The 137,363-nt window shown below is 53.7% G+C and overlaps 7 protein-coding genes across 17 annotated transcripts in view; 5 read left to right on the top strand and 2 right to left on the bottom strand.

Annotated features, from left to right (window-relative positions):
- The window catches only part of ZNF362 (zinc finger protein 362), a 9,605-nt gene extending 5,118 nt beyond the window's left edge, over positions 1–4,487 (top strand). For 3 of the 8 annotated variants that reach the window (XM_050322579.1, XM_050322577.1, XM_050322578.1), the window contains 7 exons: positions 1,602–1,665; positions 1,793–2,039; positions 2,120–2,441; positions 2,539–2,763; positions 3,746–3,824; positions 3,930–4,088; positions 4,175–4,483. In XM_050322579.1, the coding sequence (XP_050178536.1) occupies positions 1,603–1,665; positions 1,793–2,039; positions 2,120–2,441; positions 2,539–2,763; positions 3,746–3,824; positions 3,930–4,088; positions 4,175–4,291 (1,212 nt within the window). In that variant the 5' untranslated portion in view covers position 1,602 and the 3' untranslated portion in view covers positions 4,292–4,483. Of the gene's footprint in view, positions 1–1,601; positions 1,666–1,792; positions 2,040–2,119; positions 2,442–2,538; positions 2,764–3,745; positions 3,825–3,929; positions 4,089–4,174 lie in introns of all 8 variants that reach the window. The other 5 variants (XM_050322573.1, XM_050322574.1, XM_050322575.1 and 2 more) reach the window with 3 other exon arrangements.
- Positions 4,488–6,443: 1,956 nt separating this feature from the next.
- On the bottom strand, positions 6,444–21,688 carry PHC2 (polyhomeotic homolog 2). The gene is given in 19 exon segments (XM_050322537.1): positions 6,444–7,184; positions 7,774–8,068; positions 8,514–8,655; positions 9,233–9,347; positions 9,454–9,583; positions 11,570–11,763; positions 13,085–13,150; positions 13,153–13,243; positions 14,528–14,605; positions 14,608–14,656; positions 14,658–14,862; positions 15,609–15,730; positions 15,732–15,817; positions 15,891–15,995; positions 17,400–17,561; positions 17,641–17,718; positions 17,792–17,950; positions 18,033–18,212; positions 21,520–21,688. Coding segments are annotated over 18 exon segments (2,376 nt in total). The 5' UTR covers positions 18,177–18,212; positions 21,520–21,688; the 3' UTR covers positions 6,444–7,029.
- A 33,002-nt stretch (positions 21,689–54,690) lies between these two features.
- Positions 54,691–68,890, top strand: SLC2A1 (solute carrier family 2 member 1). Of its 2 annotated transcripts, XM_050322459.1 has the most exons (11): positions 54,691–54,735; positions 59,669–59,763; positions 63,370–63,530; positions 63,813–64,053; positions 64,590–64,752; positions 64,835–65,022; positions 65,223–65,327; positions 65,419–65,520; positions 65,720–65,923; positions 66,914–67,105; positions 68,029–68,890. In XM_050322459.1, exons 1-11 carry the CDS (start codon positions 54,720–54,722, stop codon positions 68,029–68,031), a joined length of 1,470 nt encoding a protein of 489 aa, XP_050178416.1. In that variant the 5' UTR covers positions 54,691–54,719; the 3' UTR covers positions 68,032–68,890. The 2 variants fall into 2 exon arrangements, with proteins under 2 accessions (XP_050178416.1, XP_050178414.1); XM_050322457.1 differs by having other exon boundaries at positions 66,914–68,890.
- Positions 68,891–71,449: 2,559 nt separating this feature from the next.
- ZMYND12 (zinc finger MYND-type containing 12) lies at positions 71,450–87,078 on the bottom strand. Its single transcript, XM_050322734.1, has 8 exons — positions 86,948–87,078; positions 85,136–85,268; positions 79,605–79,776; positions 78,025–78,194; positions 75,696–75,818; positions 74,763–74,892; positions 73,082–73,221; positions 71,450–71,780 (listed from the first exon to the last, which is right to left on the bottom strand). The coding sequence occupies exons 1-8, from the start codon at positions 87,076–87,078 to the stop codon at positions 71,661–71,663; spliced, it is 1,119 nt and encodes a 372-aa protein (XP_050178691.1). The 3' UTR covers positions 71,450–71,660.
- A 754-nt stretch (positions 87,079–87,832) lies between these two features.
- On the top strand, positions 87,833–91,446 carry PPCS (phosphopantothenoylcysteine synthetase). The gene is made up of 3 exons (XM_050322377.1): positions 87,833–88,372; positions 89,098–89,201; positions 90,830–91,446. The coding sequence occupies exons 1-3, from the start codon at positions 87,835–87,837 to the stop codon at positions 91,151–91,153; spliced, it is 966 nt and encodes a 321-aa protein (XP_050178334.1). The 5' UTR covers positions 87,833–87,834; the 3' UTR covers positions 91,154–91,446.
- Positions 91,447–92,296: 850 nt separating this feature from the next.
- Positions 92,297–127,070, top strand: CCDC30 (coiled-coil domain containing 30). Of its 3 annotated transcripts, XM_050322168.1 has the most exons (24): positions 92,297–92,343; positions 92,920–93,087; positions 94,021–94,141; positions 98,392–98,549; positions 101,450–101,594; positions 105,269–105,384; positions 107,363–107,455; positions 108,144–108,250; positions 109,001–109,193; positions 112,477–112,575; positions 113,141–113,281; positions 114,629–114,763; positions 115,501–115,658; positions 116,984–117,224; positions 118,530–118,703; positions 119,287–119,496; positions 120,050–120,207; positions 121,227–121,374; positions 122,337–122,458; positions 123,366–123,507; positions 124,332–124,468; positions 125,231–125,327; positions 126,043–126,110; positions 126,435–127,070. In XM_050322168.1, exons 1-24 carry the CDS (start codon positions 92,317–92,319, stop codon positions 126,646–126,648), a joined length of 3,372 nt encoding a protein of 1,123 aa, XP_050178125.1. In that variant the 5' UTR covers positions 92,297–92,316; the 3' UTR covers positions 126,649–127,070. The 3 variants fall into 3 exon arrangements, with proteins under 3 accessions (XP_050178125.1, XP_050178126.1, XP_050178127.1); XM_050322169.1 differs by lacking the exon at positions 113,141–113,281; XM_050322170.1 differs by lacking the exons at positions 125,231–125,327; positions 126,043–126,110; positions 126,435–127,070 and adding an exon at positions 125,110–125,185.
- Positions 127,071–137,007: 9,937 nt separating this feature from the next.
- LOC126643661 (guanylin-like) overlaps positions 137,008–137,363 on the top strand; it is a 5,326-nt gene continuing 4,970 nt past the window's right edge. The window contains exon 1 of the mRNA XM_050322179.1: positions 137,008–137,229. Coding sequence (XP_050178136.1) covers positions 137,155–137,229 — 75 coding nt within the window. The 5' untranslated portion in view covers positions 137,008–137,154. The remainder of the gene's footprint in view (positions 137,230–137,363) is intronic.

Below are 137,363 nucleotides of genomic sequence, written 5' to 3'. Positions count from 1 at the left end.
TCCAAAATTCCCTTTGCTAATCATAGCTCCGGTTTCCTGTTTTCCCACGGCCGCGCCGGGGCGGGGGGTCGGTGCTGGGATTTGGGGGGGGTCGGTGCCGGGTGCTTGGCTGTGCCGAGGGGGCTCGGAGCCCTCTGCCTGTGCTCCTCCTGCCCCCACATCATGAGGGATTCCCTGCTTCCAGCTCTGCTTTTGGCCCCTCTTCCCAGTGTCCGGCCCTTTGTGCCAGTACTAGTCACTCATCCCATGCTCATCATCCCAAGGGATCTTATATATATATACACATGTATATGTATATATGTGTGTTTATGTAGCCAGTGGGTAAATGCACAGCGTGGGCGGCCTGTGGTACATACATAATTACCCAAACACCTGGCAGGGGAAGGTGCATTTCATACTCCCAGTGAATTCCCATTCCATGGCACTGAGCAGGACCCCGGCTCTGCCTGCCCTGCTGGGATCCAGCACCGCTTCCACTTGGAAAATCCAACATTTGGTGCACTGGGGAGGTGACCTGGAGCAGGTCAGGGCTGGGAAAGGGAATTCCCAAAGCTGGTGTCGGGGTCTGCCATGGGAAATGGCTCCAGTTCCCCAGCTCCCCAGAAATGCACCGGTGCCGTCCTGCCCTGGAGCATGAGGTGGGGGTTCCCTCCTTCCTGCCTCAGTTTCCCCACAAAAAACTGGGGGAGTTCATCCCACAGCTCCTTCAGGCTGTTGGGATGCTGAAGGGCTCCATTTCTCTCGGCCTGTGGAGAGCTCAGGGTCTGATTGAAACCCAGGGCAGTGAGCGAGTGGGATGAGGAGGAGGAAGAGGAGGAGAAGAGGAGGGCTCATCACCCCCAAATCCCGCCGCCCCAGGGCTTCTGGGGACACACACTGCTCCAGTTTCTCCCGGGATCCCAGCCATGGCCTGGTTTATTTTGGAGCGGGAGCTCCTGGGGGACCCCTCCCATACCTCCCACCCTTTCCCCTGTGCCCCTGAGGGGATTTGCCGGCGTGGCAGTGCCCGGTCACGCCGGGCCATTCTACTGGGATCACCCGCTCGCCGTCCCCTTCCAGCTGCTCCCCGTTACCCAGGGATGGATTTAGAATTAATTTCCCCAACACCTTTAACGTCTCCATAAATCTCCCAGCCCTGCTGCAGCCGGGGGTTCCCGCCCGGCCGCTCCCGGGGGCTTCGCTCGCCTTTGGGGGAGTTTTGTGGGGGGAATTCAGCTGGGATTTGCCATCTCTCACAGCGGTGTCCTGTCCACCTCTAATTCCTCCTGGATGGGAGGGATACCTCCAGTGCTTGGGAGATATCCCAAGCTTTTTTTCCTCAAATGTCAACCTTCCCCTCTTTCCCAAATTTCATCCGCCGGTGTTTCGGGGTCTCGGAGACGGGCGGGTGTCTCCTTGATCCTGCAGGAATTTCCATCTGGGAAGATGCCTGGGGGTGGTTCCCCAGCCCTGCCCGCTCCCTGCCCTTGCTCAGAGCCTGGGTCTTGCTTGCTGGGGGTGATGGTTGGTTTTGGGGGGTTGGAGCCCCCCGAGGGAGGTGGGAGGGAGAGGGTTCCATGCGGGGACTGGTGACACCCCATAACGTCCCCCTCTCTCCCCAGGATGGCGGAGCCTCGCTTCAACAACCCCTACTTCTGGCCGCCCCCCCCCACCATGCCCAGCCAGGTAGGACCCCGCACAGTGGGATTTTGGGGAGGAGGGAGGATGGATGGACGGGAGAGATGCCCAGGGGGAGCCTGAGGGTCCCGGTTCCTGCACCTTGACCCACCTCTCTGCCTTCCCCCCCCCTCAGCTGGACAACCTGGTCCTGATCAACAAAATCAAGGAGCAGTTGATGGCGGAGAAGATCCGCCCCCCACACCTGCCCCCCACCTCGGTGGCCTCCCAGCAGCCCCTCCTGGTGCCCCCCTCGCCTGCCGAGAGCAGCCAGTCCATCATGTCCCTGCCCAAGCTGCAGCAGGTGCCAGGGCTGCACCCCCAGGCTGTGCCCCAGCCCGACGTGGCCCTGCACGCCCGGCCGGCCACCAGCACCGTCACAGGTACCACGGGGGCCCCCCGGGCCGGGGGGGCGCAGGGGGCCCCCCAGAACCCCCACCTCCCCTCTCCTCGCCCTCGCCAGGGTTGGGGCTGGCGTCCCGCGCGCCCGCCGTCAGCACCTCGGAGTCCAGCCCGGGAACCGGGACCACCACGCCCTCGACCCCCACCTCCACCAGCCAGAGCCGCCTCATCGCCTCCTCGCCCACCCTAATCTCAGGAATCACCAGCCCCCCCCTCCTCGACTCCATCAAGACAATCCAGGGCCACGGCTTGCTGGGAGCGCCCAAGGCCGAGCGGGGCCGCAAGAAGATCAAGGCGGAAAACCCCTCGGGCCCACCGGTGCTGGTGGTGCCCTACCCCATCCTGGCCTCGGGGGAGACGGCCAAAGAGGGCAAGACGTACAGGTAGGCACCCCCCCCGCCCGCCGTGGGGGCCGGGGCGCTGGCGGGGCGACCCCCGCCCCAGCCCGGTCCCTGCGGGGTTCTCCCCCACACCCTCCAGGTGTAAGGTCTGCCCCTTGACGTTCTTCACCAAGTCGGAGATGCAGATCCACTCCAAGTCGCACACGGAGGCCAAGCCCCACAAGTGCCCCCACTGCTCCAAGTCCTTCGCCAACGCCTCCTACCTGGCCCAGCACCTGCGGATCCACCTGGGCGTCAAACCCTACCACTGCTCCTACTGCGAGAAGTCCTTCCGCCAGCTGTCCCACCTCCAGCAGCACACCCGGTGAGGGACCCTCGGGAGGGCTGGGGGACCCTCGGGAGCCCCCTTGGCCGTGGAGGGGGCAGCCCTGCACCCTGACTGGCAGCTCTGCTGCCCTGCTTTGTGGTGCCCGCTGGCCCCGCTGCTGCCTTCATCCCTGCCATGCTCATCATCAGCACCACCATCATCCCTGCCATGCTCATCATCACCACCATCATCATCCCCACTACAATTGTCATCTCCAGCACCTTCATCCTCCCCAAAACACCTTCATCATCCCCAACACCTTTGTCATCCCCAACACACTCATCTCCAGCACTTCTATGGTCTCCAGCACACTCATTGTCTCCACCACCTTTGTCATCCCCACTGTGCTCATCATCTCCACCACCATCATAGCCTTCATGCATTGTCCACCCTGCTTCTTCCTCCCCACCACTCATCGTCTCCAGCACCTTTGTTGTCCCTACTGTGCTCCTCCATCTTCACCCAGCTCATTGTTCCCACCACTTTCTTCATCCCCACCACCCTCATTATCCCCAACACTTTCACTGATCCCATCATGGTCATCTGTCTGCTGTGCCAGTCCATCCTCACCACCTTCATCCTCTCCACGACCCTCATCATCCTCCCTGGAACACCAGTTTGTCTCCGCTGTCTTCATCATCCCCACCACCCTCATCATCCCTGCCATGCTCATACATGCTCAACACCTTCATCATCCTCTCCACCTTCATTGACCCCACCATGGTCATGTGTCTGTGCTGTGCCAGTCCATCCCCACTGCCTTCATCATCTCCACCACACTCATCATCCTCAACACCATCGTCCCCACCATGCTTATCATCCTCAACACCTTCATGCTCCCCACAACCTTCATCCTCCCCACGATCTCCACCCTCTCCTCTCTCCCAGCCCCCACATCCCCCCCCTTTGCCGTGTCCTGTGGCATCGGTGCTGCCGTGCCATGGTGGTGGCAGGTTGGTGACTGTGTGTGTGTCTCCAGAATCCACACCGGTGACAGACCCTACAAGTGCCCCCACCCCGGCTGCGAGAAGGCCTTCACCCAGCTCTCCAACCTCCAGGTCAGTGCAGGGGGCCTGGGCTGACACTGGGGGCAGGGCTGCAGCGGCAGGGGGATAAGGGGGATCCCCCCAGCCCTGCCTGACCCCCCCTGCCTGCCCCCCCAGTCCCACCAGCGCCAGCACAACAAGGACAAGCCCTACAAGTGCCCCAACTGCTACCGGGCCTACACGGACTCGGCGTCGCTGCAGATCCACCTGTCGGCCCACGCCATCAAACACGCCAAGGCCTATTGCTGCAGCATGTGCGGCCGTGCCTACACCTCGGTGAGCACGGGGGGCACCCCTGACACCCCCCTGGAGCCCCCCAGAGCCCCCCCCGGGCCCCCCTCATCCCTGTGCCCCTTCCCCAGGAGACCTATCTGATGAAGCACATGTCCAAGCACACGGTGGTGGAGCACCTGGTCAGCCAGCACTCGCCGCAGCGCACCGAGTCCCCCGGCATTCCCGTGCGGATCTCCCTCATCTAAGCGGGGAGGGGGGGCAGCAGCAGGACCCCCCCAGCACGAGGAGGAGGAGGAGGAGGAGGAGGAGCCCCCCCCGGCGCCGCGGGCCGTGCCCCCGCAGGTTTGGTGACACCCAAAGACGGTTTCAGAGCACTTTGAATCTCTGCGGTTTGGTTTTGTTTTTTGGGGGGAAGGGGGGCACGTAGAGGTGGGGGAAGGAGCAGTGGGGGTGGGGACATCCCCTTGCCCCCGCTAGGCCCTCCACCCCCTACCCCCGTTTTTGGATACAAATATATATATATATTTATTGGCCAAGAACTTGGTGCTGCTAAAAAACCAGAAATTAACCCCAAAAACGAACCGTGGATGGAGCAAAAACGCAGCGGGGAGAGGGGGGGCCCCCCTGCCTCTCCCCTGTCCCCCAACGGACTCTGGGCCCCAGCGCCTCCATTTGGGGTTGATTTTTAACCATTTTGGAGTTGGTTTTTTTGTGTTCTTTTGGGGTCCCTTTCGAGGGCAGAGCTGCGTCCCCCCCGGGGCTGGACCCCCCATCCCACAGCCCCGCTTTTGGGGGGTCTGGGGGGTCCCACCGCTTTGCCTTGTGCCTGCCTGTACATACCCCCTGTATAGAGCCGGGGGGGCCACCCCCCAAACCTCATCTATATTCTGTACCTTTTGGTTCATTTTGGATATTAACTGTGTTATTTTTTATACACTTTTTAAGCCTTAACTCAGCGTTTCTTTGGTTTTTTTTGTTGTTGTTGTTGTTTATTTTGTTTTGTTTTTTTTCAGGGTGTTTTATTTACCTTTTATTAATTTTTAACCCCTGTTCTTTTTTACCCCCCTCCCCCCATTGTTTGTACCCCAGTTCTTTTTTACCCCCCCATTATTTCCCCCCTCGATGTTGTACGATATCAATATTGTAACCTTTTTTGTCAGCATGTTAATACTGTGTAAATAAGCCTCTTATACACAAACCTCCCCCCTTTTTTCTCCAACCTCCCCCCACCCAAACCCCAAATTTTGGGGCTTTTTTATTTTCCTTGCTGCCCAGCCAGGCCAGGCCCCCCTAGATCTAGTTGGTACCTTATTAAAAAAGGGGAAAAAAAGGTTAAAAAAAGAGAGAAAAGAGGAGAAAATGGATAAAAACAGTTGCCCCCCCCACTCTGTTCTCTCCTCCCACCCCTTACCCCCAAAATCCTGCATTGTGGTTCCTGGAGAAGCTGGGGGGAGCACAGCCTCGTGGTGTGGAAAGGAGGGAACCCCCAACCCCTTTCCAAAAAAGAGAATAAAGAGAAGAAAAAAAAAGAACAAAACGGGAATTAATGATCGTGGGGGGGAGGTGGGGAAGGATTGGGGGGGGCAGCACTTTGGGGACGTTTGGGGTCAAAGCCTGGGGGGGTCCCTGTGGGGTGGCAGCAGGGGAGGGTGGAGCTGTCCCCAAAGTGTCCCCAGGGATGGGGTGGCAGTGCCACACACCTGGGGGTCACTGCTGTCTCGGGGTGAAGGTGGCAGGTCCTGGTCCTGGGAACAGGGGGGTGAGTGACCCCAGTGAGCCACTTTTGGGGACATCAGCTCTGGGGACAGCCCAGTGTGGCCACCACTGTGGGGACACTTCACCATGGCCACCAGCTCTGGGGTCACCTGACTGTGGCCAGCAATGTCAGGGACATGGCAGAGTGGGTGCCACCTCCAGGGACACAGCTCTGGGACACTCCCAGGGCCACCAGCTCCAAGGATGTGTCACCACCAGGGCCACCAGCGCTGGGGACACCTGAGCACAGGTGCCACATCCAGGGTCACCTCCCCAGGGACACTCCACCCTGGGCATCAGCTCCAGGGATGTGTCACCCACCTCCAGGCCATCCCACCCCAGGGGGTGTCCCCTCCTGTCCCCCTGCCCTCCTTTGGGGTCCCCTGTGGCCCCCAAGCACTGGGATTTTGGGGTCACCAGTGTCACCACAGGCTCTGTGAGGGGGGACCACACCCCCCAGATGTGGGGGGCAGCAGGGACCCCCCTCCCTGGGTCACAGGGGATGTGGCACCACCCCCACAGTGACACCTGGGCACAGCCCTGAGGTGGCACTTGGGGACACCCCTGCAGTGCCACCTCACAGGGAATTGGGGGGGTTGAAGGCACAAAAGGTGGGGGTCCATTTTTCTCTGTTTTTTTCCGTGTTTATTAAAAACAACCCAAAATCCAGCCCAGGAGGGGAGGGGCCGGGTTTTATTTTTTTTTCCTATTTTTTTTCCTTTTCTTTTCTTAAAAAGGCCGCGGTGGCCGTGGGGGGTGGGAGAGAGGGAGTGGGGGGGTCCTTACCTGCCTGGGGGGGGCCCCCCCTTCCCACCATCCTGTACTGAGGTGCCCCCAAACCAGCCCAGCGTGGGGGGGGGTGTGTGTGAACCCCACCCCTCCCCAACCCCCCCCTCCAGGGACCCCCAAAATCCCAGCTGGGGGAGGGGCTCACATTAAGGCAACCATCCTGCTTGGCCCTGCCGACTGGGGAGGGGGGTGTGAGGGGCACGGGGGGGACGTGGGGACCCCCCCTCCCTGCCGGAGAAGAGGGGGTGACCCCCCAGACTGTGAGGGGGGGGCTCTAAGAGCTACGGGCTATTTACACCCCCGGGGGCTCCCCGGGCTCGGGTTGTGCTCACAGGGGTCTCCCCCACCACCACCCACCCCCTCCCCGGGGCCAGGGGGGTGTTTTGGGGGGTCCCGTGGGGAGGGTGGTGGTGTTTTGGGGGGTGTCCCTCCCCCCAGTTCAGGAGTCCTTGAGCATGTTGATGCGGGCGTAGATCTTGAGGGCGGGGCCCAGCTTGATGTTCATGGTGCTCATCAGATGGTCCTCCTTGAGCAGCAGCAGCGCCTGCCCATCGATCTCCTGCGCCCGGAACTCCTCCGCGATCTCCTGGCAGCCTGCAAAGGTCGGGAATGCCGCCAGGGCCTCAGCTGAGAGCCCCTCACCCCCTCCAGGGGGGATGGAGGGGGGAGCGATTCCCCCTCAGGAGCGTGTTTAGGGGGTTATCGGTGTGTAAATCCCCCCCAAAAAACACAGGTATGGGGTTAGCATTGTGTAAATCCCCCCAAAAAATATATTTCTGGAGTTATCAGGGAGTAAATCCCCCCCAAAAATACAGGTATGGGGTTATCAGGGGGTAAATCCCCCCCCAACAATTATGGATGGCGTTATCTGTGTGTAAATACCCCCCCAAAATACGTTTATGGAGTTATCCATGTGTAAAATCCTCTCCAATGCATTTTTTATGGAGCTATCCGTGTGTAAATCCCCCCCCAAAAAATACATTTATCCGGGAGTAAATCCCCCTCCCCAAACTACTTACGGAGCTCTCCATGAGCAATCCCCACATTCCTGGGGTTCTCTTGGAGCAGTTCCCCCAAACTCCACTCGGGAGGTTCTCCCTGAGCAGACCCCATCCCCAATCCCATTCCCAGGGCTGTCCCTGGTCCATCCCCCCCCAGTTCCCGGGCCGTGCCCGTTCCTCACCGGGCAGGGAGCGGATGAACTCGTACACGTCCTCCACGTTCCACTTGCTGGGCTCGCTGGGCAGGAAGCGGTGGCCGAGCCCGGGCAGGTCCCGGCCGTGCACGTCGGGCAGTTCCATCTCCCGCAGATCCAGGTCCCGCTCCCCCTGCCGGCGCCGGGACGTGGAGGAGCTGGCGGAGATGGGCGACAGCGGCTCCTCGTAGCTCGAGTTGTCGGAGCAGCGGCTCGAATCCTCCTGGCTGTGGTTGAGCTGCGGCGACAACGACGGCGACGCCGCTGGGACACGGCCCGGGGGCTGCGGGGACAGCGCCGGCACCAGCGCCCAAAAATGGGGACAAACACCAGCCGTGGTGCCCCAAAAATGGGGACAAACCTCACCCTCAGTGCCCATCCCTGCCCCCAAAATTCAGGGACAAACTCCGGCCTCAGCACCCCCATCATGTCCCCAAAATACAGGGACAAACCCTGGCCTCAGATTCCACCCCATGTCCCCCCCAAATGGGGACAATCCCAGGCTTAGTGCTCAACCCCTCCACAAAATTCAATGACAAACCCCAGCCTTGGTGCTCAACCCATCCCCAAAAATGGGGACAACCGTCGGCCCCAGCCCCCAGCCTGTGTCCCCAAAATTCAGGGACAAATCCTGGCCTCAGCACCCACCCCGTGTCCCAGCTGCAGCCTCAGTGCCCAGCCCGTGTCCCTGGAATTCTGTGACAAACCCTGCCTTGGTGCCCCCTCACCTGTTTCTTGCTGTCCTTGCCCAGGGGGGGCAGGGTCCCTTTGCAGCTGCGGCGCCGCCCGTGGGGGGGCCCCCCCGGTTTCTGCAGTTTGGTGCGGTCGGGATGGAACAAACCCACCCTCTTGGTGCAGCCCACGTTGTACCTGCGGGGGGACACGGCTCAGGGGGAGCCACCCCACGGGAAGGGGGGGGTTTGGGGTTTACCCCCACCCTCCTAAGTGGATTTTGGAGTTATCTCCACCCTCCTGAGTGAATTTCGGGCCTATTGCCACCCCATCAGGTGGGTTTTGGGGTTCTCTCTACCCTGATGGGGTGGAGGTCAGGTGGATTTTGGGGGTCACCCTCACACTGCTAAGTGGATTTTGGGGTTATCCCCATCCTGCCAAGGGGGTGGGTGGGTTTTAGGGGTCCCTCTACCCCACTGGACGGAGTTTTGGGGTTCCCTCTACTCCACTGAGGGTGAGGGAGGGGCAGGTGGCTTTCAGGGTTACCTCTACGCTGCCAAATAGATTTAGGGGTTACCTCTATCCTGTTGACATGGGGAGGCCGGGTGGGTTTTGGGGTTACCCCCATCCCCAGATGGACTTTGGGGTTCCCTCCATTCCCCCAGGCACATTTTGGGATTACCCTCCTTCCACCAGACGGATTTTAGGGTTTTCCCATCCCCCCCCAAAATGGATTTGTGGGTCTCCCCACTGCTCAGGTGTGTGCTGGGGTTACCTCTTGGCACAGGCCATGGAGCAGAAGCGCTTGGAGCGCTTGAACTTGTAGGCGAAGTCGACGCGGCCGCAGAGCTCACACTTCAGCTTGGGGGGGTTCCCCTCCTCTTTGGATTCTGGGGGGCGCGGGGGGACACCCAGAGAGAGAAACAGCCAGCTCAGCCCCCCTGTCCCCCCAGGGAGGAGTTTTTGGGGGTGTTCTGGCGGGGATTTGGGCGCTACCTTGCAGGTAGGGCTCCTCCATGTCCGAGTCGGTGGTGGTGGTGTTGTCCTGCGGTGGCAGCTTGTCCGGGAGCAGCTCCTGCGCATACTGTTTGTGCAGGGCCCCCACCAGCAGCGAGGAACGCCCCACCTGCCACGGCACAGCACGCGTGGGGGGGCTGCCCCTGCACCCCCACACCCGGGAGAGCCCCACCCTGCAGCCACAGAGCCGGGAGGAACTGCCCAACTTCCCAAATCCAGGGAATGTGGTGCTGCGGATGGCTCAGCCCCCTCCCGCGTGGTGATAATGTGGGTGTGGATTTGGGGGGTCTAACAATTGTCTGGGGGCCCAACAATTGTCTGGGGGCCCCATTTGCAGCCCCTTAAATGTGGGAGATCCCCCTCCTGCAGCCACAACACCAGGAGGAACAACCCAACTTCCCTGATTCAGGAACGGGGACAAGAAATGTTGTACCGGGACAGCTCAGCCCCCTCCCGGGTGATGAAATGTTTGATAATGGGGGTAAGGATTTGGGGTTCGTGATTGTCTGGGTGCCCCATTCCCTATTCCTAACGTTGGGAGACCCCCCTCCTGCACCCACAGCCAGGAGGAACTTGCCCAACCTCCCGAATCCAGGAATGAGGGTAGGGGATGAGGTGCCAGGGACGGCTCAGCCCCTTCCCAGGTGACAAAGAGCTCAATAAGGTGGGTGAGGACAGTTGATCACAACTGTCTGGGTGCCCCATTCCCAACTCCCTAAATTTGGGAGACTCCTCCACCCTGCATCCACAGAGCTGGGAGGAACTGCCCGACTTCCCTGATCCAGAAATGAGGACAAGAAATGGGGTACTGGGAGGGCTCAGCCCCCTCCCCACTGATGATAATGTGTGTGTAGATTTGGGGGGGCCATAACTGTCTGGGTGCTCCATTTTCAGCCCCCTAAATTTGGGAGACCCCCCTCCTGTATCCACAGAGCCGGGAGGAACTGCCCAATTTCCCTAAACCAGGAATGAGGACAAGAAACGTTGCATTGGGATGGCTCAGCCCCCTCCCGGGTGATGATAATGTGGGTGTGGATTTGGGGTCTAACAATTGTCTGGGTGCCCCATTCCCAACCCCTAAATGCAGGAACCCACTTCCCAATTCCCCAAATCCAGGAAGAAGGACAGGTAGAGGGGGATACATTACTGGGAATGTACAGCCCCTTCCTGGATAATGAAGAGCTCAGTAATGTGGGAAAGGATTTGGGGGTTCCCAATTGTCTGGGAATGGGGCACCCAACCCCTCAAACCCAGGAGGAAGGACATGGAAATGGGATACGTTACCTGGAATGCTTCTGCCCTTTCCTTTATGCCTCATTCCCAACACCCCCAAATCCAGGAATAAGGATATGGATACAGGGATACATTACAGGGAATGACTCAGCTCCTTCCTGGGAGATGAACCCCTCAATAACACGGGGGACAATTTGGGGTTACCCTTCCAGATACCCCAAATCCAGAAGCTCCTTCCCAAACCCCCAAGTCAGGGGATAAGAGCATGGAGTGTGGGATACATCACAGGGAACAGCTCAGCCCTTTCCTGGGTGAGGATCTGTGGGGTCAAGATGGTTTGGGGGCCCCATTCCCAACTCCCCAAATCCAGGAGTTCATTCCTAGCCCCCCCCCAATGCCTGGAATACAGATCTGGAAAGTGGGATACATTACCAGGAACAGCTCAGCCCCTTCCTGGATGGTGAACCCCTCGATAACACAGGGGAGGATTTGGGGGTTCAAGACAATTTGGGTGCCCCATTCCCAACCCCTGGAACACGAGTCTGGATTGTGGGATACACTGCCAGGAACAGCTCAGCCCTCTCTTGGATGACAAACCCCTCAGTAACACAGGGCAGGATTTGGGGGTTCAAGACTGTTTGGGTGCCTCACTGCCAACCCCTCCAGCACCCCAATCCCTGGAATACAGGTCTGGAAAGTGGGATACATTACCAGGAACAGCTCAGCTCTTCCTGTATGAAGAAACCCTCGATGATGTGGGTGAGGATCTGGGGGGGGTTCAAGCCACTCCAGGTGCCCCCATTCCCCACCCCTCCACCCCAGGATCCCCTTTCCCACCCCCGCAGCCCCCGGGATACGTTACCGGGAAGGGCTCGGCGCCCTCCTGGATGACGAAGCCCTCGATGACGTGGGTGAGGATCTGGGGTTTCACGATGGCCTGGGGTGGTTTGTTCTCACCATTGTGGGGGGCGGCGCCGGCGACCGTGGCGGCAGCGCTGCCGGAGCCCGAGGTCATCCCGGGAATGCGGGGCTGCGCATGGAGGCGCTCGGGGGGCTCTGGGGACACCCCGGGAGGAGGGGGGGACACACACAGACACAGACACAAGGAGCGGGGTCAGGTGACGGTGACGCGGGGCCGTGATTTCCATACAGCTGGCACGGGCGGCAGCTGCGCCGCTCCCAGGGAGGGGGGAGAGGGGGAGAGACCCCGGAATAGCCCGGACACCCCGGGAAGGGCCGGGAAAGGCTCAGGGAGGCACCGGGTCAGCCCCAGTGAGGCCCCGGCCAGGCTCGATCTCCCCCAGGAAAACCCCGATCTCCCCCAGTAAATCCCCAACCTCCCCTACTAAACCCCCAATCTCTCCCAGTAAGGCCCCAATCTCCCCCAGTAAATCCCCAATCTCCCCCAGTAAGGCCCCGGCACGCCCCCAACAAAGCCCGAGCGAGCCCCGCAGAGCCGCCATCTCCCCCCGCAAAGCCCCGAACTCCCCGGGCAAGGCCCCGCTCCGTCCCCACAGCCCCCGGGACGCCGCGGCAAGGCCCGATGTCCCCCGCTACGATCCCGGCACCCCTCGCTCGGCCCCGGCCCGGCCGCCCCTCCCCGTGCCCCCTCAGGGCCGGCCCGGCCCGGCGGGCCCCGCTCGGCCCCGGCGGCCCCATCACCTTTGTCCGGCGGCGGCTCCCGCTCCGCCGCCCCTCCCTCGCCGGGGCCGCGGGGCCGGGCCGCGCCGGGGGCGGATGCGGAAGTGAGGTCAGAGCGTTGGCCGCCGCCCCAGCGGGCCCGGCCCGCTCGCCCTGACTCACCGTGCGCTCAGCGGGTCAGGGGGCCATGGCGGGGGCCGGGCCGGGGGTGGCGGCAGGAGCGGCCCAGGAGCGGGGCCGGGGCCGAAGCGGGGACAAAGGCGGCGGCACAGGGGGCGGGGCCAGGGGCGGGACACGCCCCCCCGCTCAGCGCCCATTGGACAGCGCCGCCGCGCGCGCCACGGGGGCGGAGCCTCGGGGATGGCCACGCCCCCTCCCCCCACAGCTCGCCCACCCTCGCGCGTCCCCGACGAGAGGGCGGAGTCTCGCGCTGAGGGGCGTGGCCTTGGCCCACACAGGGGAGGGAGCGCTCGCTGACCACGCCCCCTCAGCGCAGCCCGCGCTCCCGGAGGGGCGTGGCCATTACCCCGGTCTGTGGCCACGCCCCATGTGTCGTCTTAGAAGGGGCGTGGCACTGTGGTGACCACGCCCCTCCCCTCGAGCCACCTCCGCGTGTGACGCTGGGCGCCCCCTGGCGGCCGCTGCTCTGAGCCCGCAGCCCCCCCTCCCGTGTCACCCGCGGGTGACACCGCGGACACGCGGGGGGCTCAGGGGACCCCGTGGGGTGGGCGCTTACCGTGGGTGGGGGGCCGCTCGCCGTCGGGGGTGGCGGGGCCCGCGGGCGCGGCGGGCGGGGACAGGGCGGGGGCGGCGGCGGCGCGGCGGGCGGGCTCTCGGCGCTCCTCGGCGCGGGCAGCGGGTCCCGGCGGGCGCCCTCGGGGACACCGAGAGGGGGCTGCGGCGGCGGGGACACGCGGGCACGGTCAGGGTGGGCGGGGGGACAGGGGTGCACAAGGGTGGGCAGAGGGGCAGGTGTGCACAAGTGTGCGCACAGAGGTGTGTGGATCAGGGTGTATTTGGATCGGGTGTGTGTGTGGATCAGGGTGTGTCGATCAGAGGTGTGTGTGGATCAGGGGTGGGCATGGTGAGGTGTGGGAGGCACGTGGGCATGCACATGCATGGCTGGAGGGTGCACATGTGTGCCTGGGTTTGGGCATGCACATGCACACACGTGTGCCATCAAGCACAGGTGTCTACACACAGGCACACATGTGGTCTGGCACACGTGTGGCACACACGTGTACGCAGACAGTGACAGGTGTGCACACACATGGAGTGGACACACATGTACACAGGTACACACGTGTGTGCACACGTGTATATGAGGGGGCAGGGGGTGCACACACACATCAGCCACGAGGATCAAGCACGGGCACACACATGTGATGGATGAGGCCAACCTGTGCACATGTGCATGGAGCAGGTACACGCATGCACAGCTCAGGTACACACGTGCACACCTGCACATACGTGTGGATCACACATGTGCAGGGCTGGGGCCCACCCACCCCCCTGTGCCCAGCTCAGGTACACACGTGCATGTGCACACACACACGTGCACAGTCACACCCCTGCACACCCACACACGTGTGCACACACACCTGCCTCCCCAAGCCCCCCATTCCAACCCCAGTGCCCCCAGCCCTCCTCCCCTCCTGTCCCAGGGGGTTTGGGGATCCCTCACTGTGAGGGTTTTGGGGGGTAGGTTTGGGGGCTGCTCACTGCGAGGCTTTGGGAGAGGGGGCTTTGGGGGCCCCTCACTGTGGGGATCTGGTGGAGGTGGTTTGGGGACCTCTCGACACAGGAGGTTTGGTCGTCCCTCACCACAGGGGTTTGGGGGCTCCTCGCTGTGAGGGTTTGGGGTGGGGAAGTTTGGGGGCCCCTCCCTGTGGAGGTTTGGCATGGGGAGGTTTTGTTTTGGGGATCCCTCACCATGGGTGTTTGGTTCAGAGGTGGATCTGGGGGCACCCTCACCGTGGGTGTTTGGTTTAGGGGTGGGTTGGGGGGGTCCCTCACCATCAGTGTTTGGTTTAGGGGTGGGTCTGGAGACCCCTCCCTGGGGAGTTTGGTTTAAGGGTGGGTTGGGGGTCCCTCACTGTGGGTGTTTGGTTTGGGGAGGTTGCTTTGGGGACCCCTCCCCTGGGGGTTTGGTTCAGGGGTGGGGCTGGGGGTCCCTCACCGTGGGCCCAGCGGGCTGCAGCTGCAGGATGACGGCCGATGCGTGCTGGAACTTGCGGGGTGGGGCCGCGTGGCAGCCCCAGGGTGCCCGTTGGGAGGCCCCTCGCCCCCCGCTCCCTGCGGGACCCCGCCTTGGGCTGGGGGCGGGGCCGGGGCTGGCGGGGGGCAGGGGCTGCAGCTGGGGGGCACCGGGGGGGCCCGGGGGAGGCTGCCCACGGGGGCCCAGCGGCTGCTGCTGCTGCTGGATCACGAACTGCTGCTGCTGCTGCTGCTGCTGGGGCTGCACTGGCTTCGGGGGCTGCTGCAGGAACTGGGGGGGCTGCAGCGGGGCGTAGGCTGCGGGGACAGCAGGGGGGACAGGGACCCCCCCCTTGTCACTGCCACCTCAGTCCCAAGGGACCCTGACACTCCCCCCCCCACCCAGGGTCCCCCTGAGGTGCTGCTCACTCTGGTGCCCACAACACCCCGCTGTGCCAGTGCCCACCGCCGCTGCTGCGGGGGGAAAGTTGGGCTGCGGGTCCCACATTTTGGGAGCCCCACCAGCACAGCACCCCCAGGCTCCAGCCCCCATGGCCCACACCCTCACTGCCCCAGCCCTCTGCACCCCATTGCAGGGGCTCACCCCACAGACTCCAGGATCCTATGGGTGCTAAAACCCAGATCGCCCACACCCCACTGCAGGGGCTCACCCCACAGACCCTGGCATCCTATGGGTGCTGAGACCCAGCCCCCCTGGACCCCACTGCAGGGACTCAACCCATGAAACCCCACGATCCTATGGGTGCTGAGACCCAGCCCCCCTGGACCCCACTGCAGGGTCTTACCCCTCAGGTAACCCCGGGACCCTATGGGTGCTGAGACCCTGCCCTAGGCAGGGCCCCTGATGAGGGGGGCAGGTCCCAAATCCAGGCAGGTGACAATCACTGGGTTCAGAGTGAATGCCCCACAGGCCGTGCCCACCCTGCCCTCATGTCTGAGCACCCAAAGTGGGGGTGATGTGCCCCCAAATGGGTGCTGGTCCCACAAACAGGCAGGAGAACCATCCTTAGTTTCAGTGCCCGCTCCCCCGGCCCCGCCCTTACCTGTGGTGACGAGCGGGTGGGCGGTGGTGGGGGCAGCTCGGGCCAGGGGGTGGGCGCGGGCCTCGGGCCCCTCGGCCTTTTTGAGGTGCTCGGTGGGGGGTCGGGCGGGGGACCCCGAGGGGGCCGGCCCGGGGTGGGGCACCCCCGGGGGGCTTCATGGCCAGGGCGGGGAGGTGGGGGCCGGCGGGGCGCAGGGCCAGGCTGTGCACCTGCAACGGCAGCGGGTCAGGGCCTGGGAGGCTGGTGTAGGTTTGGGGGGCTGGGGGTGGTCGGGCAGCTCACCTGGGGGGCGGTGGGTGGTGGGGCAGGCGGTGGGGCCGCAGGAGGGGCCGGTGCGGGGCTCTCGGGCCGGACGGCGCTGACGGGGCCCGTGGGCGTGAAGATGAGCTGAGGGCACAGACAGGGTGGGTGGTCCCTCAGGGCAGGGTGGCACCCCATGTGTGATCCCCCCTCCCCCCCACATTGTCCCTACAGGGGTGGCAGCCCCTGTGTGACTGCTCTGTATCCCTACAGGGTGGCACTCCTTGTGTAACCCCCTCTGTGTCCCTATGGGGTGGCACCCTTTGTGTAACCGCCTCTGTGTCCCTATGGGGTGGCACCCCATGTGTGACCCTCCTGTGTGTCCCTTATGGGGTGGCACATGTGTAAGGTGGCATGGAAACCCTATAGGGTCTGAGCACCCCCAGGGGAATGGGGGGCACCCTATAGGGTCCAGACACCCCCTACAAAAGCAAAGAGCACCCGCTTGGGCACCCCTCGATGGGGTGATGGGCACTCCATTCAGAGTAACGGGTACCCTACAGGGACAGGGCCCCTTATGGGGTCCCAGGCACCCCACACCAAGACCATGGGCACCTCCATAGGTCCTGGGCTCCCCAGAGCACGACCGTGGGCACCCCAGAGCACAACCACGGGCACCCTATGAGTCCCAGCCACCCCACAGTGAGACAATGGGCACACCCCATGGGTCCTGGCTATCCCACCATGGGATGATGGGCCCCCCACGAGCCTTAGGCACCCACAGTAGGATGATGGGCACCCTATGGGTCCCAGCCACCCTGCTGAAGGACCATGGGGACCCTATGGGTTCTGGGCACCCCAGAGCAAGACAATGGGCACCCAATGGGTCCCAGCCATCCCACTATGGGATGATGGGCCTCCCATGGGTCTTGGCCACCCCACAGCAGGATGATGGGCCCCCCACAAGTCCTGGGCACCCACAGCAGAAGGATGGGCACCCTAATGGGTCCCAGCTACCCCACAGTGAGAGAATGGGCACCCTAAGGGTTCTGGGCACCCACAGTGGGATGATGGGCACCCAGTGGGTCCCGGCTATCCCACTATGGGATATGGCCTCTCATGAGTCCTGGACACCCACAGTAGGATGATGGGTACCCTATGGGTCCCAGCCACCCTGCTGAAGGATCTTGAGGACCCTGTGAGTCCTGAGCACTCCACAATGAGGCAGTGGGCATCTAATGGGTCTGGACATGCCTGCAGTGGGATGATGGGCACCTTATGGATCCTGGCCATCCCACTGTGGGATGATGGTCTCCCAGGATTCCTGGGCACCCGTAGCAGGATGACGGGCACCCTCTGGGTCCCAGCCACCCTGCTGAAGGACCATGGGGACCCTAAGGGTTCTGGGCACCCCACAGTGAGACGACGGGCACCCCATGGGTCTGGACCACCCCACAGCAGGATGACAGGCGCCCCGTGGGTGCCGGCTGCCCCTCACCACGATGCCCTCCACATCCCACCGGCCCCACAGTGCCGCGGGGTGCCCCTTACCATCTGTGCCCGCAGGTACATCTGTGCCTGGCTGGCGGTGAGGGCGGGTGAGGCGGCGTTGCCCAGCAGCACCGCCTGCTGCGCGATGCCCGAGGCGCCGGGGCCCACGCTCTGCGCCCGGTTCAGCAGCTGCGCCGCCGCCGGCGACGTCGCCAGGTTGATCTGGAACAGGGTGTCGGGACAAGGTCAGGGTGCTGGCACAGGTGGGCGCTGCTGTGCCGAGCGCACGGGGGGGACTCACCGTGGGCTGCTGCGCCGGGGCGGGCTGGGTACCGTTGCCTGCCGAGGAGCCGCTCTGCCGGTTGGCCGCCAAGCTCGCCTCGGGGAGAAGCGGAACGTGAGGGGGGTGTGCCAACCCCGAGCACCCGGGGGTGCCCCCGGGGTGGCCCTACCTGCTGGACGGCTGCCAGGCTCTGGAGCTGGGCGCTGGTGAGGTGCTGCTGCTGCAGGGCGGCCGTCTGCAGCATGAGGTGCTGCTGCTGGGCCGCGTACATCTGCTGCAGGTACTGCGCCGCCGTGTTGGGCTGCCGGTGCAGCGCCTGCTGGATCACCTGTGGTGGCAGGGGGGCAAACGTGGCCCTGGGCAGCGCCATGACCCCCCAGAGCTCCCCAGGAAACCCCCCAGGGCTGTACCTGCACGGTCTGGCGGTCAGGGATGCCGCTGTACACGGAGATCTGGGGCCCGGGCGGGCGCGTGGCCGCGGTGCTGGCGGCGGTCGGGGCGGTGCCCCCGGAGCTGCTGGCGGGGGCCGGGGCCGGGAGCTGCTCGTTCTCCATGGTGGGGCCGGGCAGGGGGGTCGGGTCAGGCTAGAGCTGGGGGAGAAAGGGGTGAGAGGGGCACCCTGCAGCACCCTGAGGCTGGGCTACCACGGTTAGAGGAGCACCCCGCAAAAACCCATGGCCGGGTGAGGGCCAGGGGCCAGGACTGAGGAGGAGGAGGAAGGTGGGAGGGAGGAAGAACAGCAGGAGGTGCCATGGTTCATCCTCCTCCACCAAAACTGGGGGTAAACACCCTGGGAGATGGGGAATGGGAGCATGGACAGAGGGAGGGATGGACAGGACAGAGGGAAGGAGGAAGGGAAGGATGGGAGCAAGAGAGATGGACAGAAGGATGGACTGGAGGAGGAGTGGGATGAAGGGATGGACAGACAAAAGGAAATGAAGGAAGGAGGGAAGGAGAGAAAGAAATGAGGGAAGGGAAGGAGGGAAGTAGGAAAGGGTCAAAGAACAGAAGGAAGTAGGGAAGAGATGGAAGGAAAGAGACCAAGGGAAAGGTGGAAGTAGGAACGGACAGACAGAAGGACTGGTGGAAGTAGGAAAGGGATGAAGGGAAGGATGGAAGGAGAGACAGAATGACAGACCAGGGGAGGAAAGGGATGGACAGAAGGATGGATGGATGGATGGATGGACAGAAAGGGGAAAGGGATGGGAGGAGGGAGGAAGGATGGATGAAAGTAAGGAAGGAAGAAGGAAAGGAAAGGATGGTAAGAGCAGAAGGAAGGATGGAAGGAATGATGGATGGATCAATGGATCTAAGGATGGAAGAAAGGGACGATGGATGGATGGACAGAAAGACAGACAGAATGGATGGAAGAAAGGCCAGATGTCTGTAGCAGAGGGACACAGGGACAGGAGGAAGGACGGAGGCAAGGGGAGATGGAAGGAAGAGCAGAAAGAAGGAAGAAGAGGGATGAATGGATGGCAGGAAGGGGATGGACAGTGGGACAGGAGGAGGACAGGGACAAAGGGATGGTGCTGGGGGGGGGTGCAGGGGGGTTTTGGGCAGCACCCCCATCGCTGCCACCACTGTGCCACCACAAGGCTCCGTGGTCACCAACAGCCACCCATGGCCACCAGCCGTGTCACCCATCCCTGCCGAGCCCCTGCAGTGCCACTGTCACAGCTGTCCCAGCAGGACCAGGCACAGGGGGGTGGGGCACTGCAGACCACGGTGGGTGGCCTTGGTGGCCACAGTGGGTGGCCAGGCCACCCCAGCCCCAGCCTGGCACCCAAGGGACGTGGCAGCGGTGACGTCCCAGCCTCGGCGGCCTGTGGGGCCATGTCACCTGGGGGTGCCACTCCCAAAGCAGGGGTGGGACATCCACTGGTGTCCCCAGCCCTGTGTGTGGCCTGTGACACTTCCCACCCTCTGCTCTGTGTCCTGGCACGTGCCCACCATGAGCTGGAGAGATTTTGGGCATCCCCTTCCCTGCTGGACAGCCTTTTGTCCCCACTGGTGGTACTGGTGTGACACGGGGTCACCACAGCGCCCAACACAGAGGGACCATGCCAGGCCCATCCAGAGCCAATCCCCCTGGGATGGGCACAGCCCAGGAAGCTCCTGGCAGCTCCCACCCTCTGTGGTTGGAACCCCCCAGGAATTTGGGGTGTCAGAGCGGGCACTTTTGACCCAGAGGTGACAGAGGATACCTGCTCAACCCCCCCTAAAAAAAACACCATTAAACCCACTCAAAACAACAAAAAGGGAAGATCCCAAAATCTTCAGCAATCAGCAGGACACACCAAGATGGGGGGATTTGGGGGATCCCCCAGCTGGGACAGGGAGGAGCCACAGAGCTGGAATTCCTGATCTGAGCCCAAAATGGGGGGGGGAAAAGGGCAGAACGATGTGGGGGTGAGGAAATCATGGGGAGGGTGTGGAATGGGGGTACAGGTAGGATAGAGGGAGGGAATATGGGATGGGAGGAGGAATATGGGATAGAGGGAGGGAATATAGGATAGAAAGAAGGAATAATAAGGGGGTGCAGAACAAGGGGGGTGCAAGATGTAGGTGAGGGGTGGGATATAGGGGGGGTCAGAGATAATATGAAGGGGTCAGATAAAATAGTAGAGATTGGAAAACGTGGGGGGGTGGGAATAATAATAATAAGGGGGTGTGAAATCACCAAGGGGGTGCAAGATGGGGAGTGGGATATGATGGTGGGGGGTGGAAAACAGTAGTGGGGAGGACAGAGGAAAGAGGGGTAGAGATAAAATTGGGGGTGGGGGGATCAGAGATAAGAGCAGGCACTGGAATGTGATGGTGGGGAGTGGGAAATAATAACAAAGGGGTGTAAAATAAGAGGGGGGATGCAAGATGCTGGTGAGGGGTGGGACGTGATTGTGGGGGGTGAAAAACACCAGTGGAGGAGGGGGGATAGAAAATAAGGGGGTCTGATATAATAGTAAGAACTGGAATATGAGGGGTGGCCAATAATAATAATAATAATAATCAGGGGGTGCAGAAGCAGAGGAGGGGGTGCAGGAGGATGGGGAGGGGATAGAGACATGGGTGGGGGTGGGAGGGAAATGTGGGGGTCAGACAGGATAGAGGGGGCCAGAGATAACAGCTGGCATTGGAATATGATGGTGGGGGTGGGTAGTAATAATAAGTAATAATAATAATGATAATAATAATAATAAGAAGAAGAAGAGGGTGCAGAAGCAGAGGTGCAAGATGGAGGGGACTGGGGGGGGAAACACTAGTGATGGGTGGGACAGAAGACAGGGGGGTCAGATACAATACTGGGGGGTTCAGACAATACAGGGGGCTGAGATAATATGAGGGCACTGGAGAAAGATGGTGGGGGTGAGCTAACAATAATAATAATAGGGTGCAGAAACAGAGGAGGGGGTGCAGGAGGGTGGGGAGGGGGCAGGCGGGGGTGGGGTGCAGCAGGGTCCCCACGGGGGCTGTGTGGGGTCTCTCTGTAATCTCTCAGGGGCTCTCTGGGGTCTCTCTGGGGTCCGTATGGGGTCTCTAAGGGTTCTCTCTGGGGTCCCTAAGGGATCTCTAATGGGTCTCTCTGGGGTCCCTAGGGTCTCTAATGGGTCTTTCTGGGGTCCCTCTGGGGTGTCTAATGGGTCTCTCTGGGGCTTTCTGGAGTTCCTCCGGGGTCTCTAACGCGTCTTTCTGGAGGCTCTCTGGGGTCCCCATGGGGTCTCTCTGGGGGTCGCGGGGCGGCGCGGCCCGGGCGGGTAAACTGAGGCACGGCGCGTGCGCATGCGCGTCCCCCTCTTTCCTTTCCTCCCACTTTCCTCCTCCCTCCCTCCCTCAGAGCCCCCCCCCGGCCCAGACAAAGCCCGGCGGGGCCCGGCGGCGGCGGCACAGCGCGGGTACCTGCGGGCCGGGCCGGGCGAGGCGGCGGTGCCATGGCCCGGAGGAGGGTCCCGTTGCGGGGTCGGGGGGTGCCGTGGCGGGCAGGGGTCCCGGCGGGGCCGGGCCAGGCCCGCTCCCTCCTGTCCCTCCTCCTCCTCCCTTCCCTCGGCCCGTCCCTCCTCCCTCAGGCGGCGGCGGCGGCGGCGGCGCGAGGCCGCGCCTCATTTGCATGCCCGCGTCACGTGGGGCCGCCCCCGGCCAATCGCCGGCACGCCCCTCCTCGCCGGGGGACACGCCCACCCCGCGCCGCGCGCGCTCGCCATGGCAACCGCGCGGGGGGCGGGGGATGGTCGTCATGGTAACGGGGAGGGGAGGGACAGGGGAAAGGATGGGAATGAGGGGAGGGGGACGGGATGGGAATGACGGGGGGAAAGGGGAGGGGGAAGGTGCTGTTCGGGGGCACCCCCGGCACGCCGAGGGATGGGACTGGTGGGATGCGGTGGCGGGGGATGGATGGATGGTGGCACCGCGCCCTGCTGTCACCGGGGGTCACCCGGGGGATGCTGAGCGTCCGTACCGGTGGGCACCGGGCCTTGGTGCTGCCTGGGGTCATCCGGAGTCACCCTGGGGGTGCTGAGCGTCGGTGCCGGTGAGAACCCACAGCGTGGGGCTGGTGGCACCGGGCACGGGTGTTACCTGGGCTCACCCCAAGGATGCTCAGGGCCGGTGCTGGTGGGATGCGGTGGCGGGAGGATGGTGGCACTGGTCCCCGGTGCTGCCTGGGGTCACTCGGGGTCATCCCGGCGTGTCCAGAGCCGGGACCGCTGCGCTGCTGCACGGCAGGGATGGTGGCACCGATCCCCGCCACCACCGGGGGTCACCCGGGGTCACACCGGGGCTGCCCAGGGCCGGGACCGGCGGGAATCCCGTTCCTGGTGCTGCCTGGGGTCACCCCAAGGATGCTCGGGACGATGGAGGGACGGTGTCACCGCGCCCCGCCGCCACCGGGGGTCACCCGCGGTGGCGCCGGGGATGCTCGGCAGCGGCAGCGGCGGAGGCGGCGGTGCAGGGGTGGTGGCACCGCTTCCCGGTGCTGCCGGGGCTTGCTCGGGGTCACCCCAAGGGTGCTCAGGACCCCCACGGGCGTGATGCTGCACCGCAGGGATGGTGCCACCGGACCCCGCCGCCACCGGGGGTCACTCGGGGTCACCCCGGGGGCTGCCCAGGGCCGGGACCGGCGGGAGGTGGTGGCGCTTGTGGGGTCTGTCCCCGGAGCGCGGGTCTGTCCCCGGTGTTTCCCGGGTGTCCCCGGGGGTCTCAACGCCGGTGCCGGTGGGAGGTGGTGGCAGGGGTGGTGTCACCTCTCCCAGTGCTCCCGGGGGGTCACGGCGGGGCTCGCGGCTCTGGCAGTGGGTCACCCGTGGGTCACCCGTGGGTCACCCGTGGCCACCAAACCCCTCCAGCTTCGGGGGGGGTCTGTCCCGCCTGAGGACACTGGGGGGATTGGGGGATACTGGGTGGGCTATGGGGAGGAACGGGGGCCATGGGGGGCACTGGGGGGGTTCTAAAGGCTATGGGGGGGATCCCAGGGGAACTGGGAGAGACTGGGGGAGCACGGGTGGCCTGTGGGGAGCTATGAGGGTACGGGGCAGTCATGGGGGGCTATGGGGGGCTATTGGGCCACTGGTTGGCTATAGGGAGACTGGGGGGACTATAGGAGCACTGGAGAGCTACTAGGGGGGTTTTGGGGATACTGGAGGCTATGAGGGGATACTGGGGGCTCTGGGGTTACAGTGGGCTGTGGGGGCTATGGGGGCACTGGTTGGCTCTAGGAGTCCTGGAGAAGCTGTGGGGAGGGGCACTGGGAAGTTACTGAGGGGCTATGGGGGATACTGGGGTTCTACGGGGGCACTGGGAGCTATAGGGGGTACTGGAGGCTATGGAGGTTACTGGGGGTTATGGGGGTACTGAGGGGCTATGGGGGCTATGTGGAGTACTGGGGGCTAGGGGTACACTGGGGGGCTCTGGGGCACTGGAGATTACTGGGGTTATGGGGAGTACTTGGGGCTATGAGGGGCACTGGGCGGCTATGGGGTACTGGGGAGCTCTATAGGGTTACTGGGGGCTATAGGGGGCACTGGGGGCTATGGAGGTTACTGGGGGTTAGGTGGGGAGTTCTTGGGGCTATTGGGGGGGCACTGGGGTTATCAGGATTACTGGGGAGCTATGGGGATACAGGGGTACTGAGGGCTGTGGGGGTTACTATGGGGGTTATGTGGGGTTCTTAGGGGGCTATAGGGGGTAATGGGGGCTATGGGGGCACTGGGGGGCTGTGGGAGTACTGGGGGGCTATGGAGGTTACTGGGGCTTACGGGGAGTATTGGGGAGCTCTGGGGCGGTACTGGGGGCTCTGGGGGTCATGCCCGGAGCTAACCCCCCCTTCCCCCGTGGGCTGCCCGGGCGGTGCCACGAGGGGCCGCTGCCGCCCCGCGGGGACCGGCCGGGAGGGACCGAGCGCTGCTTCCGCCTTCCCAGCATTTCCCGGGTTCCCCCCTCGTTTTCTCCCCATTTACACCCCCCCTCTTTTCCCTGTTTTTCCTCTGTTTCCTCTGTTCCCCCCCTTTTATCCCCTTTTCCCTGTTTTTCCCGTTTCCCCTCGTTTTCCCCCCCTTCTTGTTTTTCCTCTGTTTCTCCCTGATTTTCCCTGCTTTTCCCTGTTTTTCCTGTCCCCCCACCCCTGTTTCCCCCTTTCATCCATTTCCCATTTGTCCTCTGTTTTCCCCCATTTCTCCTCTTTCTCTCTGATTTCCCCCCCTTTCCCTCTCCTTTTCCCCATTTTTCCTGTTTCTCCCCCGTTTTGCCCCATTTCCTCAGTTTTTCCTCTGATACCTGCTGGTTTTCCTCTGGATTCCCTCCTTTCCCCCTTTCCCTCTTTTTCTCTGTTTCCCCCTGGTTTCCCCCCCTTCCTTCCCCTCTTCCCCTCTTTCTCTCCCTTTATCCTCCTTCCCACACTTTTCCCCCAGTTTTCACCCCTTTTCCCCTGGTTTTCCTCCTTTTCCCATTTATTCCCTTTCTCCCTCCTTTTTTCCCCTCTTTTTTCCCTCACCCCCTTTTTTTCCTGCCCTTTCCCTTTCCTGCCCCAGGGATCCCACATTCCCAGATCCCGTCCCTTCCCACAAGCACCTCAAGCAGTTCATGGCCCAAATCCTGCCCTTTTCAGCCCAAAAAAGCCTCGGCAGGTGACAAAGTCTCCCCAGGACAGGGCTTGGGATCCTCTTGGCATCCCCAATCCCTAATCCCAAGGCTGGGATCCAATTTTGGAGTGGGATGGACCCCCACTCCTGCATCCACCCCTCATCCCTGGATCCCTGGAATTTTTAGGATGGGAAGGGTCCCCCATTCCTCATCCCACACCTCACCCCTGGATCCTTAATCATTTTGGGATAGGGTGAATCCCACATCTGGCTCTCGTCCCTGGATCCCTAATTTTTGGGATGTGATGGATTCCCCATCTCCCATCCAGCCCCTCATCCCTGGATCCCTATAATTTTTAGGATGGGTCCCACCATTCCTCATTTCACCTCTCATCCCTGGATCCCTATAATATTGGGATAGGATGAGTTCCACATCCCACATCCACCTCTCATCCCTGGATTTCTAGAATTCTTAGGATGGGATGGGTCCCCTATTCCTCATCCCCCCCTCATCCCTGGATCCTTACCATTTTTAAGATGGGATGGATCCCCATTTCTCCTCCTATCCCTCATACCTCGATCCCTATAATTTTGGGATGGATCCCACATCCCACCTCTCCTCCCCACATCCAACTACTTATCCCTGGATCCTTATAATTTTCAGGATGAGATGGTTCCCCCAATGCACATCCATCCTGGATCCCTATAATTGTTAGGACAGGAAGGATCCCCCATTCCATATCCAACCCTCATCCCCAGATCCCTTATTTTTAGGATGGGATGGATCCCCCATTCCAATTGTCACGCCTCATCCCTATAATTTTGGGATAGGATGGATCCCACAGTCTGTATTCCACCCCTCATCCCTGGATCCCTGTCATTTTTAGGATGGGTCCCACATTCCACCCCTCATCCCTGGATCCCTATCATTTTTAGGATCCACCCCTCCTCCCTTGATGCCTGTAATTTTTAGGATGGGATGGATCCCACATTCCTCATCCCACCCCTCATCCCTGGCTCCCTCTAATTTTTGGGATAGGAAGGGTCCCACATTTTATATCCCACCCCTCCTCCCTGACTCCCTGTAATTTTGGGATAGGATGGATCCCCCATTCCGTATCCACCCCTCATCCCTGGATCCCTATAATTTTGGGATAGGATAGACCCCACATTTTATATCCCACCCCTCCTTCCTGGCTCCCTATAATTTTAGGATAGGATGGATCCCACATTTTATATCCCACCCCTCCTTCCTGGCTCCCTATAATTTTAGGATAGGATGGATCCCACATTTTATATCCCACCCCTCATCCCTGGCTCCCTATAATTTGGGATATCATTTGGGAATGGAATAGACCCCCCCACCAACGCCGCCTCATCCCGGCTCCTCTCTCCCCCTGGAATTCCCCCCCGCTCCCGGAGCCGCCGTTCCTCATGGATCCCTCTCCCGTCTCCCCGCAGTTCCGGGCTCTCTCCAGGGAAGCGCCGGGAAAAGCTTTTCATCCCCAATCCATATTGTTCCCCGCAGCGGGGCGCCCATTCACGCTCCCACCAGGAGCAGGGTTGGGTTTCCAGCCGGAAATTTCCCTCCGAACGGACAAAAAAAAGTCATTTTTTTACCCCCCCCCGCCCCCAATAAAAAAAAACTAAAGGAGGAGGAGGGAAAGAAAAAAAAAATATATAAAATTCCTCGTCCTCCTTCCCGCAGGTTGGACATTCCAAATATTTCTGGATCCAAAGGGGTCCCGAGGGAACAAAACACGGACACGGCGCGGCCCCCCCCGAACAATGGGCCGGATATTCGGGAGGGGGGAGCGGAGCCCGCGCCGGAGCTCGAGCATATCCGGCCCCAAATCCCGGGGATTTTTGGGAAAAAGGCCCCTAATTTGGAGAAAAAAAAATTGATTTTTTTTTAAAGGGAAAAATAGGGGGGTTCGGGGAGAAATAGGGGGTTTTAAAGGGAAAAAACAAGGGGGTCGTGGAAAAAATTGGGGTTTTTAAAGGGAAAATAGGGGGGATTTTGGGGGAAAAGTGTTTTTTTTTTTAGGGGAAAATAGGGGGTGTTTGTGAAAAAAGAAATATTTTTTCAAAGGGAAAGTTAAGGCTTTTTTTTGCGGAAAAAATTGGGGTTTTTAAAGGGAAAATAGGGTTTTTTTAAAGGAAAAGTTGAGAGGTCGTGGAAAAAATTGGGTGTTTTAAAAGGAAGAATGGGGGGGGTTTGAAAAACTGTGCTTTTCTTTTTTAAAGGACAAATAAGGGGTTCGTGGGAAAAATTGTGGTTTTTAAAGGGAGAAAATAAGGGTTTTTTTGTGTGTGGAAAATGTGTGGGTTTTTAAGGGAAAATAGGGGTTTTAAAAGGAAAAAATAAGGGGGTTGTGGAAAAAATTGGCGATTTTTTAAGAGAAAAATGGGGGGGATTGGGGGTTTTTAAAGGAAAAAATAAGGGTTTTTTTAAAAAAAAATGTGGTTTTTTTAAAGAAAAAATAAGGGAGTTTGTGGGGAAAAATATATTTAAAAAAATAGGTGGGGTTTGTAAAAAAAAAAAGTTTTTCAAAGGGAAAAAATAAGATTTTATGGAAAAAAGGTGTTTTTTTAAAAGAAAAATAGGGGGCTCGTGGAAAAAAAATCGGGTTTTTTTAGGGAAAAATACAGGACTTTGTGGGGAAAAATAGGTTTTTTAAAAAGAAAAAATAAGGGGGTTGTGGAAAAAAAAGTGGGTTTTTTTAAGGACAAAATAGGAGGTTTTGGAAAAAATGTGGTTTCTTAGAGGGAAAATAGAGGTGATTTTGGAAAGAAAAACTTTTTTTAAGAGAAAATACGTGGAGTTTGTGAAAAAAATCGTTTCTTTCTAAGGGAAAATAGATTTTTAAAGGAAAAAATAGGGGCTTTAAAGGAAAAAAAGGGGGTTCATGGAAAAAATTGAGGGGTTTTAAGGAAAAAATAGGGAGATTTGTGGGAAAATGGGCTTTTTAAAGGGAAAAATAGAGGTTTATGGAAAAAAAAATTGAGGTTCTTTAACATAAAAAATAGGGAGGTAACAAAAAAACCGGGTTTTTTAAAGGAAAAAGTAAAGGGTTTTGTGGAGAAAGGTGAGTTTTTAAAAGGAAAAGGTAAGGGGGGTTGAAAAAAATTTGGGTTATTTTTGGAAAAAGTTTCTTGGAGAAAAGGATTTTTTACTTAGGAAAAAGGGGGTTTGGAGGAAAAAAGAGGGATTTGGGGGGGAAAGGGGTTTTGGAAAAAAAAAGAAGGTGCTTTTGGAGAGAAGAAGGGATTTTGAAAAAATAAAAGGTGATTTTTACGAGGAAATAAGGTTTTTTTTTTTAAAAAGGCACTTTTTGAGAGCAAAAAAAAGATTTTTCTTGGGAAAATGTTTTTTTTTTTTAATTTAAAAAAAGCTTTGTGGGAAAAATAGGCTTTTTTTTCTCGGCAAAAAAAAGGTCTTTCTGTAGAAAAAAGTGATTTTAAAATACTAAAATAGCCCTGTTTATGGGGGGAAAAAAACCCTACAGGGAGAAAAAAGGGGGTTTTAGGAAAAGAAGGTGGTGCTTTTTGGGAAAATAAGAATTGTTTTAATGTGGATTTTGTAGGAAAAACGAGCCTTTTTGGGGACAAAAAAGGTTTTATTGGGAAAAAAGGTGGGTTTTTTTGAGAAGTTTTTTTAATGGAAAAAAGGAACTTTTGGGAATGAAACTTTTAGGTGAAGAAGCATTCTTAGTGAAAAAAGCCTTTTATTTCTTGGTAGAAAAAGGGGTTTTTGAAATAAAACCCGTGCTTCGTGGAAAAAAAATATGCTTTTTTGGGGGAAAATGTGCTATTTTTTGAGGAGAAAGAATTTTTTTTTTTTGAGGAAAAAAGGCTGTTTGTGGAGGAAATAAAAGGTTTTTCTTAGTGTAAAAATGCTCTTTTTTGAGCAAAAAAAGACTTATTTTGGACAAAACCCGAGTTTTTTTAAAAGAGAACTTTTTTTAATAAAAGCACCTTATTTTTTAAAAAAGGCTTTTTGAAAAAATTATTTATTTAAAAAATGACAACAGCATTTGGGAGGAAAAAAGGCCTTTTTTGGGGGGGGAAAGCTATTTTAGGGGGGAAAGGCTTTATTTGGGGAAAAATTGTGGTTTTGTTTTGGTTTATTTTTTAAAGAAGACTTTGTTTTCCTTGGGAAAAAAGTGGGTTTTTTTGGGAAAAAGGTCTTTTTTGGGGATAAAAATGAGCCTTTTTGGGGGGGACCAGAAACCTGGAAAAGCCCTGACCGAGGTCACACAAATATCCCGAGTTGCCTTTGGGGGTTTATTCCATGTCCTTGCCACGGAGTCGGGTACTTTTCCAAAGGAAATCTCCCGCTGACGTGCTCGGTCCGTCCCATCCCATCCCATCCCATCCCACCCCCCCCGGGCTTTTCTGGATGCTCCAAATCGGCCTTTTTTTACACATTTTTTTCTCAGAGTGTTTTTTTTTTCCTGTTTTCCCCTCTTTTTTTGCCCCAAATCCTCCCGTTTTCTGCTCTGGGAACAGGAATTGCAATTCCCGTCCACTTGGGGTCAGCTCCGGCCTCGTCCATCCCAAACCACCCCGAGCCCACCAGCGCTGGCTTTTTTTTGGGATCCATCCCCCTTCGCTGCGATTAAACCCTTAATTAACCAGCGCTAATTATCCAGCCGCTAATTATCCCCCGGGATCCACCCGGGAGGGATCCAGCCCTTACTTCCCAGCTGGAATCAGCCCTGGAATCCCCACCTTGGGTGGATTAAATCTCCACAATTAATCTGGAAATGAGTTAAGCTCTGGGATAGGGGAGTTACCCCAAAATGGCATTTTGGAAGTGATGGGAATTTTTTGGTTATGGTTAAAGCAGGATGAGCCGATTGCTGGAGCTCCAGGGAATTCTGTGCCTGAGGAATTTGGCACTGGAATATTTACTGTTGGGGCAATAAACCCCAGGGCACTGAGCTCCAGGGAATTTAGTACCTGGGAATTTGGTGTTGGGGACGTTTGGCTCTGGAATATTTAATGTTGGGGCATTTGGAATCCGGGGAATTAAGCTCTGGGATATTTAGTGCCTGGAGAATTTAGTACCTGGGAATTTAATACCTGGGTCATTTAACAGCAGCGTTCAGAACTGGAGTGTTCCCCACGTGAACATTAAGTTGGGATTAATTTTTGGGGTATTTCCCATCGGGGTGTCCAGCCTTGCTGCAGAAATTGGGTATTTAACCTTGGGATAATGAACATTGGGGTGTTCAGCACTGAGGGAATTCATATGGGAATATTTTAGACCTGGGGGAATAAACACTGGGGTATTTAGCTCTAGGTCATTAAAAATCAGGGTATTTAGCTCTGGGGCAATAAACATTGGGGTATTTAGCTCTGGGGGAATAACTATCGGGGTATTTAGCTGTGAGTCATTAAACATCAGGGTATTTAGCTCTGGATCATTAAAGATCGGGGTATTTACCCCTGGGTCATTAAACACCGGGGTATTTAGCTCTGGGTCGTTAAAAATCGGGGTATTTAGCTCTGTGGTATTAAGCATTTGGGAAAAGGGCACTGAGAATGGAGGCATTTACCTCTGGAGCATGAAACATCAGGGCATTGAGCTCTGGGGTATTTAGCTTTGGGGTATTTAGCATGTCTGCATCAAATATTGGGGTATTAAACACGACAGAATTTAGCTCCAGGTTATTTAGTGCTGGGGTATTAAATATTGGGGTATTAAACTCTGGGGCAATTAATGTTTAGGGCATTAAACTTTGGGGTGTTAACTCTGGGGTATTTAGGGTTGGGCTATTAAAAGCTGGAGCATTTATTTCAGGGACATTTAGTATTGGGGTGTTAAAAATTGGGGCATTTGGCTCCGAGGTATTTAGGGTTGGGATATTAAACATCAGGGTGTTTTGCTCTGGAGTTGTTTAATGTTTGGGGTATTAAACACTGGCATGGTGAGCTCTGGGGTATTTAGGGTTGGGACATTAAACATAGGGGCATTTAGCTCTGGGGTATTTAATATTTGGGGTATTAAAAATTGGGACATTTAGCTCTGGGTTATTTAAATTTGGGACATTTAGCTCTGGGGTATTTAGTGTTTGGAGCAATAAACATCAGGGTCTTAAGCTCTGGGGTATTTATTCTAGGGTATTTAAAATGGAGGGATTTAGTGCTGGGGTATTTAATGTTTAGGGTATTAAACACTGGGGGTTTAGCTTCGGGGTATTTAGTGTTGGGCCCTTAAACATGCGGTATTTGGCTCTGGGGTGTTTAGGCTTGGGTATTAAACATCGAGGTGTTCAGCTCTGGGGTTTAAGTGTTTGGGGCACTAAAAATTGGGGTGTTTAGTTCTGGGATATTTAGTGCTGGGATATTAAAGATTGGGCTGTTTAGCTCTGTGGTATTTAATGCTGGGACATTAAACATCAGGGCATTTAACTCTGGGGTGTTTAGTGTTTGAGGCATTAAACATCAGGGTCTTAAGCTCTGGGGTATTTAATGCAGGGTATTAAAAATTGGGGCATTTAGTTTTGGGATATTTAATGTTTAGGGCGTTAAACATCAGGGCATTTGGATCCAGGGTATTAAACATTGGGGTATTTAGCTCTGGAGTATTTGGGGTTGGGGCATTAAACATGGGGGGCATTAAAAATTGGGGCATTTAGTTCTGGGGTATTTAGGGTTGGGGAATTAAACACCGGGGTGTTTAGCTCTGGGGTATTTAGTGTTTGGGGTATCAAACATCATGGAATTTAGCTCTGGGGTATTTAGGGTTGGGGAATTAAACGTCGGGGTGTCCAGCTCCGGGGAATTATTGTCTGTCCCGTGCCCCGTTGCTCCCGGGCCCGTTCCAGAACTCCCCGGCGAGGCCCCAGGCGCTGCCGAATTCCCAGACACGAGGGATTTGCATTTGAGGGATTTTTTCACTTGAGGGATTTGCGCTTGGACCCGGAGCCCCAGAGAAATCCCGGCTCCCTGGGAACCTGCCCCGGGGGGTGGTCGGTCCCGGCGGGGACAGAGCTGGGGGGGTCAACTTCCAAAAAAACCTTCCACGGAGCAATCTGAGCCCGGACACACGCGGGGAGAGGGTGGGAATGCTGCGGAGAGGGTGGGAATGCTGCGGAGAGGGTGGGAATGCTGCAGAGACAGTGGGAATGTTGGGGAGAGGGTGGCAATGCGGGAGAGTGATTGGGAATGTTAGGGAGAGAGAGGGAATCCTGGGGAGAGGGTGGGAATGCCGGGAAGAAGTTCTGAACGCTGGGGAGAGGGTAGCAGTGCCAGAGAGAGGGTGGCGTCTCTGGACACGGCACCGCTGCCCATGGGGCCATAGATCTCGCCCACCACTCTCCTCCTTCTCCTCCTCCTCCTCTTCTTCCTCCTCCTCCTCCTCTTCCTCTCCCAGCCCGGCTCTGTCCGGCTTCGGCTGCGGGAGACGCGGCGGGTCCAGCAGAGAGCAGTGGTAACACACCGACATCCTGCCCATCCCGGCCTTTCCAGTAAATCCCAAACTTCCCTGGAAAGAGCAAAGTGGAATTTGCCAAAAAAACGCAAGGAGCTTAATTAAAAACAAAACAAAACAACACAACAAAAACAACCCCACCGCAGTTTTCCTGGTGGTGGCGGCGGGCCGGGATTGACGGGCTGAGCCGAGGCTTGGTAACAGCAAAGCAAATAATAATTAAAAAAAAAAACCCAACCCGGTAAGAGCAGGGAAAAAAAAAAAAAAAAAGAAAAAACACAACAACCTTGTAAAAATAAATTATCGGGTTCTCTATTAAATTATTCCGCCCCGCTGGAGCGGGACACCCGTGGCCTTTGATCGTGCCGCTGCCCGGCCGTTCCCAGCCCGCGGGATGGGGGCACCAGGACCCCGACGGTAATGGGGGATGACAGCTTGGAAAAGCGAGACGGGCCCTTCGTTAATGAGCCCTAACGAAGGCCGGGGGCCCCCCGAAGCCGTCGGCGGGTTCTGCTGAGCCGGCGGGGCTGGCAGGGCCGGGGTGATGCCCCGGAGCGGCGGCGGGAGCCGAGGGAGGGGGGGCTGGGAGAGGTGGGGTTTGTCTCCTTCCCCTCTATCCTTTGGTTTTCCGAGGGGAAAGACTGAATTCGAGGGAATGAAGTGGCAGATGAGCAGGGAGATGGGGCTTGGGGGGCTCTGGAAAGGCAGGGAGGGAGAGGTGAGAGAAGCCCCAGTTTGCAACAGGTTTGCAGTGGGTTTACACAAGGGGGATGCAATGGGATAGAAATGGGCTTGCAAGGCGTTTATAATGGGTTTCCAACTGGTTTACAGTGGAATTGTAAGGGGATTGAAATGGCCTTCCAAGGACCTCAATGAATTTGTAATGAGCTAAACCAACAGGTTTGCAGTGGGTTTACAAGGGGCTTGAAATGGCCTTTCAAGGTCCCCAATGAATCTGTAATGAGCTGAAACAACAGGTTTGCAATGGATTTACAGGAGGAACACACAGTGAGATGGAAACAGGTTTGCAGTGGATTTACACGAGGAACACACAATGGGATTGAAACAGGTTTGCAGTGGATTTACAGTGGGTTTGCAACAGATTTACACGGGAGAGTTCAGTGGGATTGAAACAGACTCGCAGTGGGTTTGCAATGGGCCTGTAATGGGTTTGCAATCAGTTTACAATGGGTTTACAAGGGGCTTGAAATGGCCTTCCAAGGTCCTCAATGACCATTGCAACGAGCTTGCAAAGGGCCTGCAATGCCTTCCCTCCCCACGGGCAGCCAGACTGTTGGCACATCCCAGGAATCCCAATCCCAACGTTTGTCCCTCAGTCGCAGGACCCTCTTGGACAGGGGGCCCCCAACATTCCCGTGCTGCTCCTGCTCTCCCAGGGCCCCTCTGGATCCAGCCCATCCTGGGGGACGATGCACTGCAATCCCCTCGTGGAAAATCCACTGCAAACCAGTTGCAAGCCCGTGGTAAGTTGGGGTTGCTCTCACCTCTCCCTGCCTGCCTTTCCAGAGCCCCCCAAGCCTCATCTCCCTGCTCCTCGTCTGCCACTTCATTCCCTCGAATTCAGTCTTTCTCCTTGGAAAACCGAGGGATAGAGGGGAAGGAGACAAACCCCACCCTGGGCTTTGCTGTCTGTGATTGAAGGAGAAGCAGCTGCTCCAAGTGCGGAGATGGAAGAGCTGCTGGAGCCACGGGAGTGTGGAAAACCCCCCTCGAGGAGGATCCCAAAGCCCTGGATCCTCCAAGTAACTGGAACCAAATGGGAGGGGGAGTCAAATCTGATGCAAATCTGGACAGATCTGATGTGATTTCAGCCTCCCTCCTGGATTTGTAGCACAGAGGAAGGAAACCAACCCCCTCCACTCTCCAAAATCCCCTCATTCCTGGCATTTGCTCCATGGAAATCCCCACACAATCCCACCCCAGCCCTTGCTGGATGAGCAATCCCACACTGACTGAACAAATTCCCACGGATTTGGGTGGGAAAGCTCCAAATATTCCATATTTCTGATTTTTTTTTCTTTTTTCTCTTACTGGGGTTACTCTACTGGTGGGATTTTGCTTTCCTTTGGAGCTTTTCCCTGTTTCCAGCAGGATCTGATGGTGTTTTATGTCCTTGATTTGCACTGGGGAGGATGTTCAGCATCACTCCCCCCAAAAAATTCCATATTCCAAGGTCCAAACACCAACGGAAATGGCTTTTCCTGGAAATTCACTTTTTTGCAACTCCAAATCTTGGAGATGAAAACCCAGAGGAAGAATCATTTTGGGATAGGGCTGGAGAAGACATTGCAGAACCTCTCCAAGAGGTGTCCAGCCCATCCCAACCTCTTGGTTTCACATTTTTTGTGGAAAAATGTTTTCTTTCTTTTTAAAAAAAAAAGGCAATTTTTTGGAGAGAAAAAATGTTTTTTGGTGGGAAAAAGTTGGTTTTTGTAAAAGAAAATATCTGTGGGAAAAATAACCTTTTTGTAATGGGAAATTTCTTTTTTTTTTTTTTTTTTAGAAATAGAGAGGGTTCATTTTGGGAAAAAGGTGTCCTTTTTGTTGGGAAAAAAGACTTCAGGAAGAAAAAAAAGGGCTTTGGAGAAAAAGAAGTGGTTTTTAGGGAGAAATAGGATTTTTTCTGAAAAAAGCTCCTTTTTTGAAAAGTTTTTTAAGGAAAAAGTAGGATTTTTTTAATGAAAAAATGGGGCATTTTTTTGGAAAAGCTTCTTGGGAAAAACTTTTTTTTTTTTTTCCCTTGGGAAAAGGGTTTTTTGGGAGAGATAAAAAGTGTGGTTTTTTTGTGTGTGTGGGGAATCCATCCTTGATGGAATGGTGTTTTTTGGGGAAGCAAATGGAGATGTGGGTTTTTCCTGTGGATACAAAGTGTTTGTCCCTCCACTCATCCAGTGACTAGGGAGGAATTTTCCTGGAGAAACCACCCAAATTTGCAAAAAACCCTCCTTTTCTGGAGCAGGGATGAAATGCTGGGGATTATTAAAGAACTGAGGTACGTTTGGAAGCACCCCAAGATCTTCTGTGGCCATCCTGCTTTTGGAACGTGCTGGAGAATCCCAAAATCCCCATCCCCGTGTGCATCCACCTGTAATTAGGGTGGCATCACCTCCAAAATCTCCACACCCCAAGAACCTGGCTCTAAGGAAGGTGCTCCAAGTCCACCTGTGGGACTTTCTCCTTGATCAACCCCCGGGATGGTCCCACCACCCACGGGAAATGATCCACTTGGATCTTGGGAATGCTGGCAAGGAAAGATGAACGTGGTGAGCTCTTCTGGGCTATTTAAGGTGGGATTCAACCAGGCTTGGCATCACCTGGGTGGGAGGGGAGTGAGTCTGGATTTGGGCTCTCATCTCCCACTGCAGGAGGTCACAGAGGCTTTGGGATCTAAGCCTTGGAATCTCTGGGAGCAGCCCTTTTCCTTACTTTGCCCAGAGCTGACCTGTTGGATTTCTCCTCCAGCTTTTGGTTCCTGGCTGATGCCAAAGCCACAAAGCCTCATCCCCCTCATCCCATCACACACAAACCAGAGCTGGGAACACCCAAAGCTGGGGAGCTCCCCGTGCAACGTTGGCTTTGCAAGTGCCCACCCTGAGGGATGGGACACCTCCAGCTTGGTCTGACCTCCAGGGTTAACTCCAGCTCCTCCCAGCTCTCCATGGCTCTGGTTCTCCAGCCCAGCCTCCTTGCTTCTCTTGCAAGACTTTCATCCCTTGCCCACACCAAGATCTTCATCTCTTGCTCACACCAAGCCCTTAATCCCTTTCCCACACCAGGATCTTCATCCCTTTCCCACACCAAAACCTTCATCTTTTCTTTACACCAAGACTTTCATCTGCCCACTCCAAGTCCTTCACCCCTTGCCCACACTGAGACCTTCATCTCTTGCTCACACCAAGATCTCCATCTTTTCTTTACACCAAGACCTTCATCCCTTTCCCACACCAAGACCTTCATCCCTTTCCCACACCAAGATCTTCATCTCTTGCTCACACCAAGATCTCCAAGGCTTTTGGATACACGATTCCAGGTGAGACTCCATCCCATTCCCACCACGGTTCCTGTGGGGTCACATCCTCCCTCTTTCCTCTGCTGCCCTCTGATTATTTATCTACCCACTCGGCTTCTTCCTTTTCCCACCCTTTGAAAGAGCCTTTTTGCTTCCTTTTGAGTCATCCTGGAGTTCCTGCTCCCTCCCAGGTCAAGAGAAAGAGGAGAGGGACCAACGTAGGGACAGCAGGATTCCCAGGCTGGGAGATGGGAGGGGAGCTGGGCTGGGGGTGGTGAGGAAGAGGAGGGAGAGGGGAGGATGGAACACAAGCACGGAGGGTGGAGGCTGTTCCTGAAGAGGACAATCCTGCCTGGAAGCACTCCATCCCTGGAAGTGCCCAAGGCCAGCTTGGATAGGGTTTGGAGCAACCTGGGCTAGTGGAAGGTGTCCCTGCCCATGGGATGAGCTTTAAGGTCCCTCCCAACCCAAACCATTCTGGGATTCTATTCCACGAAAATCCAAATTCATCATAAAACCCCCTCAACTCCACGCCCCGATTTCCAGAACCTGGAGATCCCAAACCCCCTCATTTTCAGCCTCCTTCCCTTTTCCTTCCCATTTTCTAACCGGGGTGGGAACCTTGGAACAAAAACCCTGGGAATTGTTTCAGCTCAACAGGTCGGAAATGGCACAGCTGTCGCTTCCCATTTTCCAGCCCCGTGCACCGGTGGGAATTTAATGTAAATAACCCAACCCCATCCTATGGCATGTCCAGCTCCAAGAGGGGTCGGATCAACCTCCTCCCCCCATCCCAATCCGTCCTGGCATGAAAATCCACAGCAAACGTGTTCTCTTAGGGTTTTTTTTTCCCCCCTAAATCCTTCCCGGCAGAGTTTTCTGGGAGTGATCCAGCCTGGATTAACATCAGGAACACGTGGAGGGGGAAGATCCCGAAGGATTGGCTTCAACCTGACGTTTGAAGTGGAAAAAAAAAAAAAAAGGGTGGGGGTGTTGGTGGATTTTTGGTGATTTTTTAGGGTCTGGGGGAGGTTTAAATCCCTCAGGGTTGTAAATTATGTCTTTATCATTTATATTTATATATTTATAAAATTTATATATTTATAAAATTTCTATACTTCTATATTTATTTATAATTTATCATTCTAATATATAAATATTATATCTATATATCTGTAATCTATAATAATATATATAAAAATATATTTTATATGCATACACACATAGAGAGTTACATGTGTATTACTATGTATGTATATATTTATTTATATTATAAACTATATTGTATATATTTGTTTATATAATTTATAATATTATAGATTTGTTTAAATTCTATAATATATTATTTTCTATTATATATTTTATGTAACAATATATTGTATATATTTGTTTATATAATGTACACTATAATTTATACATATTTATATTCCAGAAGATATAGTATAATATTATATATTTACATATATATTATATGTTATACTATATATTTCTATTATGCAATTATATTTTTATATATTTAGGTATATTTCTCTATGATATATTACATTATATATTTCTATTATATAGCTGTGAATATATATAACTAGAGATTAAAATAATTATTAAAAATATAAAATTTAAAAATAAATAGAAATATTTAATACATTTCTATATATTGTATAATATATATAATTTATATATGAATATGGAACATCCAAATATATAAAAGAAAATTTATACATTAAAATATAATTTATACAATAAAATATATAAATTTTATAACCCCTTTTCCCCAACAAGGTTTGGGAAAGGAGAACCCAACCTGAAGCTCAGCTCCCTCCAGCTTAATCCCCCACCAAAGAATAGACCCTTTATTAATTAAAGAACGAAATCAAACTATAGATTCCCGAAAATATTTCCTGCTGGGCACGTGCCCCCAAATCCCAGCGCCGGGTTTGCTGCTTAGCCCGGGTTTCTCGGGGTCCTGATCCCCAGCACTGCCCTCAAACAGCCTCCTGCAGCTTTTAGGCTCAGTTTTAGTGGGGTTTAGGGCAAAGAAGGGTTATTTTCCTGCCTGGAAATGAGAAAGAACGTCCGGGAATAGGAGTGGAGCCTGAAAATCCACCAAAATATGGGGAAGAATGTCCAGGAATTAGAGTGGGAACTGAAAATCCACCCCCATTTTTTAATTTTTTCTTAAGGTAAATCAGAGCTCCAGGGGAGAAATAATGAAGAGTCACGACCTTTTGAGTTTAAGCAATGAATTATACCCAAATTAATCCTTTTATTTTATCTTTTAAGAAACCCCCAAACCCCTTTTCTTTGATGGCCAGGGGTTGGATGCAGGAAGTTGGAAAAAAACACCTGAGGATTGCAAAATTGGGGAGTAAAAAGTCCCCAAAAAGGGTCCCAAGTTGAAGAAAAAGGGTCCCAGATTTGCAAAAAGGGGTCTTGGTTTGTAAATTGGGGGCCCAGATTTACAAAAGGCCCCCCCCAGGTTTAAGCAAAAACACCCCGAGTTTGTCAAATGGGGCTCAAGGGTTGCAAAAAGGGGTCCCAGGGTTGCAAAAAGACACCCCAAGTTCCCTAAAATGGGTCCAGGATTCCCTAAAACGGGTCCCAAGTTCCCAAAAAGGGCTCCCAGGTCGAAGAAAAGCCACCCCAAGTTGAAGAAAACGAGTTTAAGATAACCCACCCCCTCCAAATGTAAGGAAAAACTCCCCCAAGTTCCCAAAATGGGATCCCAGGGTTGAAAAATACACTCCAAATTCAAGGAAAGACCCCCCTCCACTCCCCCAATATTCCCAAAACAGAATCCTAGCTTCCTGCTTTGCTGGAGGGATCCCAGATTTCCCAAAAAATGCCCCCAGATTTCAGGAAACAACCCCCAGATCTGCACGTTTGGGGGTCCCAGGTTTGTAGGATCCCAGATCTTGGGTGAATTTTCCACCCTGACCCACGTGGGAATGGCCCTTGGATCCCCCCCTTGGGTATTACCATTCCCAAAGCCGAGTTTTGGGAAATGATGGAGCTGGCAACAACCCCCCCGGGGGGTTTGGGGGGAGATTTCCCTGGATAATCCTCTAATTCCTTGAGCCCTGAGCTCTGATTGCTGCAAAACACACAAAACGTGTGGAGAAGGCACCAAAAATCCCTGCTGGGAGCAGGAAGGGCTTTCTTGGGGCTGGTTGTGCCCTGAAATCCCCGTGATCCCCAAACCCGGAGTTTAGGGGATCCCACAACCCCCACCTCAAGGTGAATGTGGAATTGGGGTGGGGGGTTGTGAGTGGGGTCCCCCAAGGAACCCATTTTTTGGGGTGGGGTCCCCCAAGAAAGGAATTTTTGCAGCATTGGGGTGTCCCCCAAATTTTTGCAGCTCGGAGTCCCCCACGGGGGGGTCCCCTCGAACGTGGAGTCCCCCAAAACCCCCATTTCTGCACTCTTGGGGTCCCCCAAAAGACCCGTTTTGGGATTGGGGGGGCCCTCAATAAACCCATTTTTTCACTTTTGGGGTCCCCCCCAAATCCTATTTTTTTGGCATCGGGGGGGCCCCCAAAGCCCCCATTTTGTAGCACTGGGACCCCAAATAAATCTGCTTTTGAGGTGTGGGATCCCCCAAAATCCCACAGTGGGGAGCCCCAATAAACCCCTTTTTGCACTCCTGGGGTTCCCCCAAAGACACATTTTTACAATATCAGATCCCCCCAAAAATATCCAATTTTACACCAGAGGATTCCCTGAAACACCCAGTTTTGCACTCTTGGAGTTTCCCAAAAACCTCCATTTTTTTCCAGCCCGAGGACCCCAAAAGCTCTGATTTTACAGCATTGGGATCCCCCAGATAATCAATTTTTGGAGTTTGGGGTCCCCCAGGAAACCCATTTTTCACTCTTGGGGTCCCCCTAAAGACCCGTTTTTTCCAGGGGGGGAAATAATATAATAAACTATAATAAAATATAAATAATATATTCTAATAATACAATAATATATAATTTGAAATTACTAGAAACAAACAGAATATGAAAGTAAAATAAGAGAAAAAAACCTACATTAAACCTAAAGAATACTAAAAAAAAAAAAAAAGGAAATCAATATAAAGACCACTAAAAACCAAAATAAAAGGGTCCCAAATCTGAGCCCAGAAAAACCCAGGGATGTGACTCCAAAAATAATCCAATAATTCAATTAATCCTGTTTATTATTTCCCCTCCTCCCTCAAGTGCCCTCGGGACGCTCTGCTGGGAAAGGAATTCCAGGGAGGGAAGGACTTGGTGCTGGAGTTCACACCTTTTCCTACTTTTCTTCCTCCTCCTCTTCCTCTTCCTTCTCCTCCTCCTCTTCTTCCACTTCTTCTTCCTTCTCCTCCTCTTTCTCCTCTTCTTCATCCTCTCCCTAGACCTTTCCCTCCTCCTCTTCTTTTTCTTCCTCCTCCCCTTCTTCCTCCTCTACTTCTTTCTCCTCTTTCTCCTTCTCTTTTTCTTCCTACTCATCTTCATCTTCTTCTTCCTCTTCCTTCTCTTCCTCCCTTTCCTCCTCCTCCACTTCTTTTTCTTCCTGCCCCTCTTCTCTCTTTCTCCTTCTTTTATTCTTCCTTCTCATCTTCAGCTTCTTCTTCCTCCTCTTCTCTTCTTCTCCTTCCTCTACTTCTTCCTTCTCTTCATCTTCTTCTTCCTCCTCTACTTCTTCCTCTTTGTCCTCCTGCTTTTCCTCCTCCTCCTCTTCTCATTACTCTTCTTCTTCCTCTACTTCTTTCTTCTCTTCCTCCCTCTCTTCTTCTTCCTCCTCCTCTTCTTCTTCCTCCTCCTCTTCTTCCTCTTCCTCCTCCTCCTCTTCTTCCTCCTCCTCTTCTTCCTCTTCTTCCTCTTCTTATTCCTCCTCCTCTTATTCCTCTTCTTCCTGCTCTACTTCTTCCTCCTCTTTCTCCTTCCTCCTCATCTTCTTCATCTTCTTCTTCTTCCTTCTCTTCCTCTTCTTCCTCCTCCTCTTCCTCCTTTTCCTCCTCCTTCTCTTCTTTCTCCTTCTCCTCTTATTCCTCCTCTCCCTCCTCTTCCTCTTCCTCCTCCTCTTCTTCATCCTCCCCCTCCTCCTCCTCCCGTCTCTCCCCGGGGGTTCCCGCCCTTTGTTCTCCCTCCTCTCCAGCACCGGGAGGGGGGTTTGGTTGGGTTTTTTTTGGCGTTTCCTAAATTAAATAAACACGGTTTTTTTCCCACCTTTCTGGAATTTTCCTGCCCCGGGAATGGCCCCGTTCAGGCTTGGATTTGATTACTTTGAATTTTATTAATTATTTGTTTTGTTTGTTGTTTTAGTTTGTTCTCCGGCTGTTCTGGGAAGAGGAAAAACAACCCACGCAGGCACCGACCCCCCACCCCCCTTGGGCGGGGAATCACATCCCCCCCCCAAAAAAAAAACCTGGAAAAAATTCCACCCTGGATGAAAACTCGTCAGAAAAGGCTTTTCCTTAAAAAAAAAGGAAAGAGGGGAGATTTTGGGATACTGGAGAATGCTCCTGCAGCCCTGCCCACACCACCTGTGGCACCCACAGCCAGGTAAATTTGGGGAAAAACTATGGAATATCCACTCCAGAAAATCCCCATCAGAGGGATTCAAGGGGGAAATTTTAGAAAAACTACGGAAAATCCGCCCAGAAAAGTCACATTTTCCCTCAGTTGTGGGATTTAAGGGAGAAATATTGGAAAAAATAGGGAAATATGCACACACACACACACACAAATTGCATTTTTCCCACTTGGTGGGATTTAAGCAAGAAATTTTGGGAAAATTGTGGAAAACCCACCCCAAAAAGTCACAGTTTCTCTCCTCAGTGGGATCTAACAGGGAAATTTTGGAAAGGCTATGGAAAATATGCCCTGAAAAGTCACATTTTCATCCATTGGTGGGATTTAAGGGTAAATTTTGGAAAAAACTATGGAAAATTCACCTCCCCAAAAAATCATATTTTCCCCATCGGTGGGACCTAAGGGGGAAATTTTGGAAAAATTCAGCAAAATATGCACAAAAAAAAGCACATTTCACCCCATCAATGGGATTTCAGCAAGAAATTTCGGGAAAATTATGGAAAATCCACCCCAAAAAGTCACGATTTCTCTCCTTGGGGGGGATCTTGGTGGAAAAACTGTGGAATATCCTCTCCAGAAATTCCCATTTACCCCTCTTTAAGAGGGATTTAAGGGGAAATTTTGGAAAAACTGTGGGAAATCCACCCCAGAAAGTCACATTTCCCCCCTTGGTGGAATAGACTTATTCCATGGATAGATTTTTTTTTTTTTTTTTTGGCTTTCTAGTGAAAAAAAAACCCAAAACAATTAAACTCCCATATATATTTTTTCGGTGAATAATGTTGTGGCTTCCCAGTGGAAAAAAAACCACCTCAACCCTCCCATATATATATTTTTATCTATAACTTTGCAGCTTTCTAACAATAAAAAGACCTGAAATTCCCATATATATGAACACATAATTAACAAATAAATAAAATAAACAAATAAACCTCTTCCAGCTGTTCCCTGATTTCCCAGGGATTAATCAATTTTTTTCATGGATGCAAAATGATAATTTCCCCCCAAGTTTGGAAAATTTGATATTTTGGGCAAAACCTTCCCTTGTAAAATTAGGTTTATTGTATCATTTTTTAACTTCTTTCTTCCAAATTTATTTTCCCACCTTTCCAAACTCCTCGGGGAATGAATTTTAGGGATGTGGAGGGAAAATAAACGAGAGGGTTTTGTCTCTAAACCCCATAAATATGACAGGGGTTTTTCAGTGGGACACGGGGTTTTTTCGGGTGGGTAACGGGGGAATTCACAGATTTGGAGGCTCGATGGAAAATTACTGTCGGGTGAACAAAGAAATCTGGGATTTGGGAATAAACAGGCGGGCCAGGAAACCGGGAGGAAACCTTGGGCAGGGGAAGGGAAGGGAGAGAAAAGGTCCCACCACGGGGGGTGGAGAAAATAACCCGGGGGTCCCGGTGTGGGAAAGGGGCACAGAGGCTCCAGGAGGGGGATCCCAACTGGAATTCTTTGGGATGGGGGAAAAATACAGCTCGAGGCACCCAAACACCGCCACCCCAACTTCCCCGTGTTTGGGGGGGTCTGGGAATTTTAGGGGAGAAAGGGGGGGGGATCCCACCATGGAGGGATTTATTTGGGCCTCAGGGGTCTTTGGGAGCAGAGGGGGTGCAAGGGATGAGGAGGGTGGGAAGGGAAAAGGGAATGAGTGTGGAAAGGAGGGAATGTGTGGAAAGGGAATGTGTGGAAAGGGAATGAGTTTGGAAAGAGAGGGAGTGTGGAAAGGAGGGAGTTTGGAAAGGGAATGAGTTTGGAAAGAGAGGGAGTGTGGAAATGAATGATGGAAAGGGAGGGAGTGTGGAAAAGGGAGTGAATGTGGAAAGGAGGGAGTGTGGAAGAGGAGCAAGTGTGGAAGGGGAAGCAGTGTGGAAGGGGAAGGAGTGTGCACACGGAGTGGGTGTGCAAGGAGAACAGTCCCAGGAGGGGATCAGGCTGCAGAGGGAGGGAGTGTGCAAGGGGGAAAGAACAATTCCAGAGGGGAAGCTGAAGAGGGGGTGAGTGTGCAAGGGGTGAACACACATGAGGACAGCAAGTGTGCAGGGGAACCAGCAGTCCAGGGAGCAAAATTCCAAAGGGAAAGCTCATGGAAGAGGAGCAGGTGTGTGTGGAGCGTGGCTGGGAAGAGAGTGTGCAGAGGGAGTGAGTGTGAAAAGGGGAGCAAGACTGCAAGGGAGCAAGTGTACAAGGGAATGAGTGTGCAGGGGGGAAAGGGAAAGGGAAGGAGTGTGGAAAGGAAGGAGAGAGAACAGGAACAAGTGTGCAAAGGGGAGAAGATTGAAATGTGAGTGTGCAAAAGGAGCAGAGGGGGGGCCGAGCAGGCAGGGAGTGTGCAAGGAAAGGGGGGAGTGTGAACGGGGGCTGAGTGTGCAAGGGCTGAGCGTGTGCAAGGCCAGTGGGTGTGTGAGGGGCTGTGGGGGCAGCCCTGTTCAACCACAGCCCCCGGCATTCCTGCTTTCCTCAAGTTTTCCTGATCTTTTTAGAAATCAAACTTAGAAATAAAATAAAACTTAAAAAAGGGACCTGGAGCTGGGTGAGCCCCCACAGAACCCACATTCCTGAGGTTGGGAATGGCTGTGTTTAGAAGGGTTTTGAAGGAGCAGGTTCCCTAAGTTTGGCTCCCTAAATGTAATTCCCTAAATTTGGCTGAGCAGGTGGGATGTGGGGACACGGTGGGACACGGGAGCCCCCCCCAGCCCTGTGGATCCTGCCTGGAGCACAACCCCGGGAAAAGGATTTGGACACAGCGCTGCTCCCCCATCCCAGGGGGATTCCTGTATCCATCCGGCTCTGGTGCATCCCAAAAAGTGGAGAGTGAGGGGATGAGGAGCTGGGAGAGGCAGGAGGAGGCTTCTGGGCAGGACGGGTCCCACCACCCCGTCAGGCCGGAACACGCCCAGCCCCCGCCTCGGGTAAGAGCTTGGAATGAGGAAGAGACTCCTCCTGCTCCTCCTGCTCCTGCTCCTCCTGCTCCTGTTGCTCCTCCTGCTGCTCCTGCCGCTCCTGCCGCTCCTGCCGCTCCTGCTCCTGCAGGCTGGGCACGGAGCAGGAGCCTCAGCCCAAAATCCAAGCCCCCCCCCCGGGGAGAGCTGTGCCCCACTGAGGGACCTCCCGGTGGGGGCCCTGCTCCAGTGGTGGCTCCAGGACATGGGGTACCACGTGGAACCCCATGGATATCCCTCATCCCAGAGAGGGCCTTTATCCCATGGAGGTCCTTTGTTCCATGGGTATCCTTCACCCCATGGAGGTCCTTCATGCCTGTGGATATCCCTCACCCCATGGAGGGCCTTTGTCCCGTGGATGGATATCCTTCACCCCATGGATATCCCTCAACCCACAGATATCCTTCACTCCATGGATATCTTTCATCCCATGGATATCCTTAACCTTGTGGAACATCCTTCACCCCCTGGATATCCTTCAGCCTTTGGGATACCCTTCACCCCACAGGTGTCCTCACCCCACAATCACCTCCATCCCCATGCCCACCCCTTCCCAAATCCCACTGGGAAAAGGCCCCTATCCATGTCACGAGCTTCCCTGGACTCAGGCCCCTTTCCATCCTGTCGTTCAGGAACAACAGGTGGGAACAAGCCCTGACCTGACTCCATGCCCCCAAATTTTGGGGCTCCTCTGGCCAGGCTGGGCAGGTCCTGGCAGCTCCGGCTGGAGTGGATTTGGGAGGGTGTTGCCGGGATTTGACCTTGGTTTTGGGAAGAGAAAGGGTTTTTTGGCAACCAGCTTTTTGAGGTCTCTGGGTAATGGGAGGGGGAACCCCTAAAATATTGACACCCCCTCCCAAGGAGCCAGAAAAAGAGGGAAAAATCAACCCACAGTCCCAGGTTGGGGAGCGCAGGGTGGAATTCAAAAGCCGCAGGAATTTCAGAGGCTGAAAATTGCGGGAGGAATCAAAGTGGCTGCGTGGGAATGGGCAAGTCCTGGCAGGATCCGGGGTGACCTGGCTTTGACATTCCCAGAAATCCAGATCCATCCCACAGGTATCGCTTCCCATCCCGGTGCGAATCCAGGATGGGAACCCCCTCACTCCCAAAATCACATCTTGAAGCCCCCAAAGGACCCTGATGGGGGGGAGGGATGGACTCCAGGATTTTTCAGGATGCTCTGGGCATCCCCCAATCCCACCGGGCCGGTTCCCCGGCATGCCAGGACGTGCTGGGAAGCACTGGCTGTTCCAGCCTTTTCCTATCTCTCCCTCATGCAAAGAATTCCGTGCTAAAAAGCGGCGCCCGGGGGGGGGGCTTCGCTCCGGCTCCATCCCACCCTTCCCGTGGGACACGCGGCGCTGCTGCCCGGGGGGGCTGGATTTTGGATGGCACAGGAATTGCATGGGATGGCAAGAGGGGACGGCGTGGGATTGCATCACCTTGCACGGGATTGCGTGGGATGATTGCATGGGAATCGCACGGGGTGGTCACAGGTTGTTTAGTGGGATACCTTGGGCTGGCTGTGGGGGAATTGCATGGATTGGTTGCATGGAATTCCATGAGGTGGTTGCATGGGATGATCGTGTGGGATTGCATGGGATTCCTTGGTATGTTTGCACACGATTCCATGCGACTACATGGGATTGCATTTGGATTCCATGGGATTGCATGGGATGATTGCCTGGGACTCCTTGGGATGGTTGCATGGGATTGCATGGCATTTCATCAGGTGAATCCATGGGATTGCATTAAATTCCATTGGGATTGCATTAGATTCCACTGGGATTGCACGGAATTCCATGGGATTGCACGGGATTGCATGGGAAGCGAGAACACAGCGGGAGCTGCTCCTGCAGGGGTGTGAGGGATCAAGGAATGGGGGATATCTGGGATGGAAACTGGCTCTGCCTCTCACCAGCACATCCCAAGGCTTTGACCTCCCCCATCCCATTTCCATCCCGGGGAATGGAGGAGGAACATCCCCCTGGGATATCCCAGAGCCGGTTTCGCTGAATTCCAGACCAATGGGGGTTTCAAATCCTTAAAGCCTCCAAAACTCCCTGATCCGGCACAAAAAAAAAGCCCCTTTGGCATCTCCTTGGACAAATCGAGCTGGGAAAATGACCAAATTTGGGAATTTCATGGCAGGCAGTGTCAATCTCCCTTCCCCACAGCCCCATTTTTGGGGGTCCCAAGCCCCAGTTCCACCATCTCCTCTTCCCTCTAACGAGGGAGCCGTTCCCTCTCCCTAATTAACCCCCCTCATTAACGCCCGGGATTTAATTGCTCCCGACAAGGGGGCAGCGAGAGCTGCATTTCCAATTTCCTTCCCTTAATTCTTTTAATTGGGAGAAGCCGGGGGAGGGTGACCCTGCACGGCCAGAAAATCCACCCACGGGGATATTCGGGAATCTTTTCCATCGGTTTCATCCAAGGGCTTTGTGTGCCCTCCAAAAATAGGGATAATATCCCCAAAACATGAGGAAAGTGCTGTGTTATTGCTGCCATCAGTGCTGACTCCTGTAATAATAATAATAATAATAATAATTATTATTATTATTAATAATAATGATGATGATAATTTTGATCCAACATTTTATTCTGGATTATTTCTAAAGCCAAAATTAAAATTCCAAGAAATACCTGAGCTGACAGAGGGCATTTTTGGGGGAGCTTTGTGGGTTTTTTTGGAGCCAATCCATCGGCCTGGCTTTTCCTCTTCTTCTCCCACTTGGAAAGGAGTTTGGAATCTGCCTCCTGGGTTTTTTTTGGGAGCTGCTGAGTCATGAGTTTGGGGAATGGGGTTATGGAGAGGACGGGCGAGGCTCTGGGAGAAGGTGGAGTGTTGGGAGAGCCTCCAAAATACCCAATTCCATCATCCTGGGAAGTTGAGGACCCCCAAAAAATCAAGTTTGATCGTCCTCGGGAGGGTGATATTCCCCCAAAAATCCAATTGCGTTGTCCTGGAATGATGGGAAACTCCTCAAAATTGAATTGTGTTGTCTTGGAAATGGGGGAGGGACCCCCCCAAAATCAAAATGCATCATCCTGGGAGGATAATGACCCCCAAAATTGAATTAGATTGTCTTGGGAATACATTTGGCCCCCCAAAAATCAATTTTTATTATCATGGGGTGGGGGATAATCGCCCCCAAAATCAACTTTAGTCATCCTGGGAGGCTGATACCCCCCAAAAATCAAATTACATAATCCTAGGAGGATAACGACCCCCCCAAAATCCAGATTGTTTTGTGCTGGGAAGGCGACACCCCCACAAAAATCAAATTCCATCAACCTGGGAGAGCAGTGATGGCCCAAAAATGGAATTTCACCCCCCCAAATTGAAATTCCAGAAGGTGACATCACCCCAAAAATCAAATTGCATCCCCCTGGGTACGATCAAGACCCCCCCCAAAAAGTTAAATTCCAGCATCCTGGAATTCCATGTCCCCTCCCCTCGCTGCAGAGCCGCTCCCACCGCGGGATAAGCAGGTTCTGGGGAGGTTTTTCCCTCCTGGATTTGCAGGGCCCGACGTGTCCCTGCAGCCGAGGGCTGATGACACACAAATACCTGCCTAATTAGTATTCAGGCGGTTAATTAGCTAATGGGGATTAACTCGCCCGTCCTGCGGGCGGGAATTGCCGCTGGAGCTCTTACCCATTCCCGGGATGGGATGGGATGGGATGGGATGGGATGGGATGGGGTGGGATGGGGTGGGATGGGATGGGATGGGATGGGATGGGGTGGGATGAGGGGCAGAGCCCACCCCGTTGGGAGTGACCCCTCTCAGGGGTTTGAATGAAAGGAAAGTTTTGTTCCCTGGGGTTTTCCTGCACCCAAAAACCCACCCAGGTGGGCCCGGGGAGGGGAAAACTCACCTTGGGGAAAATCATTAATTAAATTAATTGATTAGTAGTGGAATGACAGCTCAGGGAGCAGCCCACGGGATGGGATCTTCCTCCTCCATCCCGAGTGGGATTCCTGGAGCCCCTCACCCAGCCCGCGGCCCACATTCCTGATTAATATCACAACAAGGGGATATTAAACCCATTTTATATATACATATATATATATATATATAAACCCCATTATTTATATATATAACCCATTATACATATACATAACCCATAATATATCTCTATATAACCCATTTTGAGATATATACACACATAATATATAATTTATATATAAAATAAACATAACACTTCAGATATATTTATATAAAATATATAAAATACATATAAAAAGATACCTTCTATATAATATAGAAGGTATAATATATATGTTACATATACACATAACCACCTTCTAAAACAACCCGTAATATATCTATTTATAACCCATTTTAATATATATTATAACCCATTTAAGTGTATGTACATACATGGTATAGAATATATGTTATATATAAAAATACATAATGCATAATATGTATTTATATAAAGTATATAAAATATATAAAATATACGTAAACATAGATAATATATAATATAGAAGATATATTAGATACATTTTCTAAATATATTCTCACTCTCCTAAAAACCCCATAGAATATATATAACCCATAATATGTCTATATATTATAATATATTTTTTCACATATATATTCACATATAAAATACATATTATATATGTGAGATATAATAGATATGTTTAATATATGTATATTCCCACCCTCTAAACCAACCCATAATATACATCTATAACCCATTATATATAATCCATAATATATTAAATAACAAACCCATTATATATATTTTAGACATTTGATATAATATATTTTATAGAGAGAGAATATGCATGATGTACAACATATATTTATATATTATATATATAAAATATACATTATACATAATATGTAAGGTATAATACATATATTTCATATAGATATTCCCATCCTCTAAAACAACCCATAATAGAGAAGCCATAATATATATAATACATAATATATAACCCCCATCATATATATATTTATATACCATATAATATATATTTTGTATATAAAATATACATAATGTGTAATATATATTTTATATATAATATACATTATATAGAATATGTAAGATATTATATATATGCTTTTTATATATATCCCTGTTCCACCCTTTTCCTCCCTCATCCACTGTTTTCCCCACCCTATTCCACCTTTTTTTCTCCTTTTTCCACCCTTTTTCTTTCTGATCCTCCTTTTTTTCTCAGTTCCACCCTTTTTTTTTACTCCCTAATCCACCTCTTTTTCTTCCTAATCCCTCTTTTCTCTCCCCATTCCACCCCCTTTTCACCTTGTTCCACCCATTTTCACCTTGTTCCACCTTTTTTTCTCTCTGATCCACCCTTTTCCCACCCTGTTCCACCGTTTTTCTCTCTGTTCTCCCTTTTTTCTTCCTGTCCCACCTTTCCCCCCTTCCACCCTTTTTCTCCCCATTTCACCTTTTTTTCTCCCTATTCCACATTTTTTCTCCCAGTTCCACACTTTTTGTCCCTTTCCCACCCTTTTTTTCTCTGTTCCATCCCTTTTTCTCCCTATTCCACCCATTTACTTCTTATTCCATCTTTTTTTTCCACTATCTAATTCACCCTTTTTCTCCCTATTTCACCTTTTTTTCTCCTGGTTCCACCTTTTTTTGTGTCCCTAATCCAACTTTTTTTAAAGTCAATCCAGTCTTTTTCACCCTTATCCATCCTTTTCTCCCTATTCTACCTTATTCTCCCTATTCCTCCCTTTTCCTCCATAATCCATCTCTTTTTTTTCTCCCTATTTTATTTCTTTCTCCCTGTTCCACCTTTTTCCTCCCAGGTGAAGAAAACCCCAGGAGCTGAATCCCAAAAACTCAGCAACTCCCCCCAAAAATTCCCCCTGTGGGATCCTCCACCCCATGGGAACGAGGTGAAATAAAATCCCAGAATTAATCCCAAAATTACCCAAACAAGGATCATCCCTGTAAATGCCATTATTTGCTCATTATCACTAACAATTAATTACTGTCCTAAAGCTCCACAGCTTCCCAAGAGATAAAAAAACACACTGGCACATGGGAATTATTGCATTATAATATTATGAGAAAGGGGGGGAAAAAATCCTTTTTCCTGCTATTTTGGCCATTTTGGGACATCCAAGGAGGTTTTATAAAATGGGAAAACCAGGATTATATGCCTATATATATATATATATATATAAAATTATCTTTATATTCATCTTTTTCTTTCTTCCTGGACAAGGACTGGGAATCCTCGGGCATGAACGAAGGGAAAAGGGATTTTTTCCCCCATCCTCTTCCCATGGATTTCAGCTCCAGCTCCGTTGGTTTGACACTCCCAGCTCCTGCTGTGACTCACGGGTTATTTTTAGCCCCGACCTCTTTTCTCCCCATGTTTTCATCCACCTCGTGGTGCCCTAAAAATGCAAAACGAGGGATGAAAAGCCAAACCCGCCTTGGGAAGAGCTGGAGCTGGGGGGTAATTCCCCCCTTTCCATGGAGAAACCAGAAATTCCCTTCATTTCCCTGTTTAGTGGTTGTAAAAGCCAACAAAACCAGGGCGGTTCAGGACAAGGAAGAAGTCACTGCCTGGACTGGAAAACTTTTGATTTATTAATTGGGATAAGTGAAATTGTAATAATTGATTTGATTTGGATTGGTGTTCCTGCTTTTTTCGGATGGGAAGCGTTTCTCCAGCTCGCTCTAACCCAGGGACTGGGGGGTTTAATGCACTTTAATCCCGGCCTAACCAATCCTGAGGTTTAACTAATCCAGGTTTAAGGATAAAAAGTGAAATCCAAGGAGATCCAGCTGTTAAATCCAGATATTAAGGGAGCTTTGGTGTCTCTAGGATTGATGGGGTTGATCCCAGTGACTCCAAGAAGGCTCCAGGAGCATTGCCTGGGTTTTGGGAGCAGCACAGAATCCCAGTGGAAAAGCCAAGTCAGGGCGTTTTGGGACTGAAATCCCAGTGGAAGTTGTGCCCAACCCGCTGTGGTGACAAATCCCGCTTCCGGATGGACTTTATCCCCAGTTTCGTCACCTGGGTTGATGTTTTTCCAGCTGATCCGACTCTGGCTCATCCCACACCTTCAAAGAGCCTCAACTCCAAGAAAAAACACCCTGGATTGACCCAGTTCATGGAATGTTGGTGGGATCACCAGGAGTGTGTCCGGGTAGATGTTGGTCCAGCTGTTGGGGGCTGGGGTTGTGGGACTGGAATTACATGCTCCTGAATATTTTTTCATGATTTTTTAGGAACTGGGAGGAATTGGGATAGTGGAGCTCTGGAAATCCCATTTTTTTTAGGATTTTTGACTGGGCTTTGAAAGGGGAAACCCCCAACTTTTGGCTCAGGGAATTATTTTGAAGTTCCTTGGGGCTCAAATACATCACAGGACATTGGGAATGTTAAAACATATTCCCCCCTGGAGTGGATTAATTCCATCCCAAGGATGCTCAGCACTGGGGTTCAACTCCTTAAGTTTTCCCTAATTTTTCAGGGATAATCCAGGATTTTTGGTTCATGAGTCCCAGCAAAGCCAAGTTCCCTTCCTTGTTCCATCCAGCGATGCTGGTTTTGTCATCCCTGCAAACATTAAACATTGCTGGAAAGGTGATTCCAGCCTGGACTTTGCCTGAAAAAAATGGGAGCTGTGCCCGAATCGCCCTCCCCAAATCCTGTTAGTGGCATGTCCGTGTCCCTGGTGTTCCTGGTGTTCCCGAGGGTGGGACCTGGGGTGGGATGGGAGGGGCCAGGAGATAAGGAGCTCGTCACCACGGGCTGATGTGACAAAGGGCTCGTCCCGACAGTGACAATCACTGAGGTGGTTGATGTGGGGCAGGGATCTGTCTGGGAGCCCGGATTTCCTCGTCTGCTGGGAATGACGTTGGGAGAAATCCCGACTGCCACGTGGTGGGGGTGGGGGGTGTGTGTGTGTGTCAGGAGTCGGAGACGGAATCTGTGCATGGAACAGGGTGAGGATGGAGAGGCTGAGCCCATCCCTGTGTCCTGGACACCCCTCGAATCCCTGAGCCCACCCCTGTGGCCTCAATCCTCAACACTCAAGGGATCCCATGGAGAAGCTGAGCCCATCCCTGTGCTCCCTGTGCCCCGAGCCCATTCCCATGGCCCTGGCTCTCCACCACAACTCGAATCCCATGGAGAGGCTGAGCCCATCCCCGAGCTCCTTTGTCCTCACCCATCGCTGTGTCCTCTGTCTTGGACACAACTCCTCTCTCCCTGAGCCCATCCCTGTGTCCTGGATCCCGGACACACTCACATCCCTGAGCCCACTCCCTGATTCCCTGAGCCCATTCCCTGATTCCCTGGGCCCATCCCTGATTCCCTGGGCCCACCCCTGATTCCCTGAGCCCATTCCCTGATTCCCTGAGCCCATCCCCGTTTCCCCCAGCCCATCCCCGAGGCCTCCGGCCTCCCCCTCCTCCCCCTCCCCGTGTTATTTTAACCCTTTTCCCCGGAGCAAATCCCCCTAAATCCCCTCCAGCCCCTCGGCCCCGCCGGGATTATCCCGCTCCGGCCGTTTCCCTCCATCAGCATTCCCGCGGCGCCGGGAGGGTCCCGCCGGGAATTGCCGAGTCGGCAAAACCCAACCCGGCTCCCTTGGGATGGGCAAAACCCGGGGGAAAAGGGGCAGGGATGGATCCCATGGATATTTAATGGAATTTGCAGGTGAGGAGTTGCCTGGGATGGCCAAATTTGGGGCAAAGTCTGGTAGATTTAGGAAAGAAAATTAATATTTTTTTTAATTGGCCCAATTTTTTCTTTTTTAGTGCTTTTGAGTTTTGCCCTTTTTTTGGTGCATTTTGCCTTTTTTCCCCCTTTTCTTATTTTTTGTGCATTTTTCCCTTTCCCCTCCATTTTTTCTACATTTAGGTGCAAAATTTGCGCTCTTTTCCCCTTCTTGCATTTTTCAAAATAATATTTGTGCAATATTTTGCATTTTTTCTTTCTTCCCCCTTATAAAACTCCTATACATTTTTGTGCTTTATTCTTCCTTGCCCCCTTTTTTATTTCCCCCCTTTTCTCCTCAATTTTTGTGCAGCTTGTTATTCAAGTTTTTTTTTTAAATTTTCTTTCCCATTTTTATATTTTCTGTGCGATTTCTTCCCATTTTTGTGTGGTTTTTTGTGCTTTTTTTTCCAATATTTATGATTTTTTGGGGTGCGTTTTGGTACATATTTTGTGCCCACACAGGTGAACAAACCCTTGCACGCTCACGTAGAGCCCCTTGCACGCTCACACCCGTGCAAATAGCACATGTACACACGTGTGCCCCTTGCACACTCACGCGTGCACACCCTGGGATTGTCACACGTGTCACAAGGTCCCTTGCGCACTCACATGTGCACACGCAGAGCCACACGCGTGTGAGCACAGGCACGGCTGTGCTTGCACACTCACAGGTGCATCTGTGGCCCCTCGCACACTCACACGTGCGCACACTCATTTGCACACTCATTTGCACACTCATTCAGACTCATTTGCACTCACGCTCACTCGCACACGTTCGCACGCTCATTCACCCTCACACTCATTCATTCCCACGCTCATTCACTCCCTCGCTCGCCCACCCTCGCACTCCCACGCCCCCCACGCGTGTAAACACTCCCCCCCCCACACCCACTGCGCACGTGCACGCGCACGTGCCCCTCTCCCACCTCTCCCCCCACACCCCCTCCCCTCTGCAGCCCCCTCCCTCCCCTCCCCTCCCCTCCCACCCCTCCCCCACCCCACGTGCGGCCCCGCACGCGCCGCCGCCCCCGCGCGCCCCCTTCCCACGCCCCCATTCACGGCCCGCTCCGAGCCCCGCCCACTCCCCTGTTTAACCCCGCCCTCGCCCCGCCCCCAACCCCAACACCGCCCAATGGGCGCTGCCGCGGGCCCGGCCCCGCCCCCGGGCTCTTAAGCCGCTCAATGCCCGGGCGGCGGCCGCGCCTCCCCGCTCCGCTCCGCGCCCTGCGCCCTGCACGGCCCTGCACGACCGGCCCGCCCGGACCCGCCGCAGCGCCCGCCCGCCCGCCCCGGCCCCGCCGCACGGCCCCGCCATGGACACCGGCAGCAGGTGAGCCCCGCGCCGCTCCCCCCTCCTCCCGCCCCGATCCGCGCTGCCCGCGTTACACAACGCGCCGCCCGCCGCCCCCGCGCGGCCCCGCAACCCCCGCGCACCGCGTCCCGGCCGCGCTCGGGCTTTGCGGTGCGCACACCCCTTCCAAAAAACCCTGGGAACTCCCCCCCAAACACACACACACACACACGGAGAATCGGGCTCGCGGCGCCCCCGGCAGCCGCTTCGTGGGATCCCCTTCCGCCCGGTCCCCCCCTCCCTCCGCTCCGTTCGGGATGCGGAACTGAGAAGGAGCGACCCAAAAAAAAGGGCCCTCTTGGCCCCGTTCCCGACGCGGGGAAAGGGACGCAAAAGGCCGGGAAGGGCCGAGGTGGTTTGGGGGGACCGAGGTTGGGGATCCCCCCCCCGGATACTCCCCGGACCTCCACAGTGTTGGGGTCCGGCCGCGGCACATCCCGCCGGCAGCTCCTGACCCAATTCCCATGGATTTGTCCCAAAATTGGAGTTATGAAATGATCTGAACCCCTCCCGGCCGCTCGGCAGCTGCCGGGATCCCCCATCACCCCTTCCCCCTAAATTATTTAATTTATAATTAATTTGGGGAGGGGGATTAAAGCCCGAAACGATCCCGGTGATTAATTCCAGCAGCTCGCTGCCATCACTTGCCTCATCCCAATCCCCAAAACATTCCCGTCCCCCAAAGTATTCCCGTCTGGGAATGGCTGGGATAAATCCAACTTTTTTTTTTTTTTTTTGGACAGAGAGTGCGTAAGGAAATTGAAAAATTGGCTCCGTGGCAGCACAAAGTGCAATTAAACGCCCAAATCGTGATTTGATCCTCATTAAAAATGTGACGGGAACGATCCCTCTTCTTTTTTTTCCCCTAGAAAACAACTCCTTGATTTCCCTCCCCCCCCCCATTTTTGGAGCGTTAAACCCACCATTTTTTTAAATTTAGTGGATATTTTAATATATTTTTTAATTTTTAATGATTTTATTCCCAGCCGGCTGGCTCCCAGCGCCTGTTTTCCGGGATGAGTGGTGGGATTGGGGTGGGAGCTGGGAACGTGCCGGCCGGCAGCGCTCTGATGGGGGCAGGAATTAAACACAAATTTGGTCTCAGATCCAAGAAATCCGACGCACTTAACTCCCGACTTCCCAAATGGATTCGGAGCTGCGTTCCCGCTGCTTTTCCAGCTCCGTAACCCCCCCACCTCCCCCCGCTCGGCTGGATTTGGGTTAGAAATGATTAATTTGGGCAAAGGTAATTAATCGCTGGGATGATTTACCGAGCGCTGATGGGCGACGCTTCCAGCCAGACGGTGTTTTGCATGGAAAAAAAAAAAAAAAAAAGGATTTTTTATGGAAGCAGCCGGCGCTTGGGATGCCGGAGGGGGGGCTGGGAAAATGGGGAACAAACCCACCCTCCCGCCTTTATATTTATTAATGAATATTTTTAATCGAGAATGGGCTGGTTTTTTCTTTTTTTTTTTGCACATTCCGGGTGTTTTTTCCGGCTCATTCCATGCAAAAAACATCTCCCGGGCTTGTCGCAGTTGCAAAACTCGCCGGGATCGTGTGGCCGTCCCTGGATGACCTTTAAGCAAGGAACTAAATAAATAAAAAATCAGATTCTGCCGCTCCGCCGCTGCTTCCCATCCCCCCACCGTGCTCTCCAGCATCCCGAATTCCCCCTAAATCGCTCCCAAATTCCCCCTAAATCCCCCCAGGGCCGCTGTCCCCCGCCAACTTGTCCAGCTGCAAATCCCCTCCCGTGGGTTTTTCCAGGTTTTTGGTGGGGGTAGGAGTTTTTCCTGGGCTGGGAGGCAGCTCCAGCCGTGTTATCCCTGTGCCCTCCTCATTCCCAGGAATGTGGAAATGGGCGTGCAAGGGGCTCTATCCCATCCCTGTATTCCCCCATCCATCCCAGGACTGCACCTTGCAGGAGCAGCTGCTGGGATGCTCCTTAAATCCTCATGGAATGTTTTCTGTGGGGTCTTTGTAAGGTGGATTTTCCCCCAAATTCCCTCCTAGGACGCATTTTTTTAAATATTATTTTGATTATTTAAGGAGTTGTTCATTTTTCTGGCTCCACGAGGCAGCAGCATCCCAAAATCCTCCATGGCTGAGTGAAAAAAACACTGGAATTTCGTCCTGGGACACTTTTTTCAAAATATTATTTTTAGGGAATTAATAGTTTCCTTGTTCCATGAGGAGGCAGCATCCCAAAATCCTCCATGCTGGAGTAAAAAAACATTGAGAGATCCTCCTGGCATCTTTTTTTCCCCCTATAATATGACTAATTTGCTTTTAAAGGAATTATTGATTCCTGAGACAACCAGCATCCCAAAAACCCCTCCAAATCCTTCTGCACTGGAGTAAAAAAAAAAAGTTGAAATTCCCTTCTGGGACACCTTTAATATTATTTTAGAGGAATTATGAATCGTTCCATGAGGAGCAGCATCCCCAAAATCCTCCATTCTGGAGTAAAAAAAAAAAAAATTGGAATTCCCTCCTGGGCCATTTTAAGATATCATTATCTTAATATTTTAATATTATTATTATTTTGCTTTTAAAGGGATTATTCATTCCCTTGATCCGTGAGGTGAGCTGTATCCTGAAAGTTCTTCAAGGCCATATCCCAAAAGTCCTTCCAGGCCAGAGGATAAAATAAATGGGTTAAAAATAGAGTTGTAAAGCCCAAGGCAGCAGATTTGGGGGGGCCCCTGTGACACCCCCCCCTCCATCAACCTCCCCAGAGCTTCCGCCTTGGAGCCTGGGGAGGAAGCAGGAAACAGCAAAAGGGAAAACAAATCCCACCAGTTGAATCCAATTCCAGCTTTCCTATAAAATACAGGAGTTATTAGGGACAAACCCAGGAGTTTTGGGTCTGCCCAGCCTTCAACAAGTTGATTTTATGGCAATAAGAGGCGGAATTTGTCCCAAAATTCCCTATAAAGCTGCTCTTTTTTTTTTTTTTTCCCGCACAAGGAGTTAAAAAATCCTGCCCTCGGCCCCACGTGGGGTTTGGCAGGAGCTGCCCGGGCAAAGCTGCCCTTAAAAATCGACTTTTCCTTTTATTTAATTATTTTTTTTGCCCCCAAACTTGCCTTTAATGGTGAAGTTCAAACCGAAAGGCTCCGGGATGGGAGCGTGTTTGGAATGGGAAGGGAGCGGGAGGAGCTGACTCACCGTGACCCTACTCGGGAAGAGCCTCCAAAAAGCAATTTTTTTTTTTTCCCTGCCAGTTTTACCCTTTCACCTCTTCAAACTGCTGGAATTTCATCCAAACACAGTTTTTTGGTTTTTTTTTAAGCTGGGATTTTCCCCCAAAATCTGATTTTTCTGGGGCTGGCTCCGAAAAAAATTCTCTTTTTCCTGAGTCAAAATGAAATAATTGATTTAATTTGATTTTTTTTTTTGCTGTGGGAGCTCCAAGGGGTTGTTACCTCTGCCTTCCCGGAGCAAAGTTCATCCTGGCTGTGCATCCCTATCCCTGGAGCTCCATGACTCACCTGTGTGCTCACCTACGTGTTGCTTTCCAGAGCCTTCCTTTGACCAGGAAAAGACAAAATCAGCCCCCCTGAAAATTCGGGATGATCCTTAAAAAGCGAAGGAAAATCACCCAAACCACAAAAATTCCCTCCAAATCCCCCCAATCCCTTGTTTTTTAGCAGCATTTATCCAAGCACAAGGTGTTCTTGCCGTTCCCAGTGTTGCTTGTCCCGGTTTTTTGAGGGATGGATGAGCTCAGAATTGGAATTTTGGATTTTTTTGGGGGACCTTTTCCCGTGGTGTTGGTTTTGTTTTTTTTTTGGGAATACCACCAACTTCCCAGCCTGTTTCTGGCCTCCCAAACGTGGTGTTTTCTGCTTGGGGGTGGATTTATTCCAGAGCACCGACCAAATCCAAGTGCCAAAAACCTCCCTGATTAGTTGTGTTGGGGCCAAGCCTAATTAATGAGCTTCATTAACGGGCCTGGCTCCATTCCCTCTGCTTTTTCCCTGGGAACTTTCCCGTGGAGGGAGGCGATGGCCGGAGCGGCAAGGTCAGGGAGCAGCATTAATTCCATTATTTATTTATTTAAAAAAAAAAAGGAGGAAAATGGGTCTTAAATATTAAAAAAATACCCTTTTTTGGGGGAGTTGGAGTTGCCTCTCCTGGTTCAGGTGGGATCTGAGGCGTGAATCCCTTGGGAATATGAATCCAAGAGGCCACAGGAGCATCCTTGGGGTGACGGGTTGGTCCCCAGGGGAAACCTCCCTTCAGCCCCCACCCCCCAACCCCTCAAATTAAGGGGCTTATAAATTTCACGTGGCTCATCCCAAAGCTGATTAGGTGGGAATGTCGGATCCTGGTTCCAGTGCCGGGACAATCTCCTGCCCGGGATAATTGGGCCGTTAACGAAGGTGGCCCAAGCGCTGCCCTGCCCTGACCCCGCTCCCGAACAAGGCTCCGATTGTTGCTCCGGCTCAGGCGGCAGCGAGAGGAGGCTCGGGAAGGCTTTGCCAACTAACCGGGATTTTTGCTCGGCGACTCCTAATTAGGATCCCGTGGAAAAACCTTCGTTAGCGGCACCCGGAGCGTCCCCGGAGCGTGGGGAAGGCGGAGGCCCCGCCGTGGCCCCAAAAAACCAGCCGGGGCTGGAGCGGTGCCAGGGGTCACGTGGGGGCTCCGAGGGGACCCTGTGAGCCCAGATAACGCCTCCCGCCCACTCCGGAGCTCAAATTCCTGGAAGCCCCAAAACCAGGTCCTTTCCGACCCCCCCAAAATGATATTTTTGAAGTTACTCCATTCACCCCTCAAGCGCCTACAAAAAAAAAAGTGAGTTTTGTCTTTTCTCTGGGATATTTGTGCTCGCCGCCTTCCCTGGGAATGCTCTGGTGTGGGAAGGATCCTGGGTTTAACCCCTATTCCCTGTTTTCCCACAGATGACGGCCCGCCTGATGCTGGCTGTGGGAGGAGCAGTGCTGGGCTCCCTCCAGTTCGGCTACAACACCGGTGTCATCAACGCCCCGCAGAAGGTGAGCGCTCCCCCGATTTCCTCCAGTGGGAAATTCCAGCCCTTCCATCTCAAAATTCCACCCCCCCCTTCCCTTCCCGTGGTCCGAGAACAAACCGGGATCCGCTGCCAGCCCGGCTAAAATAGTACATCCCGCTAGGCAGCTTATGGCTCTAATGGGATTTGTGAGGGAGCTGCTGTGCTCCGGCCTTTCCCGGGAGATTTGGTTTCCTCCCTGCCTGGCATTTTTGTTGGGAAAGAGCCCGGCAGCGCCGCAGGATGCGCTCCGGGTGCGGCCGGTGGAACTTTTCACCTCGGCTCTCAGCAAAGGTCTGGGGGTTAATTAGGGCTTGAGTCACCTCAAGTGGCTGCTCCGACGGGATCCCGGAGTTCTGCATCCCGGGAGGAGCGGGGGTTGGCTGGGAAATGCCAGGAGGGAGTTGGCCCATCCCCTGATGTAGCCCACCCCCCCTCAGCCACTGGAGATCCGTGGAAAACATGAGCTTCTCCCAGATTTGGTGGCTCTCTGAGGTGTTAAAGGCTTGGGAAAGTTAGCTTGGAATTCCCGTGTGGCGCTCGTGGCATTCCCTGGCTCGGCTCCTGTGCTGGGATGAGGTGTGGGGGGACAACCTGGCAGGAGTGGAGCCGTCCCCAGGCAACACCATCCCGAGGAACTGAGCCCATGGAGCAGAGTTTGATCCCATCCCAGGGATTGGCTGTGGAATGTGGCCTCACACACTGAAAGAACTCCTGGCGGGAGAGAAGACCCTGTGGAAAAACTGCCCAGACCCCACTGGTGGAGGAAGAGGAAAAAAGCCGGGAATTTATTGAAGGTGTTGCGTTACATGGTGTTGAATCCTGGGATTCCACGTGGCTGTGGAGCCCACCCAGCTCCCACAGCTTGGAGGCATCATCCTGCTGAGGTATCCCAATCCCTGGTCACCTTCCTCTGGATCCATCCGACCTCGTAACGTCCATCCCGGAATGCTGTCGATCACTCTCCTCCGGAGCCGGGCAGTGGGAGCAGTGCTGGAGCCCTCGGAGCTGCAAAATCCCTGGAATCGTGTTGAGCAGCTGCTCCCTGGCCTGTGCCCTGGTTTTCCTGAGCCCTGGCACTGTGGGAAGCGGGAATGCTGGGATTGCCACCCTGCCTGGAGCCCCATCCCAGGAGAAGCGTCGTTTCCCTGCGCTGAAGGATTTGTCTCCGTCCTTTCCCAGCCTGCAGCGCTGGGGGACATGGGCAGGGATCATGGAAAGTGGGAGCTTCCCGTGGGACTGAGCTCTGGAGCCCCCAGCCAAGCCAGACACCCCTGATGGGAGTTGCTTCAGTTTTCCTCCTGATTTTTGGGATGAATCCTGTGGTTTGGGGCCAGGATTCTACCTGTGTTAGGGAAGGATTCAGGATGCTCCATGTGGGGGCACGAGGAGAGGCAGGATGAGGGTTTTCCTGGAGGCAGGATGTGCTGGACATGGGGCTGTGGAACATTAAGGGCCCCCATTAAGGATAGGGAAGCAGTGGGATGCAGGATTGGGATGGAAACCTCTCAGGGTGCAGGATTGGGATGCATTGGAATGGGGATGGGGATGCATTGAGGTAAACTGGGATGCAGGATTGGGGTTGGGATGCAGGTTGGGGTGCATTGGGATGAACTGGGATATGAGATGTGGGTTGGGATGCAGGTTAGGAATGCACTGGAGTGCAGGATTGGGATGCATTGGGATAAACTGGGGTGCAGGACTGGGTTGGGATGCAGGATGGGGATTCACTTGGATAAAGTGGTGTGAAGGATTGGGGTTGGGATGCATCAGGACTGGCATGGGAATGCGCAGGGATGCAGCACTGGGATGCACTGGGATACATTGGGGCACAGGATTGCGATGCACCGGGATTGGGATTCCTTGAGGAGCAGGCTGGGGATGCATCCAATGCTCTGCTGAGACGAGAGAGAAGCCAAAAATTCTCCAAGTTTTGAGGAAGCCAAATTAATTTTTTTTTACCCTTCTCCCTTTAAACTCATTTTTCATCTCCTCCTCTCCCCTCAAAAAATTGGGCTCTTCCACATAATCTCATTTTTCAGGAGGAAGGGGCAGGAGATGCCGTCCAGGTGTGATTTTCAGAGACCCTCTGGCCCCCACTGAAAGCCTGAGCCAGCCCAGGCTTCTCCAATAATCCTCTCAATTACTTATTTTGGGAATGCTGGGAAAAGAGAAAGAAGCATCCAAACCTCCAGGTGAAGCTGGAGGGAAAGAAACCTCACAATCATGAAAATTCTCCTGGTTCAGGTGCTTTGGAAAAGGAGCAACTTGAAAAAATAATGATATTATTGTAATTTTTAGCCCAGCCCAGGGTGTGCTTCTCCTGCTGCCTCTGCTGAGGCTCCCGGATTTGGGCTTGGATTGATGGGAGAGGTGGAAAGTGAAGCCAAGGGAAGTGAAGCCATGCCCAAGGGAATTGGGAATGAAACCCTTCGGAGCAGCGAGGTCTTGGAGCCACCCAATGTCCAGCAGAGCAGGGAATCTCCGCTCCTTCCAGCTGGGCTTGGTGGGGTGTGTTGTGGAGCCCTTTGCCGAGGTGATTTGGGTCTGGGTGACCCTTAAATCCTGGAATTCCAGAAGGATTTGGGTTGGAAGGGCCCTTCAAAGGGTCTCTTAGGCCAAGCCTTCAGCACGGGCAGGGAGAGGAATTTATGGAAGCTGTTGGCGATGGGGTGGCTTTAAAAAAGAGATTAAAAAGATACAAAGTGTATATGAAAACATGCAAAGTAGCTATAAAAAGATACAAAGTATATCTGAAATAACACAGTAGCTATAAAATATATCAAGTGTGTATAAAAATAACAGTATAAAAATAACAAAGTAAAATAAGGCAGTATATATGAAAGATACAAAAATGTTTGATATATACAAAAAATATACTATATATAAAATATGCAAAATAGGTATAAAATATATAATATATGTAAAATGGGCAAAATAGAGATGAAGAGGCATAGAATGGGCAAAATGTACGAAGCAGACAAAATATGTGTAAAATACACAAAATATATATATATCTATATATAATACCCACAAAAAATATATAGTACAGAAAATGTATATAAAATCTCTATAAAAAGATGTAAGAAATACAGGCAGGGTGATCTGTGAAGGCGGTGTTTCAAACCCAACACGTTTAGAAGTGCTCCAGAATCGTGGCAAAATAACGCGTTACGGAATTACCGCGGGGAAAAACCCCCCCGAAAACCCAATTCCAGGAGTGTCTCCAGGGGGGCCGGGAACGTTTCAGGACCTGCTGTTGGCGTTCCTGCCCTTCCTCTCGCTCTCCCTGTGCCGCCTCATCCTCGCCGGTGCCCCGGGGAGCGGCGTGACCTGCCCGTGCCCGGCGAGGCGGCAGCGGGGTTTTGGCAGCGCCGAGCGTGTCCCTCCCCGGGCAGGGCGAGCCCAGAACCCGTCCGGCCGCATTTCCCCCACGCATCCCAGCAGGTCCCTCCCTGGGGCTGGAGCCGAGCCCCGGCGGCTCCCGCTGACGCATCGTCTTGTGAGCTGAGGTGGCCGAGCCCTCGTGGCTGTGCCGGCGGCACGGGGTGGGTTTAACCCGGGCCGTGGTTTTTCTCCTGCCGTCTCCCAGGTGATCGAGGATTTCTACAACCGCACGTGGCTGTACCGATATGAGGAGCCCATCAGCCCCGCCACGCTCACCACGCTCTGGTCCCTCTCTGTCGCCATCTTCTCCGTCGGGGGCATGATCGGCTCCTTCTCCGTGGGGCTCTTCGTCAATCGCTTTGGGAGGTGAGCACAGGGCCTGGTGGGTCTGTGGTGGATCCATGGTGGATCCGTGTTGGATCCCTGTTGGATCCCTGGCAAAACTGTGGCGGATCCATGGTGGATTCATGATGGATTCTATGGTGGGTCCCTGGGGGATCCGTGGTGGACCTCAGTGAAGGGAATTTGTGCAGCCTCACCCCACCCTGGCATCCCACTAGGGTGGATTTGGGCACTCCCTGCTGCCCAGGGCTGACGTTGAGGGTTCTCCTGGTTGTTCCTTATGGTCCTTTTCCCGTCCCTCCCCAGACGCAACTCCATGCTGATGTCCAACATCCTGGCCTTCCTGTCGGCTGTGCTCATGGGCTTCTCCAAGATGGCTTTCTCCTTCGAGATGCTCATCCTCGGCCGCTTCATCATCGGCCTCTACTCTGGCCTCACCACCGGTTTTGTGCCCATGTACGTGGGCGAGGTGTCCCCCACTGCGCTCCGGGGGGCCCTGGGGACCTTCCACCAGCTGGGCATCGTCCTGGGCATCCTCATTGCTCAGGTGAGTGGTGGAGAGCTTTCTATGGGAGGCGTTTCCTCTGGTTTTGTCGCTGATGCTCAAAAGGTCTGCGGGGATGAGGTGCTGCAGGTCTGCATGGCCCTCCAGGCGGAGCTGGCGTGGGATGGTGGGAGCTGGAGCTCAGCAGGAGCAGGGTGGGATGGTTGGAGTTCAGTCAGGGGCAGGGTGGGATGGTTGGAGCTCAGTAGGGGCAGGGTGGGATGGTTGGAGCTCAGCAGGGGCAGGGTGGGATGGTTGGAGCTCAGCAGGGGCAGGGTGGGATGGTTGGAGCTCAGCAGGGGCAGGGTGGGATGGTTGGAGCTCAGCAGGGGCAGGGTGGGATGGTTGGAGCTCAGCAGGGGCAGGGATGCCATGGGATCTGAAGGTTTGGGATGGGCAGCACCCGGATATGATGCCTGTTGGCTGCCTGGAAGCAGCACAGCAGCTGTGTCCCCACACAGTGGGTGTCCCAGCACCCACAGGCAGCAGAGTTGGGTCCAGCTGGGAAAGGGTGGCTCAACCCTTCCTGTCGTTCTCAGGTGTTCGGTTTGGACCTGATCATGGGAAATGACACGCTGTGGCCGCTGCTGCTGGGCTTCATCTTCGTGCCTGCCCTGCTGCAGTGCATCATCCTGCCCTTCGCCCCCGAGAGCCCCCGCTTCCTCCTCATCAACCGCAACGAAGAGAACAAGGCCAAGAGTGGTGAGTGACCCCTCCCCGAGCCTGTTCCCCAGCCCTGGAGGGTTCTTGGCTGCTCCTCACCCCACCTGTCCCCACCCCTCAGTCCTCAAGAAGCTGCGGGGCACGACGGACGTGAGCAGTGACCTGCAGGAGATGAAGGAGGAGAGCCGGCAGATGATGAGGGAGAAGAAGGTGACCATCATGGAGCTGTTCCGCTCGCCCATGTACCGCCAGCCCATCCTCATCGCCATCGTCCTGCAGCTCTCCCAGCAGCTCTCGGGCATCAACGCGGTGAGTCCCGGGGTCGCAGCGTATTCCAAGCTGGAAGGGACCCACAAGGATCAGGGAGTGCAGCTCTGGAGTGAACGGCCCATGTGGGTGACAAACCCACGGCCTAAGCTCGTTCAGGTTCAGGTTCAGGTCATTTCATCCACAACCTGGACTGTGTTGTCTCCAAGACCTGACTTGAGGTGCTTCCCTGCCCTTTGCAGGTTTTCTACTACTCCACCAGCATCTTCGAGAAGTCGGGGGTGGAGCAGCCCGTCTATGCCACCATCGGCTCCGGCGTGGTAAATACGGCCTTCACGGTGGTCTCGGTGAGTGTTGGCCCCCTGAGGTCTCACTGGGGGGAGCAGGGGCCCGTCCTGCAGGCTGGGCAGGTGCTGATGACGTGTCTCCATCTCCCAGCTGTTCGTGGTGGAGCGGGCCGGGCGCAGGACCCTGCACCTCATCGGCCTGGCGGGGATGGCAGGGTGTGCCGTGCTCATGACCATCGCCCTCACGCTGCTGGTGAGTACTGGGCACTGAGGGGACAGGTGGGCTGGGAGGAGGAGGAAGGACTTATCCTCCTCAGGGTGATGGCTGAGGTCCCAGAATTCTGGGAGAGAAGCCTGGTGGCTCCTCTGCCAGCACCAGCTGGCTGCTGCCTTGCCCTTCAGGTGCTTCATGCCCCTTCTCCACACTGACCTTCTCCCTCTCCCTTGCCCAGGACCAAATGCCCTGGATGTCCTACCTCAGCATCGTGGCCATCTTTGGGTTCGTGGCCTTCTTCGAGATCGGTCCTGGCCCCATCCCGTGGTTCATCGTGGCCGAGCTGTTCAGCCAAGGCCCCCGTCCCGCCGCCTTCGCCGTGGCCGGGCTCTCCAACTGGACCTCCAACTTCATCGTGGGGATGGGCTTCCAGTACATCGCGGTAATCACGGGGGGACCGTGGGGGGGAACAGGGGACACGGGAATCCAGGTGGCTGGAGGGGTTCTGGTGTCCCAGAGGCGTCCCAGGAATCTGGGGGAGTCGCAATCCCGCATGCCCAGGACTGGGTTGGTTCTGGAAGGACCCAGATCCCAGTTCTGGATCAGGGATGGAGGTGGTGTCTGGCCGGATCCTGATGATGGGTCCTGGCGGTGGATCCCTGTGCCAGACTCAAGTGCAGGATCCCATTGCTGTATCCTGCTGCCAAATCCAAGTGCTGAGTGCAGCTGCTGGATCCCAGTGCTGGATGTCGTTGCCAGATTTCAGTGTTGGATCCTGGTGTCAGGTCCTGGTGCTGGATCCCAGTGTTGGATCTCAGGGCCGTGTCCTTGAGCCCTGAAACCTGGGGAGAGGGATGGGGCTGGGACCTGGGGAAGGAGCAGGGATCCTGATGGATTATCCCAACTTGAGGTGTTCCATGAAAGCAGGACCTGGGTGGTCAGGGTGGTCACCAGCTGGTCCTTCAGCTGTGCTCCATCCCTCTGGTGAGTCCAGAGTGGGGAACGGAGCTGGGGAAGGGTCTGGAATGTTTGAGGGAGCTGGGGGGGCTCAGCCTGGAGAAAAGGAGGCTCAGGGGGGACATTCACACTCTCTGCAACTCCCTGTCTGGGGGGAGAGTTTGGACCTGGGACAGGACGAGAGGAAATGGCCTCAAGCTGTGCCAAGAGAAGGGTCAGGTTGGATTAGAAAATTCCTTCATGGAAAGGACAGTCAGGCAGGCACTGGCACAGCTGCCCAGGGCGGTGCTGGAGTCCCCATCCCTGCAGGTGTTCAGTGGACCTGTGGATGTGGCACTTGGGGACACGGTTTGGTGGTGGCCTTGGCAGTGCTGGCTCGATGGTTGGACTCGATGACCTCAGAGGGCTAAAGAACACCACAGTTCCACGATCTCCACCCCACCCCCCGCTCACCTTTTCCCCCTTTCCTCCCCAGCAACTCTGCGGCTCCTACGTCTTCATCATCTTCACGGTGCTGCTCGTGCTCTTCTTCATCTTCACCTACTTCAAGGTGCCGGAGACGAAGGGCCGGACCTTCGACGAGATCGCCTCGGGCTTCCGGCAGGGCGGGGGCGGCCAGAGCGACAAGACCCCGGACGAGTTCCACAGCCTGGGCGCCGACTCGCAGGTGTAACCGCTGGGGTGGCCGCGGGTGGCACCTCGGGTGGCACCGCCGGCGCCTCCGCCCCGACCCGCACGGGAGGGGGGGGGTTCTTTTTTTTTTAAAAAAAACACTTTGTACAGACCCCAGGCAGGAGGGATTGTGTGTGTGTGTGTGCGTGTAAGGGGGGTCCCACCCTCGTGTGCAGACGCCCCTTCCCGGCCTCCCCCCCCTCCACTGGTTTATTGGGGACAGACTGAGCTATTTTATTATTTTATTATTTTTTTTTTTTGGTGTTTGTTTGTTTGGTTGTTTGTTTTTCCTGGCTAGGAACGATTTTTATTTTATTTTATTCCGTAGCTGGTCTCGTGTCCAGGATTTCAAAGCCCCAGAGGGGTTTTCCAAACCCACCTGACTCGGCTTCCACCAGCAGGAAGGCGATTCCTGCTTTTTTTTTTTAATTAACGATGCGATTTTTGGGTTATTTAACGACGACAAAAATCATGGAGAGAGGAAGTTTTTAAAGCTGGAAGCTTATTTTTTAATGTTCTAATCATAGAGAAAAAAAACAAAAAACAAAAACCACCTAAATTGACTAAACTAAACCCAACGATTATTTAAAAAAAAAAACTTACAAAAAACACACAAAAAAAAAAACAACCCAAAACATCAGGAAAAACGAGTTACTTTCATTTTTTCAAGTCTCCTTGATTTCAAGCCCCGCGGTGGGTTCATGGACGGGGACCTCCCGCCCCGGGGCAGCGCGGAGGACGGAGCCGTCCCGGATGGATCGGTTGGAAAAGGTCAAGCCCAAGAGTCAAGCAGGCTCCTCTGCTCCGCCTGAATTCCAGCTGGGATGGGGAGGGGGGAGGTTGGAAACGGGAGAGGAGGGGTTGGAACGTGTTCTCGTTGAATTTTCGGGGTTAATCTTGGCAATATTTGCCCGACAGTGAAGCGCCAGCGGCAGCCGCACACGACAACATCCCACCATCCCCCTTCCATCACCACCCCCATCCTGGGACTCACCAAATTCCAGCACCGCATGGATTCAGCCGTTTCCTGCTCTGTGTATAGACTGGAAGATATTTATATTATATATATTTTTGTTCAATGGTTGTTAATAGTAGAATTTTAAGTTATAGTGTTTCTGATTTGACAAGCCAAGTACTGTAAATATTCTCGTATATTCACACTGTATAATGTATACAAAAGGTACAGAGAAAGGTTATAGTTTCTATAGCAACTAAGAGAAAAAAAGAAAAAAAAAGCTTGTACATGGTTAGGAAGACTTTTTTTGTATAGTTCTGCACTGTAGTTGTACCTATTGCACTGAATTTCAGGCTGTAGTATATTAAACAAAAAAAAAAACCCAAACAAAAACACGTGAGAAATACTGTCCTTTTCAAACAAAATTGAAAACACACACAGAAAAAAAAAAAAAAAAAAAAAAAAGAGCATTTCCCTGAGTGCAGCTGGTGTGGGAGAGCTCCTGGCACATTCCCAAAGCCACAGAGAAGGTTTTTGTTTTTTTTTTTTAATAGTATCTCTTTTTTTTTTTAATTTATTTGCCTGGTATGGAAGTGATGACACTTGACCACATGTGGAGGAAAATAAAGGTTGGGGAGGGGGGAACGGGGAGGGGGGGGAAGGAGAAATAAAAGTTTCTATAAAACCCCACCCCTTGCTCAGCTGGTCCCGACAGGGCCTCCGTGTGGGAGTGTGGGGTTTTTTTTTAAAACAAATCTCTACAGTGAAGTGCCAAGAGGAAGGTGTGTGGTGTGAACAATAAAGGAGAATGTTTGCAGCGACCCAGCCAGCCGTGTCCTGTGCCTTTATTTCGTGTCCTGTGCCAGTATTTCATGTCCTGTGCCTTTATTTCATGTCTTGTGCCTTGATTTTGTGTCCTGTGACTTTGTGTCCCATGCCATTACTAGGCATCCTGTGCCTTTATTTCATGTCCCGTGCTTTTATTTCAGATCCTATGCCCTTATTTCATGTTCTGTGCCTTGATTTCATGTCCTGTGCCAGTATTTCATGTCCTGTGCCTTTATTTCATGTCTTGTACCTTTGTTTCAAATGTTGTGCCTTGATTTTGTGTCCTGTGCCTCTATTTTATGTCCTTTGCCTTTATTTCATATCATGTGCCCTTACTTCATGCCCTGTGCCCTTATTTTGTGTCCTGACCCTTGATTTCATGTCCTGTGCCTTTATTTCATGTCCTCTGCCTCCTATATCCTGTTCTGTGCCTTGATTTCGTGTTCTGTGCCTTTATTTCACATCCTCTGCCTTTATTTCGTATCCTGCTTTTTTATTTCGTGTCCTTGGCCCCTTTTTTTCGTGTCCCCTGCCTTTATTTCAGCAGAGCTGGGCTTTCCCCTCCCCTGCCTTGCCCGGGATGGCTGCGCGTGTGGGGGGAGGTTTGGGCAGTGCGTGTCCCTGCAAAGCTTTTCCACCTCGGAACGACTCACCTGCTTGCAAAATACCTGCTCTGGGTGTAGGACCAGGTTTTAATTGCCTGGAGCAGCCTGGGCTGCGATCAGGGCAGGAGCTGGATGGAGCTTTCGTGCTCCGGGGACCCCAAAGCCGCTCCGAGCCAGGACCGAGCCCTTGGTCGTGTTCACAAGCACCAGGGAGGGAAGGAAGGAAGGAGAGAAGATGCTGCTGCTGCTCCAGGGATTTGGTTTTTCCCCCTGGAGCTGAGAAGGTGCCAAGAGCTGCAAGCCCGAACACTTTCAGGCAAAATCTTGGTCACTTCAGGCTTTTCTTTCTCGAAGCAGCTCTTTGCCCCCGAGGGCAGCGCTGGGCACGGCTGGGGGAGGAAATCGCTCTCGTCATGTCTTTTAAAGCTGCCCAGATTTTTGATGTGCCCGGGGCTCCTCTCCTCGCCTGTGCTGTTCCATTCCCGGCTCCAGGAGCTGCTCAGCCCCCCTCACAACCTTCATTTTCCCCCTGGTTTCGTGTTGTTGAATCCCCGGACCAGCCACGCTGCCCCCCCAAGGCTCAGCTTGGCCACGGAGCACCCGGGGGATTATATCCACAACCGAGCTCCAAATCCCCGGTGACCCAAATCCTCGGTGCCCTGGGGCATTGTGCCAGCAGGCACAGCCACCCCCCCCCGCCCCCCGGCTCCCCCACTCCACAGAGGGGGTCGTTCCAGCCCCCTTTGTGTCCCTCACCACATGCAGGTGGGTTTTCCAACCCTCCTGGTGTCCTCCACCCCACGGAGGTGGCTGTTCCAGCCCCTACAACATCCCCCCCACCCCACAGAGGTGGCTGTTCCAACCCTTTCCAACATCCCCCTTCCCACACAGGTGGTCGTTCCAGCCATGGACAGACCCGATGAGGTGGGAACACCCACCGGTATCCCCCGTAGGAGTTCTGGGTGTCTCCCACCTCTTCCCCAGCCCTGTGCCAAGCCCCCTGCCCAGTGTTCTTCCACCCCACAGACTGGGACGTGGCTGAACCCGCAGCTCTCCCTCCCCAGCAGCTCCAAGCCCTCTAATTGCTCAGGCCCCAGCTTGACGGAGCGTTTACAAAGCACACTTGACTCCAGCCCAGCAATTAAACACCCTCGTAAATCCTGCCCAGGAAAATGAGCCTTAATCGGGGCTTAGGGCTCAGCCAGGTTCCCTTCACCCCTTTCCCAGCCCCAGGGATCACATGCTCCGGCTGCTCCGGAGCCTTCCCAGGGCCCCACCGGCCCTTCCAAAGCAGGGTCACCCTGAGGGGCCTCTCTGGAGATTTTGGAACGGTGACATCAGGGGCCTCCTCCCCTTGAGGTTGGTGGTAGAGTTAAGGGAGTCCCAGCTCTCCACATTTCCTTTAGGGTGGAATCTCCAACTGGAGCCTTTTCATCCTTTCCCTCAGGGCTGCTCAGAGTCTCCCAGGCCCCTGGTGGTCTCCTCTGGGTGGAAGTTCTTCCAGAAGAAGAACAAACTAGAAGGGGAACAAACTCGCCCCTCAGTGCCCAGAGACAGGAGAGTCCTCAAAGCTCTGCAGAAAGGGGAAACTGAGCACCCTGGTCCAGTGGAAGGCGTCCAGGGTGGAACTGGATGAGCTTTAAGGTCCCTTCTACCCCAAAGCAGCCTGGGATTCTAGGAAGACTGGTTTGGAGATGGAAGGGGCTCTGCAGAGACCTGCGACACCTCATCAACCAGGTCCCTGGGAGCAGGTGCCCACCCTGCATCCCTCCCCTATCCCTCCACAGGATCTCCCTCACCAAACTGGAAGGCAAAGCCAGGAAACCAGCAACAAACACACCTGAGCTGCCCTTGGCTCCTGGCCAGCCCAGGTGAGGCCATGAGAGGCTGTTTGCTCACTCACAGCCCAGCCAACAATGATTTATTCATGGTGTGCTGGGGGTGCCTTTGTTTCTCACCCTGACAACTTCCAGAGGTGGAGCAGCACATGAAAGTTAACTCAGACCAAAGTGTTTACTTTCCAAAGAGTTTGGGACAGCCGGGGAACAAGAGCTGGGAAGAGGCAGCAGTGAGAAGGAGGGAGGGCTCGTGACGCCTGTGGTGTCCAGGAACCTTGGGAAGAGATAACCTGGCCAAACACCTGGATCTGGCAGAGCCAGTTCTTATTTTTTGTGGGAAAAGCTGGCATTAATCAGCTCCAACAGGTGACCGATGGTTTCTAGAGACTCTTGCTGGGGCAGCTCTTTGGCCAGGTCGAAGGCTTTCATCCCCACCTCCCGGGCCTGGAATGGGACAGAAGAAACACACAGGGATCGTCAGGAATTCGGCTTTTCTCACGGGTAAATACCTGCCCAGGCTCAGTGCAGGAGCAGCCTGGAGCAGATCCAGGCTCCCTTTTCGAGGTGACCTGTACAAGCTGCTTTACAGGAGAGCCTAAAGCTGCCAGATCTCATATTTAGGATCCAGTGGTGCAGACAGAAGAGATTATTGACCCCAGCCCCCCGTCCTGGACATCACCTCCCACCTCGTGTAGCTCATCTGAACATTCCCAAAGCTCTTTCAGGGAAAAAAAAAAACCAGTTGTATTGACTCAGTCTGAACTAAATCCCTCATTTTCCTCAGCATGGAACTAAATAATTTCCCTTGCTAGCTCCTCCAGGGATTAGACATTCTTACAATTACAAAGCTTTGTCTTCTTTCTAATTTGAATTTGTTTCCTTGTGTCTTGCAAACACTCCCATGGCTGTGGCTTTCTCTGAGACAATGAAGAGACCATTAATATTTCAACACAGTGTTTTGCACCATCTGTATTTTCCCTTCCCAAAACATAGGCAGGAGAAACTCAGGGTTTTTGAGCTGAGTCTGAAGAGAGGGGCCAGATTTCCAGATGCTCAGCACTTCCTCAAAATCAGTTCTTGGTAAGGCACAGAATTTACCACTCACCTCTGGAATTTTCAGCCAGAAAAATATGTGGGTTCAAATTCTAAACTGATTGACAGGCTGCAGTAGAGTAAACCCTGAACTCAGAGGAGTCTGGAGTGTAAGGTCCACGTCCTGCTCGCCGTGTGACACCTCACCTGATGTCTAAAGGCAGCCTGTGACAGGCAGTGACACTGCCAGGAGAGCCCAGGGAAAGGATGAACACAGAACATGTGGATAACCTGGATCCTATATCCTGGATAACTGCAGGACCTGCTGGGGATGGCAGGGAGCAAAACAGCTCCAGAGGGATTGTCAGCCTCTACAGGTCACAGAATCCCAGGATTGGGAGGGACCTTAAAGATGATCCATTTCCACTGCCCCAGGTTGCTCCAAGCCCTGTCCAACCTGGCCTTGGACACTCCCAGGGATTCAGGGGCAGGCACAGCTGCTCTGGGCACCCTGTGCCAGGGCCTCAGGGAAGCATTTCCCCCCCAATATCCCACCCAAGCCACGAGGTGCAGATCCCTGAGGCAGCTCCACGCTCTGTCCCCCATCCCTGCAGGGCTCTCATGGGCTCAGGAGATGTTCCAGGGGAACAAGCGTTCCAGGAGATGGGGTAACCCCCAAAAACACTTGGCCAACCCTTCCAGCCACAACTTACCTTCTCCAGATCCAGGCCCAGGTAGTGGAGCATGGCCAGGGCGTGCAGGACTTGGACTGTTTCCTCGGGGAGCTGCTGCTGCTCCCTGACCCCCAGCAGGGCCTGCAGCACCCGCATCGCCTCTTCCTGCAGGGCTCTGGCTGCACAGGAACGGAAATATCCCGTTGGATGGGTGGGTTTGGGCAAGGGAATGCATTGCAAACTGCCCAGTTAGCTCTTGCAGACATCAAAGCATTTCTGTGACAAACATCAACACAGTGTGAGGGTGCTGAGGCCCTGGCACAGCTGTGGATGCCCCTGGATCCCTGGGAGTATCCAAGGCCAGGCTTGGAGCAACCTGGGACAGTGGGAGGTGTCCCTGCCCATGGCAGGGGTGGAGTGGGATGAGCTTTAAGGTCTGTCCCAGCCCAAAGCAGTCTGGGATTCTGTGATTCCATGATTCCATGATTCCATGATCCCAGCTCCATGCACATTCCATGCCCATGAACAGAACTCTTTTCATGGGTCAGGGATTGTGTTGATCAGCCTTTAGTGAGGATGTGGAGCCACAAAAACTTCAGAAGAACAACTTTCCTGCTCCTGTCACAGCAAAGATGGTCTCCTGTAGCCCTGCCTTGGTGTGGTTCCTTCTTTAGGAACTCCTGATGGAGACAATGCCAGGAAATGGCTTTCACAGAGATGTTCCTCTTAGAACACAGAATCCAAAACTGGTTTGGGTTGGGAGGATCCTTAAAGCTCCTCCCACTCCACCAGGGACACCTTCCACTAGACCAGGTTGCTCCAAGTCCTCTCCAATCTGGCCTTGGACACTTCCAGGGATAGAAATTCCCTTCCCTGACAATATCCCACTTAGCACAGAGGTAGAAAGGAGACAAAAAGCAGAGTCTGCTCTGGCTTCAGTGGAGCTTGGGGTAGTACCAGGCTCATTAATGCTTTAGGCACATTCATGTCCCCCAGCCTCTCTCCTGTGGATATTCTCCTGATTAACACATCCAATTACCAGGACAGGCTCTTCCATGGAGCAGCTCTCTGCTGCTGCAGGAGAGAGCTGTAACCCCACCTAAAGGAGGGGAAATGTCACCTTCATTATTAAAGGGAGACAAAGGAGATGCAGAGGAATGAGAACGTTCGAGTCTCAAGTTGCACCAGGGGAGGTTTGGATCGGATATTAGGAAAAAAATTTGTCATGGAAAGGGATGTAAAGCACTGGAACAGGCTGTCCAGGGAGCTGGTGGAGCCATCAACCCTGGAAGTGTTCAGGAGATGTGTGGATGTGGCCCTGGGGGATGGGGGTTAGGGGTGAATGTGGCAGTGCTGGGGGACTGGTTGGGCTCGGTGATCTTAAAGGTCTTTTCCAACCCTAATGATACCATGATTCTATGAAGTGGAATCAAATCCTGAAAGGCAAAAATCTTGCTGCAGTCCCTGCCAAGGGTGCTGTGAAAGGGACTATGTGGACAGAGAGGGCAAAGCTGCTGTGCCTCCGTGGAAAACCCTCATTCCTGAAGGCACCTCGTGGCACAATCCACAGAACACCAACACCCAAAGCACCCAGAATTCCCAGAAGTTGGTCTCTGGGAATGCCACACCGACCCTAACACTTGTGAACATGATCTGTAGGATGCACAGACTCCTCCAAACCCCACTTTCCAAGCGGTTCTGGGGCAACAGCAGCTCTTACTCATCCTGTCCTCGGCCACCTCCTCGTCGTCAGCCCACGGAGCCGCCTCGGCGCGGGCCCGGAGCCACCGGAGCCGTCCCTGGTGCTCCTGCAGTGAGCTCAGCAGCCAGGAATGCCACAGCCTGGTCACCTGGCAGGAAGCACAGGAATTATTTCACTTGTGTGGGTACCTGGTATTCCTTGTTCTCCAAACAATGTCTCGGGCACGGCCTCTCCGCGTGCCGGCGGGTCACTGAGCCACGGATGTTCCACGCTGGGATCGCTCCCAGCTTCTCCCACACAGCCCCAGCTGGGACTTCGTTTCTCCACCTGGGCACTGATTTTAACCAGACCAAAATATTCACCAAAAAGTAAAGTTTGGGAGTGGGTTGTGCAGGTTCCAAAGCTTCACTTCCACAAAAATCGCTCTAAACAAATGAAAGCTCCTTTGCCCTCCCCCCCCCAGTTATTAAATCAATTAGGTAATTAGATAATTCAGTTAGACAATTATCAATTAGATAATTCAGTTATTAAATCAGTTAGATAATTATTACTTTCCTCTCCTGATCGGTCCATTCTGAGAATCTTTTATCAGTGTGACTTTTCATTGATTCCCAGTATTAATTTTAGGTGGTTTGTGTCCTGCTCTTCCCTGGCTTTGGAACCTCCTTGGAGACCCTCTCTCCTTTAACCTCTGGCACAGGGAATTTAAAGGCAAAGCTGCTTTTTGACAAGCATTTGGCTGCCCAAACTGAAGACAATTCAATTAACAACCCTGAGCACAGGATTAAAGTCTCCTGCTCTCAACTCGGAGAATTATTTAAGTATGAAAAGGCTTTCTGAGACTGAGCCTAAAAGGTTTGATGTGGCCACCAGCACATTGATTAAAAGTTGGGAAAGCATTGGAAAGAGCCCCCAAAACACCTGAGGAATGATGGATTTGGTTCTACCAACCTCAGTGTAGAGTGAGTTTGCCACATCCACTTTATTCTGGCGGAGGAAAATGTTGGCCATGTGGAAATACCCTCCAGAGACCTCAATGGCATCCACTCCAAAGGCAGAAGTAGCAAGATAAACCTGAAATCAATATTAAACACACACATACAGACAAAAAAATAAACCCCAGAAGCTTAATGTTCATGTCAAAACTGGGAAGTTTTTCCTTGTGGATTAATAAATTGCAGGTGTTCCAGGTTTTGTTACGCTGCAAGGGTCGGTTCTGCCTGGTTGGGGTTGGAAAGTGTGGTGCTAACAAGCTGGATTTGGGGGTTATGTAGAGGAATGAGGTGTTAAAAAACTGGAATCTGGGGTTTATCCACAGGAGTGATGTACTAAAATGGTGTGTTTTGGGGTTGATCCATAGGAATGAGGTATAAACCCCTGTATTTTGGGGCTATCCATAGGAATGAGATATTAAAAGCTGCATTTTGGGCTTTATCCATAGGAATGAGGTCCTAAAACGCAGCATTTTGGGGTTATCCACAGGAATCAGGTCCTAAAAAGCTGCATTTTGGGGTTATCCATAGGAATGAGGCACTAAAAAGGTGGGTTTGGGGGTTCTGGAAAGGAATGAGGTACCAAAAATTGTATTTGGGGGTTGCACAAATGAATGAGATATAAAAGCTGTATTCTGGGGTTACCCACAGGAATAAGGTCCTAAAAAGCTGCATTTTGGGGTTATCCATAGGAATGAGGTCCTAAAAAGCTGCATTTTGGGGTTATCCATAGGAATAAGCTGCATTTTGGGGTCAATCCATGGGAATGCAACACCCCTTTTCCTGGGCCAGAGGAACCTTCGGAACGTGTTGCCCTCAACCCAGGGCAGGTTTGCCACCTCTCCCCACCCCTGTGCCCGTCCCACCTCTCCCAAATCCCACCCTGCTGCCTTCCCAGCCCTGCTGGAGCCCCTGGAGCCGGGATTGGGGGAAGGCACTGGTGCATTCCAGCTATTCTGAGCTGGCGTGTGACTCTCAGCAGATCCCAGACACGCAGCCAAAGGTCCCAGCAGCTCCTGGGCTGCTCCAACCTGGAGCAACCACTTGCTAAGAGCAAAAAAACCTCATTACCTGGTGCCCTTTCAGGCAGCACATTTAGGAATCTTAAAAACAAAAAGGGGTTTTGGGAGTTTCCCTTTGTGGGAACCTCGAATTCCCAAAGGGTTTATGGCATAAGAAAAGGCTGGGTTGTGTCTGTTAAGAATGGAAAGGGTCTAATTCTTGGCCCCCATCCCTGACACCCACACAAAGCCACTATCAAATTCCCCAGGAGTGGGGAGCCATCACTCAGCACAGGATAAATTTAGGCACCACGGGACAGAAATAGGAGGTGGAGAAGTTCATCTGGCTTTGGAGGATCAAATGGCAGGCGAAGCATCCCCAGGAACACAGCTGGCAACCCCCACCTTCAACGTAGCAAACTGTTCCCCTGGCTCAAAGGGTGGAATTGGGGAAATTCAACCCCGAAATTGGGTCACTGAACCAGATACTGAAAGAGTTTAAAAAGGCATTGATTAAATATGGCTGAAGATCTGGGAAAGTATTGAGGGAAATAGCAGCCAAAATGTAAATTATCTGTGGGATAAAAGGTGACAATATGAGTTTGAGGCAGGAATGTCTGGGCATCTCAGCAAAGCTGATGGGTAAATCTAAAGGGAGGAAAGGAATGTGGCAAGGACACAGGGAATGTGACAAGGAGTGGCTGAGGGAGCTGGGGGGGCTCAGCCTGGAGAAAAGGAGGCTCAGGGGGGACCTTCTGGCTCTGCAATCCCTGACAGGAGGGGGCAGAAGGGGAGGGTCGGGCTCTGCTCCCAGAGAAAAAGGGACAGGATGAAACAGCCTCAGGTTGTGCCAGGGGAGTGTTAGATTGGATATTTGGGAAAATTCCTTCACAGAAAGGGTGGTCAGGCACTGGCACAGGCTGCCCAGGGCAGTGGGGGAGCCCCCATCCCTGGAAGTGTTCAAACAACCTGTGGATGTGGCACTTGGGGACACAGTTCAGTGGTGGCCCTGGCAGTGCTGGGGGAATGGTTGGACCTGATGATCTCAGGGGCTTTTCCAACCTCAGTGATTCCATGATTCTCTGTCACTTCACGGGAACAGGGATAACTGGTAAAACCCAGCTTTGGCTCCCACATGGACACACAGGTGTGTCAGATCCATCCAGTTCAGTTTTTTGGGATGGGAACCCTCTCAGGATCCCATATTTGCCTGCTGGGGTTTCCATACTGACCCAGAAGGAGGGGAGGAATCAAACCCAAGGTGTTCCTGTGTTTCAGGTGACTCACATCAGTGGCCAGGTGATACAAAGCCTTGTCAAGGTTTCCTTGAGCGACACAGAACAGCCCCAGCCCACGGTGTAACTTGGACTGCACAGCAGCAGGGCAGTCTGGGGTCTGCAGGACGATCCACTCGGCCTCAGAGAGGTACTTGGATGCCTGTCGGAGATTCCCAGTGCCTGGAATGACATGTGGAAAAAAAAGCAGGGAGATAAGGAGGATGGAGAAGGTTTTTTTTTAATCTGGGAAGTCAGAGGATCCTGCCTGCTGTCCCTTTGGGTAGTTTGATGTAGGGATGGAGTTTGTGGATTCCTCACTTCTCTCCCGAGTGCTCCTGAGCTGCCCATGTGTTCAAAGGCTCAGTTACACCCAGGCTGAGGGTTGAGAGTGACAAGAGGAGCCAGAAACCACAGAATCCTAGGATGGTTTGGGTTGGGAGGGACCTTAAAGCTCTTCTCATTCCACCCCCTTTCATGGAATAAAACCTCAGAATCCCAGAATGGTTTGGTTTGGGAAGGACCTTAAAACTCACCCAGTCCCACCCCTTGCCATGGGCAGGGACACCTCCCACCAGCACAGGTGGCTCCAAGCCCCTTCCAACCTGGCCTTGGACACTTCCAGGGATCCAGGGGCAGCCACAGCTTCTCTGGGTACCCTGTGCCAGGGCCTCCCACTCTCACAGCCAGGAATTCCTTCCCAATATCCCAGTCTATATCAACTCTCTTTCAGCTTAAAACCATCCCCCCTTGTCCTGTCCCTCCATCCCTTGTTCCAAGTCCCTCTCCAGCTCTCTAAGGTCTCCCTGGAGTTTTCCTTCCCCAGGCTGAACCCTCCCAGCTCTCCCCAGAGGGTTTACTGCCCTCAGTATCTCCGGAACACGTGTCCCAAACAGGTTCACTCCATGACTCGCACGTTATCACACTGGAATTACTCATCGGAATTTTTTTCCCCTGCTCTCAGTGCACCGTTTAGGACGAGCCCCGAGCCAGCCCTGCTCTGCCGGCAGGGCATTGTGTGCTCCTGGAACTGCAGTGATTTACAGGGAGCTCTCAGCCCTTTGGCCGTGGCTGAGCAGAGAGCAGCTCCCATGCCCTAATTTGCCGTGTTTTCCAAAGCACACAATGAGGAAAAGCTCTGCTCAGGCAGAGCAGGATTTGTGAATGGGCACATTGGTGAATGCACGCCCAGACGTTCCTGGGGTGCAATGGCCTCAGAAAAAAAAAAAAAAAAAAAAATGTTCCCTGAGATGATAAGCACAGCCAAGCACCCTCGGGAATGTGATGCTTCAGGATGTCATCTGAGGTCACAGAGGTAAAGAGAAGACTTTCATTTGGCTTCTCTCGTGGGAACTGGGGGAGAGGGACTAAACATTCCAGCTGCTTTCATTGATTCTCTTCCCCAGACCCCCAGAAAGGGGTGTGAGGAGGGTGTGTGTGTGTGGGGGCACTTCTCCAATCTCCCCACAACGCCCTTGAGGAAGAGCAGGGCACAGAGCCGGTCCTTCCCCCGATAAATGGGAAAAGGAAACCAGAAACCTGACCCCAGGGAGGCCTTGCCCTCACCAGGGGTTGGATTCAGACAATGCTCACCCGTGGAGGCCTCGGCCAGGAGGAGATAAACGGGCACCAGCTGCACCGAGCTCCAGCCGAACACGCGGGCGCTGAAGCGAAGGGCCTGCAGGGCTGCAGGGAGGGCTTGCAGGGCCTTCCCTTCCCAAAGGAACCCCTGGGCAGCCCTGAGAGCCACCTCCACGATGGATTTCTGCGGGGAAACACAGGGTCAGGGCTGGGGGAGGAAAGAGAAGGGGGGAGATAATCACAGGATCGCCGGTTTGGGTTGGAGCGACCTGAAAATCCATCTTGTTCTGAAAATCCATCCCTGCCATGGAATAAAATCATTGAATCCAAGACTGGTTTGGGCTGGAGGGATCTCAAAGCCCACCTCGTTCCACCCCCTGCCATGGAATAAAATCACAGAATCTCAGATTAGTTTGGTTGGAGGGACCTTAAAGACCATCTAGTTCCGACCTCCGCCACGGAATAAAATCATGGAATCCCAGACTGGTTTGGGTTGGAGGACCTGAAAGTCCATCTCACTCCATCCCCTGCCATGGAATGAAGTCAGGGAATCACTGGTTTGGGTCAGAGGGACCTTAAAGCCCATCCTATTTTGTCCCCTGCCATGGAATGAAATCATGGAATCCCAGACTGCTTTGTGTTGGAGGGACCTGAAAGCCCCATCCTCATCCCTGCCATGGGCAGGGGACACTTTTCACCAGCCCAGGTGGTTACAATTGCACAGCCTCCTTTTAAAATCGAGTTTCCAGACTCTAAAGCAGCGATTGTAATGCAGTTTGTGGCTGTAATTAATAGGCAGACTTTAAAGCTGTCATATTAGAGCATATTAGAGCATATTAGAGCTTGGCTTCATTCCTGCTCCGAGCAGGAGCAGCTTTGGCCATCCTTGTAGGTCATGTGGTGTCTTCCAGGACGAAGAATCCTTTACTGCTCCTGACAAGGGCTCATAAGCCTGAGCAATAAAAGCTGTGAAGCACAGAAAATGATCATCACAAGACCAGAGCAGACATCAGACAAAGGGGCTCCGCCGGGCTCTGCCGGGAACGCTGCTGACTCAGAGGCAGCGGAGCAGCTCCGGCCGTGCCAGCCGGGCACAGCTCCAGCTGCCGGAGCCAGGGAGCCAGGAGAGAGCTCCTCACACGGAGTGCAGCTTCATCCCACCCTCTCCTGGCCAGCTCTGGGCTGGTGCTTTGGGTGCAGAGGCTGGAAATGGGTCAGAATCTGAATGTGTTACACCCTGAAGATCCAGCACCAGGGTCTGTGGGGCAGCAGTGGCTGGGTTGGTTGTGAGAATCCAAAAGTTATCCTGCACTTATCCATGTCCAGCTCCTCCCTGCCTTTTGCTGCTCCTGCCAGTCCACACCATTTGGTCTTTTCACCCTTTGCAGCACCTGCTGTGACCCCCCCAGCTCCACAAACAGCTCCATCCAAATGCTGCTCCCTGCCAGGGGTGTGGATGCTGTGCCCTCCCAGGGAAAAAGAGCCTTGGAGAATCCCAGAATGGTTTGGATTGCAAGGGACCTTAAAGCCCATCTCGTTCCACCATGGGCAGGGACACCTTCCACTAGACCAGGTTACTCCAAGCCCCACACAGCCAGTTCCTAACACTTCTCCATCAGCTTTTCCCCACCGGTGGTGCTGCAGGGAAGCTCCCTGGGAAGCAGTGGGATGGCAGGAAAGCTGCTGGAGAGCCCTGGTAAGTCAGCGAGGCCCTGACTCTCCCTGGACACCACAGAAAATACCATTTCACCTCTTTATTACCTTCTGCCTCCAGCTGGGGCTGAGCTGGGCAGAGGAACCATTCCCAGGGCTCCTGGAGGCTGGGCTTTGGCATTTTGCTGAGCTCCAAGTGCTCAGGGTGAGGTAGAGAGGGTCATGCCAGGGGTGAAAGAGCAGCTCAGGGACAGGGAAGCTCCAGGACAGCCTGGGAGGGTTTCCTGGAGATCCTGGCTGAGTTAAAGAGACACTGGTTTGGATAAATGAGAGCTTCAAAGAACACAGCCCAGAGCAAGAGCCCCCTGCCAAGAGCTGGAAAACACAGCAGCCATCCCTGAGCTACCGGAATATGGAGAGGGAAAAGGAAGGTTTTCCAGAGAAGCTGTGGCTGCCCCATCCCTGGAAGTGTCCAAGGCCAGGTTGGAGCAACCTGGGCTAGTGGAAGGTGTCCCTGCCCATGGCAAGGGGTTGGAATGATGGTCTTTAAGGTCCCTCTCAACCCACACCAGTCTGGGATTCTACCAAACCCAAACTGTATCCAGGGAGCACGTGGTGCCCAGGGAAAGCCAGGACACGCTTGGGGCAGCAGCAGGAAAAGCTGGTATTTCTCAGGCTGCTTTTTCTGTCTGTGCCAGGCTGGTGCAACCAGCAGGACCCTGGTGCGTGGGCACGGCCCAGATTGGCATCTGGGAGGGGCTGGAGATAGGGATCATGCCTTTTTTTCACTCCTTGTCAACGGGATCATCTCTGCTTCCCCAGAGTGAACTATCTGAAACATCTGCAGAGCTGGGTGTTGGACTCTGGCACAGCTTCCAGGAGGAGAAGGAAGGGCAGGAGGCAAAAGAAGCCCTGAAGCCCTGAATATTTTCTACCACAGTTCCAAGCCTGGGGGGGAACCATTCCCTTTGGCCCTGAACAGCCCTGGGGGGATCATTCCCTTTGTCCCTGGCCTGGTTTCCCCCCTTTCCCACAGCCCCACACCCCCAGCCCTCCTCCCTTTGGGCTCTTTTCATGTGAGCTGCAATTAGAGGTTTCTCTGAACTGCCCCCACACAGGTTTTTTGGGGAGGCCAAGGACCCCAGCTCTGCTGCAGGTGGGAGCAGGGGGGTTGGGAACACGCTCAGGGTTCAGTGCCACATCCATTACCCACTCCCAAATTCACGGTGTGCCTGCAGAAAGGAGGATTTAGGGAAGAAGGGAGGCCCCATTAGCACAGGCTGAACCTGCAGCCTCTGTGACTGAATCCTCTGGGATCTTTTCCCATGCCCAGGGGCTGTGGGGAGCTGACATCACAACATCACACAGGCAGGTGAGGCTCTTTTCCAAACAGAAACTTGGAATTCTGTCAGTTTGGAGGTGCTGGCTGCAGGCACCCCCAAGGCTACGTTGACAGCAGCAGATTTCTATCAACAAAGCTCTGGAAGCCAGACGAGGAATAGAAATGAAACTCCTCACTCCTGGCTCCCTGCTCCTGGAGCCACTGGGCATTGGGATGTGCCCAGGCTTTCCTGTGTCCTGGCTGGGGCTGGAGCTCTGTGTTTTCTAAACAAACACCGTGCAGGAGGGGGAGAAGTGCAGCAGAAATGTTCAAAAAAACCCCAAACCCATGGGCAGGCTCTGGGCAGCAGGTTTGTGCTCTGGTTATCGTGAGACCGTAGAGCTTTCCCCCTCGGCTCCAAAGGCCTTTTTTTTCATGGAATCCCAAACAGGTTTGGGTTGGGAGAGATCTTAAACTCATCTCATTCTACTCCCTGTCATGGGCAGGGACACCTTCCACTAGCCCAGGTTGCTCCAACCTGGCCTTGGACACTTCCAGGGATTCAGGGGCAGCCACAGCTTCTCTGGGCAGGTTGTGCCAGGGCCTGCCCACCCTCACAGGGAAGAACATTTTAAAGCATTTTGCTGGCTCTGGAAGAGGAGTTTGATGCAGCCAGTGAGACAAGGCACTAAATAACCTCCCCCTTTCCCAGATCCTCTCAGTCAGGCCAGGCCCAGCCTGACTGCCCCAAACCCTGCTGGGCACAAAGACACTTTCTCACTCTCTTCTTGTCTTCTCACCTCTCCCTCTCTCTGGGAGAGCCACCAGGTCATCAAGGGATTTCCAGAGTCTCTCTTCCTTTCTTCAGAAAGAGGGAAGGCAAAGTGTCCCAGCACATCCTGTTCCCAGAACCTATTTTATTTACCCAGGCTGGAGACAAAGGTCAAAGAACAGACATTGTTAAGGGTTGTTAAAGAGCCCATGAAAGTCTCTCCTTTGAAGGAGGCTCAGTCTGCAGTCCCTGCCTTCCCAGGCTCAGCCAGGTGAACCCCAACCCAGAGCGACTCCCTCTCCTCCTCCAGCCCTTCCTGCTGGCTTTCCCTGCCCCTAATTAAGCCAGCTGATTACCTTCCAGCTAATCAAGGAGCACTTCCTCCAGCTGTCACTCACGTGGCTCTTGGGATGTGTAAGGGATGATTTGAGTTGTTGTAAAGTCAGTGATGTAACCACGGGGTTCAATAGAAGGGGGAGTTCCTTGGAACAGCTTCAAGCATTTCTGGGTGGAAAAAAAATCCTGCCACACCCCCTGTGACAGCAATTTTAACCTTGCCTGCAGGCCTTATAAAGGATCAACTTCAGCAGAACCTGGAACTGGGGAGCTTTGACTTTTCTGGGCCGTGCTGGCCCGACACACCTTCTGTGGACTTTGCTCCACGGGCTCACGTGGGGTTTTCAGCCAGACAGGAGTTTCCAAACCAGCCTGGGCTGTCACTGCCCAGTTCCTGTAAAACCCAGAGGAATCTGATACCCAAAGCCTGTCACGAGCTCTCCCCAAGCAGCACTTTTGAACTGAATTTAAAATTCCTCTTTCTGGCTTCTCCCAAGAAACACAACAGCACTGAGCTGCTCACCAAAGCCCCACACCTGGGCCAGAAACACCTTGGAAATAATAATAACTCGTGGCAAATCCACAAGATTCCTGGTGTTCTTCTCAATGGTTGGATTGTTCCCAGCTCAGTCTGCTCCCCTTTTACTCCAGGACTGGGAGTTCTGCAATTACAGAGGGGAGAATTTATTTCCAGGGGGAGGGTTTTCAGGAGCAGATGCACCTGGGTGGGGTGTTTTAGCAACACTGTGGGGCAGCAGCTCCTGCCACCACGTCAACAGAGAGAGAAAGAGCTGCAAAACCACCGGGGCTGGGCAGGAGCTGCACATCTGCACCTCTCCCGGGGCCCCACGGGAGATAAAAGGCTGCACTTAGTGGGGAAAGAGCATTCCAGGGCCAAGCTGGGCAAGTAAACCAAGGGAAGGGACTTGATTTCTTTGCCCCCCCGCTCTAGGAAAGGGGATTCCCTCCTTTCAGACAGCCTGGAAGAAGTAGGATCCTGGACTAGTCAGGGAGATGGACTACCTGGCCAGGGGGCAGAGCCAGGATTGTGCTACCTCGGGAAGGTCAGGACTTGGAGTAAGGGCTGTGGAAAAGGCTGGAGGCTCGAGAATCTCACAGAGGGTGCTTCCACTCCCCTCATTGTTGAGGTTTTGTTTGAAAAAAACAACCCTCAAGTTGCAATGGGGCACCAAATCACCCAAGGAAGTGACTGTCGCCTTTCTTGGGAGCATCCAGAGAGAGGAATTCTAAAGGGGTGAAGGCAAAAGTCCTGCTCTGCTTTAGGCAGCAGATTCCTCTCAGTGTTGTAGGAATGGGCAGTGACAGCCCAGGCTGGTTTGGAAGCTCCTGTGTGGCTGAAAACCCCGGGTGAGCCCGTGGAGCCCAGTTTGGGTAGGGAGAGAAGCTGGAATCAACCTCCCCTGGAGCACTTTGAAGTGGTGTTTGTTCTGCTGCACCCACCTGCCTCCTCAGCAGCTGCTCCTTGCCGTGTTTTCTGTCCCTCTCTGAGTGGAAGCAGGGCTGGGGTGGGATGAGCAGGGGGCAGATCTTCTCGTGGATGCTCTTCCAGTCGGCCCCCTGGTGAGAGGCATCGCTGCCCAAGGGGGCACAGCCAGAGTTTTATCCATCTTGGAGGTGCTGGGAGGGAAGATTATCCCCTGCTGGGCCTTCTGGACTTTCCCCACAGGAATCCCCCCCTCCCACCCCCAGCCCTTGGGCTGCTCACACAGCACATGACATTCCCAGATGGAAGCACAGCTACGTCCTACCAAGCCCCCCTGGTGCTGGATGTTAAAATTCTTGTTCAAATCACTCCCTGCATTACTGATACAGTCAAATCCATCGATTCCAACCATGTGGACACAAAACCCCCACCCAACCTGGGCCTTCTCCCTGTGTCCTGAGCCTCATCCTGGGGCTGGTCCCTGTCTCCTGCCATGTCCCAGGCCTGTTCCTGCTTCCTGGGCTTTCTCCCCATGTCCTGTGCCTCATCCCTGGACTAGTCCCAGCCTCTTTCCCTGTCCTGTCCCCTGGATCTCATCCTGGCCCTACTCCCTGTGTCCTGAGCCTCATCCCAAGGACAATCCCTGCCTCCTGCCCTGTCTGGACCTGATTCTGCTTCCCAGGCTTTCTCCCTGTGTCCTGGGCCTTCTCCTGGACCTGTTCCTGCTTCCTGTGTTTCATCCTGGGCTTTTCCCCCGTGTCCTGAGCCTTATCCCAGGCTTTCCCCTCCTGTCCTGAGCCTTCTCCTGGGCCTTTTCCGTGTGACCCGAGCCTTGTTCTGGGTCTAGTCCCTGACTCCTGCTTTGTCCCAGGCCTGTTCCTGCCTGCTGGCTTTTGTCCCCACCTCCAGCACCTCATCCCGGGGACTATTCCTGGCCTTTTACCCTGTCCTCTCCTTCCCCCTCGGGGGCCTTGTAATAGAAGGGTTAACTTTGTTCATAAAATCTTATGTGTATGAGGGAATAAGGAACTTTTGTTATAATTCAACAAGATAAGTTTCGTGGACATCCTGTTAATCAAGCAAGTGTCAGTAAAAATAATTGCAGACATCTTGCTAAACAAACAAGTACCAGTATTGGTAAAATTTACAACTGATAAGAACTGCACCTTTCATCTCTGACAAATGCCAGATGACCACTTAACAATGAGCCACGAACTCAAGCCACAAGCAGATTTACATCCAAAACCCAGGACTTGAAATTGTATAAAAAAGAGACACTGACTTCATTTCAGTGTGTGCCTTGGCGGGGCACCTGCCCCCAGGCCACCCAGTGCTGTTTTGCTTTATTATCGCTTGCTTAATATATTTATTAATGTTTAATTGAAATTGAGTTGTCTAAATTCTTATACTAACTTATAACAGGCCTCATCCTGGCCCTTCTCCCGGTGTCCTGGGCCCCATCCCGGGGTCAATCCCTGCCCGCTCATCCTGCCTGCTGGGTGTCCTGAGCCTTCTCCCAGGCTCTCTCCCTGTATCCTGAGGTCAATCCCTGCCTGCTGGGTGTCCTGAGCCTTCTCCCAGGCTCTCTCCCTGTATCCTGAGGTCAATCCCTGCCTGCTGGGTGTCCTGAGCCTTCTCCCAGACTCTCTCCCTGTATCCTGAGCCCCGTCCCGTGCCTGTTCCTGCCTCTCGTGTCTCACCGTGGCACAAGATGCGTGTCCTGAGCCCCACCCCGGGGCTGCTCCCAGGCCCGTAGCTGCCTCCCGGCCCTTCTCCCCGCCTCCCTCCCCCTCCCTGTCCCCGTGTCCCCCGAGCCGGGGGTCCCTCACCAGTATCGGACGAGGCGGCAGCGGGGGCAGAGCCGCGGGGCCGGGCGGCTCCCGCACAGCTCGCAGCGGGGCCGGCCCGCCATGCCCGGCCCGGTGCCCTCCCCGGTCCCCGGAGCGTCCCGCGTTGCCATGGCAACCAGCCGCCGAAATTTTAACAGTCGGTTTCCCCCTTCCAGTTCTCTCCGCTGGAAGTGGAAAAGCTACTGTCTGTGCACGTAATATGCCTCTATTCCTCTATTTCATCTTATTAGTGGAGTCTTAATTCTGCCTTTGCCAAAGGCAGGGTCACCCGCATTTTATGTCGATTAGTGTTCTGTGACCTTCCATCTGAGATTAGCGATTTCAACAAAGAAATAGAGGAACGATTTCAAAGTGCTTGTGGAAGTGAATGAAACAGTCTACGGTGTTTTATTTGGGAAACTGAAACAACTGTTAGCACCTGTGGAAGACAGTGACAAAAACGGGAATGGAGACCAGACGAGACTGGGTTTAGGCTTTGAGCCAGGTCCAGAAGGAAGGAAACCGTGTCAAGAGTAGAACAGGCAATTCGAGGGGGAAAATGGGGTGAGACAGGCGAGGGAATCCTTGAATCTGTAATTAGGAAGTTGTTTAAACTGATGAAACCCATGCGATTCAGGGTGCATCGCGGGGAATCCTTCCCGACGCACCCTGCGCTGCAACAAACGTGCGTGCTTTTTTTTTTTTTGGCTTTATGTCCCCAAAACGAAGCCTGGAGAGCTTCTTCCAAACTTTTCGGGGCGAAGTCCGCAGGCACGGGCGTTGCCAAGGCAACACTTCCGGGGTGAGGGCGGCAGCGTCGGCGTTGCCAGGGCAACACTTCCGGCGCGGGCCTGCGAGGAGAAGCCTCCACTTCCGGCGGGCGGGTCATGGCGGAGCCGGGGAAGGAGAAGGAGGGGAAGGAGAAGAAGGAGGACGCGGAGAAGGAGGACGGGGAGGACGTGGCGGCGCTGGCGGTCGAGCGCCGGGTGCGGGCCTGGGCGGCGGCGCAGGCGGCGCGCGGTCGGCGCGTGGCGCTGGTGACCTCGGGCGGGACGCAGGTGCCGCTGGAGGCGCGGGCCGTGCGCTTCCTGGAGAACTTCAGCAGCGGGCGGCGCGGGGCGGCCTCGGCCGAGCGGCTCGTGGGGCTCGGCTACGGCGTGTGCTTCCTGCACCGCGCCCGCTCCGTCTTCCCCTGGGCCCGCGCGCTGCCCCCGCACGGCCCCGCGCTGCTGGACGCGCTCCGCCTCGACCCGGGCCCCCCGCCCGCCGTGGCCGCCGCGCCCGCCGCGCTGCCCGCGCTGCTGCCCGCGCTGCGGGAGTACCACCGGGCCACCGAGGAGGGAGCGCTGCTCGCCATCGAGTTCACCGGGCTGGCAGAGTACCTGGCGCTGCTGCGCGCCGCGGCCAGGGCGCTGGCACCGCTGGGTACGGAGGCGATGGGGGGGGGACAGAGAGGGCGAGGTCCCCCGTGGGGGTCTCCAGGGTGGAGGGACAGAGCGGGACCGCGCTGCGAGGAGATGGCGTGGCCCCGGGAGGGTCCCTGATATGAGGGGACACGGGGATGGGGTGGCTTTGGGGTGCAGGAGCAGGGCGAGAGAGGGCGAGGGTGAGGGAATAGGGGGGAGCTGCGGGACATTGGGGATGGGGGGAAAACCTGGGGAGACACCAGGTGTGAAGGGATGGGGTGGCTCCAGGAGGGTCCCCCCCCTGGTGTGAGGGGACAGGGATGAGCTGGAGCGGCCGTGGGGTGGGGGGTGTAAGGCAAGAGAAGGATGAGGCCCCTTTGGGAGTCCCCAAAGGGAGGGGGCCCAGGCCTGAGGGGATCTGGGGGACATGGGCATGAGGGGACCTGGTGGTCATGGGGGCCAGGCGAGGGAGGATGTCCCTGGCCTGAGGGGATAATGTGACCCCCTCGGGGTGGTCCCAGAGCCCAGGTATGATGGGACAAGGTGGCCCTGTTGCCCATGGGGCTCTGGCATGAGTGGACCTCTTATCTGGGGCACGGCAGACCCCAGTGGGGGACGGTGTGTCTGAGGGGACCCCTGGGAGGGGGCAGCTCTGAGGGGGCTCTGAGGGGGCCCTGCTGGCTCTGGGGTCCCTGGAGTGACAGGGCCAGTCCCACAGAGGGGTGACAGAGCTCTTTCCCACAGGCTCCAGTGTCATGTTCTACCTGGCAGCCGCCGTGTCCGATTTCTACATCCCGGCCTCTGAAATGCCCGAGCACAAGATCCAGTCCTCGGAGGGGCCCCTGCAGGTGAGGCCTTACCCCCTTTCTGCCACCCTCCCCTGCTACCCCCTCCTTGCTCCCAGGGTCCTGCCTGGTCGTGGATAAAGCCTGGGAAAGCTGCAAAGCACCAGCTCCTGTGTGTTCTCAGAGGGCATGAATGGGAGGGTGAGTTTTTCCACAGGGGTGGAGATGCTGGAGTTGCATTGTTTTGTTCTTATCTTGCACCAGGGGGGCCCAGATAAGAGGGCAGGGCAGGGTCAGCCCTGCTCTGCTTTGATCCAGGTTTATTTTTAGGATGGCATGAAGGGGGTTGAGTGGCAAACTCCAGCCCCAGCAGTGAGTGGTGCCGTGCCTTATCCGTGGGTTATCCACGGGTTATCCATGGAGCCTTGTCCAGCACTGCTCTGTCTGGGTGTTGAGAGGCAGCAGCTTCAACATGCCAGCAGTTGTGCTGTGGAATGTGAAGGAGCAACTGTGAGGTGCCTCCTGCTCTTCTGGCTTTGTCCTTTAGAGCTGCCTGTGCTTCCATGGAGATGAGGAGAGGTGGGGCTCAGGGAGCTGAAGTGCTCCAGGAATAGCTCCTCCAGTACTTGAGTTGCTGCCTTCTGGCTGGAGAGAGGCTTTGGACAAGGGCCTGGAGTGACTGGACAAGGGGAATGGTTTTAAGCTTAAAGAGGCTGGATCCATACTGGGATTTTGGGGACAAATCCTTCCCTGTGAGGGTGGGGAGCCCCTGGCACAGGTTGCCCAGAGAAGCTGTGGCTGCCCCAATCCCTGGAAGTGTCCAAGGCCAGCAACGTGGGATAGTGGGAGGTGTCCCTGCCCGTGGCAGGGGGTGGAACAAGATGGTCTTTAAGGTCTCTTTCCACCCAAACCATCCCATGAGTCTGGATCCATCCTGCCTGCACTGATGATGGTCCAACACTCGTGTCTCTTGCCCTCTCAGCAATGGTAGCAGTTGACTCCAGAGCTCTGTGTGCAACAAACACCAAATTAATTTAATATAATCAGCACCTAAGAAGTTGCTGGGCTTATTTCTTTATCATTAGCACCAGAGAGGTGGGACCCAACCTGATTCCTAGTGATGGACACAGAGTTTGGGAAGCTGGAGAACAAAGTCTCCTACTTTTTTTTCCCCCTATGCTTTGGGACTTTGAAGCCTCATGTGCCTTAAGGAGTTGAGAGAAGCAAAGTTGAAGGTGTAATAACCTACCTGGATTCTGGAGAGCTGAAAAACTCAGACTTCTCAAGCTGTAATGCTTTTTTTTTTGCTTTTTTTTTAATCTTTCTCTGCTCATATTTATATTCCCAGAGTGGGGTTTAGCTCTGGGAGTGCAGAGTTGCTGTGGCCCTGCTTCAGAACCCCGCTGCTTTTTATGGGTACCACTTTGGTCGTGGAATTGGGTTGGGTTGAGTTGAATTAAATTGAATTGGATTTACACCCTGCTTATTGGTGGCACCTCGCTGATCCTTTTAAGTCAAACTTACAGAGTGTTGCAGTGACATTTGAGCCTTGTTTGCTGAGGGCTGATCAAACACTGCCTTGCAGAACTTCCCGCTGCAAACACAACGTGAAGCAAAGCTGGAATTTCCCTCTCTTACTAAAACTCACTGGGATCTTTTGACTGATTTGTTGTTGTTGTTGTTGTTCACAGATCACAATGAAGATGGTGCCAAAAATGCTGTCCCCCCTGGTCAGAGACTGGGCCCCTGAGGCCTTTGTGATTTCCTTCAAGCTGGAGACGGATGCCCAGATCCTGATCGACAAATCCCGCCAGGCTCTGGAGAAGTACCGGCACCAGGTGGTGGTGGCCAACGTCCTGGAATCCCGCAGGACCTCCGTCATCATCGTCACCAGCGACTCACAGACCCCCCTGTCCCTCTCTGAGGAGGAGGTAGCACAAGGCATGGAGATAGAGGAGAAAATTGTGAGCTACCTGCAGGGCCAGCACACGGCCTTCATAGAGAGGAAAGGCTGAGGAGCAGCTGAGAATTGTGCTGGAGAGGAACTGGAATGATTCCCTGGAGTGATTCCCTGTCCAGGTAAATAAACCAAACCTCCAGGATGCTCTGGAGGCCCGTCCAAAACTGTGTCACTTCTCCACAGCTTGGCCACAGCTTGTCCTGGCTTCGGGAAGGAGAAATCCACGGAAGTGAAACTGTTCCAAAGGACGTTTGTCCCGGTGTCCAGAGCAGGAAAGGATTTGGTTTCTGTCCCCTGGCAGGAGGAGAAATGGTGCAGATGTCTATATAATATAAAGAACTTCTTGAACCTCTCTCTTCCAAGTTTCTTTTGGAATGGCCTAGAGGATGGAATGGGGCTTTGCAGCAAAGATGGGCTGGTTTTATGACTGGAGTGGGGAATCATCTGGTGTTAAGGGTGGATGGTGAAACAAGGGTGGGAAAAGGAGGAGAATGAGGTGACCCAAACCTGTGCCAGGGCCTCCCCAACCTCACAGAGAAGGATTTCTCCCCAGTGTCTCATCTAACCCTGCCCTCTGACAGTGGGAAGCCATTTCCCCTTGGCATGTCCCTCTATCCCTTGTCCCAAGTCCCTCTCCAGTTTTCCTGGAGGCCCTTTAGGCACTGGAAGGAGCTGTAAGGTCTCCCTGGAGCTTCTCTTGTCCAGGTGAACCCCCCAGCTCTCCCAGCCTGGCTCCAGAGCAGAGGGGCTGCTGCCCTTGGAGCATCTCCATGGCCTCCTCTGGACTCTGTCCAGGAGCTCCACATCCTTCCTGTGCTGTCTCCAGGGCTGGGGCAGCTCCGCAGGGGGGTCTCACCTTAGCACTGGAAGGGGCTCTAAGGTCTCCCCGGCCACTTCTCCTCTCCAGGCTCAGCTCCATGCCCGTGCCCTAGTCCCCTCGGCCCATCCCTTCAGCTCCAGCAGTTTTTCGAAGAAAACCGGGACAACTTTTTGCCCGCTTTGTTGGGATTTTTTGGAGGCCGGTCCGTGCCGCGGGGCCCCCGCCAGGGGGCGCCTGTCGAGAGGGGCGTGGCCGGGGGCGTGACCTCACCCGATCCCTCACACCACTATTGGCTGGAGGCGGGACAGTGGGCGTGGCACCTGAGCCAGCGCCGTGAGGGGGCGTGGCCTCCCGGGGGGCGTGTCCTGTTGCCATGGGGACGGGGTCGGTCCCGCCGCATGGACGCGGCCGCCGCGGCCGCCCCGGTGGGTGCGGGGAGCGGGCCCGGGGGCCCTGCGGTGCCCCCGGGACCGCCAACAGGGGCTGAGGGCGCGCCGGTTGTATCCCTGGGATTGGGGGGCTTGGAGGGGGGGTCGTTTTATCCCCGGGACCAGCCTGGGTGTTTCGGGGAGCCGGTTCTACCCTGAGTTTGGGATCGGGGGTTGAGGGGGGGGGTCGGTTGTACCCCCGGGGTTTGGGATCGTGGGCTGAGAGGGGTCTGTTGTAGCACCGTGTTTGGGATCGTGGGGCTAAAGGAGGGTCGTTTGTAGCCCTGGGATCGGGGTCTGAGAGGGGTCGGTTGTACCCCGGGTTTGGGATCGGGGGTCGAGGGGAGTCTGTTGTACCCCCAGGTTTGGCATCGGGAGCTAAAGGAGGGTGTTTGTACCCCCGGGAGCGGGGGTTGAGGGGTATCGATTGTACCCCCAAGGGTTTGGGATCGGGGGTTGAGAGCGGTCAATTGTCCCCCAGGGTTTGGGGTCCGAGAGGGTCGGTTGTACCCCCAGGCCGGGGGTCAGGGGTGTCGCTTGTACCCCGCCTCTCACGCCCCTGTGTCCCCCCAGGCCGAGCCCCCGGTGCCGGCGGACGCGGTGCTGCGCTGGCTGCGGGCGGAGGGCGCGGATCCCGCGGCCCCGGCCCAGGAGCAGCTGGGCTTGGCCTGGCGGCTGCTTCGGAAAGCGGAGACGCGGCTGGGAGAGCTGGAACGGCGGCGGGAGCAGGACATGAGAGACGTAAGGGGCTCTGCTGGAGCTGTCCTGGCATGGGAGCGGGCTGGGGAAGGGGCTGGAGCACCAGGGATGAGGGAGCTGGGGGGGCTCAGCCTGGAGAAAAGGAGGCTCAGGGGGGACCTTCTGGCTCTGCAATTCCCTGACAGGAGGGGGAGCTGGGGGGGGTCGGGCTCTGCTCCCAGGGAACAGGGACAGGAGGAGAGGAAAGGGCGTCAAGCTGTGCCAGGGGAGGGTCAGGTTGGACATCAGGAGGAATTCCTTCATGGAAAGGGTGGTCAGGCACTGGAAGGGGCTGCCCAGGGCGTTGGTGGAGTCCACACCCCTGGAGGTGTCTGAGGAAGGACTGGACATGGCCCTCAGTGCCCAGGTGGGCATTGGCCACAGGTTGCACTCCGTGATTTTTTCCAACCTAAGCAATCCTCTGATTCCCCCCACCCGGGTTTAACCCACCCAGTCCCACACTCCCCGTGTGCAGCAGCACGCCCAGGGTGTCACAGCCATTCTGCTGCCCCAGGAAAGTCGGGGCATCCACACTACATTCCCCATTCCTCATGTGGGGGCATCAAAAAGCAGGTGGTGAACCCAGCATCTCCCACAGAGCTGTGGCTCAGAGCCCCCCCCACATCCCAGCACCCCCACACCTCTCACCCTCTCCCCCTCTCCAGCCCTCCCAGTCAAGGTTTTCCCATCCCCAGCTGTTCCCAAGGTGGAGTGCCCTACAAATATTCAAGCTTATCCTTTAAATATGAGGGTGGCAGATCTCCCTGTGCCCCCTGTGGAGGCTCTGGCAGCTACAAGGATGCGGGGTGTTTTCCCTATTCCAGGTGGAAAGGGCTGTTTTCCCTGTTCCAGGTGGAAAGGGCTGTTTTCCCTATTCCAGGTGGAAAGGGCTGTTTTCCCTATTCCAGGTGGAAAGGGCTGTTTTCCCTGTTCCAGGTGGAAAGCTACGTGGGCCACGTCCGTGCCCTGACGGAGGAGCGGGATGCCATCGCCTCGGAGTACGAGAAGGAGAATGAGCAGCTCAGGCTGGAGCTGGCACGGCTGCAGCTGCTCCAGGGTAATGATCCCTCCTCACCACGAGCCCAGGGAATGCCCTGGCAGGTGTTAAACCTTCCTGGAAAGCAGAGCAACCTTCCTTGGGGATTCTCAGGGAGCTCTCTCAGGGACATCTTGCGGGGCTTTCAGGGAGCTCTCAAGGAGTCTTCGGGGACCTCTCAGTGGTTTGCTCTTTGGGAGGTTGCTAAAAGTGTTAATGAGCTGCTAGAGCTGATTTTTAATTGATTTAGAGGTTCTTGCCTGCTTTCACTGCCTTTATTCGGGGGGTTTGGCACTTTCTCCATGTGGCTCTGTTGGTGCCTCTTCCAGGGGCTGTTTGGTTTCCAACACTGATTTCTCTGTCATTGACTCCTCACTCCCACCCAGGCAGTAAATTTGCCTTTGGTTTGCACAAGCTCCCCATTTTTTAAAGCAGCTGTGAGGATCAGTTGTGCTGGGGATTCACAACCTGGGTGTGTTTATTGTCACAGAATCCCAGGATGGTTCGGGTTGGAAGGGACCTTAAAGCCCATCCAGTTCCACTCCCTGCTGTGGCAGGGACACCTCCCACTACCCCAGGTTGCTCAGAGCCCCTCAGAGCTCCACTATTTTAGGTGCAGTACTTTTGTTTAAAGGAATTATTTCATTAATTTCGCTTCAAATAATTTATTTTCAAACCCTGAGGTCACTTCCAATAACGGCTAATGTGTTTTTTCTGGGTTTAAGTCTTGATGTTCTTCAGTCTTTTGTTGTGCTTTGAGCACCTTTGTTACACCAACTCCTTTTGTGGGGTGTGCTGTCCTGACCCTAAGGTAAAATTGGAGGTGATGGCACAGCTTCTCTGTGATAGAGGCTTTGTTTGGGGCAGCAAATCAAGGAGTTTTGGGCAAACTGATCCTAGTTTTGAGTATCTTTTGGGTTTTCAAGGAGCATATTTGATGGAGGGGCTTTCCAAAGACGGGTTTACCTAAAATTCTGGTTTCTCTGGGCACCTCAAGCAGTGCTTTGAGGTGAAAATGCTGGTTACAAGGGGTTGAAATGATTAATGAGTTTTTGGGAGCAGGGAACCTGTGTTCCTGGTTCTTCTCTCACTTCCCACGAGGTGGCAGGAGAAGGACAGGTCTTCCCCAAAGCTGGAATGCAGCGATTCCCTCCTGGTCTTGGATTTTCCCCATTTCTGAGGGATTCTGGTGGCTGTTGAGCAATGATTGAGGCTGAAATGGAAGCCGAGATCGGTGTCCACGGGTCTGGATTTTATCTGTGCTCGTGTTGTTCCCAGGGGGTTTTGTGGATTCAGTGCCATAGGGTTTTTCTGTGTGGGGGGGTTGGGATATCACTGGCAGATTGTGGGTTTAAGGATTGCCAATCCCTAGTGCTGGCACTGGGGATGTTTGGGGATAATTTAGGGGTCTGGGCAAGGACAGGACTCAAGGAATGGCTGGAGCTGTGCCAGGGAGGTTTAGGATGGATATTAGGAAAAGGTTCTTCCCCAGAGGGTGGTTGGGCACTGAACAGGCTCCTCAGGGCAGCCCCGAGGCTGCCAGAGCTCCAGGAATGTTTGGACAAAGCTTTTAGGGTGGGATTGTTGGGGTTGTCCAGGATTTGGACTGGATGATCCCTGTGGGTCCTTTCCAGCTCAGGATATTCTCTGATTCCATGATTCTAGCTCAGCCTTTTCACAAAAAAATCCCCCTGGCCATCTTTGGCACGGAGCAGACGGATGTGCTTGTGCTGTGCCACATTCCCAAAGGATTGGAATGGAATCACAGACTGGGTTGGGTTTGGAGAGACCTTAAAGCCCCTCCAGTCCCACCCTCTGCCACGAGCAGGGACACTTTCCACTATCCCAGGTTGCTCCAAGCCCCATCCAACCTGGGCGAGGGGCAGCCACAGCTTCTCTGGGCACCCTGTGCCAGGGGCTCCCCACCCTTACAGGGAGGGATTCCTTCCCAATAGCCCATCTAAATTCCCCCCCTTTTAATGTAAAACCATCCCCCCTTGCCCAAAGTCCCTCCCCAGCTCTCCTGGAGCCCCTTCAGGCTCTGAGGGTCGTTAATGCTCATCACTGACCCTCGAGGAGTTTCTGATGGCACGATTAAATCCCTGCTCACAGATTTACTCTGTGCCTGGCACAGGATCCTGCTGGAGCAGCCAGGGCTGGTTCCTGCTGGGCTGTGGAGCTGAGCTTCACCTCGTGTGGATCCTCTGCCCAGAGTGACATTTTTCCTCCCCTGCAGGCGGTTCCTGATCCGATGGCTCTCACTGGACGCTCCGGGGTGTTGTTGGAGGGCAGGTCAATGGCACACGTGCTGTGGTGCCCAAAGCCTTCCTGCAAAACAACTCTAATGGGCAGTGAAGCACCACACTGGGGGGAGCTGCCTCCGTTCGTTTCGAAAAGTGGAATAAAAAGAATAAATAGTTGTGGTCTGAGCTTGTTTGTTGGAACAGCTGGGACAGCTGGACCGGTAAAACACACCCAGCAGAGACAGGGGGGGCAGGTCTGGGGTGGGGCGAGGGCACCACTGAGCTGCTGCTTCTGAGAGTCTTCTTGGGGGAGGAAAATACAACTAGAAATAGAAGAACTTACTTCCAAACAAGCAAGGGCAGGAGGTGGCAGTGGGAACCCAGCAGTGCTCTGGTGGAACAGTGCCTGTTGGCTCTTCCCAGACCTGCTGGAGGAGGGAGGGAAGGGGTTTGTGAGAAACGAGTGGGTTTGACAGGCAGGTGAGCTGTGCTGGGTATGGCAGAGCCTTCTCATCCTCACAGATGCTTTTCCCTCCTCAGCCAGTGGAAAATGTCTGGGATCTGAGGCTGTACACATTGCTTTGCAGGGTGTGAGGGAAGCACTGGCAGGGGGAGGTGTCAGTGGCACGGGGGGGTCCCATTCCTGGCCATAAATCAGAGCAGTTTCCCCTTCATTTTAGCTGGGATCTGTCAAAGTTCTGGGAGCAAACTGCAAGGCAGGTTGGGGTCAGTTTGCTGTGATCCATGGGCTCTTCCTGGTGGACATGGAGTAAGTCCAGCTATTTTGATGCTGCCAAAAGCCCTGTTTGCTGTGCTGCAGCTGCTGGTGGGCCCTGTTTGATCCCCTATTGACTGAGCTGTGCTCTGTGACCCCAGGGGACCGCAGGGTGTTTTCCATCCACAGGGCTGGAACAGCAGAGTGGAAACATGGGATTGATTGGAGCCTCAGGAGGTGGTTAAATCAGTGCAGGGAAGGGAGGACCAGGCTTGTCCAGAGCTCTGTGTGTCCTGGGTGATGGGCATCAGTTGTCCAGCTCCAACTCCCTGAGTGAAAAATCTGGGAATATCCCTCCTTCTTCCTTACAACTCCCTGCACTCCCATCCTGCAGCACTCAGAAACCTTTAGAACCTGCTTTGGGCCAGAAGTTTGGTTTTGTTTTAATATGAATTACCCAGGGAGGGTTGGAAAAGCCCTTCCCTGGCTCCACAAGCTGCTGGAGCTGGTGCAGGAGTTACTGCCCTGACCACTCCAGAGACCAAAGGTTCCTCGTTTTCTCCTGGCAGGTAAATTCCAGCCACAGAAAACAAAGGAATCTTTTTAGCACCTGTTTATGCCTGGCCATAAACTGACTTCTGCAAGTGTTGTCATGAAATCTTCCATTGAATCTGGAAGTTCTTCCCAGTACAGAGCATTCCTGGCTATAAATTTGGGATAAATGGTGAAGGATTGGCACTTTAATTCCTAAAGATATTTAGATCTGCCTCTCTCTTTGGGGAAAATAGTGATGCTCTCTAGGAGTGATCTGGTGTTTTGTGTCTCTTGCTGAAGAAAATATCTGCTTCTCTCCAAGAGATTCTTGGGGATCTGAAGCTTGGAATTGATAATCTTGGAGGTCTTTTCCTTAATGGTTCCACGGTTCCCTCATGTTTAACCTGTTTAGTTTCCCCCCAGCTGCACTCAGGGTTAATGGGGTGAGGATAAAACAGGTTGGGAGGAGATGATGGTTGGAGAAACTCCTCCACTGAAAACCAGGCAGGAGAACTCCAAGTGAGTGTGTAGCAGGTCCTGTGGCTTGGCAGGCAGGGAAGGGGATGGATGAGCAGAAACCTTATGAGAGAGGGAATAGGGCTGAGATAACGGGTAAGAACAGGGAGTGGGAAGCAGGAGGAGAGACCGGAGGAACCATCGGGCTCCAGGAGAAACGGGAGCTGCTGCACTGGGGAATCAGAGGATCTGGGAAGCAGATCTGCAGGAAATCGTGCCCTGTTTGCTCCTCTGCTCACCCCAAGCCTTGCCTTGCCTTGCAGAAGCCCAGCTGAAGGAGGTGGAGGAGATGCTGGAGCAGGAAGGGCTGTCCCAGATCGCCCACAGCGCTGCCAGCGAACAGGTCGCCTATTTACTGGTGGAGAGGACGGCCCTGCTGGGGAAACTGGGACTGCTCCACAGCACCACACAGGGCATCCAGGTACCTCCTGCTCAGCTGCTCAGGCTGGGAAAGGAATGTCTTTGGGATATTTCTGCAATTACAGCTATTTCTCCTGTCTCTGAGGCCTCAGTGGAGTCTCGGTGGTGAAGTACCTGAAAGAGAGACTATTTACAGGAGCAGACAGTGCCAGGACAAGGGGAATGGCTTCAAACTACCAGAGAGTAGGTTTAGATGGGATATTGGAAAGAAATCCTTCCCTGGGAGGGTGGGAGGCCCTGGCACAGGTTGCCCAGAGAAGCTGTGGCTGCCCCATCCCTGGGAGTGTCCAAGGCCAGGTTGGAGCAGCCTGAGCTTGTGGAAGGTGTCCCTGCCCAGGGCAAGGAGTGGAACTGGGTGGGCTTTAAGATCCCTTCCAACCCAAACCAAGCTGGAATTCTTTGAGTCTGTGTCTTTCTTAGTTCCCCCCTTGGACATTTGCCTTTGATTTGCTCCCACACCTGCACAGCTCTCAGGGGCAGGGTGGGATTGTTGGGGGGTCTGTGCAGGGCCAGGAGTTGGACTGGATGATACTTGGGGGGTCCCTTCTGTGATTTTAAGGCCACCAATTCCCACCTACTCCTGAATGTGGCTATTTCATGGAGCATTCTGAAATTCTGGGAACTGCTGTTTGAGTGACAAAGCAGTGAGGAAGGAGGTGGAGCTGGGGGAAAGCAGGGAGGGGGCAAGACCTCAAAAAGGGGTCAGGGCTTGGCCTTCTCCTGCTTTTGTGCCTTTCAGTTCCTTGCTGCTGACAGGAATGGAATCACACAGCAGTTTGGGTTGGGAGGAGATGGGGACACCTTCCACTGGACCTGGCCTTGAACACTTCCAGGGAATTTTTATGAGCATAATGCTCCTTGTTTTCAACCAAACACAAATTCTCCCCAGTTCTTACACTGGGCACCGTTTCTGTTGTTCTGAACCAGGTGAAGGACACTTTGGCAGATCTGTTTTCCCGGAAAACAGGCTCCCTGAAACTGCTTATTCCCGCCAGATGATGTCATTGCTGTCCACCCCTGTGAACCAGAAACTGTGGATTAAGCACCCCATTGTTCAGGGGAGCATCACTCTTGTTTCCCAGAATCATTAGAGTCCCCTCAGTGTTACAGGTTAATGGGTTAATTGCTCCTCTTACTCCGTTTGCGGGAATGTGTGGCCTTGCTTGTTCCCAGCTGACCTGTCCCACCCTGGGGATGAGGGGCCATCCCTGTCCTGGCTGGTACAGGGATGAATTCAGCTTTTAGCCTGACTGCCCAAGCAGAACTGATTGTTTTGCTGTGTCCCCACTGAGGCAGAAATGGGTTTCCAAACCTGCAGTTTGTGTGGTCAGCTCTGACAGGTCCATGGGGAAATCTTCGAGTGTGGGGAAGCTCAGGAACATCTCTAGGAGTGCCAAATATCAGTGACCCCCAACCTGCTGGGTTCGTGGCTGGAGAAGGAACGTGTTCCTAAATGGCTCCAAGGCCAGGGGACAGCCTGAGGGATGGGTTTGGGGGTTCTCATGGATGGAAGGCGGGACGTGAACCCACAGTGTGTGTTTGCACCCCAAAGGCCAATTAAATCTGGACTCTGTCCCCCTGCCCTCCTCAGGTGAGAACAGATGCCCTGGCACAGGTTGGGCAGAGAAGCTGTGGCTGCCCCTGAATCCCTGGCAGTGTCCAAGGTCAGGTTGGACAGGGCTTGGAGCAGCCTGGGCTGGTGGAAGGTGTCCCTGCCCATGGCAGGAGGTGGCACTGGATGGGGTTTAAGGTCCCTTCTATCCCAAACCATTCCATGATCCTGAGTCTCTCAGTGTTACTCTGATAAAGGGAGTCAATCTCTGGACAAAGCTGAGCCCTCTGGCTCTGAAAGGCACATCCAGGATGTCAGAGGTTTTAAAACAGTGAACCCACAGAGCTGCCAGTACTCACTGGGACAACTGGGGGGTTTTCCCAAGGATTTGGAATAACTCTGAAGCTGAAAATCCCCCCTCAGTGGTGCCAAGGGGCACATGGCAGGGCCCAGGGGCACATGGCCATGCTCTGGCTGGTGCTGCTGTGCATTAAAATCTGCTGTGCAAGGCTGGCTCTGGTCACACTCCCCAGGCACTGGGAGCTGGACTCCCCCAGCTGCTTCCTAAGGGACAGTGAGAAAGGAAATACACATTTTCTTGCTCACAGTTGGGATTTCATAGACTCAACAGGTTGGAAAAGCCCTCTGAAATCATTCTAGTCCAACCATTAACCCAGCACTGCCACGTTCACCACTGAACTGTGTCCCCAAGTGCCACATCCACATGTTTTTTGAGCACTTCCAGGGTTGGTGACTCCACCACTGCCCTGGACAGCCCGTGCCAGTGCCTGCCCACCCTTTCCATGAAGGAATTTTCCCAAATATCCAATCTAAATCTGCCCTGGTAAAATTTGTTTCCTCTCATCCTGTCCCTTATTCCCTGGGAGCAGAGCCTGATTCTCCCCCCACCCCCGACTCCCTCCTCCTGTCAGGGAGTTGCAGAGAGTGAGAAGGTCCCCCCTGAGCCTCCTTTTCTCCAGGCTGAGCCCCCCCCCCCAGCTTCTCCTCATCAGACTTGTGGTCTCCCCCCTATTTCAGGTCTCTTCCTGAGCCCACTGGGAGGGTTTTTATTGATTTTAGAATGAGAACTCACGGCCTGAACATCTCCAGAGCCTCATCCACAGGCTGTGCAGCCAGTGCAGGTGTGAATCCCCTCTGCTGGGAGCCAGGGAACACTCAGAGCTTCGAGTCAGGGCTGCCCTGTGGGTGTCACCTGCCCTTGGTGTGCCCCAGAAATGGCACTGGAGATGAGGGGACCGATGTCAGAGAGGGGGTCAAACAGCTCTGCCTCGGTCCCATCTCCCCCGGGTTTTCTGATTTCCAGTGGAACTTTAACCCCTGTGCTTCAGTTCTGCAGGGAAGAGCTGGAGAGGGAACCTGCAGGAGCTGTGGGAGAGCTGGGTGAGGCTCCCCAGAGGCTGATGGTGGCCCAGGAAGAGCTCCAGGGGATGACAGAGGGGTTGGATGCACCCAGCGAGGAGCAGAGTGGAGCAGGTAAAGCCACTCCTAATTCCTGCTTGTCACCAGCCCACTCAGGGTAAGGTCATCTCCCCACCTCTGGGGAGGTGGGGGCAGCCTCTGCTGTGTCCTCTCTGCTTGGAATGTGGGAAAATCAGGTGTGGAATCAGGTGGGAAAAATCTCTGCTCCTTAGGAGATGGGAATGCAATTATTGACAGTCGCAAATCCGTTCATTCTGAGTCGGGAGTTCTGTGGGTCTGGACTGAATTCCTCTCCCTGGCCCCTCCACAGGGAGAAATTCCTGCACTAGGAGGGGATGGAGAGGGAATGAGGGCTTGGTACAGGAACAGGGTAGCTGGAATACCGTGTGCACACGTTTTTCTGGACTCCTCATCCCAAACTTCTCCACAGGCACTTTGGATGTTGCCTCTTTGGGAGCCCTTGGCAAGAGCAGCAGTGATGAAGTGACTGCTTAGATTGTGTCCCCTCACCTGCTTCCTGAAATAACTGTTGCTGACCAGCCCTGAAGGGTTATTTATTTTTAGTATTTTCTATAAATACTGAAATGTTTATATAGACTGAAATACTGTGGAAAGGAGCAGTTTCCTGGAGGGAGATGTGATAAAGCTGCTCTTGGCATGGTCCAGGTGCTTTGCTGGACACAGGCTGCTTTTTTGGGTGGGGGGTTCCTTACATTGTCCTTGTCATGTGAAAGGTGGGAGTTCAGATTTTTCCTCATTTTCTTTATGTTTGGGTGGAGTTTGAGTGGCTCCAGTCATAAAAGCTTTTTTATTTCTGATGGCTGTACCCAGTGAGAGAAGGTTTGGCCACTTGAGGAGGGGATTTGGATGTGGCTGCAGCAGCAGAACATCCTGACTCTCCCTGATCAGACAAGGTCTCAGTGCTGCAGTGTTCTCCCATTCTGCTGGGATTAGGATGGAGGAGCCCACCTGGTCTCTGCCTGGTCCCACACTCCGTTCTGTCCCTCTGGGCAGATGTTTCTGCTTGTTCTGGGGAGCATCTCAACCTCTGTCCGTCCAGGGAGTGGCAGCTGCTTCTCACCTTAAATTCTGAATCCCCTCTAGGTTTAACTTTACCCATCACCCCACACAGCCCCCAAACCAGTGATGCAGAATTCCAGGGGAGAGCAGCAAGCTGGGCTGAGGTGACACATCCCAGCCCCACGGGAGACCAAGCCACTCCAGGACACTCCAGGGTCAGGTTTAGGGGAGAGTGGCAGGTACTGGTGCTGTGTGTGAGGGCCTGGCCCTCACCCCAGGAGCTTCCAGGACCTGGCAGCTCCTCCCCAGCTCCCAACCCCGTCACCCACCACGCTCTAAAGCCAGGCAGGGCCGTGCTGGGTGTGTGGATTGATCCACGTGTCCCCAGGGATGGGGTGAGCCCGGCAGTGGCAGCTCCAGCACACAGAGCACGGAGCAGCTCCAGCCTGGGTCCCCATGGATCATTCCCTTCATATTCCCTGAGCTTTGTGATCTGCTGGAGTGTCAGATGAATACAAGGCCTTGCAAACTGTGAGTAAGGGCTCGATGCTTTGTGTTTGTGGGGTTTTGTTGTGCTGGGTGTGTCAAAGGAGGGTGACATCTCAGTGGTGTTCCCAGTGCTGTATCTCTGCTGCTCCTCCTGGCAAATTCACAGCCAACTGCTTTATAAAGGAATTTATTTGCTAATAAAAACCCTCAGAGAAATCACTGATCTTTACTAGAATAAATTTTCTCTCCTGTCCTCTTCTGTCCTCTTCTGTCCTGTCCTCTCCTCTCCTGTCCTGTCCCTGTCCCTCTCCCTCTTCCTCTCCTGGTTTGAATCAGGGACTGGGATTGTGTGGGTTTTTTCCCTGTTTTTTTCCAAATTGGGACCAAACAAGGAGAGATGTTTTGATTTTTGCCTGAATAAAAATCAATCTGCAGCTGAAATTTCCCATGCTCACCCCTTAAGCTGGAAAGGGAATAACTCTTTCTTCCCTTTTCTGGGAAGAGAACTGTCTCTTCCCTGGTTTTTGGGACACGATTCTGTCCATGTGCTCCTCATCCCAACACCTTTCCCTGGTTTTTTTTGCACTGGGAATACTGGGAGTCTGCATTAACTGGTGTTGTGATTGCACTGGTTTATTGATTCAGCCTTGAAGGGTTGCTGTGCAGCCACAGATTTCCTGTCCCGGCCATTCCATAAATGTTAATGCCTGGAAAACATGGATACAATAATTCTGGTTGTGTTCCCGCTTGGAGCAGTGAGGCATTTTGCGGTGAAAATAAGGAATTTTTGGGTTGTTTGGGTTTTCCAAAGCTTTCCTTGCTATTTGTGAATCCTGTGCTAAAGATGGGGGGAGGGGAGGTGTGGGATTCTCCACGATCCAGAGGCAAACTGGAATCCCTGGGGTAACTGTGGAATGTAGGGAACACAGCACTGCTGTTGAACCTGGACCTCCTGGAAGGTGGAGATCTGCTGGGGGAGGGAGAGGATGGTGTTCCCTGGGGATGGTGTTCCATGAAGATGGTGTTCCATGGGAATGTTTTCCATGGGAATGTGTTCCATGGGGATGTGTTCTGTGTGTTCCACAAGGATGGTGTTCCATGAGGATGTTCTCCCACATGGAGTGTCTGTGCTCCTGCCCATGGACCCCTGTGTGTGGGGGGCAGCCTGGGAGCCCTGGTGGAGCTGGGGCAGGGCCAGAGCAGGGACTGGGGTCACACCAGTGATGGGGTGACATCAGACTGTCATCTGTCACCAGTGGGGTTCAGCAGGGCTCCATCTTGGGCCCTGTGCTCTCCAACATCTCCATCAGTGACTTGGATGCAGGACTGGAAGGGACACTGAGCAAGTTTGAAGGTGATCCCAGAACTGGGAGGAGCTCTTGGGTCCCTGGAGGGCAGGGAGGCCCTGCAGAGACACCTCGATGGATCCAAGGGCTGGGAATCACCAACCATGGGAAGTTCAACAAGGGGAAGTGCCGGATTCTGCCCCTGGGATGGGGCAACCCAGGATGTAGGGACAGACTGGGAATGAGAGGCTGGGAAGCAGTGCCAGGAAAGGGCCCTGGGGGTCCTGGTGGGTGCCAGTTGTCCCTGAGTCAGCAGTGCCCTGGCAGCCAGGAGGGCCAAGCCTGTCCTGGGGGCATCAGGGAGGGGATTGTCCCGCTCTGCTCTGCCCTGGGGCGGCCTCACCTCAACATTGGGGCAGTTTGGGGGACACAGTATGAGAAACATATGAAGCCATCAGAGAGTGTCCAAAGGAGGGAAATGGAGATGGGGAAGGACCTTGATTTGAAGCCCTGTGAGGACACTGAGGGCACTTGGGGTGTTCAGCTGGAGAGGAGGAGACTGAGGGGAGACCTCACTGCAGTTCCAACTGCCTGGGCAGGGGCAGAGGAGGGGCAGGACTGAGCTCTGCTCTGGGGGGACCAGGGACAGCCCCCAGGGAATGGCTGGAGCTGTGTCAGGGTAGGGTCAGGGTGGATCTCAGGGAAAGGTTCTTCCCCCAGAGGGTGGTTGGCACTGAACAGGCTCCCCAGGGCAGTGGGCACAGCCCCAAGGCTGCCAGAGCTCCAGGAGCGTTTGGACAACACTTTCGGGGACAGGGTGGGATTGTTGGGGTGTCTGTGCAGGGCTGAGGATTGGACTGGATGATCCTTGTGGGTCCCTTCCAACTCAACTGGGATTCAGTGGCCAGTTTGTCCTGTCCTGTGCTTTTCCAGGCAGGACTGAGCTCCAGGAGGCCATGGAGCACAACAGCCGGCTGGATAAGGAGATCCTGGCACTGCGGGCTCGGGTCCAGACGCTGGACCTGGAGAGGAAAGCTTTCCTGGAGCTGGTGAGCACACACCCACCCCACTCCTGCTCTGCCATGGCCCTGAGGAGCCTCAGTGGGGCCAACAGCTCTGGCTGGCTCCTGGAAGCCATCCCTGCTCCCTGATAGTCCTGGCTGGCTCCTGGAAGCCATCCCTGCTCCCTGATAGTTCTGGATTGGCTCCTGGAAGCCATCCCTGCTCCCTGATAGTTCTGGATTGGCTCCTGGAAGCCATCCCTGCTCCCTGATGTCCTGGCTGGCTCTTGGAAGCCATCCCTGCTCCCTGATAGTTCTGGATTGGCTCCTGGAAGCCATCCCTGCTCCCTGCCCTCCTCCCTCCTTCCCCTCTGTGTTCTATCCCCAGTCTGTCCAGGGCTGCTGTTTGGCTGTTTTGTGTTCTCAGAATAATAAAATCTGGGAAATGGGCAGAACAAATCCCCAGGAATGCAGCTCTGGAGCCTCCTCCCTGCAGGAAGAGTTTGATGCTCTGCTGGACACGGAGGGGCTGGGTGGGCTCAGACTGAGGGAGGGCTCTGGGGGCTTTGGGACACATTTCATGTGCCCAGGGGAGCAGGATCAGCTCCAAGCTCCCTTAGCCCACCTTTGCCCCGGATCAGGTGGATAAACAGAGGAAGCAGCACATCCACCTTCTCCCTGGACCTGGGTTAAAGCCTCCGGTTTTGCCAAGCTTAGCCTAAAACCCACCACCAGCTGCTTTTAAACTGATGCTGATTTTTGGTCCCTCTCAGCCTCTTTTAATGCAGCTGCACCGATTGATTTGCTAATTTTGTAGGGGATTTCCTAAGGGAATGACTTCCTGTGACATTACTACTGATGGAACACATCCAGGATCCTCCAAATGCCACCCTGAATTAAGGAACAGTTAAGGGACTATCAGCAAAACAGTTCCTCACTGGGATTGCCAACAGGGAAGGAATAAAACCAATCTGTTTCCTATTAAAATGTGTCATTTGGCACAAGATCTGTGCCTGCTCTTATCTCCTCGTTCCTCCACATCAGCCCTTCAGCAGCCTGGAATTGTTTCTGCCATCCCAGCCCTGAGCTCTGTGGGTTTTTTTTTGCAGTTCTCTCATGTAAAATGGGTATTTTTAAAGGAACACAAACATCTCTGAGGAGATCTCACCCAAGTGAGATTTATCAGATAATATCTTGAATTAATTTAGTCACATCTGAGGGGTTTAAAATTGAGCTGCATAATTATGCTCCTTGCATTGCAAAAACTGCTGGTTCTTCCACGTCTTTCACCTCAGACCTTGCAGTTACACCACACTTTGTTTTTAGGGCTGCATAAAAATGGAATAATAGAATATAAAAATAAAATTAATTTAGTTCAAGTTCCTCAGTTTATTCTTTTTAAATTCCAAATAATATTGCCTTTGCTTGAGGATATTGCTCCTTTCAGTCACTATGGGTGCACGTGTGTGTATAGGATATAATAAAATAGAAATACAGTATTTAAATATCTTTTAATATTTAATATTTAATACAGTTTTACCAACAGTTCTGTGTCCTGAAATGTCTTTTCCTGCCTGTGGGTCATGGAGTCAGTGCCTGTGGTGGGAGCAGCTGCTGCCAAGGGCAGAATTCCACTGATCTCATGGCAAAAAGGCTGGAAGGTGTCCTGGAAATCAGCAGTTGGGATCTCATTGCTCAGTACAGGGGGTGTTCAGTGTGTGTGTGGTCAGTGAGGGAAAGAAATTAAGGATAATCACCTTTAATGCTTCATGAGATTCCCCCTTTTCCTGCCCTTCCTCTCCCAGTCCTCTGAGTCCACCCAGCTGGAGCAGCCACGGGATCCCAACCGGTCCTCAAGACGAGCAACGATAATAAATTAATGATGAAAAATAATTTAAAAATTCATTAATATTGATAAACCTGCAGTTCCTCTACAGCAAATTTGAGGGGGAGGGAGAATCTTAATTCTCCACAACAGAGAGATGAACATTGTTGGAGAAACCCAAAGGAGTGTTGTGTGCTGCAGGTGGAGCAGCTCAAGGAGGAGATCTGTGAGTACCAGAGGAGCGAGAGGCTGGGGCCGTCCCTGCCGGAGGAGCCTGGAGCAGCCTCACTGCAGGTACTTCCAAGGGCTCTTTTTTGACCATTCCAGAAGGACAGGGTCCCTCTGCATTCCAGGCTCTCCGTGGGATGGGATGGGGATGGTTTGCTGCTGTGGTGAGCTCGGGTTGTGTGGCTGATGGAGCTCCTGATCGTGTTTTAGTTTATGAGGGGCTCAGGAGCCTTGAGCTCACACAGGGAACACCCAGAGCTGCTGGAGAAAGTCCAGAGGAAAACAGGGAGCTGCTCTCAGGGCTGGAGCCCCTCTGCTCTGCAGCCAGGCTGGGAGAGCTGAGGAGCTTCACTTGGAGAAGAGAAACTCCAGGGAGATCTGAGAGCCCTTTCTGGGGCCTAAAGGGGCTCCAGGAGAGCTGGAGAGGGACTGGGGACAAGGGATGGAGGGACAGGACACAGGGAATGGCTTCACATTGGAAAAATGGAGGTTTGGGTGGGATATTGGAAGGAATTCTTGGCTGTGAGGGTGGGCAGGCCCTGGTACAGGGTGCCCAGAGAAGCTGTGGCTGCCCCTGAGTCCCTGGAAGTGTCCAAGGTCAGGTTGGACGGGGCTTGAAGCAACCTGGGCTGGTGGAAGGTGTCCCATGGCAGGGGATGGAACTGGATGGGGTTTGAGGTCCCTCCTAACCCAAAACACTCTGGGATTTCCTGATTGCAATCCTAGTTTTCTGCTGACTTTGGATTTCCTCCAGGGCACTCGGGATGAAGGGAGGGCTGAAGATGAGCGTGGGGCAGGAAGAGCCTGGTCCTCCTCGGATCAGGAGGAGAGAGATCCGGGGGGTGAAACTCTCCATAAAAGGTGAGAGGTGCAGAAATCCTTCCCCTCCTGTGCTTTTCGGGGTTCCTGGGGCTGTGGGTGCTGCTGCTCTGTCTTGGAGGGGGATTGAATTGTTGCATCCTTTGGAATATTCTTTGGGACTTTGTTCCTCTGGCTCCAGCTGGGAGATTTTGGTGCAGTCCCGAGGATTCTGGAGCCCCCTGGTTGTTTTTGGACACTTCCTCCAGTTTGTTGCTTTCCTAAAAGAACAGCCTTGGGCCTCTGGGGCTGTGTGCACACAAAAGTGTTGTTTCCAAACCTGTTTTGGTGCTGGGAAGTTTTCCCTGGATTTGGTTGCTCTCCAGGGCTGCACTGGAACACTTGGCTTTCAACCTTCAGTGTGTAAACTGGGGTTTTTTAAGGGAAGTCAAAGCTTTGCTCTCCCCTGAGCTGCTCAGGGAGCTAGCTGCACCTCTTCCAGCAGGTTCAGGGAGGAAAGGGAGCTGATCCCATCTCTGGGACTCTTTTTCCCTCAGATTCCCCAGCCTGTTCCCACCTCAAGCAGCTGAATTTATTGCCATCCTCACGCCTGGCCATTTTTCTCCCAGACCTTCCTTGTGTAGAGCCCATCCCCCCTAATTCCCACCTAATTAGGAACAGGCCATGCTGATGTGAGACTGGGAACCAACAGGACAGGAATATTCCATAGTGAGGAACTCCCTGGCTTTTCCTGGCTGGTGGGAAGGATTGGGATGCAGTTCCAGCCTTGCTGATGTTGGTTTCGGGGTGTAGGTGCCGGGAGGTGATGGAAAACATGGAGGGCAGGAATTCCCAGCTCCTTCACAAGCTGCAGAAACTGGAGCAGGAACACGAGGATTTGGTGGAGCGCAACGAGGAGCTGGAATCCATCCTGGGAGAGACTCAGATCCAAACCAAGCAGGAGAAGGAGCAGTTTGAGAGCGAGGTGGAGGGGCTGCAGCAGAAGGTGAGTGAAGAACAGGGCAGACCAGGGTTGGGGTTGTTTCATTGCAGCTGCTTTTTTGCCCTTAATTGATAAAATAAAATGATGTTTGACCTGGACCTGCACCCTGTGGGTTTAGTTTGATGAGAAAAACCTGCCAGTTCAGAAAAGAGGGAAAAAGGAGGGAAAAAATCTCGGCAGGGAGTAAATGACACTTGTTTGGAAGTGCAGATTCCCCAGTGTTACAGGAGCATTGTCTCCTGGCCCTGTCACAGAATCCCAGACTTGTTTGGGTTGGAAAAGACCTTAAAGATGATCCATTTCCATCCCTGCCATGAGCAGGGACACCTTCCACTATCCCAGGTTTTTCCAAGCTCTGTCCAACCAGGGATTCAGAGGCAGCCACAGCTTCTATGGGCAACCTGTGCCAGGACCTCACCACCCACACAGCCAAGAATTCCTCCCCAATACCCCACCTATCCCTGCCCTCTGGCAGTCGGGACACTGTTAATAGGAGAAGTCCACTCAGGTCATCCTTTGACTTCAGGGGGTGGATAGAAATCCTTTATTATTTGCATGGGACACTCTGGGAACCTTTGGGAAGCCTCAGATGTGAAGCAGCACCTGGAATATCTGCTTTGACAGATCCATGGGGCGTCCTGGCAGGGCCACCTCCATCCTTTGGGCAAGGGTTGAAGCTTCTCAAGCTGCTGCTGCTGCTTTTCTCAGGGGGGTTTAAACCTCAGTTTTAGGGAGGGATTCTCCATCCCTCTGGAGCAGCTCTGGGAGGAGCACCAGCCCTTACACGTTGTCCCCAGGGCACCTTGGATTTCTGGGATGAGATTTTAGGCTCCCCCCAAGGTTTCAGTCAAGACTGACATGTCCACGACGTAGGAGATGGTGCAGGGGTGCAGGTGTGTCCCACAGGGATGCTGGAGTAGCCACACATCCCCAGGATGGATTGTCTGAAGGAAGAGACCTGGAATTCTCTGTCAGCAGCCTCTGGCTGAGAGGGAAAAGCCTCTTAAACCAGGCTGAGGGCATGTGCCAGTGTCTGAGTGAGGATGCCAATGATGCCATGCTTGTCTCCTCTCTCCAAGGAGCCAAGGGCTGGCCCTGGAATGGGATGGAAAAGGGTTTGCCCACCGTGGTTGTGCTTTGTTTAACTCAGGGCTTATTCAGCTCCCACCAAACTGTTCCCCACTGGAGCAGAACAAACACAACCCTCCTCAGATCAGACTGAAGAGTTTGGACAAATCCCCCCTTTGCTCAGTGGATCGTTAAACAGATCCCTGGGAACGTCATGGCATCGAGTAACCAAGGGGATGTGAAGTAATTTGGGCTGGGTTTGAGGCTTGCAGGGCACGGAGGAGAGCTGGGATGGAAGAGGAAGTGGGTTAACCCCTGGTTAGATCCCTCTGCTCGGACAGAGAGGGCTGAGCTGCACCCACATCCCCAGGGGGAGCATTTGGGAGCCTTGGAGGGGAGCAGGGAAGGGCTGCACTGCTGGGGGTTTTTGCCAGCCCTGCTCCATGTGGGAAGCACTTGGGAGGTTTCCCTGGGTTGACACAACTCCAAAAGCCTGGGCTGGCCAGGCTGGGACTCAGGCCCAGGGCACAGTGGGAGGATTGTTGTCCTGTTGGCACGGGACCTGTGAGCACAAAGGAAGGGCTCAAACCTTGGTGGCTCGGAGGGAAAATGAGCAAACTGATGGAAGTGCCTTGCTGGGCATCAACTTCTGACCAAAGGCTGGCTGGGGGTGAGGAGGGGAGGTGTGTTTTGCCTTTGACATCTCTTTCATAACACCAAGGCCTTGCTTGAACCCTAAACTCCCACGTAGTCATGCAAGAGGAGGGGGTTTATTGCTCTTTAGCTCTTCAGTGAGAGGTCTGAATGTCTCAGCCCACTTTTAATAGCTGTGAACACCTTGGGTGGGTCACTTCCTTGTCTTAAAATCCCAGTGTTGCAGCAGGGTCTGAGAGATCAATCCCTGCTGGGAGCTCCAGCAGGGCCAGAATGTGCTGGAGACTGTCAGGGAGAGCAAAGCTCCTGGGCTTTGATGTCCTGCTTTGGGAATGGGAAATGGGCTGGGATTGACAGGGAATTGGAACTGCAGAACCCATAATCCATCCCAAAGGATCCCCCCAAGGGAGATGAGATGATCCATGTGCAGAGTGAGCACTTGTCCACACAAACACAAAAACTTGTCCTCCTGCCTTCCAGGAGGAACTTGGGGGTCCCAAATCCCTTTGGGAGTCCTTGGAGCCCCGAGGGAGGGATTGACGACCTTTGAGCAGTGGAGGGACCAGGACAAGTCTGGTCTGAACATCTGCTGGGATAAATCAGCTGTAGACACCAGATCAGTGGTTATGGGGTCAGAACCACCTTGGGGGGGGTGTGTGTGGAGGGGGAAGAGATGGGTGGAACCACGTGGAAGTGGGGTGGTGCTGTACCCTCGTGGCAGCACCTGGAACCCACGTGGAGAAGCCCTGGAGCAGCTGCCAGTCACAAAGAGCTCAGGAGAACTTCACCATCCTCTGCTTCTCCTTCTTTGCTCCTTTCTTGATGCTTTAGGTGGCTTGGAGCTGGAGGGATTAAATCTTGAGTGTTGTGGATGGATTGGATCTTGGCTTAATTGTTGTGGATTAGCATGTGCTGAGTTGGTATCGCAGTAAATCTTTGCCAAGTACCCTCATTTTTCTCCCCTAAATTAATAAAGATACCTCTTGGGAACAAGCCTATGGCTTATTCTCTTCATGCCATCTCAAGGTATTAAAGAACCTTATATATTAAATATATATATAAAATAATATATATTATATAATAATTTAGATATAATCATATATTTGTGGGGCTTAAAAACATATAAATATATAAAAATATGTTATATATATGATATAGATATATATTTTTACATATATAATATATATATTATATAAATATATATAATGTATAAATATATATAAAAATACATAAAATACATAAATATACATAAATGTACATAAATATATAAAATATATAAAATATATAAATATATAATATATATAATATATAAAAATATATAATATATAATATATAAATATATAAAATATATTTATACATATACATATACATATATAAATATAAATATAAATATAAATATAAATATAAATATAAATATATTTATACATATACGTAAATATATATAAATATATATTTATAAGTGGGGCTTCTCCTGGAACAGCAGCACAAGGAGCAGTTTAGCAGGAATTCTGCATTTCGTTGGGAGTCCTGGCTTGGTTCTAACTCGTGGTTTTTCCATGTTCAGATCAGCAGTTTAGAAACAGAGCTGCTTGAGGTGCAGAAGAGCAAAAGTGAGACGGACAGGAAGGAGCAGGCGGCGTCTGGAGCGCAGGAGATGCAGGAGGTGAGAGCTTCCCCTTGAGAAATCGGCTGTTTTATTTTAGGGATGTCTGAGGGAACGTCTTAAATGAGCATCTCAAGTGGCCCTGTCCTGGGGATGCTCTTTGTCAGCACCTCCTGGGAGTTTGGAGCCCCTCAGCTCGTGGAGACAGGAGGATGGTCTGGCCTTCAGCTCTGCCAGCTGAGGAGTTTGCTGTGAGGGTGAAGGTGTTACCTGTGGGAAGGTTCTCACTTCTTGTTCAGGGTTCAGTGAAACCAAGGGGTTTGTAGGTACATTTAAAGCTCTTTCCCAGCAGGTCCATTTGTTCCCAACAATCGGATCTTTCCGATGTTTCAGCGAGGCAGAGCTTCTTACAGGTGGGAGAGGACCTTCCCAAGGGATCTTGGGTCAGTGGAGGCTCCAGTCCTTCCAGCCCTGGGTGTGAGGGGCAGGAATCCCCCTGGAAACTTTTGAGAGCCCTTTTTTCTCCTTTCTGTGTCTTCCTAGAAGACACATCTCCTGCAGTTTGTTTCTCTTTGGGTAGAATAAAGGATGCTGGAGAAGAGACTCCTAATGTTTCTTGTTCCAGATGTTGGAAAGCTGTCAGGAAACCATAGACAAGTTGGGAAATCAGCTGGGAGAGCGGAGGGAGAGGAGGAAGCAACTTGTGTCTGAGCTTGAGCTGCTGAGAGAGGATCTGAAGGCTGAGAAGGGGGTCCTGGGCAGCCAGGTATGTGGGACTCCCTGAACAAGCCAGTTCCCTTTGGATGCTCCATAAAATCCAACAGTGCCCCCCCAAGCACATGTTTTGACTTCTCTTGGTGCTTTTCTCTACTTTGAAACCTTTGGCAGAGGGGTTTCAATCCACCTGTTTTCATAGCACTGTCTCTAACTCTATAATTTGTTTTTTTCCTTCAGTGGATCTAATCCCAAACCAGTCATTCCAAATTTGTAGCCAAACCCTAATTTTCTGGAGGGGCAGAGTGGGAATTTTCAGACTCAGGTGCTTATTGCAGGAGTCAGAACACCCCAGAGCCACAGGAGGTGACATGAACATCCTGCTGGGATCCCAGTGCTCCTGGGATGTTCCCCAAGGACCTCAGCACGCTTTGCTCGAGCCACTTTAATTGCTAAATCGACTCCTGGGGGATTCTCCCTGCTGGGAGTGTTGCTGGAGCTCTTGGCTTCCAGCTGGGCCCCAGTTTGTGGTGCCAGCAAAACTGCCCAGGGGCTGAATAAGGGCTGGAAATCAGGCTCAAAATCCAGGAGAGCTGCAGATCCACAGCCTGGATCAGGCAGACCTGAGGGAGAGTGGAAAAGGGGGGGTTTCATCCAGCAGAAATCCCATGGTTTAGCTTTGAGAGGCCTTAAATCAGCTCTGAGTCCGGTCACTTCCTTGAATGCAAGTGAAAACCATGGAATTCCTGAGCTGTTGGCACAGCTCCACAGACACAGGAGCTGCTGGAGGAACAGTGGCATCTACAGGCCAGGGCTTTGTCCTGCTGCAACAAATCCACACTGAAAGCTGGGGTGGAAATCAGGCATGCAGAGCTCCAGATCCAAACCAATCCTGGCTGGAGAGTGGGTGAGGAAAGGGCTGGAAAGGAATTGTCCATCCCCACGAAGGGGGGATGCTGAGGGAAATGGGAAGAGTCCTTTTGTAAGCCCTGCATCCCAACAGTTCAACCTGCTCATGGACCACTGGATCCAAATCATCCATCCCTGGAAGTCTGGTTGGAATTCAGCCACGAGCTGCTGGTGGCTTTGCCAAAGGAGGGACTGTTTTTCCACCCAAGCGATCATGGGGTGAAATGCAGAGCCCTGGGAACATCCTTTAGCACAGGGACCCTTTTTGGTGGCATTCCTGGCTTCCCACATGGGCTCATCCCCTTTGGATGGAGCAGCTGGATTGGGATGAATTGTTTCCCGACAGCGCTGGAAATGAGCTTGGTGTGAAATCAGTGGGTTCTCTCAGCTGGAATGATCTTGTTTTTCACGAGGTTTTAGGACATTTGAGAGGAGAAAACTTTTCCTGAGCTTGTCCTTCATCCACTGACTCCTGTTGTTTCCTCTCCAGGGGTTTTCTGCCTCACTGTCTGAGCTCCCGAGCCACGGTAACACCTCCCCTGCTCTCCAGAGAACATCAGCCAGCAGGGATCTCATGGATGTGTCCCATGAGAAGCACAAGGACAGTGCTTTGTTGGACCCAGAGGTGAGACATGGAAAGAAATCCTGGTTGTCCAAGGGCCTGGAGCAGACAGGAGCTGCTGGGGCTCAGAGTGGATCCATCCTGGTGGAGATAAGGCCACCTGGAATTGAACTTCCAGTGCTCAGGAAGAGCTATTGGTTAAAAATGTTTAGGAATCAACGTTGTTGCTGGTGTTTAGTGGGGAGAGCAGTGGTTGTGTCTGATGGATTTGGGTTCACCACTGGAGATACTGGTCCAGGCAGGTTCAGGTTCTGATCCAGCCTGGGAATTCCTGTATCCTGACCCATTCCTGCTTTCCTGCCCCTTTTATTTTCTTGTCTTCTCTTCCAGTCTCAGGTTTGGGGGCAGTTTGGTCTGGTGTTCCAGCGTTGGGTGATGCTGTGGGTGGAGAGCAGCCACCCCTGGAGAGGATTTTGGGTGGTCTGGACAGGGGATCTCTCTGAGATCCAACTAAATCCACAGCTTTCCCAAGAGCTGCTGGTTTTGTCAGGAGATTTGGCACATGCTGTAAATCTCTGGGAGCTGCAGATGGGATGAAATCAAACAAAGAGCCGTGACTTGGTGGTGGTTCACACACAGCTACAGCCCCTGCAGGAGGAAGGACTCCAAGAACTGGGATAATTTAACCACAGAATCACAAACCATGTCTTGCTGGAGCCCCCCAGATTGCCCTGCACTGGCTCAAAGGATTTCCATCAGAGCAGAGGAAATCCAAGTGCTGGTGTTTTCTGACCTTACAGGCCTCTGAAATCCTGCAAGACAGAGAACAGAGTCACAGAGTGGAGCAGACCCAGGAAGATCCCCATGGAGATGCAAAGACCTACGAGGAACAGATGGCTAAAGTTGTGTTTTTGGAAGAACAGGTCAAAAGCCTGAGGGAGGAACAAGAGCTGCTCTGGTAAAGCTTCTCAAGGCCTGTGGTATTTTCTTGTCTTTGCTGACTTAATTTCTGAGTCTTTTCCAACTCCCTGTCCTGGCGAGAACAGGCCCAGCAGCTTCATGTCCTTATGGGAGCAGTGTCTGATTTTGGGGAATTCCCTCAGTGACGTCAGGATGAGCCAGGAGCAAACCTTTCTTCTGCAGCTATTGCAGGTTCTGAGCAGCCTAAATGAGGGCTGTCCTTGGGGAAGAGGATTTTTCCCTTGGAGTCAGGAGGTGTTTGGAGTAAGGGGGTCCAAACACTTGGACTTAGCCCAAATATTTGGACTAAAAGGGTCCCAAAAAAGCTCCAGTTGTGGGTTTAGGCTCCACCAGCAGTGGTGTTCCTCATGCTGCTGGGGATTTTGGGAGTCCTTGGAATTTATATGTCCTTGGAGGGCAGGTGTCACCAGGTGTTGGTCTGACTCCCATTTTTGAGGTAGACCAGCAGAAATTTGGAGCTGGAGCATCCGGGCTCCTTAGTAAGGAAAAGTTTGGATTAGATCCAGGGTGGTTACAATCAGCCCAGTGGCACTGGGATAAAGTATAACCAGGAGAACTGGGCACTGGGATAAAGTACAACCAGGAGGAGGCAGGCAGGGTGTGCTGAGGAATTATGGAATCATTCTGGAAAAGCCCTCTGAGATCAGTGAGTCCAACCATTCTCCCAGCACTGCCAGGGCCACCACTAAGCCATGTCCCCAAGGGCCACATCCACACAGCCACTCCCAGGGATGGTGATTCCAGAGCTGATTCCAGTGCCTGAACATGTAGGATGTGGAATCATGGAATGGTTTGGGTTGGAAAGGATATTAAAACTCGTCTCATTCCACCCCCATCCATGAGCAGGGACACCTTCCACTACCCAAACCCCATCCAACCCGGCCTTGGACACTTCCAGGGATGGGGCAGCCCCAACTTTGAGTTTGGATGGAGACAATGGAGACTGAGTTTGGATGGAGGTGAGCCAGACAGGGACTGGGAGACCCAAACCCCTCCTTCCAGTGCTTCCCTGTGCCTTGGGAGCACAGAGAGCACCTCCCACTCTGTGCAGGGTTCCCTTGGCCAGCCTGTGACCTCCTCCCAGGGAGGGCTGAGCCTCTGGACACACGTGGTTTTGTGGGACAGTGTTCCAGGAGACTGACCCTTGCCCAGAACTGCTGCTCCCAGGATTGGATCCCCTGTGGAGCCTCCTGAGGCATTTGAGCGTTCACTGGACTCTCACATCCCGAGTTTTCCCCTTTTACGGGTGTTTTCCCTGGGATATGTGTAGTCATCTCTCTCCTTTATAATTTCCCCTTCAAGCTCTGAATTACTAGAGAGCAACAAGAAGAAGGAAGAGCTGGAAAAGCAGCTCAAAGAGAGCAATGAAGAGAAAAGGATGCTGCTGGAAGAGATCTCCCAGCTCAAGCGCAACATCCAGAGCGCCCGGGAACAGGGAGACCCTGGAGAGACCTGGAGGATGAACCCAGGCCTGGAGCAGAGGGAGAGCAGGTTCCTCCCATGGCAGAGCTCAGCAGGCAGTTCAGATGGGAGCCTTAAACAGGTATGGCAGCTTTGCCATCTGATTTTGGTCACTAATTAGTTCCCCACTAGGGTGGGAAATCCTAACTAAAGGGGGCTGGAAGCCAATCCAACCCTTGGGAATTAGGGATGTCTTAATTTCCTTGGGTGGTGCTTTTGAGTGTGGTAGGAACTTGCAAAAAGTCAGTGCAAGGGATGTAAATGGGATTTGTTACCCTTTCTTACCTCGTGAGCTGGAAGAGAGAGGCAAGAGCAGGAATCCTTGCCAGGAAGGGTGGGAATGATGGGGGAGCCCAGGATGGGGAGGCTGAGGAGGAGCAAGGATTCTGTGCGAGGGTTTGGATGGGAAGAGAGGGCTGGGTGACCTGTGGGCAAGAGTGGGAGTGGAAAGGAGAGGATTGGAGTTGTGCTGGATGCAAGAAGCAGCAAATCCCTACAGATGGAGCAGAGCAGGACACGAGGGAATGCTGGAAAGGATCCTGATAGAAGCAGGTGAGGGGGAAAAAAACTCACAAAACCTCATGGATCTCAAGGACAACAGCCACTGGCAGACCCCACAAGGGATCAAGGCCTTTCCCAGCTTGGGGAGTTATCTGGGGATGTATTTAAGAAGGAAAGCTTGGTCTTGAGTGGATTCCCTGTAGTCCCAAGAGCAGAGGGAGAGGATACACAGTGGGAATTCAGATCCAGAGGTGGCTGGAAGTTATGCTGGGAAGAAGGGCTTTGGTTCAAACCAAGCAGAGCTTTTGGTCTGTGTGGCAGGCCCTTGCAGGAAGGTGGGTGGTCCAAGGAGCTCCAAAAGCCACCCCAGGCCGTTGGTGACATCTCGGGGTGTTGGGGCTGTCTCAGTGTGTTCCTGCACTGCTGTCAGGATTCCCTGTGTCCCTGTTCCCTCTTGGAGCAGGGCTGGATGTGCTGCTCCTGCTTGGTTGCCTCAGTGAGGTTCTGACACAAGAGTTCAGAGTAGCCTGGTGGCTTTCTTTGGTTCGAAAGGGTCATTTTAACAGGGATTTGTTCCCTCATCCGGGTTTTCACACGTTCTCCCTCGACCTCAGGAGTCATGTTGGCTTCTTTGAGGGGACTGAGAGAACCCTGGAATGACTGAGCTTGGAAAAGCCCTCTGACATCATAACCCAGCACTGCCACATTCACCACAAACCACATCTCCAAGTGGCACATCCAAACCCTTCCAGGGACACGGTGTGGAATGCCGGGCTTTGCCCATCTCCCTGCTTAAATACCCTTAAATACCTTCCTTCCTACCAGCCTTTCCCCTTCCCTGGGGCTGCTGTCCATGTGACCCGTGCTGTTTGTGCTGCTCCCTCAGGCTGTGCCCGAGGAGAAGTTCCAGCAGCAGGAGGAGAAGCTGCAGCAGCTGCGCCAGGACCTGCGGCGGGTGCAGAACTTGTGCAGCTCTGCCGAGAGGGAGCTCAGGTACGAGAGGGAGAAGAACGCAGAGCTCCAGAAGCAGAACCTGCTGCTCCAGCAGGAATGCACCAAGGTAGGAACAGAGCTGGGCATCTCAGCTCCTTGGGAATTGTGGCCCCTCTGCCCGTGGAAACAGGCTGGGAGAGCTGGGGGGGTTCACCTGGAGAAGAGAAGGCTCCAGGGAGACCTGAGAGCCCCTGCCAGGGCCTAAAGGGGCTCCAGGAGAGCTGGAGAGGGACTGGGGACAAGGGATGGAGGGACAGGATGAGGGAATGGCTTCCCACTGCCAGAAGGCAGGGATAGATGGGATATTGGAAGGAATTCTTGGCTGTGAGCATGGTGAGGCCCTGGCACAGGGTGCCCAGAGAAGCTGTGGCTGCCCCTGAATCCCTGGAAGTGTCCAAGGCCAGGTTGGACGAGGCTTGGAGCAACCTGGGCTGGTGGAAGGTGTCCTTGCCCATGGAATGAGGTTGAGCTTTAAGGTCCCTTCCAACTGAAACTTCTCTGGAATCCCATGAGAAATTTCCCTGCCTCCAAATCAAATCTGCTGCACTTCCTCCCTGATCCCTCTTTTGCTCCCAATCCCCTTTCCTACCCAAGCCATTCCACCTGATCTTTGCTGAAGTACAAACTCCATTTCTTCTTTGCAAACTCAGGTCAAAGCTGAGCTGAAACAGGCCCGGGCCAAACTCTCAGACTCCACAGAAACCTGCTCATCCCTGTCAGCACAGTGGGAGAGGAGCCAGCAGAAGGTCCGGGAGCTGGAGCAGGAGCTCTCCAAGTGCTCCCAAGCTGACAAGCTCCAGAGCAGCCTGAGGGACAGGCTGGCCCAGGAGAAATCCAGGGCAGGAGAAGCCCAGAAAAAGGTGAGTGTGAGTTCACCTCAGGGGTGTATTTGGCAGAGGCAGCTCAGGAATTGGTTCCCCCAAAGTCCATTTTGGGATCACTCAGATAAACATTGTAGGAAGAAAGTCTGTCGTTGGTGGGAAGGGAGCAGAAGCCAAGTGTGATGGCTCAGTGTCCCTGAAATGCTGTGACTGAGACTGGCAGGCACAGGGAGCCTCAGTGCTGTCCTTGCCAAGCAGATTTACTGCTGTTTGCTGGCTGGAGATTTCCAAAACCTTGTGTTTCCCCTGGCACTGATTGTGCTGTGCCCCTGCAGGAATCACTGGAGCCAGTTTTGAAGTTTACGGGATCTAATTGAGTCCCAAAAGAATTGCTGCCAATTCATGACACACTGTCTGATCCAAGATCCAAAATCTACTTGGCCATTCCAGAGGTTTTGCTCTCCATGGACTTGTGACTCAAAACAAGGAAATCTTTCATTCCCAAGTCCTGGGCACCGAGCGGTCAAAGGGACCTGGTGCAGACACCGGTTGATACATTCAGAAATTTAATCTGTGCCCATTTTCCTCCAAGATTTCAAAGCTCCAGCAGAAGCTGAAGGATTCCCAGCAGCAGCTCCTGCTGGCAGAGGCCCGTGTTTCTGACAAGAAGCTGCTGGAGGAGGAGCTGAAGGAGGCCCGGGAGAACGAAGCTCGAGTGCGGCGGGAGCTCCACGAGGGGCAGCTGAAGAGGTGCTGGAGCTGTCCTGCCAGTTCATGGGAACAGCAGCTCCTGAGGGGATCAGGGAATCCTAAACCACTGGTTTGACCTCCCCTTTGGATCTGCCACATCCCTGGAGGAGCAACAGGGATCCCCTCTTGGAGATTTAGGAGATTGTTGGGGACTTGAGCTGCCTCAGAAGGTCCTTGGTCTCTCCTGCCAGCACAGGGATACCAACAACCTGTGGAGCTGGGATGATGATCCCAGTGCATAATCCACTCTTTTTCATGTCACTGGGACATGAGGGTAACCCAGGTTCTGGTTAATAAATCCCTTGGGTGGATTAGAGTGAAAGGACACTGAATAATCAGTGTTTTTAAACATAAAATATGTATGTAGGGTTTACTTTAGAACAATTTTGTTTCAAAGGTAAACAGATGTGTTGCTGTTTTGGATGTTCTTATCTATAGTAATGCAGCAATATTAAAGCATCTATAGCAGCCTGAAAGCATAAAAATAACACTTAAGGAAATGCATAAGGCAAGGAAGAGAAAGAAAGGATAAAGGTGGAAAGCTGTTTATGGTCACTACCCCTTGGATCCAGAGATGAAGCTTGGGAGTTGCAGCTTCCATATCTGTTGGTCTGGTGGTTGGGAAGCCCCCCCCCCCCAAACTCAAAGATTTCATGAGTAATTATACTCTTCCAGCTCATGTGGGAATGGCACCCACTTCACTGATCTGAAGGATCAGTAGGGTATTCAGGGAGGCATGAGCTTTGCTGGGTGAGCAGCTGCTTCTCTCCAGCTTGCAGAAGTCCTTTGGTGATCTTACAATGTGTGAGATCACTCAGATAAACACTGGGATCACTCAGATAAACACTGGGATCACTGTTTCACTGGGATTTCGCTGGGGACACTGGGATGTGCTGATTCCTCTTTCCTTTCCTGTCACCAAGGGCAGTGGGATGTTTTTAGGGGACACCCAGCCTTGGGGGCACATGGTGGTGTCACCTCCACCCCAGGGTCTCACTGTCCCACTCTGGTGTCCTCAGGAAGCTCCTGGAGCAGCAGGTGGAGGATCTGAGGCAGCAGCTCCGGCATTCCCGGGAGACGGAGGCGTCGCTGGCCAGGATGCACGTGGAGCTCCAGGCCAAGACCCTGCACGCCCTGGAGGATGAGAGGAAACCTGACCCTGCAGAGGTGGGGGCTCCTCATCATCCTGGGGGGAACAGGAAGGTTCCAAGGGGTCAATGTACACCTGGGAGCTGCTGGAACAGGGGCTGAGGTGCTGAGCCCTTGCAGATGCCACTGATTTAACAGGAGCTGCAGGAAAAACACCGTCCCATCAGTGAAAATGTGGAACTGGGATTGATGGAGGGGCTGCAGCTCCTTTTGTGTTCAGATTCCTCACAAGGGGCAGCTCCAATCTCTGCTCTGGTGAGCAGGGACAGAACCCAGGGAATGGCTGGAGCTGTGCCAGGGAGGGTCAGGTTGGATCTCAGGGAAAGTTCTTCCCCCAGAGGGTGGTTGGTGCTGAACAGGCTCCCCAGGGCAGTGGGCACAGCCCCAAGGCTGCCAGAGCTCCAGGAGGGTTTGGACAATGCTCTGAGGGACAGGGTGGGATTTGTCCAGGATTTGGACTGGATGATCCCTGCGGGTCCCTTCCAACTCAGAACATTCCATGATTTCCTTTCACGTAGGTTTCCTGGGATGAAGCTTTGAGGGCATGGGAAGACTTGATGGTTTCTTCCTTCAGAGCATGGAGTTTTTCCAGTGAAATTTGGGCAGATTTCATTGTCTGAGAGAATCCATTGCCTCCCTCTGCTCTGAAATTCCCATGGCCTCTTGTTAGGAGGAGGAGGCCTGGGGGGCAGAATGGGTGGATGGATGGATATGTAGATGGATGGATGGAAGAATGGGGGGATGGATGGTTGGAGGGATGAGTGGATGGATGGATGGACGGATGGATGGATGGAGGGATGGACAGATGGATGGATGGATGGATGGATGGTTGGAGGGATGAGTGGATGGATGGATGGATATTATTTGTGGTGGGAACCACTGGGATTGAGGAGAGAGAAGCTTTGCAGCCCAGGCTGCAGAGGGCAGGGGAGCAGAGGGGCTCCTGCAGCCACCCCCAGTAAAGCAGAGCTGTTTTGCAGTACCTGCAGTGCCGAAAGGAGAACCAGAAGCTCTCAGAGCAGCTGTCCCTGCTGAAGGAGGAGAACAAGGCCCTTTATGATGAGGGTGTTCGGCTCCTGAACCAGAAGGATCTCTATGTGAGGTGATGGCACAAACCCCTCCCCAGGAATTGCTCCTCCTGTGCCTGGCAGTGGATTTGGCCGCTGTGTGGTCTTTCCTGTCTCCTGTTCAGGGATTTGGCACTGCAAGATCCCCGTGAATCCATAGCCCCACTGTGCCGTGATGTCACACCCTGTGTGTCTGATGTCATGGAATTTCATATGGGTTTGGGTGGGAACAGACCTTAAAGATCGTCTCATTCCACCCCCTCCATGGGCAGGGACTCCTTCCACCAGCCCAGGGTGCTCCAAGCCCCATCCAACCTGGCCTTGGACACTCCCAGGGATCCAGGGGCAGCCACAGCTTCTCTGGGCACCCTGTGCCAGGGCCTCACCATGCTCACAGCCAAGAATTCTTTCCAATATCCCATCTATCCCTGCCCTCTGGCAGTGTGAGGCCATTCCCTGTGTGCTGTCCCTCCATCCCTTGTCCCCAGTCCCTCTCCAGCTCTCCTGGAGCCCCTTTAGGCCCTGGGAGGGGCTCTCAGGTCTCCCTGGAACCTTCTCTTCTCCTTTCTCCCCACACCCCTTTCTGGTCTAATGTTAAAGCCCAGTAGCTTTTTGATCATGAATTTTGAACCAATGTGGTCAATTATCCCTTATATGGGTAGAAATTTCTCCTTTTTGATGTTATTTTGGAAATGCTTTGGGTCCTTTTCCCTTAATCAATTTCCGTTTGATTGACAATTAAAAATGTAACATTTCCAACCAAAAAAAAAAAAACAAACCCAAATTGATCAATGAAAAACTCCAGAAAGTCCATTCTGTGCAGACAGAGAGCTGGGGGAGGGCTGAGCATCCCAGTTCAGGCTTTTGAGGAGCCTGAGGGAACTCAGGACATCTCCTGCCAGGGAACCTTTCCCAGCCTGAGGGCTGTCTCTGCCTCCTCAGGAAATACAACGAGATGCAGCTCCGGCACAAGGACAAGATCCGCAGGGCCAAGGAGACCTTCATCCACGAGGTGAAACAGAGGGACAGCAGGATCAAACAGCTGGAAAACGAGCTCAGCGAGTCCAAGCTCCAAGTGGAGAAGGTGAGAGAAGACACCGAGGGCTTCTCCAGCAAGGGAAGGCTGCAGGAGCATCCCTGCTTCCAGAAGGGTCATGGAATGGCTTGGGTTGGAAGAGACATTAAAAACCATCCAGTCCCATGGGCAGGGACACCTTCCACCAGCCCAGGTTGCTCCAAGACACATCCAACCTGGCCTTGGACACTGCCAGGGATTCAGGGGCAGCCACAGCTTCTCTGGGCACCCTGTGCCAGGGCCTCACCATGCTCACAGCCAAGAATTCCTTCCCAGTATCCCATCTAACCCTGCCCTCTGGCAGTGGGAAGCCATTCCCTGTGTCCTGTCCCTCCAGACCCTCATCCAAAGTCCCTCCTTGCAGGAAGGACCAGCCCCTCCTGGAAGAGTCCAGGAGCACTGTCCCCAGTGTATAGGAACAAAAAGCCCACAGGAAATTCCTGGCTCAGGTTTGCCCTCAGGGGAAGCCAAACCCTCCAATCCCCCCCAGACTCTGCCTGAGCTCCATCTTCCTTTGCTTCAGCTGGGAAGTGACCCCAAAGCCTCCATTTGGGATATTTTACACGAGGCAGGGAATGGAATTCCAGAGTCGTTACGGTTGGAGAAACCCTTTAAGATGATGATCCTCCTCAAGTCCAGCCATCAACCCTCCACCACGTTCACCCCTACCCCGTGTCCCCAAGTGCCACCTGGTCCTTGAACCCTCCCAGGGCTGGGCACTCCAAGGTTCATCCCTGCCGGTGACCCCTTTGGGAGGGCTCTGGGATTTGCAGGGGATGGAGAAGGCCCAGGTGTAAGTGCTGGTTGTTCTTCCCTTGTCCACCACCCCTCAGGGGAAGGTGCTGATTGCCCAGATCACTGCTGAGAATGAGAAGCTGCTCCAGGAGAGGCGGCGGCTCCTCCAGAAGATTTCGGAGCAGGAGGAGCCCCTTTGGAGCCTCCGCTCTGTGACTGCCCCCTCGCCCAGCAGGTAGGACCCTCCTGATGTCCATCCCTCCCTCTGGGAGCCTCCCTCTTCCCTGGTTTTGTGCCTGAATTTGCTTTTCTTAAATTTTTTTCTTTGATTTTATTACATTTTATGAAATTAAATGTTTTTCTTTTTTAATTTTAGCCTTTATTATAGTTTTCTTTTTATATAAAGATATTTTATTATATAACAATGTATTATTATACATAACTATATAAATAATTATCATTATTATAAATAAACATATTAATAAAAGATTATTTAACAATATGCTGTTATACACATATATAATTATTATATATTTTTTAATTTTAGCTTTTATTATAGTTTTCTTTTTATATAAAGGTATTTTATTATGTAACAATGTATTATTATACATAACTATATAAATAATTATCATTAAGTTATTATAAATAAACATATTAATAAAAGATTATTTAACAATATGCTGTTATACACATATATAATTATTTAACAATAACACATTAATAAAGAATATTATTATTTTATATTAATTAAATATATTAATATACATTAATTATGTATTAATAATAAATAATGTATAAAATAAATAAAATAATAAATATAATAATAAATTATTATTAGCTGCAATTAGGGCTGTAATTAGCCCGTTTTCCCACCAGAATCCTCGACCTTTAGCTGGAGACTGTGGAGGAGGGTCTGGGGTTGGAAAAGAGAAAACTCCCCTTTGAAAACAAGAGCGTGGCCAGAAGGAAAATAACTCGTGCCTTTTCCCACGCTCAGAGGGAAGACCCTGGAGGAGGAGAACAAGCTCCAGCTCTCCGGCCACGTGCCTGCCTCACCGCGCATTCCCAGGAGCAGCCCCGCTCCCAGCGCAGAGGTGAGACCCTGGCAGGGCTGGGAGCAGCAGGAGCTGAGCCCTGAGGGGCTGGAGAAGAGCTGGATCCCCCAGGATGGCATGGAAAGGGCCCCAAACGTGGGATAGGTCACCCCAGCTTTGTGGGGAGCTGAAGGTTCCGTGCACTCCCCGCTCACCCCTGAGCTGCTGTGCCTGGGGATCCCTTTCCATGGGAACAGGAATCTCATTTGGCACCTCTGGAGCTGTTCAAAGATCTCAGTTGTGGAGTTGGCTCCAGTAGTAGGAGGATCAACCCCGAGCAGGGGGGTTGGGTGTGTTCCTCCTGTCACCCAAAACCCTCCAGGCCGAGCTGAGCGATCGTCCCCACGGACTGCATTAGGAAGGGCTTTGGGGGGAGAAAGGAGGGATGAAAAGGGGAAATCAAAGACCTTTCAAACCAGCCAGGTGGAGCTGGAGGTTTATTAGGATGTTTTAATGTGGAGGGAACCCAGTTTGGGTGGAAATGAGAGGGAAAGGGCTGTTTGGGGCTCCCCTGGGCTGGATGGGGTTTGGTTTGGGGTTTTTTTCTTTAAAGGTCAGACCCAAAGGCCAGATCCCAGATTGGCACCTCTGTGGGGCTGGAGCTGATGGGGAGAACTCTCAGTGGAGCCGAGGAGGGCTTGGAAGACCAGGATATGTTGGAATTCAGGGTCTGACCTGCACCTCCTCCTTTCAAAGTATCTGTTCCTTCTTCCAGGACTCGAAAACCCTTCACGTCTCCGAACACCAACTCCAGAGCAAGGTGGTGCCACTTTCCCGTGCCAGGTACCTTGGGGGGAGCAGGAGAAGCCAGGAGAAGGTTGTGGGTGTGGGTGAGGGAGTGTGAGAGCTTTGGAGAGGGTTTTGGGGGCAGGTGAGGGGTGTGAGAAGCTTGGAGAAGGTTCTTGGTTTGGTAAGGGGCGTGAAATCCTTGGAGGAGGTTGTGGGGTGGGGGTGTGAGATCCTGTGGAGTGGGAGAAGGTTGTGAGATCCTTGGAGGAGGTTGTGGGATCCTTTGAGGAGGTTGTGGGGGTGGGTGAGGGGTGTGAGACCCTTGGAGAAGGTTCTGAGGTGTGTCAAGGGTGACTTAACAGTGGAAATTCCTTCCAGCTTCCCACCCCGGGATCTCCCAGAACCTTTCAGTGCCATGAAGGCCCCTCAAGACACGAAGCCTGAGGGAGAGGCCCAAAGCCAGGACTCCTCCCTGGGCCTGTCCCCCTCCCAGCCCTCAGAGCAGGGCTACCTGAACGTGGCCTCCCCGGGGGACCCTGCGGGGTCCCCGCTGCAGGAGGAGAGGAGAAGCATCGGCTCCGAGACCTTCTGAGCTGGGGATGGCTGTGCAGAGTCACCTGCACTGCAGGACTGGGGCTCCTGCGCTGGGAATGTTCACACAGTGTCACCTGGATACAGGATGGGGCTCCTGAGCTGGGAATTCTGTGCAGTGTCACCTGGATGCAGGACTGGGGCTCCTGGTGCCACGGGGTGACAGAGACTGCAAAGAGGAGAATTGCCAAATGGACTGACCTGGGGATTTCTGGGATATTTTCCAGCTAAATTAACCCTGAGTGTTGGTTTTTTGGTTTTTTTTTTATTCCACTTCCCCCCTGTAAATGTGTTTGTGTCATCCCAGAGCCACTGGAGGTTGGAATTTGTAGATAAACTCATAAACATGGAAGATGGGTGGGGTGAAGAGTGTCCTCCCTCAGCCCTAATTCCTTGTCCATGCCAAATCTATAAAATTTGTAAAGAAAAGAAATTAATGTCCATTGGTTCTTAATTGCATGATTCTCTTTCATTAGCCAGTACTCTACTTCTATTGGTTATTAATTTCTCACTTTTTGTCCCAATTAAATCCACATTTTTAGCATCTTTTTTCCTAGAAGGGGCTTTCCAGCACATGGACTGAATTCTTTGTTAATTCTTTTCTACATCTTCTGGTTTCTGCAAAAGGTCCTTGGTTAGGTGGCATGTTGGGAAAAATTCCTCCCTGGGAGGGTGGGGAGGGGCTGGGATGGAATTCCCAGAGAAGCTGTGGCTGCTCCTGAATCCCTGGGAGTGTCCAAGGCCAGGTTGGAGCAACCTGAGAGAGTTGCTGTGTCCGGGGCATCTCAGGTGAGGGCCAGCAGTGCTGGGTGGTGACTCTTTGGAAGGGGATATTTGTGGGGGCAACCCTTAAAAGGACGAGTGCAGCCTCCTTGCCCTTGTAGGGTGAAGCCTGGCAGGTGCCAGGCGTGTGTGTGTCCCTTCAGCCCCACACTGAGGTCACAGTGAGACATTCTGGCTCCCTTGACGACACCCCAGTGCCCGCTTCCCTAAGAACCAGAGCCAGGCAGAACCGTGGGGAGCTGCTCCCAGGATCTGCAGCCCCACTTTGGGACCATGGTGAGATGGAGAGGAGGAGGAGAGTAACTCGGGCACGAGGAGCTGCAGCCAAGACAGAGCCCTTTCCTGGCTCCCTCCTCGCCCTGTCCCCAGACCTGGTGTATTTCTCCAAGGATGGTGAGGCCTTGAGCTCCCCTGAGGCCCCAGAGCCACGGGATCAACCCAGCTTTTTACAGGATCACAGAATATGCTGAGTTGGAAATTATCCAGTCCAACCCTCAGCCCTGCACAGACCCAGCCCCAAGAGTCCCACCCTGTGCCCCAGAGGATCATCCAAACCCTCCTGCAGCTCTGGCAGCCTTGGGGCTGTGCCCACTGCCCTGGGGAGCCTGTTCAGTGCCAACCACCCTCTGGGGGAAGAACCTTTCCCTGAGATCCACCCTGAGCCTGCCCTGACACAGCTCCAGCCATTCCCTGGGGGCTGTCCCTGGTCCCCCCAGAGCAGAGCTCAGTCCTGCCCCTCCTCTGCCCCTCCCCAGAAGCTGGAACTGCAGGGAAGTCTCCCCTCAGTCTCCTCTGCTCCAGCTGAACACCCCAAGTGCCCTCAGTGTCCTCACAGGGCTTCAAATCAAGGCCCTTCCCCATCTTTGTTGCTTCCTTTGGACACTCTCCAATGGCTTCATATCTTTCTCATATTATGTCCCCCAAACTGCCCCAGTGTTGAGGTGAGGCCGCCCCAGGGCAGAGCAGAGCGGGACAATCCCCTCCCTGATGCCCCCAGCACAGGGATGTCGCTCCTGGCTGCCAGGACACTGCTGACTCAGGGACAACTGGCACCCACCAGCACCCCCAGGGCTCTTTCCAGGCACTGCTTTCCAGCCTCTCATTCCCCAGTTACCCAAATATGCCATTTCTGACTGTCTTCTCCTGGTATTCCCATCTGGAGTTTCCCACAGTCACTCAAACAGTCCCACTTGGGCCAATTTCAGTGTTTGAATTGCAGAATTACTCAGTGCCAGCTCAGAAAAGGTGGTTCAGGTTACCAGGGCCCTTCTGTGCACCTTGATTTTACTGCAAAATGAAGACAAAATAGGGTTTTTAGGGAATTAGCAAATACGAGGAAAGAACAGATAAGGTTTTTGGAGAATCAGAAAATATGATGAATCTGAAAGAAAATTGCATTGTTCTTATATCTCCTTCATTAGACCAGTGTTGATTTTAGAGGCTACACAGATTGAGATGCTACTCCAGTCACCAGTAACAACTGCGTTGGTGGCTTTCCCCGAGAAGAGTCCCTGTGGAGAAGGGGATGGGAGGTTAGGAAGGTGAGGGGGGTTGATGAGCTCCATAACCTCAGCATGCCCCTTCCTTCTCTTTTTCCGACAGTAATCGCTAAAATTTGGGACTGTGTGTCCGAGTGCTGCCGCCAAGACCTGCTGCTGAAGAAGGTGGGGTTGGTTTCCTCGTTCCCCCTCAGGCCATGGGGGTTTCCTGACTCTTCCCTGTCCTGCTCATCCAGCTTAAGTGTCCCAGGCAGCCCCTGCAGGTGGAGAGAGCAGACAAGCAGCCCTTGAGCAGGAGAATGTTGGAGTTCTTTTTTGGAGTCTTTCTTTTCCAGCACAGCTGGAAGGGAGGAACAGCCTGTGGGAGAGCCCAGGCAGTGCTCTGACGCTTCCCAGCTCTTGGCACTCCTTGGGCTTTCCCGGGATCTGCGAGTCCTGCACCCTGCAGGGAGCGAGGAACCACCCTCAGTGCAAGGCTCTTCTCCAGAGCTTTCCTGAGGGCTCCATCCCAGGCCTCACAGCAGAGCTGGAGAAGCCACAGATCCCCCTCAGTGGAGTCCACACGAGCCTTTACCCCCATCTGCTCCCTGAGAAGGGCCTGGCCTTGCTTATCACCCACCTTTGGTTCCAGAGAGTCGGGCTGATGGGCCTGGGCACCATCCACATCACGAAAAAACCCATCTGGCAGGGAAAACTGGAAGGTTTCTTGGCTGACAGCCCCGAGTTCGAGCTGGACAAGCCATTCCTGGTGGGGAACAAGCTCCCCCATGGGAACAGACTGGTACCTGGTAAGATGAGCCCTGGACACAGCCGGGCAGCTCCGCAGCCCTTCCAAGGCGCCCTAAATCCGTGGGCTGCCGGTGCTGCCCGGGCAGCTCTCCTGGAGGTGCCCCTGAGAGTCACTGCACGGCCCCACAGGGGCACCACATTTGCTGCTGGATCACCATCCACACGCTGGGAGGGCTGGCGGGCTCTGGAGGGGCCGGTGACGCTCTGAGGGTGACGCTGCCGTGGGGTTGGTTCCTCCCCAGAGCTCTCCAAAGCCGACGAGCTGCTCTGCGCCGAGGTCGCCCTGCGCCTGCACGTGCCCAAGGCCACCGTGCTGATGTGCGTCAAGGCCACCGCGAGGGTCTTCGAGTGGGCCTTGTCCAGCGGGCAGAACCTGGACTTCGTGTTCAAGGGCATCGGGGTCCTGCTGTGCCGGGGCAGCCGCGTGGCCATGAGGTTCTTCGAGGACCTGGCGCGGGAGGTGGCTCAGTCCGAGAACCCGGCCGACGGTTTGCTCCAGGTGGGTTCTGGTGCACCCCTTTCAACTCTTTGGGCAGCTTCCCCCTGCTGGTCCTGCTGGCTGGGCCTGCCCTCCTGCCCCCCCCCAAGAGGGTTGTGCCTGGAGGATGAGCCGTGCTGGGCTTTGGCTGCTGAGGAGACACCACGAGGTTGGGGATGGCAGAGGGGGAGTTGGGGTTAGGGTGGAGGAGAGGTAGTTGGGGTTGGAGTTGAGGAGAGTTGTTTGGGTTTGGGGAGGGGTTGGGTGTGACAGAGACAACAGGGGTTGGGGTTGCAGAGAGGTTTCTGCCCGCTGAGCAGGGTAAATTCCCTGTGGATCTCTGCCACGTCTCTCTCCCTGCTGCAGTCACCAAACCTGAGGCAGTCAATCATAGCCCACACGGACATTTCCCAGCTGCCTCCTGGAGGTGTCCTGGTGTTGCCACAGTGAGTGCCTCCATTCCTGTTCCAGGGTTGTGTTCCCTCCTGGCTGGGCAGTGTCCCAGCCCCTCCTGGGCTGAGCTGCCCCTCCTGGGTCGGGTGCTGCTGCCAGGGCTGGTCTCCTCCTGAGGTGGGGTGGGAATAACTGTGCCCAGGGAATTATTCTGTGCAAAGCCCAAGGCCATTCTGGCTTCTTTGGGAAGTGCCTCCAGGGGGATTCCCTGGGAACAAGGCCTGTTTTGCCTTTCCACCTATGTGGGAAGTGCCCTGGAGACACAGTTGGGTGCCACGGTGAAGAAGTCCACCATCACCATCCCTTTCCTTGGAATGAGACTGAGAACCAAGAGGCCTCAGAGCCCAGGATATTCTCAGGTCCCAGAACTCAGGATGTTTCCATTCACTGTGTGTTTGTTTCTTTTGGGAAGCACCTCTGACCAGGGGGATCCCAGACTTGCCTAAGAGAAACCCTGCAGATGGAGGCTCCAGGGGAACGTACCACTCCTCCTGTTGTGCCTCCCTCTGAAAACTGGATGGCTGGGACCAGCTCCTTCCATGGACTGTGCTATGCCCATTCCAACTGGGATCTCCACATTCTTTCCAGCTTTGTGCAGGTGGATGGGAAGTCAAAGCCACATCCTGTGAGTGCTCCCCTGCAGGGTACCAGAACGAGTGCTGAGCACCAACTGACTCCAGGTATATCCCCTCCCTGAACCGACCTCCTCCATGCCCAAGGCAATCCCCTCTCCAGCCTGAAAAGTGTCCCAGCAGGTCACATTTTTCTACATGGGGCCCCAAGGCAGCAGTGGGGCAGCTCCAGTCCCTCAGGGAAGGGGGTGATGGCCAGGACAAGAGGGCTGCTGGCACATCCTTTGTGTCCAAAGCTTTCCAGAGATGCAGTTGAGAGGAGCTGCTTCTTTTCCTTCCCCAGGGAACGTTCCTGCCCAGCGCCTTCTTTCTCGCCCGCGTGTTTCTCCGAGCCGGATTCGGGATGTGGAGGTGGCAGGAAGGGAGAAGAGAAAGGCTGATTCTGGAGGGCAGAGAGGGAGGTGAGTCCTGGAGGATGGTTCTGGGGAACACTGAGTGCCACGTGCTCCTGGGTGGGTGTGAGGAGCTGCCACCCTCGGCCACTGTGCCTGGACTCAGCCAGAGCAGATCCCAGCATGGGCACAAGGACTTGGCTCTTCCCGTGGGGTGGCAGGAACGTGCAGGGATGTTGGGGAGGGCACAGCCCTGGGGAGGTTTTGTTCCTCAGACAAAGTGCTCCTGTGGTGTCTTTTCAGTTTGCTGCCTCCCATTTTTGGGAACCCTGGGCAGAAGAGTGGAGCTGTGGAGCAGGTGGAAGCACCCAGAGCTGGTGTCCTCACTCCCAGAAATCAGGTGAAATATGTCCCAGTACATGGGCCAGGTTTGGGATCCTGTCCTGTGTCCCAGCACAGATTAGGGATCATGTCCTGTGTCCTGGTACACGGCACAGGTGTGGGGTCATGTCCTGTGTCCCTGTGGGAAGGCTGCATCCACCCTGAGGAGAGGGAGGCTTGAAGGATCCCTTTGGATGGGTTCATTCCAGAATGCCTTTTGGCTCCTCTCCTGAGCCTTGGGAATGACTCCATTGGTCTGTGCTGCCCTTTCCAGGGTCTTTTCCCTGAACTTGGTCTTTACAGTGTTCAGGTTTCCACAGGGAGCAGAAGGTTCCTGCTGAGGGTTCTGGGAGAGAGAGGAGGAAACCAAAGTGTCCCTTGGGTCACAGGCTGTGGGATGGGATTTGGACAGTTGCCAAAATGTCTGAGCTGCCTCCCTTTTCCCCACACAACAGCTCCCACCCGTGGCAGAGCAGGGGAGTCCAGAGAAGAAAGCTGCCTCCCACCCTGGGCAGTTTGAGAGGATGAGGAAGAAGAGGGCAGCAGCTGTGGCAGGAGTGGCAGCTGCATTGTCCCCAGAGAGAGGGGAGACCATGAAAACCCCTTTCCCTCTTGGCAGGAGGCCAAAGCAAAAGTAAGAGGAGAAAAGGGAAAGGGAAAAGCCAGGGAGAGAGTTGAGCAGGTGGGAGGGAAAATGGAGTGGTGAAAGGGGTGGTGGGGCCAAAGGGAGTGTGGGCACAGGGGCAGGAGGGGGAAGGGACAGGGACAGGGGGACAGGGGCAGGGAAAGGGTTAGGGACAGGTTAGGGACAAGGGGCTGGGACAGGGGCTGGAACAGGGGCAGGAACAAGGTGAACAAGGATGGGGACTGGGAGGGGGACAGGGACAGCAGTGGTAAGGGGCATGGACAGGGACAGGGGTTGGGACAGGGACAGGAGCAGGAATGGGCAGGAACTGGTACAGGGACTGGGATGGGGACAGAGAGATGGACAGGGACAGGAGTAGGACAGGGACAGGAGCAGGGGCTGGGATAGGAGCAGGGGCAAGAGTGGGCAGAGACAGGGAGAGGGGCTGGGACAGGGACAGGAGCAGGAGCAGGGACAGGACAGGAATGAGCAGAGACAGGGACAGGAGAGGGCAGGGGCTGGGACAGGGACAGGAATGGGTAGGGACAGGGACAGGGACAGGGGCAATGGCAGGTGCAGGACAGGGGCTGGGCCAGGAGCAGGGGAAGGGACAGGGACAGACAGGGGCAGGGGCAGGAGCAGGGACAGGCTCAGGAGTGGGCAGGAGGCTGTACCAGACAGGGTCTCATCCAGGGAGCAAGAGGGACTCTGTCCCTGTCCTTGCAGGACACCACGAGCAAAGCAGGTCCTGGCAAACCTGGAGCCGTTCCGGGTGTCCCGGGAGCAGTGCATGAAGGCCCTGCAGATCAACAAGCTGCGGAAATGGTCCCAGGACAGTTCCTCTGGTGGGTATTCCCAGGCACAGGAGGTGTTATTTCCCCAAGGAGGACGTCCTGCCCTGCTGGATGGGTGCCAGGAGAGCAGGGGGTCCTGGGGCTGTGACCCTGAGCCAGAGCTGCCCTCCAGCCCCAGGGCCGTGGCCACAGGCACAGCCAGGCCAGGTGGGGACATGGATGGGTTCCTCTGGGGTTTGGCCTGACCAGGTCTTGGCACCTTGGCAGGGCAGGGGGATCTTGGACACCCTGGAACCCTCCAGGAAGGTCTCTGCCCTCCTCTCTGCACCTCCAGCTGAGCAGTTCATGATTCCCCCTTAGCTTGGTGAAGCAGAAGGAGCTCCAAGACCCCAGAGAAGAGCAGAAGTGGGCTCAGAGCAGCCCCATTGCACCAGGAAAAAAAGGAATAAAGGAATCCCTCACATCCCTCCCCTGGCTGTGTGAGTTGCTCCTGTGCACCAGGGAACAAGATGTTTGGTGACCCAGGTGTGACTGCTGGACGTGGATTGGCATGGAAGGGACCACAGTGGGTCTCTTGGTCCCACCTCCCTGCTCCATCCCAGAGTGCATGTCACAGGATTGTATCCAAAATGTTCTGGAATGTCCCCAGTGAGGAGACTCCACACTCCCTCTGGACAATCCACTCAGTGCTTGGCCACTGCACAGAAAAGAAGTTCTTCCTCAGATGGAACTTTCTGGGCATCAGTTCCAGCCTGTCCCTCTTTTTTGTGCCTTCTGCTGTTCCACCCCTGGCCCAGACTGATGAAATTCAGGGCAGAGGATGAGTTGTTGAGGATTTGTAAGTGGTGGCTCCTGGCCATGGCTGCACAGAAAGCAGAGAAATCAGAACAGGAGAGGAAACCTGCTGTTTTTGATAAAAAAGATCCTTCCAGGGGTCCAAATGTGATGGCTGAGGCATGAACTGGGCTGGTGGAGAGAAGCCAGGCCAGGCAGTCCCCAGGTGACACTGTCAGCTCAGGGGTTAGTTCAGCTCTACTGAAGTTTTTGGAACATGAGAATTCCCATTCTCCCCCTGGAAAGAAAACCTGTAACCTTTGGATTTAAAGTGCAGTTAGAGGCTGCCTAGGGCGCTCCATGGGCAGCAGGAGCTTTCTCTCATGCCACCTTTTTTGTCTGGGAGGAATCTTCGTCTGTGTTCGAGTCTGGGAGTCGGGAGTGGCGATTCCACCGCACGTCACCAAAAAAGGGAACTGCAGCTTTCTTTCCCGAGGAAGGAAAGCCTGTAGCTTTTGGGTTTTAGGTGCAGCTGGCAGGGCACTCCATGGGCAGCATCCTGGGTGCACAGTGGAAGCTGGAAGCTGGAACTGTAATGAGGTCTCCCCTCGGTCTCCACTTCCCCAGCCGAACACACCAAGCACCCTCTGTGTCATCGCACGGCTTCAAATCAAGACCCTTCCCCATCCTCATGTCCCTCCTTTGGACAGTCACCAACAGCTCATTGGCTTCCTTATGTTATGTCCCCCAAACTGCCCCAGTTTGGCAGGTGAGGCCACCTAAAAGCAGAGCAAAGTGAGACAATCCCATCCCCAGCCCAGCTGACCCGATGTGGACACTTCCCAATGGACACTTCCCACAGTGCTTCCTTATAGGGAGGCACTCCTGGTGGTGCAGGAAAAGATCTCCCAGTGGCACAGGCAGCTGTTCCTGTCTCCAGGGCCTCCTCTGGAGCCAATCCCGTAGGAGCAGATGAAGGAACAGCTGCACACTTGGCTTTCTTCTGGGCAAGAGAGAGAGAGAGACCCCATCCCTGCCAGAGCCTCTGGCAGAGCTGCCAGACTCCTGTCCCAGGAGATCCCTCTGTCTGCTCTCCCTTCTCCCTTTGCCAGGTGGCAGCACCACACAAGGTACATCCCTGGGGAGACACATGGCAAGGGAAAGGCTGGAACCCAGGAGCCTCCTGCAGGCTCCTAAGAAGACATTCCAGCCTGCAAGTGGCAAGCTGAGTTTGTCTTGGAGCCACCAGGTCACAACCCAGGCCATTGTGGTGAGGAATTCCCAGGAGCAGGTGCAACACAACCTGCTGTCCTCTCTCTGTTTGCCTTCTCTCCGAGGCTGGACTTGATCTGAAGGCCAGACTTGATAATCCTGGAGGTCTTTCCATCCTTAACAATTCCCAACTCTCCCTCAGGGCCTGTTTAATCTGTTCTTTATTTTCCCCCAACCCGTAGTCGGGCTCAGAAAGTGTCAGGATAAACCAGGCTGAGGAGAAGGAAATGGTTGTAGAGACTCCCCCTGGAATCTGTTCAGAGGAACTTTTTTGTTCAGCCTTCTGCTGTTCCACCCCTGGCCCAGACTGATGAAATTCAGGGCAGAGGATGAGTTGTTGAGGATTTGTAGGTGGTGGCTCCTGGCCATGGATGGCAGCACAGAAAGCAGAGAAATCAGAACAGGAGAGGAAACCTGCTGTGTTTGATAAAAAAGATCCTTTCAGGGGTCCAAATGTGATGGCTGAGGCATGAACTGGGCTGGTGGAGAGAAGCCAGGCCAGTCAGTCCCCAGGTGACACTGTCAGCTCAGGGGTTAGTTCAGCTCTACTGCAGTTTTTGGGTTATATTGAACCAGAGAATTCCCATTCTCTCCTCCAAGGCCACGCCTGGGAAATCCAGGCTGCTTTAGTTCCTGGGATTTGGTTCCAGGAAGAATGGTCATCAACATCTGGAGCCCTTGTGCCACCCCACACTGCTGAGGTTTGGGGAAGTTCTCAGTGGGTGACTCTTTCCCTCTCCTGCTCTGCCGGAACAAGGAACGTTTTTTTCCTGCTGTCCCCGTAAATTAAAAACCACCAAATGCCAGAAATCATTTACAGATGAAAGGACCTGAGCCTGACGTCAGACCTGAGCTGAATGAGGTAAGTTGTTTCCTCTGCATCCATGTGACATTGTGGTGTTTGTGAATAAGGATGAAACCCGTGGAGAAATGGATTTGATTCCTGGTGGCTTTTATGCCTGTTCACAAACCCCCTGCCTTTGGACACCTGGATTTTAAGAAGGTGCTGCCAGAAGCAGCACTAAAGCATGGCCAGGCACTGGCACAGCTGCCCAGGCCACTCGAGGGGGTGTCACCATCCCTGGAAGTGTTCAAAAAATCCTGTGGAGGTTGCACTTATGGACGTTATTTCAGCGATAAAAAACCTATTACCAGGTGCTGGGTTGAGGGACCCTCTGATCTCAGAAGGCTTTCCCAACATTATTCCATGATTCCATAATTGCACCTTTTTAGTACCTACAGAAGAGGGAACTGATTGGGTCAATTTTTTTTGTCTCTCCTTCGAAATTTATTTGCCCCTCCCAGCTCTGCAGCCAGAACTGTGGAGCCTGAGTTCCTGGGGGGGGGTTCATTGGATCAATCCCCACATTCATTTATGGCAGGTTGGAATATTTTGACTGTCCGTGGCCCAGAGATTGAGTGACTCATAAATCACAGGATCTGCTTGGGTGTGACTGAGCTGCTCTGCCAAAGAGCAGAAAACTGAGAGCCCTCTGGGGGTTTATGATATGTCCATAAAAAGCTTGGATTAATGGATTACCAAGCCAATGCTGGCTGAAGTCTTTATAAGCTTCGAGTGCTGGGCAGAGAGAGAAAGTCTGAGAGACAAAAAAAGAAAAAAAGAGGCAGAGAAAGACCAAACCTAGAGAAAATAAATTACATCCAGGTTAGGAGAGGCTCAGCTTTGCAGGTACCATGAGAGGCCTCCTTCCCTGGGCCATCCTGGCAGTCCTTGTGCTGGTGCACAGCTCCTGGGCAGTCTATGTGCAGGTGAGTTTTTTCTCTTTAGTTTATTGGTATTAAGAGCTCAACCAGGTTGCTGATATTATTTAAACTTGTGGCTGCAACAGGAATCTTGAAGTCAAGTAAAGAGACCTGGATTTTTGCTTTGCTCTGCCTTGAGA

Source organism: Myiozetetes cayanensis, unplaced genomic scaffold (assembly GCF_022539395.1).
Source record: "Myiozetetes cayanensis isolate MyiCay16 unplaced genomic scaffold, myiCay2020 scf28, whole genome shotgun sequence".
NCBI classification, from domain to species: domain Eukaryota; kingdom Metazoa; phylum Chordata; class Aves; order Passeriformes; family Tyrannidae; genus Myiozetetes; species Myiozetetes cayanensis.
The sequence above is the reverse complement of the archived record's forward strand: the minus strand, read 5'-3'. Positions and strand labels throughout refer to the sequence as shown.

What these genes read in the sequence shown, in the direction of transcription:
- SLC2A1 (XM_050322457.1), top strand. An exon ending in AGAGAACAAGGCCAAGAGTG is followed by an intron (nt 64,753 to 64,834) that starts GTGAGTGACCCC and finishes CCCACCCCTCAG; the next exon opens with TCCTCAAGAAGCTGCGGGGC. An exon ending in AGCTCTCGGGCATCAACGCG is followed by an intron (nt 65,023 to 65,222) that starts GTGAGTCCCGGG and finishes TGCCCTTTGCAG; the next exon opens with GTTTTCTACTACTCCACCAG.
- ZMYND12 (XM_050322734.1), bottom strand. Translation starts at nt 87,078, where the DNA reads ATGGCAACGCGGGACGCTCCGGGGACCGGGGAGGGCACCGGGCCGGGC. An exon ending in CAAACTCACTCTACACTGAG is followed by an intron (nt 74,893 to 75,695) that starts GTTGGTAGAACC and finishes GCTTCCTGCCAG; the next exon opens with GTGACCAGGCTGTGGCATTC. An exon ending in GGTGGCCGAGGACAGGATGA is followed by an intron (nt 73,222 to 74,762) that starts GTAAGAGCTGCT and finishes GTTCCTGTGCAG; the next exon opens with CCAGAGCCCTGCAGGAAGAG.
- PPCS (XM_050322377.1), top strand. Translation starts at nt 87,835, where the DNA reads ATGGCGGAGCCGGGGAAGGAGAAGGAGGGGAAGGAGAAGAAGGAGGAC. An exon ending in CAGGGCGCTGGCACCGCTGG is followed by an intron (nt 88,373 to 89,097) that starts GTACGGAGGCGA and finishes TCTTTCCCACAG; the next exon opens with GCTCCAGTGTCATGTTCTAC. An exon ending in CCTCGGAGGGGCCCCTGCAG is followed by an intron (nt 89,202 to 90,829) that starts GTGAGGCCTTAC and finishes TGTTGTTCACAG; the next exon opens with ATCACAATGAAGATGGTGCC.
- CCDC30 (XM_050322168.1), top strand. Translation starts at nt 92,317, where the DNA reads ATGGACGCGGCCGCCGCGGCCGCCCCG. An exon ending in GCACCACACAGGGCATCCAG is followed by an intron (nt 98,550 to 101,449) that starts GTACCTCCTGCT and finishes CCTGTGCTTCAG; the next exon opens with TTCTGCAGGGAAGAGCTGGA. An exon ending in CTGGAGCAGCCTCACTGCAG is followed by an intron (nt 107,456 to 108,143) that starts GTACTTCCAAGG and finishes GATTTCCTCCAG; the next exon opens with GGCACTCGGGATGAAGGGAG.